The sequence below is a fragment of the Asterias amurensis genome, chromosome 9 (assembly GCF_032118995.1).
Source record: "Asterias amurensis chromosome 9, ASM3211899v1".
Classification (NCBI taxonomy): domain Eukaryota; kingdom Metazoa; phylum Echinodermata; class Asteroidea; order Forcipulatida; family Asteriidae; genus Asterias; species Asterias amurensis.
This window is the reverse complement of record NC_092656.1, coordinates 21,577,417-21,696,775: the sequence shown is the minus strand read 5'-3', so window position 1 is coordinate 21,696,775 and position 119,359 is coordinate 21,577,417. Positions and strand designations below refer to the sequence as shown.

Below are 119,359 nucleotides of genomic sequence, written 5' to 3'. Positions count from 1 at the left end.
GGCATAATTTGGGTGGCTGAAACGACGGCATTCGAACCACGCTGACTGCATAAGCGCCATCGACGCCAAGAGCTATGGAGAAAACAACACCACAATGAAAACAATAGTGTATTATGTAACAATGCTGCACACGTTGCATACTTTTAAGGTGATAAGCTGTTTTCCCTTTCTTCTTTCCCTGACTATACGAAAAGCTATGGCCCTCGTTGCCGTCCACATTCCGTGATTCTCTGCTCCATAATGGGTGCGTTCGATAAGCTTCCCTGGGTCGACCGCGCGGTGCTCACTCGGGGGAGCCCCTGACAAAAGCTAATCGAACGATCACACTCGCCCTCTCGTGGTGACGGCATACACCTCAGGTCACCCCCAAGTGACCCACTCCACAAGCAGGGCACTGGGGGCTGACCCGGGTGAGCTCCGTCAAAGCTATTCGAACGTAACGGGGCAGTCCGGGGTCGACCCAGGGAAGCTAAACGAACGCACCATATGGTGACTGACTGCTGCCTATTGTGCGGCAGGGAGTGTTTTCTTTTGTATTTATACCACACGGAAATTTTACCCGGTAACAAATATAAAGAGCACTTTGAGAGTTGTTGAAATTATAAAACATTGCTAGAAACTACCCCCTTTGACTGTAGTTTTAGAGAAATGGTGTTATTATGTTTTCAACCCAAATTTGAAATCTCAGAGAATTAAAGCTTTTATGCATGAACCCTTTCTCGAGAACTGAAAACTATGGAGTCTTTTCTGTCTTTTTTTTTTAGCAACTTCGATGACCAATTGAGCCAAATTGTTCCCATGTCTGTTATTTTATGGACACCAAGTGAGGATATTGGTCTAAGACAATTATTACCAAAAGTATAACCGGCCTTTAAACAACACAACCATTATGTTGCTCTGTGTTACCTTCTGCCACATACAAAAGGACATGCATATTCATGGTAATTGGTTTGACATAACATAATATATCATAGGCATGATTCATGTGAGTTATTTCGTTTATTACTTGGTGGTCTTGCCCACGTCACTTTGGCCGAGACGCTCCACAGTTGTCCCCCCGTGGCTGCGTCACTCCTGTCACCCCGGTTCACCGTGGACATCTCGACATTGATACTCGCTTCGTCCACGTCAGCTGAAGAAAAAAATACCACTCATACAAATGGTTAAAGGAACATTACAGAATTGTTATTTTGCTAACAAAACAGATGCTGGCAGTGTAAGCACTTTAAACAACCCTCTCACCAATTCTGTAATGTTCCTCTAAGAATGTATCATAATTTCTCAGGGAAAATATATTCGATTACAGAACTGATATGTTTGTAATTTTAAAAGTTGAATATTATCCAATATTACTCAGCAGGGATGCATTATGACAAAGTCACTTTAATTGGAAACATTTCGCTGGGTACTAGATGAAGCCAAGAATTTAGAGTTAGTCGTCATCTCAGTTGTCAATGACTCATACCATTATCGAAACTTTGCATGAACCATTACTATTATTTTTCTAGAACCAGGTTCCGGCTCCGGCTTACGGTTCCTGCTTAATATCCGGCTAAGACTATGGCCACGGCTCAGTGTCGTGAGGCTGTTAGCCTTCTGTAGGTAATTACTCAAAATAATTATCAGCATAAAACCTCACTTGGTAAGGAGTAATGGGGAGAGGTTGATGGTATAAAACACTGTGAGAAACGGCTCCCTCTGAAGTGACATAGTTTTCGAGAAAGAGATTTCCCCCGAGTTTGATTATGAGTCCTCAGATTTAGAATTTGAGGTCTCGAAATCAAGCATCTGAAAGCACACAACTTCGTATGTCAAGGGTGTTTTTTCTGCCATAGTTATCTCGCAACTCCGGCGACCAATCAAGCTCAAGTTTTCACAGGTTTGTTATTTTATGCATTTGTTGAGATACACCAAGAGTGAGAAAACTAGTCTTTAAAAATTACCAATAGTGTCCAGTGTATTTAAGGCCTGCATGGCTTAGACAGCTTCATAGAGCCGCTATCCCAAACAAAACATGTTCCGAAAAACAAATTGGCGCGATGAAATCGTACCAATGTGGGTTAAACAAATTTGGCACGAACCTTGTTGACAGGGGTGAGAGTGACGAGAGTTATCGATACGGCGCTCTGCCTATTTATGACCCTTTTCGAAAACACGGCATCGGCTTTGGATTCGGCTTCCAGGCTCTGTTATCTTGTCTGAAACCCCGAGCACGTACGCAAAGAACGAGCAATTAAATTGTCAAAACAACCGCGCGGGGCCAAGAGCCTGAGCCGAATCTGGAGCCGAGAAGCCTTGGTTTCGACAAGGGCCTATTGTAGCGAGGCTGGGGATATAATTTAATTTCATATCCCTTCAAAATCACGTCTTAGGGGTCGTACTCACGCGAGAACAGCCAGCATTTGGCGATAACCTGTTGTGCCCAGCATTGTGACGACCACAGCAGTACTAGTACAGAAATAACAGCAGATAACCTTTGCGCTAGGCTAACGTGTGGATACATCTAAAAAAAGAAAACAATTATTGGAAAATATAAAAAACATAAATTAAACCAAGTGTTTCAGGGGCTCCCAGGACAAGTTAAGTTTCGAAACGGGAAGGTTTATTGTGCAGGTATGAGCATGTGGTGTCCTTATACGTTATTTGAGAAAACTGCAACTGAAAATCAAAAAAATAACTTACACCTGATTTCATTTGTTACAACCAAAAATCAGGACATTGTTTTCACATACTGAAAATTGTGCATGGTTTGCTAGTTTCTCGACCAACGGATTCAGATTTCACAGTTTTGTTATTTGATGTCTATGGTTGATCACACAAAAGATGAACGCGTTTGTGACTATTTTGTAATCCATACCAATCCTGTATAATACTTAAATTAATGGGTAATAATTTTTTCTCGCATTTGCAGTGCATTTCTGACGGCATATCACGGGGTTCCCAAATTAAAAACAAATTTTCAGACTGAAAATAATTCATTTGTTTACCCAGCTCAGAACTCAACCAATCCTGTTTGTATATACCTTTAAAAGTGGTCATGGACTTGATCTCTTATCCACTGCCCTTGTCTAGACCAATCAAATACCCCTATATCATGTAGAGATAGTCAGTGATCTTATCGTTAGGGCCAGGAAGCCGAAATGTCACTGACTACACTTTGCAGAAGTTTTCCCGCCATTCCGGAAACAGAAATGGGTCTGTGTTAGGTCTACAGGGACGCGCCTTCTGACAGTGCATGACGTATCAAGTGGGAGGGTGGTGCCCTCATAAAAGTCATACGAAACGCTACCAATTTTCGTGTAGGCCTTCTTTATGGATCTTCAACCGAACAATATAATACGACTTTTCAATTGACTGCTTTTGCCGAAATGGGAAACTTTTTTTGGTTTTATAATTATGCATGTTTATGCATTTTATGAAGTGCTTTTAATGCTGTATCAATATACACTGGCCTTTATTCCTGACACAATCTAAACTCTTTTGGAGTATGCAGCATCGGCAACCATAGTCGTTGTATGTATGTATCGGCACTCAATGCAAAATCGAGGTTTTGCACTATAACGTGAAAGAGGGCGTGATATCTCAAAATCAATTCGCACTTACCATAAATTAAAATTAAAAGCTTATCTCACGAACCATGAAACTCCAAACACTGACTCAGACTACGAAGATCGACACCCGCCTCGTCTCATTATTCCATGGGGACCAGTTATCCTCCACGCCCCGCAAGATCACGGCTGCAGAAGCACGGTGGATGATTCTAGGACAAGAAAGAGCAACATCTGAAGTTAGGACTGCAATGATCTTCGTCATCAGGACTGACACAATGGTTTGTGTAGAAGTGTTTTGTTGATAAATAACACGTTGTGTGCGAACAGGGCGCCATCAACGTCAATCGTTGTTAAGCTCAATTTAACTTCACAAAGTTGGGTGCGACGTTCTTCTTATAGCCTGAACATCTGACGTTACACTTCGAGACTTGTGAATAACTGCCGGATACCTGCGTCGAGCGCCTGGCTGGATCATGCCAGATAAACCTTTGACCTCGCATCCGTTTCACATGGAGACTCGCAGTCAAACCAACCGTATATTGTACACATTACATAGTGACAATAACCCAATTACACAACATGCATGTGCAATGATGCAGTCGACCGAAAGTGCAAGCTGACAAACAACATCACTTTCGGACCAATCATAACACAGATACGGAAAGCTTACGTCACTGCACGTTTATCCAATGAAATCATTGGCCATGTAAGACCAGTGCCTAGACCAGTCTATGTTCTGCTTTGAAGCTTACAATCAGCCCATGGGCAGTGCAGCGACGACAACGTTGTAATCAGCCAAAGAACATTTTTCCAAATAATATGGTGGTTTAATAGTTGGGCCTATTTACAAGGGGAAATTGTGCTTGAATGCACGTATACACGGTCTGACAGTCAACGTCTGAGCTTGTGAATACATCCTAAAGGGTTATACACAGTTCACACAAAATGTACACAACTTCCGGGCGTTAAAAAGCACTTGAATTCGCGTATAGTTGCGCCCACAATTGGCGCCATTTTGTTTGCGAAATAGACAATTGTTACTAAAGTGCAGACTCAACACTTGAAACTCTTTACAGTAGACAAAACACACCCTAGGTCAACTTAATAAATCTTCCATAAATAGCAGATTTACTTGGTCATAGACCTTTCTTTTGTTGATAAACAAACCGCCTTGGTTGGCATGGTCGGCCGAATGTTAGTAAAACACTCAATCGTAAAAACAGATGTTTCAACAAAATTCAATATTTTCTGCAAAGTTTCAATTAAATAAAATACCTCTTATAATTAGTTGTTTTGTTTTAGAACAAAATCAACGAATTTGGTAACACTGTTACCGAAAAAAGCGATCTATTCTTGATTTGCACTTATGGCTTTCCATAGTTTTCCAATCTGGGTTGGCAAAAACTCGGGCTGTGACGTTGCAAAAGAAAGGTCTATTGCTCTGTGAGCTCGTTGTCAAAGTGGTGCCCTTAGCTCATGCCGTATGATGCGCATGCGGTTCAAATAAAACTGACGGTTTATAAAGATTCACTATACCATCATACTTGGGCGCTTTGGGCTATAAAAGAAAAAACGATTCAAAGTAAAAAGAAAACCGTACGTCAAAATTACAGTCCACTTAAAAAAATATTTCCACCAGATATAAATTTCAAAGCAAACGCGCATTTTTTGGGAGCCAAAAGTGCAACCCGAAAGCATTGTGCCTCATTGGATGCCACTCTAACTTTATGTTTGGTTCGAGTTCGAGCATCAACTTATGTCTTTGCCTCCCGAATACGCAACCGGTTATGCGTCTGTCTTTTTTCTTTTCTCCCCCTATTTTTGTGAGTAGCCTAACTAGTGTTTGAAGGCCGTAGATTGTTTTAATTCGCACTTTCCTACGAGATGCCCGAAAGGGTTTGGTGTGCCCAAATAAGTATACCACGTTGCCACACCAGCTTCAGGCCTTGTCAGGCATTACAGTAACAGGAAATGTCGTATTACCTGAACTGCATTGTGGAACATTGACGGCCTTATAAATCAATCAATCTCTTGATGACGTCATCGAATTGGGGCGCGTATCTTTGTGAACGAACGGGAGGTGGAAACTAAAATATACTCTCCCCCAATTAGGACTGATTTATGATTGGTTTGAAATGAAATAATTCACAAAGGAAGTGTACCATGTTTTGCTTATTGAGACCAAGCTTTGGGAAAACTATTGTCTCCTGTTTTGTTTTTACACAGTAAATCATAGGTTAAAAATCATAGGTTACTTCGAAATGAAAAGTTCCTCAAAATGTTTTATTTACCCACAGCTGTTTTTATTGCAATTAATTTTCAGAGTCATTACCAAAGGTATACAGACCCTTCAACTCCTAGAGAGCTTGGCTAGTCTATGACCGACCTTTAAAGGCTGATGGCCAATAAATTAAAACTCAATCGGAAAAGGAGACTTGATTTCCTTTTTGAACGTGGGAACATCGTTCTTCTCCAAAACAGCTGGCCAACATGCTACCTAATAATAATAATAATAACAACCGCATTTCTATAGCGCCTAACACCTCCAAAAGAAAGTCTCTAAGCGCTCAGAGGAACCAAAAGAATAATTAAGTATAAGATAATTTGAATAGATGTGTTTTGAGAAGAGTCTTGAAACTTGAGATCGCAGTGGCTTGTTTGATGTGTAGAGGGAGATTGTTCCATAAGTGAGGTGCAGCAAACTGAAAAAACTACGTTAAAGCACCGGTACAAAATTCTCTGCGAGTGGTCAGCCATTATTTTACACTAACCTCTTGATTTGATGTGGTAGTTAACTTTCTCATTTTTTAATGACCGGTGTCAAATCTTTCCTGCCGTGAAATACCCTGACATGTATACAAGGGTGGATTTCACAAAGAGTTAAGACTAGTCTTATTTCGAGTTAGGAAGAGTTACCTGTCCTATATGACTAGCCTTAAGTTTTTAAAAACTCCTGTAAAGAGACCTGGGACTAGTCTAGTTAGGACTATCCTTGTCAAAATCGACCCAGGGTCTCTATGAAAACAAAAGTTGGCAAGGTCTGCAGACAAGATTGAATAACGGTTACAATTTTTCCGGAAGCTTTGTGTGTGTTCTTGAGACGGTGACAATTTCTTAATTCCAAACAGGAATTACAAGTAATTATGAAAAATTAACATAGGAAGAAAGACAAATGTTCTTGAGGTCACTTAGCGTGTCGTGGCCGAGAGGTCAGGAACATTGGGCTTTAAGCTCTGGTGTTTCTGATCAGCAGAGTGTGGGTTCGAGTCCCGGTCTTGGCTAAAGCTCTGGTGTATCTGATCAGCAGAGTGTGGGTCCGAGTCCCAGTCTTGACTCGAGCTCTGGTGTTTCTGATTAGCAGAGTGTGGGTTCGAGTCCCAGTCTTGACTCGAGCTCTGGTGTTTCTGATAAGCAGAGTGTGGGTTCGAGTCCCAGTCTTGACTCGAGCTCTGGTGTTTCTGATAAGCAGAGTGTGGGTTCGAGTCCCAGTCTTGACTCGAGCTCAGGTGTTTCTGGTAAGCAGAGTGTGGGTTCGAGTCTCGATCTTGACTCAAGCTCTGGTGTTTCTGATAAGCAGAGTGTGGGTTCGAGTCCCAGTCTTGACTCGAGCTCTGGTGTTTCTGATAAGCAGAGTGTGGGTTCGAGTCCCAGTCTTGACTCGAGCTCTGGTGTTTCTGATCAGCAGAGTGTGGGTTCGAGTCCCAGTCTTGACTCGAGCTCTGGTGTTTCTGATCAGCAGAGTGTGGGTTCGAGTCCCAGTCTTGACTCAGGCTCTGGTGTTTCTGATCAGTAGAGTGTGGGTTCGAGTCCCAGTCTTGACTCGAGCTCTGGTGTTTCTGATCAGTAGAGTGTGGGTTCGAGTCCCAGTCTTGACTCGAGCTCTGGTGTTTCTGATAAGCAGAGTGTGGGTTCGAGTCCCAGTCTTGACTCGAGCTCTGGTGTTTCTGATTAGCAGAGTGTGGGTTCGAGTCCCAGTCTTGACTCGAGCTCTGGTGTTTCTGATAAGCAGAGTGTGGGTTCGAGTCCCAGTCTTGACTCGAGCTCTGGTGTTTCTGATAAGCAGAGTGTGGGTTCGAGTCCCAGTCTTGACTCGAGCTCTGGTGTTTCTGATCAGCAGAGTGTGGGTTCGAGTCCCAGTCTTGACTCGAGCTCTGGTGTTTCTGATCAGCAGAGTGTGGGTTCGAGTCCCAGTCTTGACTCAGGCTCTGGTGTTTCTGATCAGTAGAGTGTGGGTTCGAGTCCCAGTCTTGACTCGAGCTCTGGTGTTTCTGATCAGTAGAGTGTGGGTTCGAGTCCCAGTCTTGACTCGAGCTCTGGTGTTTCTGATAAGCAGAGTGTGGGTTCGAGTCCCAGTCTTGACTCGAGCTCTGGTGTTTCTGATTAGCAGAGTGTGGGTTCGAGTCCCAGTCTTGACTCGAGCTCTGGTGTTTCTGATAAGCAGAGTGTGGGTTCGAGTCCCAGTCTTGACTCGAGCTCTGGTGTTTCTGATAAGCAGAGTGTGGGTTCGAGTCCCAGTCTTGACTCGAGCTCAGGTGTTTCTGGTAAGCAGAGTGTGGGTTCGAGTCTCGATCTTGACTCAAGCTCTGGTGTTTCTGATAAGCAGAGTGTGGGTTCGAGTCCCAGTCTTGACTCGAGCTCTGGTGTTTCTGATCAGCAGAGTGTGGGTTCGAGTCCCAGTCTTGACTCGAGCTCTGGTGTTTCTGATAAGCAGAGTGTGGGTTCGAGTCCCAGTCTTGACTCGAGCTCTGGTGTTTCTGATCAGCAGAGTGTGGGTTCGAGTCCCAGTCTTGACTCGAGCTCTGGTGTTTCTGATCAGCAGAGTGTGGGTTCGAGTCCCAGTCTTGACTCAGGCTCTGGTGTTTCTGATCAGTAGAGTGTGGGTTCGAGTCCCAGTCTTGACTCAGGCTCTGGTGTTTCTGATCAGTAGAGTGTGGGTTCGAGTCCCAGTCTTGACTCGAGCTCTGGTGTTTCTGATCAGTAGAGTGTGGGTTCGAGTCCCAGTCTTGACTCGAGCTCTGGTGTTTCTGATAAGCAGAGTGTGGGTTCGAGTCCCAGTCTTGACTCAGGCTCTGGTGTTTTTGATCAGCAGAGCGGGGTTCAAGCCCCAGTCGTGGCACTCGTATCCTGAAGCAAGATACTTTGCCACAATAGTAAGTCCTATATTATGTCATGATGAACTATTGGTAGTAAATATCCAAAAATCAAGAACACAGTTATTGTGAAAGAGTATGGGGTTAACCCCAGTGTTCCTGGTTCACATGGCAAGCACAATTGTTTACAGCTCTCCTCAGGCTTGCAAACTACTGTGATTAAGTTCACTTATCCGGCATCATTGGTTTCATTACCAGAAATATTATAATAATAACAATAATTACCACACTAGAATATTTTATTAGAAAATTGACACTTGTACCGAAACTAAACGTTCATAAGCAATTGCCAATCCCTTTTGTTATTTTTTTCTTCTTCTTAAATGTTTCCCGATCACTGTCATTGTATACAGGGACAAAGCATAAAGTAGTAATGAACAAAGTCTTTGTCTTCGTGGTTGATGGATACAGAATTGATTGATAAACAAATACTCTAGAATAAACGCAATCTTCTTAAAGAAAATGATTATCTCCTTCTCCCAATATAATTTGTTTTGACTTTCCTTCCCCATTTTGCCTTCAGATGGATATTGACTCAGTCTCCCCTGGTGTCCGTGGATCATGGCTTAGTCAGCGTGACAACGCGCCTCAGGGGACCCGTCAATCCGGCAGAGTGCCAGGCTAAACGGAGCAGCCAGGGGAATCCCCACAAACCAAGATAATCGCCCATTACGAAAATTATCATCCTGTTATCTTTGGGTGAAGATTTCCCCTATTATGTTGGTTAGGTGAAGACTTGATCTATGCCCGGCGGTGTTTCAATGCCGGCTTTCAATCTACGTTAAAGGGAAGGTATACGTTTGGTAAATGTCAAAGACCAGTCTTCTTACTTGGTGTATCCCATCATAACCATAAAATAACAAGCCTGTAAAAATTTGGGCTCAATTGGTCATCGAAGTTGCGAGAAAATGGTGAAAGAAAAAACACCCTTGTTGGACGAATTTGTGTGCTTTCAGATAAGAATAAAAGACTTCTAGCAGAAGTCTTTTATTATTTTAATGAGAAATTACCTTTTTCTACGTTACTTCAGAAGGAGTCGTTTCCCACAATGTTTTAAACTATCAACAGCTCTCCCATGCTCGTTACCAAGTCAGTTTTTCTTTTATAAGTTATTTACTTATTTTCATAAATTTGTCCCGAAGCAATACCAAACTCTAACCCTTCAGTAACACCTCTTACCCGAGTTTCGTGACAATTAATTAAGTTTAAAGACACTGACCAATATTGGTAGTTACTCAAAATAATTGTTAGTGTAGAGACACGGTAAAGATCCCTACATTAGCATAACAAACTCACTTGGTTTCGAGCAATGGAGAGCTGTTAATAGTATAAAACAGAGTGAGAAACGGCTCCCTCTAAAGTAACGTAGTTTTTGAGAAAGAGGTATTCTTACTCAAATAATAAAAGACTTCAGCTGAAGCCTTTCATTATGCAGATGAAAGCACACAAAGCAATGCAACAAGCGTGTCGTTCATTATTCTCCTGCAAATGATGACAAATTGAGCCCAAACTTTCACAGGTTACAGGTTTGTTATTTTATGCATATGTTGGGGTACACCAAATGAAAATACTGGTCTTTGCCAAATCAAACGTGTCCAGTGCCTTTAAACCCGTTGAAAACAGTCTTTTGGAAGAAAGAAGGCGTTGGTTTATACATTGGAACTTAAAGGAACACGTTGCCTTGGATCGGACGAGTTGGTCTATGAGGCGTTTGAAACCGTTTGTTATGAAATGCATATGGTTAGAAAGATGTTTTAAAAGTAGAATATAATGATCCACACAAGTATCACTCGAAACTGCACGGTTTTCCTTTGACGTGGCGAACTATCACGGTCGGCCATTTATGGGAGTCAAAATTTTGACTCCCATAAATGGCCGACTGTGTTAGTCGACAGGGTAAAAAGAAAACCACGCAATTTCGATGCATATTTGTGTAGATCATTGTATTCTACTTTAACAATATCTTTCTAACCGTATACATTTTACAACAAACGGTTACAGAACGATTTTCAAAGACCAACTCGACCGATCCAAGGCAACGTGTTCCTTTAACAATATTAACAAACGCGGGAGTACTGCACTGTAACATCATCGCACAGTTAGGCTTGGTTCGTCATCTGTAACCAATTTATGCCCGAGTTAAAGATTCGCCTCGGTGGCCAAGATCAACCAACACCTAATCATAAACGGCATATTGTCTGAGAAATAATATTAAATACTGAGACCGTTTGTTTAATATCCAAGCAAGGGGGTCAAGCTTTGTTAGGTCGAGTCAAAGGACTATGCCGCTGGGTAAACAAGATCCATTAAACATGTTTTAAGATGATGAAATATCTTCTGTAATACAGGAATAAACTTTGGGTTCACATGATTTTGTTTTCAAGATGGTTGCTGCATATTTTTCAAGGCTTACCCTAAAAGGAACAGTATGACTAATAAGAGCACTGGACTCAAGCTCTAGTGTTTCTGTTAAGCACAGCGGCGGGGTAGCGTCCCGGTCGTGACATTTGTGTCCTCAAGCTAGACATTTAACCATTATTGATACGTCCTTCGGCTGGGACGTAAAGCCGTTGGTCCCGTGTGTTGCATAACGCACGTAACCAAATCACGTGCACTTATTGAAAAGAGAAGGGGTTCAGCCCGGTGTTCCTGGTTTGATTGGCTGCATTATTGTGAAACAGCACCTTGTAAAACACATGGTGCTCTGTAAAGGAATTGGTCCCATACTTCAACACAATACCCTGTCGGAAAATACTGATTGTTGAAGCGCCTTGATCGTCACTGCATGGCAGATAATATGAGCGATATCAAGAAGCCATTAATGTTGATATTATTGTTCTGAATAGGTTGCTAGTGGTAACCAGATTAGGCTGTCGTTTTATTGTATCTGCAACACGAATTAGAGAGTGCGTATTCTTGTGGTTATAGAGTAATTGTTGTTGCTGTTTATATAAGTTTCCCTTCTCTGTTGTTGTTGTTGTTGTACGTGAGTCTAAAGAGTGTGTCTGATTTTATGTAAACATAAAAAGGTGCTAAAAACAGTCCAGGGAGTTTCCAACTTCCTGTTATTTTGTCATTTACGGTTTTTTCCTGTTTGGATTGCAGTATCCATAAAACGCAGCACGCCATTAAGATATATGGTGGAAACATTACTTATAGAGCACTAACGCCCAAGCCAAACAGTGAATATTAGCCTTTTTGAGGTATGCTTTCTGCTCTACCGGCCACGCTTCGAATTGATGATACCCAAGCCTACATTCGTATGGACTGTGAAAGGGGTAACCCTGTTTCAGCCCTAGGAGTAGGTGGCAACGGCCTCTGGAAAAGTTAATTGTAGCCCACACCTTGAAGTGGCTTTCAGGCCTTGTGTGTCAGGCGACTTGCATAAAAAAAAAATGGCGGACACTATAGGTTTGGTCTGAGTGTATACAGAAAAATTTACCCAAAATGTGTTCACCACATCTCAAAATGGCCAATACCATAATGATGTGAGTCCCACAGAATGCCACTCTGGCATACCGAGTTTGTATTTTTTTTTTTCACAATTGAATCAAAAGCATTGCATAAAATTTTGCTCAATTATTTTTTTAGACTTTCGAAAGGTTTCTTAAATTGCTCACTGACTCGTAAAGAAAAACATTAAATCTTCTTTATGCTATTATGTGACCTTATTTCTGTTTCCTTAACTGGGCAACATAAATAAGCTTTATGTAACAAAAAAAGCATTGACTTCCTCAGTTCGCTTACTTCTTATGGTTAGGAGATTTCACTCTCGGGTCGCGTTGTGTGCATACTCTAATGCATTTTATTAAATTTAGAATTCATGTTTTATATGGACACACTTCAAAAATAGTATACAGGATTTGTAAGGATATACCAAATTAAAAAAACATCCTACGGACGTTTATACAAGAACCATTCTCTTTGTGAAATATATATCCCTCCGGAAATGAAGTCATTTTTAGGAAAGCTGTATTCGAAATCCAAAAAACTGAAATCCGAATAAACCCACCGCAACAGCTAATTTCGGTTGTTACAACCACAAAGGACAGTGTGTTTTCACATGTTGAAAATTATGCATGGTTTTCCACTACGTTCTCCTTACTCAAACAGCAGAATTAGCCAACATTTTCATAGGTTTGTTACGTCATGAATACGGATGATCACACAAAACATGAAAACTGCAAGACCCGTGTACATCCCGATATGTGGAGATTGTGCAGTAAATCACCAGAACCAGAACCAGAACCAGAACCAGAACCAGAACCAGAACCAGAACCAGAACCAGAACCAGAACCAGAACCAGAACCAGAACCAGAACCAGAACCAGAACCAGAACCAGAACCAGAACACTGTCCGCGATTACAAATCCGGTTTAACACATTGAAATTCAAAATGGCCGCGAATTTCTAAAACATATTATAATTTTGATGACGGCAAACCAACCATACATAAAAGACATTACATCAAACTGTTCTAAACATAAACGAATATTCGTTCACAATTTATTGGCTACGTTAGTAATGACAGTTGGCAGATGCATTAATATTGTTCACGGCATATTGTTGTTCTATAATTAATACCAGTGGGTTTATTTTTAACTTGTGTAAAACCACTAATGTTTCCTGACCATAAAAAATACCAAGAATGTTTTTGTCGATTGAGTTGACACGATTTATTTTAAAACTCATTGACCTCGAGTCAACTTTATCCTTCCTCGTATGTTTCTTATAAGTGGTTAAAGCTTTTAATGCACTTGGTAATTGCCGCCAAATTGGTCGTTGAAACCAGGGTTGACACGGCGTGCATTCGGCACATTACTGGTGGGGGATTTAAGCGATAGTTAACGGCATCACATGAATAAGAACACCACCCCGATGGTGATAATCATGCAGAGTGATGTTTGAACATTTTCTCCCGAAGACGAGCAGAGTAGGCCTATACTGTTCGAAACGTCGAGACCAAAACCTACTCTTTTCAGAGCCAACACCCCACTCCATCATGATTTAAAGGGAAGGTACACGTTTGGTAACTGTCAAAGACCAGTGTTCTTCTTGGTGTATCTCAACATATGCATAAAATAACAAACCGGTGGAAATTTGAGCTCAATCGGTCGTCAGAGTTGCGAGATAATAATGGAAGAAAAAACACCTTTGTCACACGAAGTTGTGTGCTTTTAGATGCTTGATTACGAGACCTCAAATTCTAAATCTGAGGTCTCAAAATCAAATTCGTGGAAAATTACTTCTTTCTCGAAAACTATGTCACTTCAGAGGGAGCCCTTTCTCAAAATGTTTTATATTATCGTAAGTTGACTATTTTTTTCTTCAGACAACGTTGCTTTGAAATGGGCTCTGTCGGGCAAAAAAAAGAAGAAGCTCGATATTGGAATAGGCTTGTAAAGCGGCCCTGTCTCTATAGGTGTTTTTGCAATGGTTTCACACATGTGTCTATGGGTAAAAATTGTTTTACGTCTTTGTTACTAACTAAAAAGAAGTTAACATTTCTTTTCTTAAAGTCCATCAGAGACTTAATTTCACTCTCTCTACAAAATACATTCATCACACAAAACCAAACACTCAGTAGTTAAAGCTAAAATGGCATCCTGAGTTCAGTTATACTTTTGTTTTGTAAATGGGCTAATCTATTCTGGTAAAATGAAATCCAATCTATTTTGCAACATGATGGCATAATTCGAGGAAGGAAACCGTTTAGTACAATGGAAGTGAAAATAAACTGACAACATAGCAATGTTGGCCAGCACCGGTAGTAACGAGCAGCGTGGTTGCCGATGATAATAAAAACAAAACAATGTGTTTCAACTGCAGGAAGAATCAGTGAGAATGCTTATTTTAAACTGTTGGACTCTGACACGAAACAAGAGATACATTTATTGTTTGTTTTACAAATGGTCACATTCCAAGTAAATGTTGCGCTTTGTATCGTACACTGTATTCAAATTCTGGCCATTAATTGGTTTTTGTGTTTAAGTACAGCCATTGGCTAGAGCTAAATCACGTCAAAACATTGCAATACTTGTAGTTAACGGCACCATAATGACTACACACAAAGAGCGCGAACATGTTTTGTTTTTTGAAGAAAATTTTGTGACTAAAATGAAACATGTATGACGGCCGCGCCTTCAACAACACTTGCACAATAATAAATTCGTAAATGGGTTTTGGGACAAGGTGATTGGCTTATAGCAAAGCTACAGCTGTAGTATACTTTCATTCACTCTTTGTAAGCAAGAAATCAAAATGGCCGTCTCAACGCGTCCAATCTTGACCAGCAGTGATTTTATTTTTAAGTCGCTTAGTCAGTAACCGCTGGGCATTAAAGTCTTTATCTAATCCACGTAACGGTCAACATGGCGTAATCTTTCTACCCTGATTCCTTTCGGAAACGCCCCTCGGCGTTTTGGGGGAAATCAAAGATAATATGATAGATTTCCGCGGTCACAACGCAACTCAGGCCTTGTCCGAATGGGCGGCTACAGCTACGGCTATGGCTAGATTTCCGCGTCATCATGCGTTGATGTATAGGACGTCCTTATGCAACACCCTTACCAACAGCCGTAGCCATAGCTGTATACACCCTCAAGCTATTTCCGATTCAGTGCTTCTGAGTCCGGGCCGTATTCCATAAAGCATGTAAACGGAATGAGAATGCTAAGCACAGAAACAGGGTACCAGCCAACATTGTATTAAGTTTATGCTGTTGTGACTGGTGCTCCACTATGAGACCTACTCCTTTTACAATGACACCATGTATTAAATGATTTACAAGGTGCTGTGGCGCAATATGCCGCCAATCAAACCAGCAACACAGGGGAGAACCCCTTCTCTTTTTGATAAGTGCACTGGGTTCCTTTACGTGCGCTACACAACACACGGGACCAACGGCTGTATACGTCCCGTCCGAAGGACGAACTACTTGCAAGAGTGATTAGCATCAGACACGTACATCTCCAATGGCGGTCTTTGTGACATCAACGCTTCAATGCCAAAAGTTGTCAAAGATTGACTTAGATAAATCTAAAGGTTAATTGAGAAACTTTGAACGTGGCTTTGTTTTGTGTAGTTCTGTGAATCATTGCAATGGGTTTCGAGAGATGTGACAAGGTCATTGAATTCACAGAGGAAATAGTGGTTTGGAATGGGATCCACATGTGACACATTCAGCTATCAGGCCAAGAGATCATCGATCGTGTCTTTCCTTCTACAAAAAAACACACGCGGCATATTCTTCACCCCACCCCATCTACAAGTTAACATACACATTGCGTGTCAGAGATGTAAAACTCAGAACCGTCTTCATACTGAGTTTCTGATTGGTTTTGCACATAATTAGCTACACTTGGGTCCGTCCCACCCTTTTAAAGCCATTGGACACTTTCGGAACAGAAAACAAATTAAAAGTTCACAGATTTACAAATAACGTACAGGGTTTACAGAAGGTAATGGTGAAAAACTTGTCTTGAAATATTATTCCATGAAATGCTTTACTTTTTGAGAAAACATTAAAACAATATCTATTCTCGATATCGAGAATTACGGATTTATTTTAAACACATGTCATGACACGGCGAAACGTGCGGAAACAAGGGTGGGTTTTCCAGTTTTTTTCCCCCGACTCCGATGACCAATTGAGCCTAAATTTTCACAGGTTTTTTATTTTACATATAAGTTGTGGTACACGAAGTGTGGGCCTTGGACAATACTGTTAACCGAAAGTGTCCAATGGCTTTAAAGTACAAAGTTTCAATCTGAACACATGCTCATTAAACACACCATTGCCACACCCAGAGAGGGGGGGGGGGGAGGAGATAGTGCATGCCACTATGTTTTTGTACATTTTAGATGTTTTTCAGAGCAATTTTTTCACCAAAATTACCTAAACAGGTTGTCTAAACGCAAATATTCCTTCTTTCCAAGCGCCATCTGCCTGTGGAACAACCTGCCATCATCAGCTGTGACCCGCCCAAACCATGGAGCATTTTAGGAGCAGGCCGAGTCCACTGACCCTATACGTTAGGACAGATGGGTGGCGTTTTTTACTTGCACTTTTTCCCACTTGTAAATAGAGGATGTCGTGTTCCTGAACACGCACTTTGTACCTTACAAAACGACTGTACTCTACTAAAAGAGGAATGTACTTCACCGTATAGATAAATAAATAGATATTTCAATAACGTGGGTGTGGAGCCACTCTATTTTTCACAGTTGTAAAGATGCCTCACTTGATTATTTAAAAACTAACTATGATAAACTGGCGCTTGCAAACAAACTAAAGAACTTTAGGCTTATGCTACTGTGTGCGCCTTGATTATACTTTATAAGAAAATTGTGTTTTTTAAGACCAACCGTCAAGTCCTACAATAACGGAATGTTAATTAAATAATTTTACCATTCTCGATTTGGGAATTCCCAACACAGCATACCTTTAATAGCAGTTATTATTTTTGCTGACATGCTTGGCATTTTTATACAAACTCAACTTTCACAATTTTTAATTAGAATCAACTCCGTTTGTTAAAAAACAAAATCAACACAATTTCCTTATTTTGCAATTCAGTTGGCCTCAATGTAACGGGGGACATGTCAAGTATATTTCTTCAGAAGATCTTCCCATTCCAAGCGCTTCTCACATTTCCCTTGTTTCATTTCTGCCATCTTCTATCGATCTCTATATAAGTGGTCCCTCTACCCGCTCCCTTAAGACAGTCAGTGAAAAAAAAAACAGATCCACGAGATTCAAAATCACTAGTTTGCTTACCTGCTCGATGTACAGAGGGCTCGATAAAAACCGCTTTAGATTGGCAGGCTGGGTTGGACTTTGAAGAGAGAGACACCGGCTGGGGACTCTAGCGCGCTCGATCCCAGTGAGTAATAACAAATGGTCGGGGCAGAGGAAATTCGAACCCCGGTATGAAGGCAATCTGCTGAGGCTGCTTTTGGTACATCCAGTGCGTGTGTTGCCGATCGCATGACAGCTGTATACTCGGTGTACTGTGTTTAGAGCCCTGTCCAAGCACGCCACACAATCCTTTAGTAGCCAATCATCCCGAAAGCTTTCCGTACGTAATCCCGAAGTCTAGGTAGTGGCTACTGCCCAGTGCAGGAAGACGACTGCCAGAGTCTCAAATGTAATTTTATGCAAGCTTTTTGGTGTAATTAGTCAAGGACTGGATGCTGGAAGAGAGGATTTTGTTTCTGTGCCGAAAGTAATTTTTTTTAAAGACTACTCGACCTATGCTTCGTTGATGCGAAATGAAATTATATAGCTTTGCGTATCTGTAATTTGAAACCCCACGCTTCGTGATGAAGAAGGTAAAATAGAAGATGAGATGAAAAACGTTCTGCAGCAAGAATACTATTTTGCCACAGCGTTTTAACCCTTAGTTTTGCAACCTCTGACACAATGCGTCAAAATAATGTTACGAACTGTGTACACCAATTTGACATTCGTAGGAGAGTACCTGAACCTAGTTGTTCCTAGCCCTCTATAATTGCAAAAGGTCGTGGGCTCGAATCTTACCCGAGTCCTAGCCTGGGAGCTCGGGATGAGTAAACAGTGCTAACCCACATCGATGTATGAAAAAAACAAAATTGCCTAATATTCTTTATCCCTGATGCAAATGTCCATCTATTATATATACCTGCTGAACCTTACACTCAACAAAAGCAACAAGCTGACCCGGCGGTGACTCCAATTTTTAGAGCAGCATGACCCGTCTCTCATACAACGTTGACCTAATCTGAGTTACAAATTTGACCCGAATTCCTTGTACTAAGAGTATTTCCCGTCACTCTGCTGACCCCAAGAGTACAACAGACCAAAAATGTACCCATACGAATCCCTATACCCCCACGAATCCCTATACGACATTATGACAAAAAGTTCATATTCTGAAGGCTGATCACACAGCCCCCTTTTCCCGCTCTTTTAGTGAACCTCCATGACATCATCATTCTAATAGGCCGATCATGCGCAAACGATACACCATATCTTGTCAGTGGCAGGCAGGATATGAGGTCAATGGAAGCCTCACCAAAAACCTTTCCATCACACGCCATTGTTTTGGTAACTATACATTAGGAAGAAGACGACCCTATCTGTTGTTAGAGATTTAATGACTTCCTTGAAATTAAACAGGGTTCATTTTGTACGCTCTGACATCAGGTCAAAGCACTTCTTAACGAGTTAACGATCCTTTTGTATCAACTTTTTAGTGCTAATCGGCGAGTACTTGCATGCACTTGCTTTCACTTTTGTAGGAAGTTTGTTGAACACAACACAGGGTTACAACAATATTTTTGTTTGTAAGAGTTATACGATTACATTGATGTTATCAAACAATGGTGTGGTCTGGACAAATGCTGTCAAACAATGACCTGGGCAATGTCTCTTCAAAGTTCAGGGTGGGTTGAAGCCATTATGCACTTTCGGAACAGAAAAAAAAAAAATCACAGATTTACAAATAACTTACAGGGTTTACAAAAGGTAATGGTGAAAGACTTCTCTTGAAACATTATTCCATGAAATGCTTTACAATTGTCAATTCTCGATAGCGAGAATTACGGATTGATTTTAAACACATGTCACGACACGGCGAAACCTGCGGAAACAAGGTTGGGTTTTCCTATTATTTTCTCCCGACTCCGATGACCGATTGAGCCTAAATTTTCACAGGTTTGTTATTTTATATATAAGTTGTGATACACGAAGTGTGGTCTCTTGGGCAATACTGTTTACCGAAAGTGTCCAATGACTTTAAATATTGGGCAACGGCAACATGATTGGACGAGCAGAGAAGTAAAATATTCGTTTCATATTGCCTACGAAATGTATATTCGTACTGAAGAAAGAAAACTGTGATAATCAATCTAAGAACTCCCTGAGACTAATTGAGCCGGTTTCGAGTCTCGAAGGGCCTGACCCATTTCTGGGTCAGTTTGACCCGTAATTAAGAACTTGACACAGAAAAGGATAAAACTTACGTACAATCCGGGCTATCGGGAGTTTTTATAGTCACACGTGTCGTTGTGTCACTGTAGCGCGAGGGCATACATTATTATTCAGGTCTAAGTGTAGAGATAGGGCAAATTATGTTTCTTCCCTTCATTTTCAGGAACACTCGGACAAGATGGAAACGGACAGGTTTGACACGTGTTTGCAACAGTGACGTCACAGCAATTTGGGCTACATCACTCGGTGCGTAACGGTCAAGTTCAGTTATATAGGAAAGGGAGGGGAAACTGACTACGATTTGTCATCAAACAGTTTGAAAGTCGCTGGTGAACAATTTTATATGGACACAAGTCTAGACTATAGTTGTTGTTTTTATTTTCAAAATCCATAAACGTACTATAGTTATGCTGTTATTAAGTGAAATATTTCAAATTTGCATTTTTATTTTGAGCTAAATATGAATTTTTTCCCCCTCGAAATGTTCCCATGGAGGAGGTCCAGCCGAGTATCATCGGTATCCCCCCCCCACTATCAAACACCCGAATCAAAGTGCAGTTGTTACCAGTACAGAAACAAAATCAAGTCAATCGGTCGTATTCACAACGAAACACACAATATCCCTTAAAAGTTAATGATGATGTCACGTAGGCCTATGTCTCAAACCGAAATGACTAACAGTAACAAGCACCGACATCTAATTCCCAGTAAAACACGCTGGTGCTAATCCCCCCTGAAACAAATCCAGAGAACAATGAATGTTGTCTAAATGTCATTCCAGTTCATAAAGTTGTAGTGCATATGTCACCCAATGCTTGCATTAAAGGCATAGACCCGTCATCAATGTCAAAGACCAGTATTCTCACTTGGTGTATCCCAATATAATGCATAAAATAACAAACCTGTGTGAAAATTTGGACTCAATTTTGGTCTTCGAAGTTGCAAGAGAACAATGAAAGGAAAAACACCTGTTGCACAATTAATGTGTGCGCAGATGCCTATAAATATATTAATCGACCTCAGGTCTGAGGCCTTTTAATATTCGAGTAAGAAATTACCTCTTTCTAAAAAACTACCTTACTTCATTCAAAGGGAGCCGTTTCTTACCATGTTTCGTACCATTAACAGCTCTCCATTGCTCGTTAATAACAAGTAAGTTTTGATGCTAATAATTATTTTGAGTAATAACCAATAGTGTCCAGTGCCTTTAATTACCCAACTCAACTTCTAGTCATCTTTTCTTGACAAAATTGCGAAACACATGTTTTAAGAAATTACCTCTTTCTAAAAAACTACGTTACTTCATTCAAAGGGAGCCGTTTCTCACCATGTTTCATACTATTAACAGCTCTCCATTGCTCGTTAATACCAAGTAAGTTTTGATGCTAGAAAATAGTTTTGATTAAACAATAGTGCCCAGTGCCTTTAATGTCCCAAACTTGACTTCTAGTAATCGTTTTCTTGCAAAATTGCGAAACACATAGTTTTATACTACCAATAGCTCTCCATTGCTCGTTACCAATACTATCAATAGCTCTCCATTGTTCGTTACCAAATAAGTTTTCACGCTAGAAAATAATTTTGATTAAACACCAATAGTGCCCAGTGCCTTTAATATTACCCAAACTTGACTTCTAGTCATCGGCTTCTTGCCAAATTATGCTACTAGTCATCGTTTTCTTGCCAAATTATGCCGAAGGAATCCTAAATACCTTCGATGCCCAAACCCGTGAGATCATGACGCAGGTATCCAACAGTTGATTCATCTTCCGTTACCGGAAAGAGCTGATTTTGAGAAGTGAAGGGGTTGAAGTGGGAGGGAGTTGAAGGGGGGAGGGAGTTGGACTCACGTACACTCTTGGGGGACACTTTGGGCACGCTTTGAGGTGACGTGGTGTGAGGATACCATGGTGCACATCATCACCATGCATCGAAAGGTGGAGGGGAGGGGTTTGGTGATTTTTATAAACGAGTCATGAAAGGTCGTGTTATGCTTTGCTTGGAATGGAATGTTAATTTTAATTTTTGTTTTCCTTTTTTTTGTTTTTCCTGTGATATTTTTTCAAAGGACTCGGGAAAATACTGAGTATACAGTGCTAACACACATGGGTAATTTTTTTTTATATTCTTTATCCCCGATGCAAATTTAACATCTATTATTTGGACTGGAATGGTTCCAAGATTTTGTTGATATTGCTCCACTGATACCATGCCCGATATATGTGCCAGAGGGTAGTACTTTAACACACTATTTCCCTCTGGAACAGAAGTACGCCCCTAAAATCCTCTAAAGAATTTCTGACATTTTGCATTCACACAATGACTACACAATAGGGGGGGGGGGGTGCCACAATCACATTAAAGTGCACGGATGCACTTCAAATGTCTAAAAATGAATATAAAAAAGTAATTCATTGTGCACTTTCGGTTTAAATAAAATGGGGGTGTGGGAACCAGGAGGGGCATAGACACCCACGTTATGCCAATGTAGTAAACTGATCTGTTTGTGCATGGTATAAGGCTTTCCAGCATAATCAAAGTCCAACAGTTTGGGGTTTTGGGAAGTCGTAATGTGTTGGATTTGTCAGATTGTTGAAAGATCCAAGAAGATATCACCACTTGGTGTTTGGGTTTGACGTCTTAATAAAATTGCGGCCTGTTCGCTCATCACATCCGGTAGGTAAGGCCCCCCTCCCCCGAGTCCCCGCCCACGGTTAGAACAAACCGTAGTGTCTCAAGAAACAAATTTACGACTTGCGGTGTCTTTAACCCAAGGAATCCTCGAAGCAAAAGGAAGCGTGTTGATTTTAGTTCAAGGCCTTCGTTAAGGTTTCCTTTAGAGAGGGAAGAGCTCTCTATAATTCTCCACTGACCTTGACTGCCATGATATGTCACAATTATAGCACTGTCTACAACCTGCAAATTAACTTAATTGATCAGGTATGATGTAGTTTTGTTTAAACATCAAAGCATGTGTTTTTGTTTTAATAAGGATGAGCTGCAAAGTTCGGTATCCTTTCGCTATCCGGCCGCTATAAAGCTTCACACTAAACGACATTACTGCTAAGCGATTCCTACATTACAGCAATAAACAAATATTACCAAACCATGTGTACAAAGCAGTTTCGAAAATTTCCCAAGCGTCAAAGTAGGAGTAGAACAAAATATACTGTATGTATTTTTTCGACTGTTGCGATTTCATGTAGTGGCCGAAAATACAAGACTACGAACATAACATCCAGTAAATCTCAGGTCTCGATTTCGTAGAGCAATTTTCACTAAAATACATTTGCTAAGGGAGGGGGTAGTATCATGCCACATCTTGTGCCGTCGTTTGATTTTTGGTAACGCCACTGCGTTTACGTGCCAGTGCAACCTCTGTCATACGAATGGTCTGTAGTGGCAGGCCGAAATCTTATAACAACACACTGCTTTGCTGCTCCACATACAAAAACAGATTTGGGTTTATGATAAGTCCTCCAGTAGGCCGACAATAATTATTCTCCTGTAGACAAAAGGAAATCCCAACATAGAATGTCGATACAGCCAGTGCTGCGTATCAGTTTCCATTAGGATCAACTGCGGCGTCATGATCTGGTAAGGGCGCTGCTTCAGCACTGTTCACATAATTAACGAGACGATAACACACAAGGGGTCGAATTAAGTAATATAAAGGGAAGTCTTCTTGTAAGTAAACCAGTGCTCTAACTATTACATGGGGGAAGGGACAGATACGAAACTCATTTGTACTGCATTACTTTGATAGAATGTGGCATGGGTTGGGTAAACTCCACCTATAGTCTTGAAATCAAGTCGGTAATGCGTGTCCGGGACCACGCCACGCGCTACCTACATTGTACTAGGACATGATGTGTGTTTTGGACCGCATGGCGCTTGTAGTGATAGACAGCGCTGGCAGACAATAAGAGCTGACTATTGATTTTATACATACAGTACTACTATTTTGATCACTTATCTCTTTTGCGTTGCTTCCTTCATCAGTTTTATTTTCCAATTTACTTTAATCTTTTACTGGTACTTCGTAGTCATATACGGATAAGTAGCACAAGCAATCATTACACTCCGGGCATTTTTACAACAGTTTACAGTAATACGTAAAAACAAGATGAAAATCCTGAAAAGGAAAACAAGAACCAAATAAATTACTTAGTAACATGTACATATACAACACACTGCATCAATGACAGTGACAAATGTGCATAGTTGTTAAGGAAATAATAAAGAAATGAAAGTGGAACTAGACCGTGTGATTATCTCTTCTTGAAAGAGGTGAGTTGGTTCTGAGGACTAGAGGTGATCAGATACGTCTCTGGTACATTTAATTTAATAATATTCAGTAAAATATGAAGAGTTGGCAGTAACTAAAATGATAGAAGCACCAGCATATTAATATTAATCTGCAAGTCTTGCTCTAATTGATTTTTTTCTAGTTCAACCCATAACTAATGTCTAAGTGCTATATCAAATATCATTTGCTGTGTTTTTTTTGGGATAAACTTTAATGCCAGTTTGCTATATGATATCATGTGCTTAAAGGACACGTTGCCCTGGATCGGTCGAGTTGGTCTTTGAAAAGCGTTTGTAACCGTTTGTTATAAAATGCATATGGTTAGAAAGATATTTTAAAAGTATAATATAATGATCCACACAAGTATCCCTTGAAATTGCGTGGTTTTCCTTTTACCTCGCTCGACAAACACGGTCGGCCATTTTTGACTCCCATAAATGGCCGACCGTGTTAGTTTGCAATTTCGAGGCAAATGTGTGTGGATCATTGTATTCTACTTTAAAAACTTCTTTCTACCCATATGCATTTTATAACAAACGGTTACAAACGCTTTTCAAAGACCAACTCGTCCGATCCAAGGCAATGTGTTCCTTTAATAACGCATTTGCACACTACACAGTCAACCCTTCTGCTGTCTGCCCATTCAAAATCACTGACACACTGTTGTTCTGAATGAGAGACACACTATGTCAACTTGCAATGCATCTGCACAGTACACAGTCAACCCTCCTACTATCTGACCATTCAATATCACCCACTGAAGCTTTGCATGATATATAAATTAGACCAGCCAGCAATATGACAATTTAGATTCATCTACATAAACAGTGTACTCAGTTGAGTTAGTGTAGTAGTCAGTTGCACCAAAACCGGAAAGTTTATGAACAGTTTCAAATATTCAATCAACATGCTGGAAAAAACGTGACCAATAGTAGGGAGGATTTATATCCATATTTCAATTACATCCTTCCTCCTTCAAAGATGAGATCTAATGCAGCTTGGACGTTACCTCCAGTTGCCTGCAGAGCCTGTAAACTAACAGCATCATCAGTGATTCCCATGTTTCGGAGCTGCTGCAACTGCACCTAGGAGGTTTAAACAAAATTCAAGGATTACCCTACATGTTCTGGTCATACTTGAAGATGGTCATAGGGTGATTGGCCCCTGAGTTTTTTTCCACAGAACTCGGAAAAGTATAAAGAACTCAATACAAGTTGGTGTAAGAGTAATAACCAAAGTTATATTCTTTATCCCCGATTCAAAAACTTATTTTACCTGCAGCTGTTGCGGTGATAGTGTAGCACCATTGGGTTGATCAGTTGCAGGAGCACTGGACCCTGTCGAACCCGACGAGGCTAGCTGCTGCTGCAGTACATGGGCCATGGCCTGGTTGAGTAGGTCAGCTGTTATAAGACCCCCAGTTTGTTGACCTGTTTCCCTTGACCCTGAAGATGACCCCGCGAGGGGTTGACTGGGTGATGCTGTCGAGGATGTGGATGGTTGGGATGAGCTGGCACCTCTGGGGGTTGTCGGAACGGGTGCGCTGTATGGCGGGAATGTGTTCTGAGGAAAAATTCAGAAGAAAAAAAATGATCAGTTGATGTTTACGGAAGAGACAATATTGGCAATTCAATCTCTCTGTAAAGGCAAAAGATACCATTGGTGTTTGAAAGTGTTTGGTTGTTTAATCCTCTATAAACGAAGATGTATACAATAAAACTAATATCAGAAATTTCATTTCAAAGGGTGGTTGCATTTTTGAGATATTGTCGAAAATCCAGAGTGGATACATCAATCGGAAGAATAATCCCTAAAAGGATTTAACAATCTGAGCTCCCAGGTTCAATTTTTGGGGCATACAATTTTTGTTTGAAATGGTTCAACAAATGCCTTACACTATATGAAACTGCCGTAGGCTTCTAACCGAAGGTTTTTATTTCCATTAATTCCAAGAGTGATTACAAAACGTAAACCTTCCCTTTAAAGATGCTACGTCAGATTTTTGGCCGATTTGACCCCAAAATTTTGATTTAAAATTCAATAGGTATTTTGATGGGGGTCGAGAAAGTTACAAGCTTTCATTTGAGCCATTGCTTGAAAAAGTCCGCCAATTATTAGTAGCAGTGAAATAAAGTGCTCAAAATTAGTTTTTGTCGGGATCCCGACAATATATCACGTGACCAATTCTTGTGTTTTACAAGAAACGTTTTAAATTTTTGTCATGGTCCCTGACCATTAAAAGTAAAAGTTTAACTTTTTTTCGTTAGAGCGGGTGATACTCTTTAGAATACCATTCACTCAAAAAAATATATTTTTTAATGTTTGGGGCCAAAAATCTGACACAGCATCTTTAAAGACATAGTTCCCTTGCACTAATGTCACATTATCTATGCATGACATGGGCTGTCATTTTCAGTGTCAAATTGCAATTATAATGCCAATGATGCATATCATTAAACTTGGATGTGATCCTCAGCTATACAGCAGTTACAGATTGTATGGCTTCTGACTGGCAGCCCCAACAATTAATGCTACCAACCTTTTTTAATGGAATGTTTGAAAAGGTAGTTTTATTGTATCTATATTTATCAAAACAGTCAAACAATAAAAAAATAAAAAAAAAGGTTTGAGGTCTCTTCAAGTCATGGAAGTAAAGTAGAATTTTTGACAACTGGGCCCAATTTCATAAAGCCTGTAAGCACAAAAACTTGCTTAGTATGAAATGTCTTCCTTAATAAAAACAGGATTATCAACCAAATTTCAATGTGATTTTCAGGATAAGCAAACAACAGCTGAATGCCAGTAACAAGCAATATGCAACAAATTAGAATTTTGGTTGGTCATCTTGTTTTTATTGAGGAAGAAATTTCATGCTAAGTAAATTTTTGTGCTTACAGCTTTACGAAACTGCCCCCGGTGCTCCTTGGCTTTAACCACACATAATGAGAAACCTCCTGGTTATATAAGCTGACGTCGAAGGTCCCCTTGGCTGAATTTCTAAAAATACTTATTGGATAATTGAACACTTTTGGCAATTAAGGAAGGAAACAGGCCATAGTTTAATCATTGTGGAATAGGGGGGGGGGGAACCCCCCCCCCCCTGTATCCAAATTTTCCTGTCTGGATCTACAGTTCTACCATACTCAAGCGACTGTTAAGATTAGATTTTTCCTTCTGTCCCTAAGAACAGCCTTCTCAAATTTGTCTAGACCCTTTGGCCAGATTTGATGAAGCAAATTTTTCTCAAAGGCAGGGTTGATTTCAAAATGTTTCGGTTGTGAGAAAGAAAAAAAATCGGTAATGAAGAAGTGAATTTTGGTTAATCAAGCTTCCGCATAAGGGTGTGGCCCATGGGGTGTGCCCTAAGGTGAGACTAGAAAATACAGGTATGGATTACTATTCAGGTGGCCGAGGGAAGAGGCCAGGCGTGAATGGCGACTGAAAAAAACTGTGGATATTTGATGATTTAAAGGAAGTGGACACTATTGGTAATTACTCAAAATAATTATTGGTGGGAGGTCGATGGTATCAAACATTGTGAGAAACAGCTCCCTCTGAAGTTACATAGTTTTTGAGAAAGAAGTAATTTTCCCCGAATTTGATTTCAAGACCTCAAGTTTAGAATTTGAGGTCTCGAAATCAAGCATCTAAACGCACACAACTTTGTGTGACAAGCATGTTATTTCTTTCATTATTATCTCGCAAGTTCAATGACCGATTGAGCTCAAATTTTCACAGGTTTGTTATTTTATGTGTATGTTGAGATACACCAACTGTGAAGGCTAGTCTTTGACAATTACCAATAGTGTCCACTGTCTTTAATGATACAAACAAAATTTAAACTTGAAAAAAGGAAGTTCCAACAATGTTATTAAATAAAACCCAACTTTAGGATGTTACTCAAAACAGATTTTTATCATCATCATCACCATAAACATTTTTTTCTATTCATATGAATCCATCAAACTACATTTTAAAAGTCCACAGAAAATTGTTGGGTACCTTTCTTTTTTCTTGTAACAGAAAACAGACCCATAAACCTTGAAGACACTCGCTAGTAAAAGCGATTCAGACATTTTGTGATTGAGATCCTATAAGATAACATGGGGTACACTGTGGACCAAGGGTGATCTTAAAAATACTTCCCGAGTAGCAGTGACACAGCTTTCTGTGATATATTCCAGCGGGATAATTTACGGGGCCCTGTCATGAGGGTTCAAGTTTTATTTCATATGACGATGAATCTTCAACCTGTATGACTCGCAAACCATGAATTTTTTCTTCTAAATTGTTAGGTCACGGCCGAGCAGTCAACCGTACTTGACTCAAGTTCTGGGCCAAGTTTCCTAGAGCTGCTAAGCCATAGAGTTATATATAAGAACTAGAGCGCGCACTGGCCTATATACGCGCCCCGGTATGCGAGCAGGCGGCCATTTTGTTGACAAAACAGCTATCTCACAGCATGTGTTTGTGCGGCCATTTTGTAAGTTGAACAAACAGCATCGCGTGAGCGTTCAATAAAAAAAAACTCAAACGTGTATTTAATATTCAACGCGCGTGCAGAATGACGCGCTTGTCATCTTGCGGTCCCGTGGTGTTTGTGCACGAAGCATCACTCGTGCGCCCTCTAGTTCTTATATATAACTCTATGTGCTAAGCACAAAACTTTGCTCAGCATGAAATTTCTGCCTTGATAAAAACAGGATTACCAACCAAATTTCCACATTTTTTTCAGGATGAGGAAACATCAGCTGAATACCAACAACAAGCGATATGCAACAAATGGAAATTTGGCTGGTAATCCTGTATGTACCAAGGAAAAATTTTCAAGGTGCTGTATATTGCTTTGTCGCATCTTAAGAAATCTCCACCTGATTTGATAGTGTGGCGCCCGGTGTATCATTTACAAGACGTGACAATTAAAGATGCTATGTCGGTTCTTTGGAGTATGTCAGTTCTTAGAGTATCACCCGCTCTAACGGGGAAAAAAGTCTAACTTTTACTTTTAATGGTCAGGAACCATGACAAAAATTTAAAACGTTTCTTATAAAACACATAAGAATTGGTTACGTGATTCCCGACAAAAACTAATTTTGAGCACTTTATTTCACTGCTACTAATAATTGGCGGACTTTTTCGAGCAATGGCTCAAATGAAAGCTTGTAACTTTCATGACCCCCCTCAAAATACCTATTGAATTTCAAATGATTTTTTTTTGTCAAATCGGCCAAAAATCTGACATAGCATCTTTAATGGCCCGTGCAGCATGGCACATTATAAATGTTCATACAGTTTTATGTAAATCAGTGTAAAATGTATGCACAAATTTCTTTATAGTGTTGCAAGTCAAGGAGTCAAACTTCGTCACCCTTCTAGTTACTGATGAGATCAATGCGTTGTGATTAAATCATTTTTGCGGTTGACTGAGAGTAAAAACAACTTGGTTTGAGAATGACCAAAAACATCACATAATAAAGTATTATTCCAGGCTAGGTGAAAAGTTTTGCAGGCTAGACGAGAGAATACACCAGAGGGCCATTCAGGAAAAAGAAACAGCACAATGCCCGAGGCCCAGAAACTGTGTTTTGGGAAAAATGATAGATCATCTTTGACGATCAATATCAGACTTCAAAACAACATGTCAAATAGTCAAGTTCTCAGCTCATCACCACTTAGCATCTAGATCCTTAAGATGAAACGACTGTAGAGGGTATCTCTAGTCCTTATCCTTAAAAATCACTTAATTAAAACTTGTTGTAGTTGTTGTTGTTGTTGTAGTTGTTGTTTTTATAGTAGTTGTTGTTGCAGTTGTTGTTGTTTTTGTGGACCTTAGTCAACCATTGGTTCTTTTCAGAACCAACACTACTCAAGGAGATTTAAACATAGTGCTAACGCAAACCTTATCTTTTTTCCTAACCAATGTTTTGACCAACATCCATACAAATCAATGTCACATAAGTGAACTTAATCACAGTAGCTTGCATTGCAAGCCTAAGGAAAGCTGTAAACAAAGGCTGCTGCTATGTGAACCAGAAACACAGGGGTTCACCCACGATGAATGTTCGTGGTTCTTTTAGGTGCACTGATTGAATACATGAGGCAAGGCAATACCACCTTTGTTTGAGGACAAAGATTCACCATAGCAATCTGTGAGTGTTGTATTCTGGTTGGGTGAAGGTGAAAAAAGTTAGGGGGAAGGTAGCCCTGGCGGGCTTACACTTTCGTATTATACTACAGCACAGAGGAAGAGTCCTATATAGGGCTAGGGGGGAAGGCAGATCAGACTTGGTTATTACTTGTCTGGTACCCATACTTCTTATATCCTACCTGTGTGTATGCACCGGCACTGCTTCCTGCCGAATTGCCAACACCTGCAGCTGCCAGTGCTGCACTGAGCTGGGCTTGAGTAATGAGCTGCGGCCGATTGGAGCCCTGACTTCCCTAAAGGGTGAAGGATGGGGGCGGAGAAAGGAAATACAGTTAATCACAAGAACATGGAAACATTAACAGAGTTAACATGTCATGACTCCACAGGGCACCGTAGACCTTTAACAGACCTGCCAACCTTGTAATTCTTTTTTGAGTACCACATTATCGCAGCGGCATAAACATGATCGCCCAGTGCACAACGGCATATGGCACAATGCTTACGGTCAGTCAGCAAAAACCATGGACCACTTCATTTTAGATGAACCATTCATTTAATGTAATTATATATCATATTCACACAAAATACAGGCTACTTCATAATAAAAAAAGTTGTATCATGATATCAGTGGTTATTTTAGGGGTGGTTGATGTGGCCTTTTCTGACTTTTTGTGATCGTGACCTTAACAGTCTGAAAAAAAAATGAAAACGAAATAACCAGTTGACTGCTGGAACCATGTTCCAAATGCCTAGATCAAGGATTTAAAACTGAAGGAGTGAAGGGGGCAAAAAGTTTTTTTTTTTTTTTTTTTAACATCACAAAAAAATTGGCCAGGGGTTTCCCTGCGGGCGGTGAGCCCATTTTGACACATTTCTGATCCATAACATATATTAATTTCATTGACAAGCTCTGTTGAACAATGTTCCTAAATTATGAGTAACTTACACTCGGAATGCAAATATTATAACTTGGTATCCATCTTTGGTTGCCCAGTAAACGGACAAACGAAAACCCACCGTAGAGTTTTCAAGTTCCACTTCAATTCAGGCATGCTTCAATTCATCATTTGTTTCCCTTATCAGGCTTATACAAAGATTACAGGCCATCAAATTTCCATTATTCTCCCCAAATTCTCGGGGTTGGGAAAAAATCGTGACGTAAATAATAACATGAATGCTACCTCCTGACCTAAACGGGTCCTACTAAAAGCTGACAACAAGCCGACAACGCCGACAACAAGTCCAGAGCGCCGCCAACACGCCGCCAACAAGTTTTAAATACCTCCAAAATGGCCAATAAACCATAGATATATTAGAACTATGTGTGTTCTGTAATAATTATAAACATAAAAACTTCACGAAATTGTGAATTTTTAACCAGAAAAAAACCCTTAACTTTGACGGAAAACGGTCGGACGCCATCTTGGCTTAAAATCGTGTTAGGACCAGTCCATTATGATGCGGGTAAGTCAGATTTAGCAATAGAGGGCGGGCGTCATGCACTGTGCACACTGCAGTGAAGGTCTTCACATGAAGCCCGCCCTCTGTTGTTGATAAGTGCTAAATCTACCCGTATCATAATGGTGTGGTCCAAACACGGTTTTTAAGCCAAGATGGCGTCCGACCGTTTCCGTGCAAGTGAAGTTTTTTTTCTGGTTAAAAAAAACATACTTTTCGTGAAGTTTTCCATTAAATTTATGTTTTTATTACAGAACACATATAGTTCTAATATATCTATGGTTTATTGGCCATTTTGGAGGTATTTAAAACTTGTTGGCGGCGTGTTGGCGGCGCTCTGGTCTTGTTGTCGGCGTTGTCGGCTTGTTGTCGGCTTTTAGTAGGACCGGACCTAAACTGCTACCGCTCTTTGAGATGTCTAAATGTCAAAGTGTGTGCACTGCCGACTGCACACGTGCACTGTGCAAAATGCATTATTTTCCACGTTGAGGAAGGAACTTCTTTGGAGCATGCATTCTCTTTTTTCCGGGTAGAGGAGTACTTTTTCCCCCATCACTGACACTTCGCCTACGATCGGCGTCCATGTTGCATAGTAGATAAACACACGGCGACGCCGAACGAATTCGAGCCGAACACGTGCGTTGTGTGCATGTACGTGTACATGTACATCCATGCATAAGGCTGTACATGTACTATACCAGGTTGACCGAACTGGTATGCGCCATTCCCACCCCTTCTGTTACGCATTGGTTTATTAGTTTTCCAGCGGGAGTAAGAATTTAAAAAATAATTCTAAGCACAACCTCTTTTTTATCGAAGCGCATAATGATCACTCAGATGTGGGGTGTGTGGGGTGTTTTTGATCTGTTGTTTTGCACTTGGGGTCGAACGAATAACAGTTGATTCAATTGAGAACAAAATTGTCCGTTCGTGCTGCAGTTTTAAAACACCGCGATATAGATTTTGCTTTTTGCGTACGTTCTGCAGAATATCTCGTACCACCGTACTCAGGGGTGAAAATGCGTGCATGGTACGCAAAATGCGTACAGGTTGGCAGGTCTGCTTTAACCATGTTGTTGCCATGTTGCTGTATCCACCAATAGCAAAAATGAATACTGATTCTCGTTTTACTCAAATGGGGGCCAGACTAGTTTTTACCTTCAAGCCTTTATTTGGTTAAATGGAAGAAAACAATATGGCCGCCCCCATGATAAAGATAGATTATCATAGATGTGCCAAAGTAGAAAGCAAAAAAAACATTACCGGTAAAGTGTTGTAAAATTTACTGCCGAGCTGAAAGAACAAAAAATAAGCTTTCCCTACCTATAAGGACAAATATACAAATCACTGTAATTATTGAATTTCAATGAAAACCTCAATGAAACACAAAATTATAAAACTTAAACAAATCTTCACAATCATCTCTTCATAGTTTCTGAAAATAAAGACATTTAAAATAAAAAAATGTTTTTACCCTAAAATCTTGTCAAATTCACATGCAGGCTACTTTACATTGAGTTCAAGAGAGAACACAGATAAAGGCAAACACACTGACAAAAAGTTCCATCTATTTATCTCTCCATCTATTCTTTCACTCATAGTGAGAGCAGTTGCTCCGATCTATACCTCAACACTCTTGACTTCTGCTGGGGTCAAATGTTCCGGTCCAAGATTCATGGACCGGGGAGCGGGAAGGAAAGGCTATTGATCGAGGACTTCCTTATTGCATTAAGAGAGGGCCAGGATGTCTAGCTTTCTTCAAGAACTGAATATTGAAAGAATCCATGCAGTTTCAGAGACTCAAGGGTTAATGGTGATGAGGGCAAAGGTTATGGACGATGTTGGAAAACTAAGAAATCTGAGAATTGATTATCTGCTCTGAGCATTGAACACTGAGGGCGCTCTTTTCTAATGCAGAACTACAGCTGACAGTGTTAAGAGAGATTTTGCTGCATAACATTAATAATAATAATAATAATTATAATAATAATAATAGTGGCTTCTTATATAGCGCACATGTCTGTAACCCAGTGACGCTCCTGGCGCTGTAACATAGTATTTCCTGCGAGATGTGGGACAACGTTTTGAAATTATTAGACCCAATTCTGATAGCACCATGTAATGCTTTACAAGGTGCTGTGGCTCAATTTGCTGCCGATCGGACCAGGAACACCGGGGCGAACCCCTTCTCTTTTCGATAAGTGCACTGGGTTCTTTTACATGCGTTACATAACACATGGGACCAACGGCTTTACATCCCATCCGAAGGGAGAAGCAATGGTTATGTGTCTTACTTAAGAACACAAGTGTCACGGCTGGGGATTCGAACCCACACTCTGCTGATCAGAAACACCAGAGTGAATTCGGTGCTCTTAACCGCTAGGCCATAACACTTTCACAGCTAATATACACAGCTACTGAGCACTTATCCAGAAAACCGATCAAGGCGGATACAGAAAACAGAAAAGCACAGAGGTCATGTTTAGTTCAGAGTAGTGAAGAGAAACAAGCAAAATGGGAGCTTGTTCCAAATGACAGACACAGCATTGGCAAAGGCACGCCGACCATAGCGAGAGGTCCTACACTGTCACGCCTGATACTTCACGGAGGCAACGAAGGCGATTGCCTCCGTGTCCCCTGGTCATTGCCTTGGAGCCCTTGAAATGCTCCAGTACAAATTTGCAATTTCATCATAAGGCTGCCCTTTACCAAGAAGAAAATGCCTTGGTGCCCTTGCCCTTTCAAAAACGAAGCATACAGCCCTGCACAGTGTTGTGCTTACTTATAATAATAATATTAATAGTTCGCATTTATAATGCGCCATATTTTTGTTATAAAACCATGAGAAAGAAATTAAATCAACTTACGTCGGCAGATGTGTCCATTTCATCGTCAGATATATCAGGTAATAAAGAACCTACAGGGCATATAATCAAACCAATGTTAAAAATATGAAACAGCTTCATTTAAGGCACTGGACACTATTGGTAATTATTCAAAATAATTGTAAGCATAAAAACTTACTTGGTAACAAGCAATGGAGAGCTGTTGATAGTAACAAAATTGTAAAGGAACGGCTCCCTCTGAAGTAACATAGTTTTTGAGAAAGAAGTAATTTCTCACTAAACTATTTGAATCGAATTCAAGACCTCAGCTGGTCTCCATGAAGTTCCAGGTCTGACTTTGGATACTTACTTGGTCCCGCTTCAGAGCCCCTGTTCCTTTCGCTCTGTGCTCCTTCCTCGTTGACTGACGCAGCAATGTGCATCACAGCGTGACCAATGGCTGGATGAGCACGCACTATTCTGTTTGAAAAAATAAAACCAAAACACAATCAAAATCGGATAGTTTGGATGTTGAGTTTCCATATATGGTGTTGGATTTTGAGTGAGGACGGATCCTAGTAAGTCACTCATGGTATCACAAGCAGAGTCCAACGGTTTGGGTGATGAGTTACCATAATGGTGTTGGATTTTGTTAAAGTGAGGAAGGAACCTAGTAAGTCACTCATGGTATCAGGCATACCACCATAATCAGAGTCCAACAGTTTGGCTGTTGAGTTACCATATGGTGTTGGGTTTTGTTTGAGTGAGAAAGGATCCTAGTAAATCACTCATGGGATCAGGCATACCACCATAATCAGAGTCCAACAGTTTGGCTTTGGGTGTTGAGTTACCATATGGTGTTGGGTTTTGTTTGAGTGAGAAAGGATCCTAGTACATCACTCATGGTATCAGGCATACCACCATAATCGGAGTCCAACAGTTTGGCTTTGGGTGTTGAGTTACCATAATGGTGTTGGACTTTGTTAGAGTGTGGAAGGATCCTAGTATTATCACTCATGGGATCATGCATACCACCATAATCAGAGTCCAACAGTTTGGCTTTCGGTGTTGAGTTGCCATAATGGTGTTGGACTTTGTTAGCGTGTGGAAGGATCCTAGTAAATCACTCATGGGATCAGGCATACCACCATAATCAGAGAGTCCAACAGTTTGGCTTTCGGTGTTGAGTTGCCATAATGGTGTTGGATTTTGTTAGAGTGTGGAAGGATCCTAGTAAATCACTCATGGGATCAGGCATACCACCATAATCAGAGAGTCCAACAGTTTGGCTTTCGGTGTTGAGTTGCCATAATGGTGTTGGATTTTGTTAGAGTGTGGAAGGATCCTAATAAATCACTCATGGGAGTAGGCATACCACCATAATCAGAGAGTCCAACAGTTTGGCTTTCGGTGTTGAGTTGCCATAATGGTGTTGGACTTTGTTAGAGTGTGGAAGGATCCTAGTATTAATCACTCATGGGATCAGGCATACCACCATAATCAGAGAGTCCAACAGTTTGGCTTTCGGTGTTGAGTTGCCATAATGGTGTTGGATTTTGTTAGAGTGAGGAAGGATCCTCGTAAAATCACACAAGAATGTTTGGGTTAAGATTAAGTGAGGCTGCACATGGCTTCAAATTATCTTCAACATGTGAAAACAGATCCTTAAAGGCAGTGGACACTATTGGTAATTACTCAAAATAATAATTAGCATAAAACCTTTCTTGGTGACGAGTAATGGGGAGAGGTTGATGGTATCAAACGTTGTGAGAAATAGCTCCCTCTGCCATAGTTTTCGAGAAAGAAGTAATTTTCCATGAATTTGATTTCGAGACCTCAGATTTAGAACTTGAGGTCTCGAAATCAACCATCTAAACGTACACAACTTTGTGTGACAAGGGTGTTTTTTCTTTCATTATTATCTCACAAGTTCGATAACTGATTGAGCTCAAATTTTCACAGGTTTGTTATTTTATGCATATGTTGAGGTACACCAACTGTGAAGGCTAGTCTTTGACAATTACCAATAGTGTCCACTGCCTTAAATAAATTAAACAATAAAAAAACACAATGGTTTTTGAAACTGACCTTCGAACATTTTCTGCGTCAGCAATTTGTATTAACAGCTCTGGATCTCGTAGCATAGCTATATATAAAAGAATAATTCTTCTGATTTGTAAATAGTATTATGAAGTACAATGAAAGGTCAATAAACAGAAATATATTTCTGGCATACACTACAAAAACCCTTCATTAAACTAATATCTACGGCCTGAAAGGAAGAAAGGGGCTCTTTCCAGGTTGATAATGAGCTCACTGATAATCACACTAACTGAGCCAATGATAGTGAAAACAAACTTTTTGGTTAGAAAAAAATGTTTTATTGGTTCTAAAACGGTCGTCTTTACTTCAAGTTCACAAACAAACAGCTAAACACAATAAAAGTTATGCTTATCAGAACAATTTTATTAGCCAAAACACCAAGTACATTATGTGACCGGTATCCAACTTACTTTTGCTTAGCGGAAACTTGCTAATGGTATTGTAAATCGCAAACAGAAACTTGCACACGAGTTAAAACACAAACAAACAGCTAAACACAATAAAAGTTATGCTTATCAGAACAATTTTATTAGCCAAAACATCAAGTACATTATGTGACCGGTATCCAACTTACTTTTGCTTAGCGGAAACTTGCTAATGGTATTGTAAATCGCAAACAGAAACTTGCACACGAGTTAAAAAGTTGGCGGTATGAAAACGCCTTCCAATATTTTTTTCTGTCTTAAAATTGAGTTTGTTTCATAAAGCAAATGGAACTAATTCTACCTCCATGATGGAACTGAGTGTAATACTTACAGACTGCGATGTGGTCCACAGCGAGACCGGGAGTGACTGCAATGATGTTATCGATGGTCTCCGAATTTGTAAGGATCTTGTGTACCTGGGTGAAAAGAAATTGAAAAGTAATATTTATGTTTGACACACTGGTACAATGTTTTGTGTTGTGGCCGAGTGGTAGTGCAGTCAACTAAAGTACCCATTTTGGCTGAAAGGGGTAATGATAGTGGATATTATATCACACACTGTGCCCTGACCTTACAAGGGGTGTCGTGGCCGAGCGGATAAGAGCACCGAATTCAAGCTCTGCTGATTCTGTTCAGCAGAGTGGGGGTTCGAGTCGTGACACTTGTTTCCCTGAGCAAGACACTTTACTATAATTGCTTCTCTTCACCCAGGGGTAAATGGGTACCTGTGAGGGCAGAAATGGTTCTTGTGATTGATTTAGCCGAGTAGCGCTTTGTTGCACAAGGCTGTAAACTCCCCAGGGAGCTGAGATGGTTTAAGGAATGACTTAAGGCCCAGTGACCAGGAGTAATAATTTGAAGCGCTTTGGGACACCCTTCGGAAGTGAAAAAGTGCTATATAAAAACTTCATACTATTGTTATTATTATAATTAAATGACTCCATACAGGCCTGGAAACTTCATGGAGGCAATTGCCTCTATGCTTCTTGGTCTTTGCCTCTGTGTCTTTCAAGATTTTCTGTAAAGAACTTTTATTTCCCTCATAATACAAGTGACCTTAACTGATGGAAAAACTGCTTTTTGCCCTTAGAAGAACGAATGTCAGGCCTGCCCATGTTGATGATTAACATGTGCATCAAGAACACAAAAATTGACTTATTTCAAAATGTGGAGCGCACTTACACGCACCATAGTTCCTTGCTCAATGCACGCACCTATCATGTCCGCCATTTTGGGAGTCAACAAAAGAATTGGGTCCCAAAATGGCGAAAAAGAAAGATGCACACTTTGCAATAGTCCGTCAATAGTCCGTCAATAGTCCGTCAATAGTCCGTCAATAGTTACTACTTACTGCTTGTCTGTGTGCTGGATTGAGTAGAGCTGCATGTAGTGCTGTCATCAGCTGGCGAATTGCAGTATCATCCAATGGCTCTGGATAAAACACCAGGATTTTATTGTTATTCATGACTGGAAGGTGCTTTGGTTCTGAATTGGTACATGTATGGTTTTGATGTTTGGAGAGCTATTGGTATGTCATTTTAAGTAGATTCTTACTAGTCTTGGCCCAAGACGTCAGTGATCGATAGTGGATAGTGTACTGTGTACTCGGTTGTAAATCGCTAAAGCGCGCCCTCCTACTGCATCATTTAACCAACTTGACTGCCTAGCACTAACAAGATTTCCAAGATGCTTGGTTTGAGGTAGTCAAGTTGGTAAAATCATGCCTTAAAAGGGCGCGCCTCAGCGCAGTACATGATCCACTAACCGATCGCTAACGCCTTGGGCCAAGATTAGGTTCTTACCTGCTTGCAATTTTTGCAACGGAGCTTTCTTTTTAAGGGCGTGTACAGTACATCCAGTCACAAGTCCAGATAGCTTTAAGGCATCTTGATCTCGCAGGATTCGACCACAGTAAACCATCGCTATTTAATTGGGGGGAAAAAAGGAAACATTTAAAAAAAAAATCTACTAATGTAAAAAATTACGGAGTAGAATAGACTCAATGGGTTTTGCCCAAGTAAGCTACAGAATTGTTAACCTGAAATTCAATGACTTTGTATTTAAAATCCGGTTGCCATTTTCCAAAGTTTTTGTTTTTGTTTGTAGGAATGGACTTTATTTCCCCGCTTTTTGTAATTTATCTGTGGTCAAACAAAATGTTAACAGTCATATATGCCGTACGCCTACGCATTATCGAATTGCTTGGTGGTCGTGAGTCACTTTTGGTTTTACAATACACACTCTCAACTCCTTCCTCATCTGCTCATCCCCCCCCATGTACATACACTAAACAACACCAGCCAGGCTTAACACTAAACAATAACATGAAATACTCAATGAAAAGTATGCTATTGATGTGCTGTAACTAATCGAACTTGTCAGTAAATGTCATATTATTTTATAATTAAAAAATATGTTGTATGAATTCTACATCAACATCATGACATGTGTAATAAATTATTGTATTTCACAACACAACAAAACAAGTCCAGTGCAGTGGCCGGGCGGATGGCGGACCAAATACTAGAAAGTAGAATACAAAAATAAACTTTAATTTGTAAAATATCTTACAAAACTCTGAAGACGGTAAACCAATAGCTTGGGACACCCGTTCCTTAAGAGTACCAACTAATGATGAAAAATCGACATCATCGAGGCGAGTTCTTCCAGTTTTCTCAGAAAACTTCACGCAGATATTTCCAGAAGAATTCGCCATTGCTGAAGTTGTGCGCGACTAGCAAAAAACAGACTGCGTTTGTTGATGTGTTAGGACGCCCCCTTTCGGCCACATTCTAAAAATTTCCAGAGGGCTCGTGTGTGACGTCAAGTCAAAAAATAGACTTCACTAGCACTCCTGTCGTTCTTGAAAATTCTAGAAGCGCAGTTAGTTGTTTACATCGTCGGCGCAATAATGTTAATGAGGAAAGTTCCCGAACATAGCACGCGTCAATATAATAGGCGAGTCTCCGTCGCTTCGTCAGTTATCCGAAAGATTCCAGCACCGAATTTGGGAAATACATCCCCTGGCGACGAAAATAATACGAGAAGGCATCTGCTGTGTGGTATACAACTGAAGCATCTACGAACTGAACGTGCATAAACTGAGTTTAAAGCGCATTATTTTCCAACTTCTGGAGCGCAATTGACTACATCACTTTCAAGATGAGCAAAGTGAAAGCGATCGGGATTGATTTGGGGACGACCTATTCTTGTGTTGGTGTGTTCCAGAATGGCAAAGTGGAGATTATTGCCAATGACCAGGGGAACAGGACCACGCCGAGTTATGTTGCCTTCACCGACACGGAGAGGCTCATTGGGGATGCTGCAAAGAACCAAGTTGCCATGTAAGTACTTGTTTTGCATTTTATTTATACTCAAAACAATTCCCGGATCAGGGAGATTGACCCGGATCACAGTGGGACTTGACTCATTCTGGGTCAGGCTGATGAGCCAGAAACTTGTAGTAAAAACCCACCTCGGATTCAGCGCCAGTTTGACTCATTATCGGTCATTTTTTGTTGACAAGAATAATCCGGGTTACACTGACCCAGTAATAGGCCAGGTCCCTTTTGAGCGGAACCGGGTCCATTTCTGACCCGAGAGTCACAACCAAAAGGTAGACGCCGATTATTTATGGTTTTTATTTGAGTGAAATATTATTATAATCTGCTGGAAATTGTTTGTTTGTCAGTGTGTTTTATCTGAACGAATTTTGATGATGATGATGCTGTTTCAAAAGGATCCGCACAAACATGATAAACATTTCGCATAATTATTTGGCACGGGAAAAAAGGAACATGCCGGGCGATCCTTTACAGTATAATATAATTCGTTTTTAGTTTAATCGACTACCACTACTATAAGTGATGGTTTTTTTTGTGCCAAAATCATTCTCATTAATCGCCCGAAATTTGACCCAGTATCTTTAATGTTGTTTCATTTTTGTTTACACCTGTGTCATGAACAAAAAAATTGATAAAGGCGCTATCTCAGACCAACTTTAACTCTCATCTTTGTACTAAATGTTTATGTCAAAGTTCAACTGACACGAATTGGCGTAAATTGTTCACTCTGCAACATTTACAGGTCAAATAATTAATGACGAAACACAACTCGCAAATCGTTTTCGTTTATCATTCCAAACAGTGCTGGCATTCTTTGTGATGACATTATCATAAAAGCATCCACACAAACGTGATACGTGATACTTTGATCTGGGTTGCACCAGCAAATCTAATACAATAAAGATAAACATTAATATAATTCATTTGTTGCAGGCTGAACGTGCTCATTCAAAAAAAAACCTAGATAAAAACTCGCTTGTTAATTTTGACTGAAATGACTTGTTAGTCACAAAAAGGATAGTAATTCTACAAGTTCTAAACTTTAATTAAAACTTAGACAAAAACTGTGGCTTCCGTTTATATTTCCCTAAACTGAGCCATCTTTCAGCACTCTTTTTGTTGGCTTCGACACACACAGTACTTCCAATTAGTTAATTGGAGTGCAGTGCTATAGCAATATGATGTATGTGCCCCTTTACTTAACTTTAAAAAAATTAATACCTAATGTCATTTTCTTTTTTACTTGTCTTTTATTGTACAGGAATCCCAAGAACAGCATCTTCGACGCGAAGCGCCTGATTGGTCGCAAGTTCGAGGACCAGACGGTCCAAGCCGATATGAAGCACTGGCCCTTCACCGTGGTCAACAAAGCAGGGAAACCGATGATCCAAGCCGAGTACATGGGCGAGACCAAACAGTTTGCAGCCGAGGAAATCAGCTCCATGGTCCTGGTCAAGATGAGGGAGGTTGCCGAGGCATACCTGGGCCAGAAGATCAAAGACGCCGTGGTGACCGTACCAGCGTACTTCAATGACCAGCAGAGGCAGGCCACCAAAGATGCTGGTGTGATCGCTGGGCTGAACGTGCTGAGAATCATCAACGAACCGACGGCTGCTGCTTTGGCCTACGGCCTGGACAAGAAACTGACGGGAGAGAAGAATGTTCTCATCTTCGACATGGGCGGCGGTACCTTTGACGTGTCCATCCTCAGCATTGATGACGGGGTCTTCGAGGTGAGATCTACGGCCGGTGATACGCATCTCGGCGGGGAGGACTTTGATAATCTCTTGGTCAGCCACTTGGCTGCCGAGTTTAAGAGAAAACACAAGAAGGACGTGACCAATAATCCAAGGTCCATGAGGCGTCTCCGAACGGCTGCCGAGCGTGCGAAGCGTACGTTGTCCAGCAGCACAACGGCCAACATTGAGGTCGACTCGCTGATTGACGGCATTGACTTCTACACCAGTGTCAGCAGGGCACGTTTCGAAGAGCTTTGCTCCTCGTTGTTCAGAAAATCTCTCGGACCCGTTGAGCAAGCTCTTGTGGACGCTAAGCTGGACAAACGTAAGATTGACGAGGTGGTACTGGTGGGAGGCTCAACTCGCATCCCAAAGATACAGAAGTTGCTTCAAGATTTCCTTAACGGCAAAGAGTTGAATAAGTCCATCAACCCAGACGAGGCGGTAGCATACGGTGCTGCCGTTCAAGCCGCTATTCTCACCGGGGATGATAGTAGCGAGGTGAAGGACATCCTTCTCGTTGACGTAGCACCCCTCTCCCTGGGGATCGAGACGGCAGGAGGAGTCATGACGAAGCTGATCGAACGTAACACTCGTATCCCAACCAAAGCGTGTAACACCTTTACCACATACTCCGACAACCAACCCGGTGTCAACATCCAGGTGTTCGAGGGTGAGCGACCTATGACCCAGCACAACAACCTCCTGGGAACCTTTGAACTCTCCGGCATTGCACCTGCTCCACGCGGCGTCCCTCAAATCGAAGTCACCTTCGACATCGACGCCAACGGTATCCTGAACGTCTCCGCTAAGGACAAGGGCACGGGAAAGAGTAAAAGCATCGTGATCAAGAACGAAAAGGGACGCCTTTCGCAAGCCGATATTGACCGTATGCTGTCGGACGCCGAGAAATACAAGGCCGAAGACGAGGCGCAGAGGGAACGTGTGACAGCTCGAAACGGGCTGGAGGGGTACGCCTTCAGCCTCAAGCAAGCCGTGAACGAAGTCCCTGACGGGAAGCTGACGGACGCGGACAAGAAGATGGTGGAAGACGCCGTCAAGGACACCCTGGATTGGTTGGATAAAAACTCACTTGCGGAGGTGGACGAGTTCAAACACAGGCAGGAGGAACTCACGAAGACCTGTTCACCCATTATGTCCAAGATTCACGGGGGCGGTGGTGGGGCTGGTGGGGCAGGGCCGCAGTGTGGGGCAGGAGGTTACAGTAACGGCGGGAGCAGCAACCAAGGACCTACAGTTGAAGAGGTCGACTAAACATTCGAAACCAAGTCTGTTTGTCATTTATAGCGCCCTGTTGCAACGAGTTTATAACGCGAAAACATTACTTTCATAATCATCAGAATAGCAATCGCTTCGTGTAAGGGTGTACACGTACAGAGTAATAATACAATTGTTTTCGCATAATTCACAGAAGTAAATTCGGCACATCATCAAGAAGAATTCAAAATGTCGGCACTATGTCGGCACCATCACTGCTTCAGAAAAAAATATGACAATTTATAGGGAGTTTCTGAAACATTATATCTATTGACTGTGATTTTGTAAACATTTCAGCCTCTTTGTAAAAAGAACACACTCTTCTATTTATTTAATTTGGTGTAAAATCTGATATTTGTTGTTGTCTAAAAAGTCTAAAGCGTGATATGTTAACAACTCCTTTTGAAGTAACGTAGTTTTTAGAAAGAGGTAGTTTCTTACTTAATCTAAAAAAAGACTTAATCTAAGAAAGACAAATTGATATTTGTATGCACATAAATTATTGTGCAACAATGGTGTTTTTTCTTTTGCTGTTTTCTTGCAACTACCATGACCAGCTGAGCCCAATTAAATATTTTTTGTTGTTTATGCAGGGATACACCAAGTGAGAATACTGGTCTTTGACAAGTTAATACTAAACATATCCATTGCTAACTTATCACTATTTACAAACAAAAAAGTTACTGTAATAGTTTAACCAATAGTTAACTGTATAACAAAGTAAGTTTATCATTATAAAATAGTGTTTACATGCATCTACATGTGCCAAAACGTCTTGTAATAACTAATGATAATGAAAAGTTGTGTATGTAAATTTTAAATAAAACTTTGCCGTTAAAATGAGGCTGCTCGCTGCTTATTACCATAAAAGAATCGCAATAATTTACTATGTCAATATTGTCTGTAGTATAGTTAAAATGTATCTAAAATAACGCATTGTTATAATTGAATCACATTATTGGATTAACTGAAATACTGCTGGTAATTATAATATAATGCACTATCAGAGGAAACAATTTCTGTAGTTGTTAAAAACAATGTACGCAATGTTGAAAAAAAAACTTTCGCATTCACTGTCCGCCCATTAAAAAAATGTTCTTGTTGTTTTGTAAGCAAAAAATAATTTATCTTTCTACTTTTAAATTACTGATAAAAGTAATGAACACTGACTTTAATTTTTTGTTTAAACAGACTTGTCACATTTTAGTAAAAACAAATTAATTAAGAGTTAGATTGAGTTTTAAGATGTGTTTGTATCTAAAACAAATGTAAATAGTCAACTAATTTTGATCCTTCATGAAAGAGTTTTACTAACCTGCGTTTGTTGAACTTGTTTAGTTTCGATTTAATTTTTGAGATTAAGTTTACATCGTTGTTTTTGAAAGATCTGAAATCGGTTCTCCATTCATCTTTTTAAACATTTTTTTACTCATGAATAATTAATTAGGATATTTAGAGCAATATTTTTAAAAATAAAATAAATAGTTGGAGTGGTACTAGACGAAAGTTCGAATGTGGCGGGTTATTAATTAATTTGTTGTTCTTCAAATAATGCATTATGGAAGTTCTGGTAAAAAAATGTATCTTATCAATGTTTCACGTTTTGTACTTTAAACAGTTTGTGTTTTATAGCACTATTCATTTCATTATTAGATAATAAATTTTAAAAATTATCTAAGACTTGATTGCATAATGCAAGCAAATAAACATTATTTTTGCGGTTTGATGCATAACTACTATGTTACTGTATTTGTAATGAGCAGTGTTGCAATACAGCATAATAAAATAATTATTTATTTATGAATAATTATTAGACTACCTGGGTTTTTATTTTAAAATGTTTGCATAATAATTATTAACAATTTCTAAAGAATCCTTTAATATGTTTTCAGTTAAGATTTTGCAGTGTTATGAAAAAAAGACACTAGAAAAGAAAAGTATTGAGCTAAAAATGGAGTTGATCAGACAAAACAATGATGATAATAACCGGCGAAGCTGCAAGGAATAAATAATTTATTTTCTTGTTACGAAGACTTGCTATACTGCTAGATGCTGGTTGGTTTCTTACGATGTGGAAATGAGATACAAAAATTCCAAACACGCGACCTAAATAAGAAGAGGTGAATTTCGCCATCGAAACAGCTGCACGAACACTTTCAAATCGGTGAGGGCGAGTTGTAGATCAGTATCAAAGGGACACATCGCGAGACTCGCGAGACTTGGTAATGGCCTACTGTCTGGCGAAGTGACGGCGAACGATTGTTGGGGGGGGGGGGGACACCTCCGCCCTTGATGATGATTTGCGATGATAAGGATGAGTGCGTGGGTATGATGTGCCGCTCAGCATTAAACGAATTTAATTTAAAGCTGTAATTGAGTTGTTTGGTCTAAATAACCAACAGCAAAAAAAGAAATTGCGCGCCACAATAGTTTGAATTTAAGGCCTTCAAAAAACGAAATTCAAACTTCTGAGGGGATGGGGATGGGGGTGGTGGGGGGGGGGGGGGGGGGGACATCACCCCCAGGCTCCTCCTTTCGTCGCGCCGCGCCGATGTACTTGTGCCCTTCATATCCCCCTACGGCCCCACCATTACAAAGCAAGTATAGATTGTGAACCTCAACGCCTTTGGGAATCATAAAATTGTCAAAATCATAGTACCTAGCGGCAAGTGTGTAGGGCAAAACAAAAATAGTTCACACTTTTTAATAGGTCAAACGGTTGTCCATATAATTGTTTTCTTTACTAACAACAAGTCTGTTCTAGCATGGATTAGGATAAGAATTAACTTGGAAATTTTGGTTATCACTACTTGCCATCGACATTAACGGGGGGGGGGGGGGGGGGTGCGGGAATACCGCAAATTAGTCGTCGACAGAGGTCGCACTTCATGAAATGACGAATGGAAAATAGTATGGTGCATTATTCTTTAGTCATTACGTCCCATGTGTACTGTCAAGACGTCTGGGGATTTATACTCAGAGGCAGTCGTCGTTTCTACCGGCACTTTTTCTTTCATTCACCGGTGTGGGAAAGTTACATTATTTCACTAAAAATGTTAGGATCTGTGACAAAATTAATCGGCCCAAGGTATTTTGAATTGGCAAAAAACTGGTGAGTCAACCTCAGTTGTTTTATTAAAATTTTAACAACCATAAACCATGTTTGTTTGTTCACTTCACTTACAATTACCATGGAGGTAGGATTAGATTACATTATTATGATTTACAACTTTTCTGCAAACTCCGCAAACCCAGTGCAACTCTGCTCTGCAACATGTGCAAGGAGCAAGTGCATTGCATTTTGCAACGAACATGGGTTCAAGTCCGTCTGTCCCACTATCAATCATTAGTATCAAGCTAACCACTGATTTCGCAATGACTACAGCACAAGCTGGAAATGTCGTCCAGTTAAGTTACCAGTACTGCTACTGGTGGTAGTACTGAGTGATACGATAGTGACAATCAGTGATCACAATCAATGACATGAATCATGATGATGACATGGATAGCTGGGGTGGGGGTGGGGGGGGGGTGTTGCAATTCCAATTCTTTTCTTAATGAAAATTTGGAGAGTGGGTGGAAACCACTGTGCCAACGAACTAAGGGTTAGATAGCTCCGTTGGTAGAGCACCGCGGCACATTAAATTGTAGGGCCTTGGGCTGGCTCAAAGCAAATCCCTGACAATTTTTCTTTTTTCAACCAACCCAAAGGGCCAAGCCAAATAAATCATTTCAAATTTACCCTGTTTTTTATCCCTGGTGGTTTATTATTTGATATTCATTGTTTCAGGAGGAGGACTGGCGCAATATGGGGCGGAGCCCTAGGCGTTCTCTTCCTATACGGAACAGACTGGCAAGTCATCATGGGATACGTCCCAATGGTCAGAGGAAAGTTTAAGGTGGAAGAAGAGCCATAGACTGAAGTGCTGTTGCAAGTTAAAGGAGCTTATTAAAATAAAGGTGTGTTTTCAAATCAAGGAGCAGACGGAATTATCACTCAAAACCGTAGACATTAACTTGTTGGCCTAACCCCTCCTCAAGATGTGCTCTTTAGTACATGAAGGTCTAGTTGCGATAATGTGACCCTCCTGGCGATGGTGGAGCCGGAGGCCGTCATCAGGAGGGTTATGTTATCGCAATTAATGATGGTCCAACTTGTAGAGTTGCTCACCCGCTGAAACAAGCTAAGGCAGGGCTTGAAATGCACGCTGGGCCACTGGTGGAAAGGGACAATTTAATTTAGCATTTTGAAACAAGTCCTAGCATTCTCATGTTTCCCACTTTTCCATTGAGGAAATTGTAGACTGTGACTACAAATCACCAAGAATACTATTGATCTTAAAGGCAGTGGACACTATTGGTAATTACTCAAAATAATTATTCGCATAAAACCTTTCTTGGTGACGAGTAATGGGGAGAGGTTTATGGTATAAAACATTGTGAGAAACCGCTCCCTCTGAAGTGCCATAGTTTTGGAGAAAGAAGTAATTTTCCACGAATTTGATTTCGAGACCTCAAGTTTAGAACTTGAGGTCATGAAATCAATCATCTAAACGCACACAACTTCGTGTGACAAGGGTGTTTTCTTCTTTCATTAAAATCTCGCAACTTTGATGACCGATTGAGCTCACATTTTCATAGGTTTGTTATTTTATGCATATGTTGAGATACACCAACTGTGAAGACTAGTCTTTGACAATTACCAATAGTGTCCACTGACTTTAAACTCCGACATTTGGAAAGATATTTACTTTTTGGTCATTTGAAGTTTCCATGGCAACATTTCACAGATTGAACATTTCTCGAATCAGTGGTTCTTTATACTATACAATGTAGTAACTTATAATAAATCTTTTTTCTGTTGTTTATTTTCCAGCGTTAGGATGGAGTTTCCAGTTTGCAAAGGTCTTACAGCAAGTTAACCTCACAGGGTTTAGTAGTCACCACATCTAGACGACCCACCCAGGATCTATTATAGGATATTCACTTATTCAACTCGTGAAATTCTGGAAACAACTGCACCCAAGAAAAGAACCGTCAAATTCTGTTACCCCCTATTGTCTGATCATTCAACATCATCCACTGTGGTTTTGAGTTATTAGTAAACTTAGCCAGCCTGAAATGTGATATCAAGCAGGGAATACATCTACACAGCGCATACATGTACAGTTGCTCTACCCTACACAACCCTACAATTGAATAGTTGGTCAACTCGCTTGAAAGCCAAAACTGTTAACGGGTTAACTCTTACTGCACTACAATCGAAAACAAACCTCACTCATCTCAGATGGGGGTTCAACATACTAATCTTATTGACCCTTTGCACAAAGCGCAGCAGACTTGCCAGTGACCATTTTGTCCCCCATTTTGGCAGTAAAAAGAAAATACACAAAGGAATTAACTCCCAAAATGGTGTGAAAGTGTGTTCCGTGTTGTGCAAGTGGTCGATATTATAAAGCTATTCACAGAATACCGATTCCAATTCACACTTTGAAGTCTGTGACACCTTGCCTTTTAAATTCCATTTGATTCAGTTCATCTTGCAAGAAACTTGAAGTCACTCCTCCTTATTTGTCAGTATGAGACTTAGGAATTGCATGTTTTTAAGAACCACTGCATGTTTAACGTTTGGTTTATTTCAGAATAATTATAGTTTACTGTGGGTATGTTCCAATTTTGTCATCAGAATAGTTTCATATAACAAAATTGGAACTTCTTTGAAACATCACAATATAAAGACACATAAACTACACAACATAAAGAAACAATCTTTTTGGGAAGACAACGGTTTTAATAAACATGTTTTTATGTACATTTGTCTTTGAAACTGTTATTCTTTTCAAAGTTCAGGAAAAAACATTTAACATAATTATTATTGGATTTAATTTGTATACATGTGTACTTGATTTGATTTGTGTTGTATTTTGATCTTATACAAGATGAAATATAAGTTGCTGTGTAATAAAACAAGATTTGAGAATGTTTAAAAATTTACATTAAGGTATTGAAATCAAGTGATTATTTCAAGCCTAGAATTTCATCCCTGAGAGGGCAAGGCCATTTTTATTTTGCAAAGGGCACTTCACTTAGTAAAACCTTAACAATCTATGGGAAGCTTTTGAAGGGGCACCAAGGCCAATCCAAGGGGCACTAGGGCCATGGCCTACCTCCATGGAATTCCAGGCCTTTATTTTGTGTATTTTATTTTGTTTTGTTTGATGCCTGATGCTTCGTTTTTGAAAGGCCAGGGGCACCAAGACATGTTCTCCTTAATAAAGGACACCCTTAGATGAGGAATTTGTAAGTTTCTACAGGAGCATTTTTCAAGGGCACAAAGGCATTGACCACACCAAGGGGCATGGAGGCAATTGCCTTTATGAAGTATCAGGCCTGATATATGAACAATAGAAACACTGGAGGGAAATTGTTTTAATAGCCATATTGGGCACTTGCAGCATTACAAAAACCAATGATTCGCAGATTTGTTCATTTTAGTTTCGGCAACTGCATACTATCCAGCCATCAGAGCTAGAGTCTGACGCTTAAGAAACTTTCATTCTAGGCAAATTACAAGGCAAACAATATTTCCAGTTTCTTTGGACTAAGCTCATACTTTATAGATCAACTTAGGCAAAAGACCCATAGAGCATCAAAAAGCAAAGAGCTGCTTCTATTTGGATCTGTTATTAGAATAACAGCTTCAATAAAACCACATTCATTATTATAACAATTAAAATTTAATTTACATTAGTCTCTTAGACCAACAGGGTTGCACTGCAACTCTGACATCGATCACAAATGATTACAGAAAACTGTTTATTAATGACAGTTAAATCAAAGGATGCTTCCATTGCTGTCTTAGCTCAGTCTTAATACATGACTTCCCAATCTCTTTCTCTTGATGTGAAGATATCAAGCACATTTGGGTTCTCCAACAAATTTGCCATCAAGCAGCTACCAAAGATTAACACAGTTTAAGTTGGGTCCTGTAGGAGGGGCAAGGTCTGGCATGCGATCTACCAGTGCACTCTCTGATCCAGTACTAACAAGACAATTCTCTTGAGATTTGAATCCTCAAGTCAACTGAAGATTACGTAGTTGAGACGTGTTAGGAGGGACCAGGAGCCGATTTCACAAAGATCTAGGATTGATCATACTGCAATTCAAATCGATACTGAAAATTTGTCTTGCGATAAATTTGATTGCTTTGTGAAATCGGCCCCTTGACTGATCCAACCTACATGTACCACTCTGCTGTCCTGGAAATAAACAGAGACCACGGATGCCCCATGTCCGGGCATTGGTGTTGGTGCCCACGGATGCCCCATGTCCGGGCATTGGTGTTGGTGCCCACGGATGCCCCATGTCCGGGCATAAGTGTTGGTGCCCCTTCAAAAGTGTCCCACACACTTCCAGATTTAACAATTGAAGTGTCCTCTGCCTACATGTAAATGAAATGACCTTGCCCCACAACGTTGAAATTCCAGTCCCGAATCTGGGTGGTACTAACAAGACTATTTTCTTGGGTTATTCCTCAACTGAAGATAAAACGTGCTCCACAGAGCTAGTTGAGAGTAGACTTGTTGGAGGAGGCCAAGACAGGACGAAAGATAAACACACTTGAAGGTACTACTTATTGGTAAGATCTCATGATTTTTGATTCTCTGACTTTGTCGTACTCGCTAATATAGTTCTTTCCTGGTTTGCATCACCTTGGTCAATGTTGAGTTCTGCGGGCACTTGATTCTCCGCCAGTTCCTTCTCAGCTCGTTCGAGATGATACTTCTTAAACATTGGCTTGTAGATGTAGAACCCTGCCATAGCACCGACTATGGTTGCCGTGGCAATATGTGGGAATGGCAATCTAGGTATACGAATCATCGTCGTTTGGGAGATGTCCCACCTATGAACATTTGATGCGTTCTGTGAATAAAAAGGAAACGTACTTAATTAAAAATGGAACAATGTTGTTTTATTTTCAGTAAAAATGTATGCATGTATTTTAAAGTTTTATTAAGCATGTTTAGTAATATTGTTCGTTTGATGTATCCATGTGGTACTAGTAAATAAATAAAGTGACTGAGAAAGTTTCACCTCAAATTTGGCATTTTAGCAGATATTAGAGTGAGACAGAGAGTGAGACACAGTGTTAATTTTTACTATTAAATAAACTTTACACTATTTTATCAATCATGTCATACAGTGTTTAGTTTTTTTTAGAACATAAACAAGGAATAGCAAGAAAAGAAGGATACTATTATTATTTAGATTGAAGAAGCTGTGTAACTAATCGTCAATACCACTAAAATAAAAAGTTACTATATTTTATACAAATACAACAATATGATTCTTGAAACAGTTTTACAGCCCGACCGAGCCTGGTTAGTTTTGAGAGGCTCAGCTCATGTCATGGTCATATATAAAATAGAGCTAGGTAGCTCCATGCTGAGCCTCTCAGTCTCAGGTCGGAAAAGTTTCCGTATCGCCACCACTTTTTCATTCGAAATAAAATAATATAGTATCTAATTTACCTGATTGATATATCCCTTTTTGTAAAAATGAGTGAAAAACTGGTGGCGCCATACGGAAAGTTATCCCTCAGGTCAGCTTTAAAAATGAGAAAAGTAGCCTACATTGTGAATTCAAATTGTTTCAAACTGTTTCCTGATCCTTTCCTAAGATAGCTTTGTGATAAACTTCTTCGAAATAATAAACAACTCAAAATAAAATGCTGTTACAAAACACAGGAATTTGTACAAAATTATAAAAAAGTTTACCTTTAAAAGCAGGACTTGTTGTCAGACTTCGTAAATGCAAAAATCAATGTGATTTCAGGCGAGATTGTACGGGCCCAGCCTTCTAGAGCTAGTTTGAAACACGAGAGGGCGTTCTACTTCAAACATCCTTTGCCGAATCCTCTTGCACTAGACTATCGAAACCACAGGCCGGTAAGTACATGCAAAAGTGCCTTTATTGATTTAACATGAATGCCACTTTTCAAAAAGATTTTTGTTATACGACCTGGTCCACCCAACGTACAATTTATTTTGTAATTTAATGCCATAAACATCTTACTTTAGTGTTTTGGCAACTAAAGATCTTTTGTCTGACACCGTCTCTCGATGTCCATGCATGATGCTTTGCTTATAGTACAGCTGCTTTACGACAGTGGGGCAGTGGAACCCTTCTGACTGCCGTGACTTGAAACTGTGTGGAGACGCGCACTGCAGCGCGGTTGACTTTCATTAGTATGCATCATTCTCATGAGAGTTTTGGACACAGTTGTAGGCAAATTTGCAGAAGATCTAGGAACTTGGGTATGAAACTAAAACTAACAATAACAAACAAGAGGAGGTGTTCCAGGTGGGCAGATTGCCCTGGGCGATCACCTGAAGTTATCCCTGGGCGATCACCTAACCTACTATTACTAAAGTTATAAATTATATTTTACTTATCAATTTATTTTTATTTATTTTTATTACAACACTTGTAGTACCCGTGGGGTAAAGGCAGGGTAGTGGGATCGGTTTATGTTCACAATATGCATTAAACATGTTAAAAACAAAGAGGGATCGGGATTGAGTCTAAAATTAGTCTGGACCTGGTTGCATTACAATAACATGTTCTATTGTCTTCTTCTGTATTTGTTTAAACTAAAGTACAAAAGACATCCTGCCAAAATATTTTAAACATACATCAAATATATAGAGTAGACCTGGCTTAAAACAATATTTCACTTTGAAACTATCAACAGGAGGACTGCAAGTTGCATTGTTCACGTGTCAAAGGTCATGGCTCACAGCCTGAGGTCAAGACAGGTGTTCACCAAGATAGTTAAACAACCAGTAGAAGACGAGGAACCAGACCACACCACACAAAGTAATCAGTCAACGAGGGTCACAACAACAGAAGGAAATAATGCAGGCTCCGCTAATCAGTTGGAAACAGAAAAGACGCCCGAGCCAGTTCTATCCAAAGAGAGAACTTCTCCAGAGCTGAAACCGTGGCCGAGGAAACGGATGTTGTTGCTCTTGATCTTGTTCCGTTGGTTGAACGCCGCCTTGACTCAGACTTATTTTGCTCCTGACGAGTACTGGCAGTCTCTGGAGGTGGCTCACAAAGTTGTCTTTGGATATCCTTTTTGTAGTATTAGGCAGGCCAGGAACTTCATCTTTTTTTGAGAGGGAAAGGCCAATTTCATTTTTCAAAGTGCGCTTCTATTGAAAAAATTGTAAGATTATGGGAAATTTTGGAAGGGGCACCAAGGCTTAGACTAGGGCCCAATTTCATAGAGCTGCTTAGATCTAAACAATGCGCCCATCTTTTGAAATAAAAATGTTCATTGATTAGTTTTATTGTATAGGCCTACATCTACCTTTTTAAAGAATTAAAACAATCAAAGGTATACTAACTTTGTCTATATACAGTTTACTGGAAGTTAAAAGTTCACTTTGAAAATGGCACTTCTATTGGAAAATCTTGAAGTCTCTGGGAAACTTTTGAAGGGCACCAAGGCCAAGACCAGGGCAACATGGCCCTGGGCCTCCTTGATGTTCCAGGCCTGCAAGTTCCGTTTAACCCTTTAGGATATGCATGCACAACCCCAATAACCACAAAGATAATGTGATCTTATTTCTTTGAATACACCTTAACATAAAGACACGTATGGATATCTGACTTGGGAATGGAGGACAGGCCTGAGAGGTTTTGCTCATCCAGCCATCTTTGCTGTTTTGTATAAAGCCCTAGCTGTACTACAACTGGATCATCCTATATTAATAGTAAGAAGACAGTTCAATAATACATCCCCATTAATAGAGCAGAGAATGTTCTGTGTGAATTTATCTGTGTATTGTATACACTACACTTAAATCTGGCAAATATCAATTTTAAGGAAATTTGACACAGATTCTCTAGATTAAGTGGAGCGTTCACACTCTAGTTCAAAGATTATAGGTGTGAGTTGTTAAAGATGAAAGAATTTATTATTCTTAGAAAAACATTCAGCTACATGTACATGTTTTTGCTTCTCTCATTTCAGATTGTATTGCCTCGAATGCTCCAGGGCACATTTTCAGCCATTGGAGATCTCTACTTGTATAAATTTGCCCGACGTATGTGGGGCGAGGACACTGCAAGATGGGCTGTATCCTTTTAATTTTCTCGTCTTTGTTTACGAAAAAAAAAACAGTTTGGCTGTGGCACATATTGTTGATTACCAGAGTTGTAGCTAGACCATCTTGGTGGTGGTTTCTTAATCCAAACATTTTTACTTTATGTGGGCCATCATTTCTGAAGTGCAAGCTTCAGGTAGGCATGATGCTAGGTTTCCAAACTGTTCATGTTATGGGGCAAAAATGAAAGATCTTTTGACTGTGTTCTTTCTCTGTGTAATTTGATACACCTTATCATCAGCTAGCGGTGTCTGAGACTAATGCACAACATTTTTGGGGAAATCTCTGCTCGGCAGCATTGTGTATTCTGCTCCGAGTGCTGGGCAAAAAATTTAAGCTGTGGTCGGGCCAACCTGGCGGCGCTCACACTGTGGCTACAACACTGTTAATTACACATACCTTGACCTAATGTCTAAGACCCAAAAATACAAAAGTGTTTTGAATTTTGAACATACGCATTCCAGTTCGTTTGATCGTGTATGAACAGTCCGTTTGATCAATTACGAAAAAAAAGTTTTACTTAGGTTAGGCACATAAGTTCATAGGGTAGATTGTGAACCTTGACCCAACGTCAACACCAGCTGTTCTGTCACCTCAGCTCCTGGTTTGTTTTCTACACGGCTGCTCGGACCCTTAGCAACACAATGGAGATGATCCTGACAGTGTGTGGATTGTTCCATTACCCATGGCCTTTGTACATGCTCAAAGGTTCCATCTCAGACAGAAATAGGTAAACACCTCCATCTTCCTGTAGACCAAGATATCTTTTTACTTGCACCTTGACCTCAGTCTGTACCCCATTTTTTTTAAATATTTGTTCCAGTGACCAAGCATTTTTGCACCCAAGTACGACTATACTCCTTTGGAGGGATGTACTCATTGGAAGATAGATAGAAGATGTATTGTTTATAATATAGTAAGGTTTGCGGTAACACCATGTTATGATAATCTCTAAATGAGTTGGGCTGTTTCTGAAAAGACACCGTTGGTGTCAACTCGACGTTTCGATTAGTATGCTCTGATCGTCTGCTAGAGAACAAAACAAAGTTTACAAAACAGAGCTGAACTTGTCCATTCCAGTGCATTTCTGACCATTTTCCTACAGACTATACACTCTTGTTTACAATTACTGGCATGGAATTTTGTCTTAGAGAGGGCAAGGTCATGGGAAACTTTAAATGTGGGGGCACCAATATCGAGACCAGGGGCAACAGAATCCATGGCCTCTATGACCTCGATGTAATTCCAGTTTGTCTTTAGGTCGGTTTTCTTCTGCAGTTTCCTTCTGCTGCTGAACTTTGTATCTTCTTTGTTTAGTGTTTGTCTAAGTTTATAGAGAGCCAGGGGGATGCACTACAACTTTTGATATTTTGGTTTTTAACTTTAATTCTAACAATGATTGATTAAGTTCTTATCCGTCTTTCCTGTATACAGTTCCTCAGTTGGCTGGTATCTCTTCTGCGCATCATTAGCCACCGTCATGCGCCCCACAGCAGGTATCATCTGGATCCCACTGTGTTTATGGCATCTAGCAAGAAGTCAAAACTTGTTCATCACGCTCCTGGTGGATATGATCCCAATGGCGTAAGTTGAAAAGTTTGTTAAGAATAATAATAGTATTTTTTTATGGTAAATGTGCCACCAGTGTGTCCGACCTAGTTCCTCATATGGTGTTTGAGCGTGAAACAAAACTTTCTGCTTCTTCTCACCCATACACTCTTGATTTGTTGAGATGTAGAACAAAGAGTCATTCCAACAGCTTTATGCCACGTACTGCATCTCTTTGGAACTCCTTGCCTGGTGGATGTTTCCCCCCTTCCTACTATCTGGACTGTTTTAAGAGGAATATCAATTCCTGCCTCCAGCTCGCCTGAGTTATTTTCATGTTTAATCATTTTCTTCTTGTAGCCCCTTACCCAGAGTGGCTAAAAGCCTCGTTTGCGAACTCATTTGCGAACCGGCGAACTTGCATAAAAATAAAATTTGAGACTGCTATCATTTACCACTCTGCTACAGCTTTTAATATTAACAGCTTGGTCTTTTTGTTTCTTGCTTCCCTCAGCTCTGCTTCTCTCAGCTGTTCCTTACTGATAGATCGATTGTTTTACGGCAAGGTATGAAGTTGAAAATATTTTACTCTTGAAACATGAGATGTAACCAGTATCCCATGCTTGAATATAATTATTTGTTTTTTTTCCTTTTACCAATTTGGAAAAAAAAAAAAACACTGGCTATGTGGGAACCCCCTCATTCTAGAGCTGGGCCCAATTTCATGGCTCTGCTTACCGCTTAATTCTGCAAGAGAATAATGAAAGAAAAAACCACCATTGTTGCGCAAATTTGTGTGCGTTCAGATGCATAATAAAAGGCTTCGGGCCTGAAGTCTTTTGTCAGATTCAAAAATTTGAGTGAGAAATTACCTCTTTCCCCAAAACAACTTCAGAGGTAGCCGTTTTATACTATCAACAGCTCTGCATTGCTCGTTACCAAGTAAATTTTTTATTTTTAGTAATTACCAACAGTGTCTTTAACCTCCTTTCTTCTCTACCTCCCAGTGGGTTTTTGTACATTTTAACTTCCTGCGATTCAACACTCTGTACAACATCAGCTCTTTCTACGGGACGCAATCCTGGCACTGGTATCTGAGCCAGGGCTTGCCCATCATTATGGGCACTCACATTCTACCCTTCATTCTTGGTATACGACTCGCTGGACGTTCCTACAGACCACTCGTCATACTCATGATGTGGACTCAATTTATTTATAGGTGAGCAGTTTTTTTTAATGCCAGGGCTCAATTTTGGAGGAAAAATCCACAAGATTGTAAAGCTAGTAGATAAAAGTTGCGACCTGCGTCAAACAATATACTGCAATGAATCTTGGGAATTGAAAATTAGTAGGGACTAGTGTCAAAGTGGGGACTATTTTAGTCACGACTAATCGAGTAGTAAGTTTCACTAGTCGCCCAGGCTTATTGCACACTCACTAGGAAACTGCAACCAGTTGCTACTCAAAACTCATCGTTTTACTACTCAATATGTGCACGGAGCGTAAAAGTTGCTGGATGCAATCCTTCATTTTAGAGCTTGTGTGGTGGATGTAGGTTTTTTTTCGTTTTCCTATTCTCATGCAGACATCCATTTTAAGCTGACAATATGCCGGTTGGTTGAGTGTCATTTGTTAACACAGACCACCACTTTTCTTAATCCAGTTTCTTTATTTCTTCCCCAGCCTTTTACAGCACAAGGAGTACAGATTTCTTCTACCTTTGGTTCCCATAGCCATGGCTTTTTGTGGTAAGTTACGATTCAAATTGTGGGCCTTTGTTAACTCTCGTTCTCTTGGTAACTTTCCTGTGAGTTAACCAACCAATAGCCACAGGTCTAATTAACTCTCCTGACCCAAGCTTGGGTAAGCTGTAAGCAATCTTGTTTGCCTACTGTAGCAGATAAATTTGCTAAGGTGTATGCGTATTACACATGTTAGCAAGTAAATTAGGCGGCCATCTTGTGCATTCACCATGGATTTGTATTGTGATAAGCACTGGAAGGTTAGAATGCTGTAAAATGGAAAACGTAAAGTACGCACAAAATTGGCTGTTGGTAAGCTCTATGAATTTGGGCCCAGGTGTTGTCGGCAGCAGCACCCGGTCATGACACTTGTTCCTTTGAGCAAAGCACTTGCCTGTAATTGCTTCATACACAACTAGGTAGGCAGTGCTTTCTGCTCTACCAGCCAGGCTCCTAGTGGATGATACCCATGCGTACATCCTTATGGACTGTGAAGGGAGGAACCCTGCTTTAAGTCCCAAGAGTAGGTTTCTCAAAAAATGAGTCCAAAGCTGTTTTATTTATTAATAAGCATTCCATCAAAGGCTTGTTTTGAAATTTTCAAGATTTGTTTTCGTCCACACAGGGGTTTGTCTAAGAAGTCTTTCAAGAACGGGTCGGGCTACCAGCCTGGCCATATTCATACTGTGTACCAATCTTCCAGCATGTCTTTACACTGGTCTTATTCACCAGAGGGGTACCGTTGATGTTATGGGGTATTTGCAGACGATAGCACACGCTCCTAATGTTCACTTCAAAGTACCGTCCGTGCTCTTTCTCATGCCGTGTCATTCTACACCGTACTTCAGGTAATGTGAATTAATTAACGTGAATGTTAGAGTCCATTCATATATATGTATAATTATCACAAAACTCTCAAAAAGAGTTAGGAGATATTTAAAACATAAGACTAGTTTTAAGTTAGGACTAGTAACTCATCCTAACTCGAGATAAGACTAGTCTTAACTCTTTGTGAAATCCATCTCGGTGCTTTTAACTCTATCCAATCTCTACTTTCAGCCATGTTCACGCTAACATCTCAATGCGATTCCTGGAGTGCCCACCTAATCTTAGTCGATACAGCATGGACACCATGTACCAGGACGAAGCGGACATCTTCTTTGAGAATCCGTCCGACTGGCTCAAGTCGGAGTTCAAAGCCGGTAGTAAGCTACCGAGGTACCTCGTGTTCTTTGACGTACTCCTACCGGTGAGTAAATGCAATTTTTGATAACTTTGATTTCTGAACGTGAAAGTGAAAACTTCAAAATTTATAGTAGGGCTGAAAGGCACTGGACACCTTTGGTAATTGTCAAAGACCAGCCCCCGATTTCACGAAGCGCTGCGACGCGTCGCAAGTGCAAGTTGCGACCGGTTACACGTCGTAAGTTGCGAACTCGTCGCAGCGCGAAGTGTCTTATAGGTCTGCGACGCATCGCAAACCCTACGATGTGTCGCTACTTGTGATGAGTTTCTTGAAATCGGGGGCAGGGGTCAATTTCACAAAGAGTTAGGACTAGTCCTAACTTAGGACTAGTCCTAACTTAGGACTAGTCCTAGGAGATATAAAAAACGTATGGCTAGTCCTAAGTTAGGAAGAGTAACTCAACCTAACTCGAGTTAAGACTAGTCTTAAATCTTTGTGAAATCCACACCCAGTACTCACCTGGTATTCCTAACATATGCATAACATAACAAATCTGTGAAATTTTGAACTAAATTGGTCATCTAAGTTGCAAGAGAACAACGAAAGAAAAACACACTCTTGTTGCATAAAATTGTGTGCTTTCAGATGCCTAATTAAAGGCTTCTAATCCATACACTCTTGATCTGCTGAGATGTATAATGTAGAACAAGGAGCCATTCCAGCAGCTTTATTCCACGTACTGTATCTCTTTGGAACTCATTGCCTGTTGCATGTTTCCCTCCATCCTACAATCTAGACTGTTTTAGGAGGAATATCAATATCTTCAGCTCCCCCGAGTTCTTTTCACATTTAAAAATAATTGTTCTTCTTGTAGCCACATACCAAGAGTAGCCTTGTTTAGGGCGAACTTGCATAAAAAATAGTGATTAAAGTTTCAGAATAAAAAAGTTCATACTTGTTAAGGAAAGAGCGAAAAGCTGCCAACTGCATTTTATCAAAAACACCTAATCCACCCATGCTTTTATATAATTATTTCTAATCAAGGAGGACACTTCAGCAAAATTTGTTCGCGCACAATTTCTTCTATTTTAAATTTTTGTAGGTATGACACTACCTTTAAGCTTTCCTCACATACTCAACATTAATGGATTAAAACAAATGAAATAATAAATGCCAAAAATTTTGATAATTTGTATTTTTGATTTGCAGAAAATAAAAAGATATGTGTCAAGTAAAGGCTACACAAAGGTAAATAATTTCTCAACTTTCAATATTGCTTTATATTTTAGGTCAATAGTCATTACGAGAATGCTCCATTTAAGAAAGATGCTAAAAAGACGTATCATTTTCCGCTCGCAACTCACACATGTTATCTCATAGTATGTAAATGCTTTTCCAAACACTGGACTTCATTGGATCATGCACTAACCAGTAGTGCTGCTACATTCCCCAGGCAAATTAACTGCTCATCCATTAAAGCCCAGTTCATACTTCCTGCGAATGTGATGAGAATTTTGATGTCACAAATTTGCAGCGAATAATTCGCATAAGTTGACTTGTGCTGAACTCCTGCAAAACATTTGCTGCAAAAACAGTCAAAACTTGTATCGCATTCACGTTCTCAAGAGTTATGTCAGAGCACTGCTTGTCGCCCATGCAGGCCGATCGGTAAACTCGCTACCATAGAGGGGTCCTCTAATTTAGGCGAACTTCTTTGTGTAAAAATCATGACTTTTTGAGTGTCAATAAAGCTCCAGAACAAAGGACAAAAGCTAGTATTTGTATCATTTCTGTCATTCAAAGCTGTGTACATTGAACCCCTAGTCAACGCTACAATATGGTTTTTTAATTACCAGATTTCTAACTCTTTAACCCCTGACAGGCTGCGTCATTCTTCCACACGCATGTACCACTGGAAAGTCGAATAGGAAACAATGTTGTCGTCTACGCCAGGCCGCTCAAAATTCCCCTAGCACCAGCGTGACGAGAAATAAACCCCACCAAGTAATCCACTTCGGAAGGTCGGTGCTACAAAAAAATATTGAATTAAATAGATGCATATTTTTTTCTTTTTTTATGGACATGTTCAGGGTCTCCCCACCAAATTATTTTTTTGACAAATAAATAAAAATAATGCATGTCTAATAATATAATCTTGTTACATGTACCTGTGAGCCTTGCTATCGTCGGCCATGCAACTTTAGAAAATCCTTTTGTTCAGTTTTATTTATGTGGTTTAAGTTGTCACTATAGTTCCTACAGAGGTACACTGTATTAATTTGAAACCCTAACCCCTATTAGATTCCCTCTGATCCACATACCGTGCCAAACACATCAGAATGCAACACAGTTGAAATGAGAACCATGCCAAATGCAAAAAAAAAAAAAAAACATGGGATTTTGTTGCATTGAATTAAGACTGAGCAAGGGTGTTTGCCTACTATTGCTTAAATAAGTGTGTAGTAGTGAATTGGCTAATTTGTGCGGACCACGAACTCAGTCAAATGCAACAAATTCCATCAAGGTGTAAACTTGACTGCCAAAACAAAATGACTGCCAAAACAAAATGCAACTCAAAGTCACTTGACATCTAAATGTAACAAATTCAGTCAAAGAATGACATCTGAGTTGACTGCCAATTGCAAAAGATTACAACAACTATTGCCATTTGGTCAATGTTACATTTAGCATCGTTAGGGCTTTAATGTTGAATAGGTCTCAGTCCACTCTGTTTAAAATCTAAACTTGACAATACGAAAGTGTTCAACTAAGCATTATTTTGCCTTTTCTTGTGGACGGTGAACAACTCATTTTGAGAGTTTACAAAAAAGTAAACCTGCTGGATGCCTTAGTTATGTGAACTGTAACAGTAAGTGCTTGTATTTATTTTTAATAGTGTAATGTACATACAATTGTATAAAGACTGCAGCTGTTGGACCTGTATACATGTTGCTGTCTCATTTTATATACAACACTCCCACCAGATTTTGAACAGGCTTGTGATAGGTACTAATCATGTCACTCAACTAAAATTAAATTTGGGGTTGAGACAAAGAAAAATTGACAAGAGTTGGACTTGAACCTGGGTCCTCTGGATTGAGGTGTCGACGCTGCTTTACCAAACGCGCTATCAAGCCCTAATGCTGAGGGTCTCCCTTTTTTGTTGTTATCTTTGCTCGGGGTGGGGGGGGGGGGGGGCAGGGGCACCAGTCACATTTTAGGAAGCAGAGGCAGTGGGATCATCTAAGGGGATGCAACTTTTCATTTCAATTATCAACCCCAAAAAACATCAGGGAAACTGACTGTGAAAATTAATTTAAAAAAATTAGGGTTTGACAAAGAAAAATTGAGTGGAGCGGGATTTGAACCTGCAACCTCAGGATTAAATTTATTTATGTATACATGTATGTAAATATTATGTGATCACCAGGGGTATGGGGATCTGTGTGGGTAGAGATTGGTTATGTGATTTATTAGCAGCCTGGAGCAAGTTCGGGTGGCGATTAGAATTGACTTCACGGACGAGATTAACCAGAAACCAGAGAGCACAGGGAGATTGACTATATCAAACCATGCACGGAGCATGGGTATGCACGTAGCATGGTCGACTATGGTTAATTTGAAAGTAAACGTCACGGTGTCTGGTCAAGTCTAGTAGTCACTCACACAGACTTGCTCGTGTACGCCAATTTGGCTACGGTGCTGCATCTACTCCTAAGGAGTTTAGATAATTTCAGAGACAATATTATTAGGGCTGATGAATGGGGTATTTAAAGAAACACGTTGCCTTGGATCGGTCGAATTGGTCTATAAAAAGCCGTTTGTTATTAAATGCATATGGTTGGAAAGATGTTTTGAAAGTAGAATACAATGATCCATACAAATTTGCCTCGAAATTGCGTGGTTTCCTTTTACTTTGCAAACTAAAACGGTCGGCCATTTATAAATGGCTGAATTTGTTAGTCGACGAGGTAAAAGGAAAACGCAATTTGTAGGCATAATTGTGTGGATCATTGTATTCTACTTTTACAACATCTTTCTACCCATATGCATTTTATAAAAAACTTTTTCAAACGCTTTTCAAAGACCAACTCGACCGATCCAAGGTGTTCTTAACTAAGGTGCTTTGAGGGCCTACCAGTGCCACACATACATTGGAGTATGTTGTAGAAGTATGTGCAATAAGATTGCATGTTTAGGGTATGGTAGAATTGTTACTGTTCATAAACAAAAACAACAAGAATGGTTTTGAATTTGTAAAAACTGTAATAAACTTGATCCGATGTCAATACTTTAAAAAGTATTTGATGCCCCATGCCTACACAAGGCTGTTCTCAGAAATAGTACAATTAAAAATGAAGACAACAAAATGTGGAGTGAATGTTTTATGTGATTTGGTTATTTTTCCGTTACAAGCCATTATACACTTTCGGTACAGAAAAAAAGAAAAAGTTCACAGATTTACAAATAATTTACAGGGTTTACAGAAGGTAGTGGTGAAAGACTTCTCTTGAAATATTATTCCATGAAATGCTTTACTTTTTGAGAAAACATTAAATCAATATAAATTCTCGTTAGCGAGAATTACGGATTTATTTTAAACACATGTCATGACATGGCGAAACGCGCGGAAACAAGAATGGGTTTTCCCGTTATTTTCTCCCGACTCCAATGACCGATTGAACCTAAATTTTCACAGGTTTGTTATTTTATATATAAGTTGTGATACACGAAGTGTGGGACTTGGACAATACTGTTTACCGAAAGTGCCCCAAAATTTAGATCACAATTTAATATTTAGCTACCCCATGTCCTAAGCACCTGTTACTTGGCAACTATCTACTACTGGGATATTAAATCCCAACCCTGTAGATCTAACTAAAAATAAGCTTTGGCGATATTGCTTTTTTTTTACCCATGATGTATCGTCAAAATATATCGCGATATTCGGTGATATCGTGATATCGCCCAAGTTACAAAGTACTAAACTAAGAGAGCTCTGCTGTTTTTAAGAGGATTATTGCCGGATTATTGATAACAATTCCGAAAGGGAAAAATGCCAGTCAAATCTTAGTAAATAATAATAATAATAATCAATATAGAATACAAAGAAGGTACTCACTCCCATGGCGCTTGATGGGGAGGAAGACAAATTAGGACTGAGGATTGTGTGAGTATGCTTGTTTTGAACAGGTGAGATTTCAAGTTTTTCTTGATTGTGATGGATGGAGATGATTTGACAAACATTCCACTGTTGGGCGCATGGCCATTTTTTAATTTGCGCGGCACTCAGATGCGAGTCTGAGAGAAGTGTTCAATGAACGTGAGTACAGAACACATACGATATGCAGTCTTCTTGTAACTATATCACATGTTTTATTTATAAGGTCTTCACAATACATCAGGTCAATTAATATAAAACAGGTTTGTTACTTTTGCATTTTACACGTTGGGATACACCAAGCGAGGATACTGGTATTGGACAATACCTTGCCTTATAAATGAATAAACAGTTTTCATTGTAATTCACAACCTTGATGCGAAATGCATGCGCAAACGTTGCATGCATAATGCGAGTTGTGCCGCGTTTAGCCAAATGGTTAACTTGCACACTTTACACAATAATGACAAAGAATTATTATTAAAGTTGCCATAGGTACTGGACACTATTGGTAATTACTCAAAATATAAAACACTATTTAGTAACGAGCTATGGAGAGCCGTTAATATATAACTAATGAGAAACAATATTATAAGCTCCCTATGAAGTAACGTTGGTAGTTTTTCAGAAAGAGATAATTTCTCACTCAAATAATATACAAAAAATAATTCAGGCTTGAAGCCTTTTGTAGGCATCTGAAAGCACACAAACTTGGCCCAGAACAGAAAACGACTCAAATACGTATGCGGTTCCCGCCACGGCTTTTATGGGCCGCGCCATCTTGGAATACTATTTTACATCGGCAATGCGGTAACCAAACTTAGAGCATAATCGGCATATTCTACAGACACTATCCTTTGAAACTTAAGCTTAATGTACAACAATCTTAGATAATAAACTTAAACAACTTTAGAATGAGAAATATATAATACAAAAAGGGGAAATTTACCTGTAAAAGTTAAGTCAAGCAAAGCACATGTATAGAGCTGTCTTCAATATGGAATTATGGGAGCACCCGAAACATGACGTTGAGGGCGCTCGATTTACAAAAGAATTAGTTAAAGGAACTAACTGAAGTTGATTAAACCACAAAGTAAGGGGCATGTTTTATACCTGTCGCACAATTACCAAAGGTGTCCAGTGCCTTTAAAGTCACCTGGAAATATAATTTTTTCTTTCAAACAAGAGTATATGCTCACGAACAATAAAACAATTTTTGTAGTAATTGTTTGTCACGATTTATATGTTTAAAAAATATATAAAGTTGTTTGGGGGGCTGACTCCGCCTACCCCTTTTGTGACGTCATTCAAGGCAGACTTTGCCTGCAATGCGTATAGTAAACACACGTGCAAAGTACATGTACGTCCAAGTCGTGAGTTGGTACATTTCAAAAAGTGTTTTTCTGCATTCAGCAGCAATACACCTGGTCGGCATTGCCGGAAAAAAACAATTTTTTTTTTTGAAACGTACAAACTCACGACTTGGTCCGTACATGTACTTTGCAATTGTGTTTACTCTACGCATTACAGGCAAAGTCTGCCTCGATTGACGTCACGAACAGCGCCCTCTCGGGTCGGGGTCTACTCTTAAATTTGTAAATAACATAAGAACTGATTTTTTAAAACCTTAGTTAACTGTTAATTCACATTCAACTCATCAAAACACATATTAGTGACAAAAGCTTTATTTTGAAAAAATACCACTTCCAGGTGACTTTAAGCGCGTGGAAATGTAGCTATTTGAGCGTGAACCATACAACTCAACAAAGAACACCAGAGAAGACGACTTGACCTCCGTTTCTGGTTACTGTGAACACTTAGAAACCAATTTGCCGAACTTATGTTCGTGTTATCCAAACGGGAAATTAGTTTTATTTTATTTCTCATCAAATAATGACATTTCAGACAAATATTTCAAGGGATGTTTTCTACTCGCGTCATCGTTAGACCGTGTAAGTTTTATGTAAATCTGTGATCTTAGACGATTTTTTGTCCTGACCAATTCTGTAATATGTTCCTTTAAAGGCAGTGGACACTATTGGTAATTACTCAAAATATTTATAAGCATAAAACCTTTATTGTTGACGAGTAATGGGGAGAGGTTGATGGTATAAAACATTGTGAGAAACGGCTCCCTCTGAAGTGACATAGTTTTCGAGAAAGAAATAATTTTCCACGAATTTGATTTCGAGACCTCAGATTTAGAACTTGAGGTCTCGAAATCAACCATCTAAACGCACACAACGTCTTGTGTCAAGGGTGTTTTTTCTTTCATTGTTATCTCGCAACTTCGACGACCGACTGAGCTCAAATTTTCACAGGTTTGTTATTTTATGCATATGTTGAGATACACCAACTGTGAAGGCTAGTCTTTGACAATTACCAATAGTGTCCACTGCCTTTAAAGGCAGTGGACACTATTGGTAATTACTCAAAATACAAAAACAAATTGAGCATAAAACCTTACTTGGGGAGAGGTTGATAGTACAAAACATTGTGAGAAACAGCTCCTCTGAAGTAACGTAGTTTTCGAGAAAGATTTTTTTTCCACGAATTTGATTTCGAGACCTCAAGAGAAATCAAGCATCTGAAAGCGCACAACTTTGTGTGACAAGGGTGTTTTTTCTTTCATTATTATTTCGCAACTTCGATGACCGATTGAGCTCAAATTTTCACAGGTTTGTTATTTTCTGCATATGTTGAGATACAGCAAGTGAGAAGACTGGTACATGTTTGGAAATTAGCCGTAAAATGTACACATATGTTTTTTAACTGCATTTTTATTTTTTTATTTTTTCCCTTCAATATAGACTGAAAATTGCTATCAAAAAGGGATTTAAAACAACACATTTTGTTTTGTTAAGAATGTTTTCCTCCAATATGTAAAAAAAAACATGCTCTAAATTTTATGGTAAGTATTAAAAACAGACATTCTTGTTTTAAATTTGTGAAATGGCTGCACAAATTTGGGCATGATTAGAAGGGCGTTTAACCAATTCCTCTCCCCAACTTTAAATGTTGTACCGAATTATAAAACATTATGGCACAAAGGGTTTTGTAGAAACATCAGTTTAAAATAAAGATTGTTTGCGTTCGACGGAATTTTTGTAAAAAGAAAAACATGAAACTATGAAGGCTATTTGTTTAATTTATAACTTTAAATGCCATAAAGGCGATATGTCTTGAAAAACATTAATTATGTATACAAGGGACGAACCCACATCAAGAACTATTTCTGGTTCCAACTTGTTCACGCGTAACTTTGGTTTATTAATTTTTCCTCAGACACAAATTGTTTGGACTTATCAGGAAAACTAACCACATTTTTCCAAGGGCAACAAGTTGAAAATCAGACTAAAAAAGTAGAAAATCATGCCAGACAATAGCAACAATTTCAAGCTAAAATACATTGCTTTCTGAACGCAATGTTAACACAATATTATCTTCAAAGATATGGGGAAATAAATTCGAAATAGCAATAACGACATTAACTTATTTAACCATCCAAAAATACAATGAACTGTTCAGGTATTACTCAGTTCTGTGCGATAGTAGTTGGCCTGTAGTGTGTTACGGGATTTAAGCACCCATCACAGACGTCAAGGACGAACCACCTCCCCTATCAAAGAAGAAAGGTAAAAGTTTTATTTATTTATTTGTTATTATAAATAAATAACTTCGATAAAAAGTATTAACACCCAAGCAGATCATTGCTAGTTGATTGGAGGATTGTCTGTCACGTGATGTCAAATAAACGTACCAATGCACGCTACGTCATTCACCGCGCATTTTTCTTCCATTCACAATGCATTTTTCTTCCATTCACCGTACATTTTCGCTCCATCAAATTAATTCGTTTTATTGCACGCTCGCCCGCCCTCCTTTGACTAAAGTGACTATTTCATTGATTGAATGCTCTTGAGAAATTATTCTTGAAGGGCCTACATTCATTAGCATCCATCTTTAGTAGCGGCCTATAGTCTACTTGGATCTTTATAAAATAAATAATGACCGTTTTTCATTTGTGCAATAGTAACAATATTTTCGTTCGTTGAAATCTTTCAACTCATTAAAAACATTCATACCAATGCACTCATAAACATTTGTTATTTGTATATTACGAGTCTAACATTCAGTGCGTTACGCGCATGGCCGCATTAGTGTGAAACGCCATCATGTTCTAGCAAATAGTTGAGTTAAAATGCGATTGTAAAAGCTCCATGTAAATTCATAAGAATTCAAATTTTGTCGATACATAGTCAGTCCTTTAAAGAGCTGGCAAAGTTATAGCAAGGCAAAGAGATTAGTGACCTTACCTTAACATTGCCCGGTTGGGCAGCAACGGTATTCATCGTACACAAGACACACATCGGCTGGAAACATGGCACACTTGACAGCAGCGCACGATGGACCATCGGTTGTACAGATGCACTCATCACAGCTCTTCTCTAGCCATGTCTCACGCAAAGCGCGGGAGCTGTTTGTCAAGTCCACACAGAACCCTGTAAATCAAGTGGATCAAGTCAAGTGGATCAAAAGTGTTTCAAACCACTTTGCTTGAAAGCCAACAATGACAATGACTCTTTTTCCCGATGATGACAAATAATTAATCAAGGTATGGGGAGGGAGTCCCGTTGATAAATAAAGAAGGAAAATAGGACTACTATTGGGGGATGCCCCAAAAAGAATAAGTAATTCGGAGTTCCAGCTGCGCATGTCTGTTACTGCTGTGAACGCCAGTGTTGCTCTCCTATGACTTTTTGACAATACCAGTAAAAGGCCGAGAGCAACAAATTGCGTTGTCAGCAGTAACAGACATGCGCAGCTGGAACTGAATGTGCTTATCAGCGCGGTGACAGATATAAAATTAACCTTTTTTTGCGACCGTTTTTGTGACTTTCTAAAAGAAAAGGAAGTTACTGAATTGCGATAAATTTTATGGGGAAATATTTCAATTACCTTTTTCTTTATTTGCACGTCATTTTTATTTTCCAAAAAGAACATGGAAAAAACGTCATATTGAATTGAATCCAGTGTCCAGGCCCTGTATAAGCCTAGGCTTTTTAATTCCTGGTGCCCTCTTCTTATCACCCTTTGTTGTTGTTTTTTTCTTGCACTTTTTTAATGATTATTTATTGTGATATTTGGAAACAAAAAACAATCAATCAACCAGTCGCTACATAACCTCGTATAAAGTGAACAGGTCATGTAAATTTCCAAAATGAAAACACCCCACATTAATTTTTTCAGCACTGATCTCTAGCATCAACGTCGTAGAAAATTACCTTTTTATTATTAGCACTTAATTTTTGTTTCTTTAAGGGTGAAAATTACCCCTTTTGTATCGGTCTGAAACATCAGATATTAGCCTAGAATTCATTATATCTAACCCGCCAAGCAATGATCTGAAAGCCATCGAAGACATGATTAGGTGACGTCATCCAATTTTAAGTCAACCTATTGTTGACATATTCTCAATCAGTTATGGGCAACGTTGGATTTGTGCACATTTTGTAACCAATTAAGTGTCGGAATGAACAACAAATTTTGCAGATGTTAAATTTTTCATCGGAGATAGAAAATCCCTTCAAAACTGGTTTTACCCATACACCGATGTGTATTAGCACTGTACCCAGTAATTCCCGAGCTCTTTAAAAACAAATAATAGCGTATCGCTCGAATGGGATTCGAACCTACGACCTCTGCTTTTGAAGTACCATTTTTTTTAAGCGATTTTATTGTTGGCGGATTCGACAGTTTGTTTAAACACAGCACCATAACATCATCGGGTGTTTTAAAGGTTGCTGTACACTGTTATTCTGCTGTGTAAAAAAACGTTGTGTAAAACGTTTTTAAACAACTTGTGTAATTTGTACACAACGTTGTGTACCCATTTCCAAGTTGTGTACAATGCTAGTTGTGTAATGTAAGTTAAATATTATAATAAGTCGATAAATCCAGGGGGGGGGGGGGGGGCGGAAGGGGTCGCGCCACGATCCCGCCACCTACGTTGAAAATAATCTCATTATTCTTTCACGACGAGCGCTGGTCGAAGCTCTCCATACAAACATACGCAAACGGTGCGCTGTGTAGTGCACGTACATTCCCTATATAAAATTAAAAGATTTCGAATACGTTCTACCCTTTGAACGCAGGCGCGCGGCCGTTGAGACTGCCTAGACGCGTCCATTTAATCAAAGGGTGCGTTTATCTCTAAATAGTGTTAATTCACCCAATTTTTACACTAGAAAACATCGTAAAATGATTTTTTTTGCATTGCCAACTGCTTCAGTAACTTAATAATTTAATAAGCAACATATATTTAGCGTAAACGACATGTCTTACATACTATGTTTAAGATGTGCGCTTGCCTCAGAATTAACATTACCTGCGGCGAATGTTCCCGTCCGTCAACAGACGATCGTTTGCGTGGAAACCAAGTATAGGCAGAAACCATTTTCTCAAAAATACCTCTAAAAAAACGTCAAATATCCAGAGGATGTACGGAGGGATTTTGTTCAAACTTTCAGGAAAGAAAGATCTATCCCTCATCATAACGTTCAGTAAAAAAAATCGATGAACGATAATTTTTTTCACATTATGTCGATGTTTATAGCCATTTTAGGGGTGACGTTTTGTAACGAAACTCCCGCCTGGACCCATTCATACACGTTGGCCGCTGCAATAAGCCAACGAAAATTGTCGGTAAAATGTTTAAGCATTTTATGTAAAATTAATCAGTTTCACAATTGAAAATACTCTTACAATAAGTACTGTTATGTTTTCAGTGCTGTTAAAGAGAGCATTTCAGCGGTATTCATGTTATCTTTTCTTGTTTAATATTGTCATCACCTATTTTTAAAATGGAGTGTACCCAAAACGCGCTAGCAAATGATTGCGCAATACCACTTCCGCCCCCCCCTGGATAAATCCTCCAAAACTGAATTTACACATTACTATTGTGTAAACTTTGAAGCACGTGATCAGAAAGCAACCAATCACGAAGTACCTTTGCTTGGCAAACAATTTAACGGACAAAACAAAATGGCTAACGTACTTTGCCGCTACTGTCGACAAAAGCAGTGATGATTCGCAGATTTTGTTCATTGTGGCGGTAAGTTAATAACAATTCACTGGTTTTAACGAAGAGTACCGTAATAAGGACCATTTTGTGTGGGTATCTGTCAGTTGGCTTTCGGTAAATTAGCATAAAATTATAAGTTTTTACCTCGTCGATGATAACGCGTTACGCGGGTCGTAAAGGCCATTGTTACAACACTGCACACTGTTAACCGAAAATTTAGAGTTTGCATAAGATTTTTAACCCTCCGTAGTCAGATCACTATTGGGCCCAAGAGAGACGTCAATCCAAGTTTGGTCATTCAATGCAGACACTTTTAGAAATAAGTTTGACAGTTTTAACGTTAGTTATTCAAGTCAGTTTTGCTGTATTTTCCGACTAGTTCTATTAATCATGTCTATTCCGTCAACTCGACCTATCTCCAACTCAGAGTTCATGTATAAAAATATTGATTTTTAGTCCCCAGTGCACCACACACGTACACACAGACAACCCGCGAGTGCTCCATGGTCTCACATGCACAGCATTGTGTGAAGGCTTGAACATTTTTCATAGACATATTTTGGTATTTCTTCTGATGTTTTGACATAGATTTTTCTTGCAAACTCTGTTATGCTGAAAATAGTATTTATTTGGGCTTTTATTAGGGCTTGAAAATTTTTATTCGGTATGGAATTATTTGGTATGATGCAAGGAAATTTTAACTGCAAAACATTGCAGGGAATTTTGGACTCGTTCATTGTGAAAAAATGCAAAGCAACTGGAAAAACAATATGCAGTTTGGCTCAGCAAGAGGTGCTGGTGGGACTGAGCTAGTGGCCCCTCGTGGTTTTTTTTTGTAGTAGTAGGCCTACTCTCAGCTACTTGATTGTGTGTTAAGTATCTGTTCATCCAGACTATTTCAAAACTGTCTTTCTTTTTAAACAGGGTGGTACGTAACAGATATCCAACACTACATGATCAGCATTCCTGCATTTGAAGCACCAGCCACTGGCCACTGCCATTCATCCTTCTCACTTGGTGGAACTTGCTACAGCCCAAACTAGTTCAGGATGAGTGCTAGTTGGATTCTGAACGTCAAGCTATGGAGATCATTATGTGCTGGATGTAGAACAATCATGAACTATAAGCCACACTGTTCAGTACACGCTTGTACTGACATTAGGAAATGCAAGAAGAATAGCAAAAACCAGCTCCCTTGAACTACCAACATGACTATCTGGATGGACCGAGTAGACGAACAATACTTGTTTCGTTGGAGAGTTGAAAACGAACAATTGACTGCAAAACAGTATTTACAAGGGGAAGCTGGATGTTTGAAAAGTGGACAGTTTGTTTGTCATGTTGTATTCCTTTTTGCGTCATTTTGTAACTAAATTACAGTTTGTCTAAGTGACAAGACACAGCGTGTTGCTCTTGAAATTCACAGTTGTTCCATAAAAAAACAGAATAAACAAGCAATATTAAAAACCTGCTTATCCCTCTAGTCCCTGCACCGCCCGAGTTTGCTGAAAACTAATACTTCAAGATTCTTGCAGTTAATTACTGGAATCGTAGTTCAAATTTTTAAAGATAGCCACAGCTTAATTTTTATGCACAATTTGAACCTTGATATTTGTATAAAAGTACAAGTTCGCATGAGAACAATAAATGTCTCTCGTTAAACGGCTACGGTAATTTTTATGGCGAATATTTGTTTGTAAGGATAAAATGGACACAATAGCTTTTCAAGGTTTTTATCTGACTCAATTATTATACTGATTAAATGCGAAGACGTGAGTTTTCGACAATATTATCATGAATGATGAATAAATACAGTTTCCTTTGTGTTTACTAATGAGCGTTTTGTTGGGGTAAGAGCTAAATTATTTCACCATCGTTAGCTTCATTAGCTTAATAATGACTATCCAGGATTCTTTTGATGTTACTTTTTTTTCTACAAATACAAGCTAGCAAGGTTTCCTCCTACCACATACAGTATATCGATAGGCGGCTGGGCGGTCCAGTGGCTAAATGGTTATTGCGCAAAGCATTTTGGCCTTGGCCAAGTTCTCTCTTGGACCATTTTGTCAACACGAGGTCGATATTGGCTGGTGACCAGCACATTTCTATTGTCATTTGTGGTGAATGAATGTATGATTGGTGTAGTTTTGGCCAATAAAATTCATTTAAATATCATTAAAAACAAGTTGCTGAATTATTTTCTCATTATGTGTCTACACTTTACTTAAAAATGGGCATTCAACAACTAAACAGTAATAAATTGTGAACAACTATAATTGTGAAAACAAATTAACTGATTGTTCTGTAAGCACTTTACACAATAGCTAATTTGGTACTTTACACATAATTTTGTAGAATTTAATTTTACAAATGATGTGTAATTAAGTATACCCAATTATTGTGTAAACTGTTTACACAGCTACTTGGTTAAAAAACCTTTACACATAATTGTGTACACTTATCACACAACTGTTGTTTAAAAACTACACAACTGGGGTTGTGTAAACCGTTTACACAAGTTGCTAGGTTCATATAGTAAACAGGGGTTGTGTAAAATTTTACACAAGTTGTGTAAGATTTTAAACAACCGAAATAACAGTGTAGTCGCCTATGCCTATTCTTGGCTGCTGCAATGCAAAAAGCACTAAATGAAATTTAAAAACGATAAATAAACAATGTCCTTACCTGCCCGGCATTTTTGATTGAACTCAGAGATGGTTTTCTTGAGAAACGAAGCTCCGTCATCCTTACCATCATTAATGGTCAAAACTCCACACGCATCTCCCTTCGCTTGAAGGAAACAAACCACGATCACTAAACCCAATACCGAGACCATGATCAGAATAATATAACCGAGCTCTCTGTGTTGCAAACCGAGCACCTCAAGTTATGATTCTCTATATCAATAGAAGATTTCAAAACTTTAAGGTTTGATATCATGTGCCTACAAGCAACCAATACCTCAACAATTGTGGCGACTTCTACTGTCGTAGTGTTGCACTGAATCATAAGCAGCTAATTTTAATCGACAAAAATGCTATTAGTACACACGCGCCATGGGAATATTGTTTTTGTTATTAAAGGGACACGTTGCCTTGGATCGGTCGAGTCGGTCTTTGAAAAGCGTTTGTTACCGTTTGTTATAAAATGCATAATGGTTGGAAAGATGTTGCAAAAGCAGAATACAATGATCCACACAAACATGCCTCGAAATTGCACGGCTTTCCTTTACCTCGTCGACTAACACGGTCGGCCATTTACGGGAGTCAAATCTTTGACTTTTGACTCCCATAAATGGCCGACCGTGCAGTTAGTTCGTACAGTAAAAGGAAAACCACGCAATTTCGAGGCAAACTTGTGTGGTTCATTGTATTCTACTTTTAATAAAACATCTTTCCAACCATATGCATTTTATTTATAAAAAAAGGTTACCTACAAACGCTTTTTATAGACCAACTCGTCCGATCCAAGGCAACGTGTTCCTTTAAGATTATTTATTACCGTAAGCGATGGTAAGCAAGGGGGAGTAATATTGACTTTTCCATTACACGATCCAATTGCCACGCCCCCAATTTCGATGTAGCCTTGAGAAGATTTTTTTTTATCGGCTGAAAATCCGAGCTTTAGTCGCCTGTTTATTATTATTATTTATTATCTAATTATTTATTCGGCATTGAAACACAAACAAAATACAAACATTAACAAAAGCCAGGGTATGCCCGGAACTAAAAAAGTATCGAAAAACAGTAGCCCGAAGGCCTTTATTTCCAATGCCTCTGGCCAAATCAACTACACTTAAAAATCTATATTTATTAACAATAAATTTATAAAAACGTTATTTACATCAGACACCGTAAGAAAAACGATAAAAAGTATAAAAAAAAAAAAAAAAAAAAAAAAAATGAAGGAATTAAAATACAAACAACCCCCATACAGGCAAAGAATTCATCTAAATCTAAGATATCCGAGGGTTAGTTTAGTTAATGCCCTTTTGCGAATTCAGCGGCCAGAGATGCGGTTGCTACCCACTGCCACCTCGCTAAAAAACGTGGATTCATTAAAGCTCCGGTGAAAACACCGTGACAGTTTTTTTGTTTGCTGTTTTCCCCGTTTTATAAGTAGACATTTGTGGTGTAGTCAAGACCAGTACACCACACCGCTGCTTACTCGCTGACAGTTAGTTTTGCGCATGTGCGAAGTTGTTAAAGAGCGCTCTCTTGAGTCAAAATCGTAAACGAAACATAGCCTTTGAACCGTTGAAAACGATCTGGGGGTCATCGCGATTTTTGACCAATTAAAAGCCAAGATGGAAAACTAAACATGAATATGCAATGAATATGCAATTGTGCATTGTATGCGTTTGTTTAGTTTGTATGTGAAACATGTGGGCCGCGTCAGAAAAACGTTGGTGGAATCCCACTGATTTTAATTAATCCAGAGGGTTTGCTGCTATATAAACGGAATAATTTGATAGAATAATAATTTTCCTCTACAACAAACATTGTTTTAATATCAGGGAAATTCAATTTTACTCACAAACGCCAACAAAACTCATCGTTAAAGTCATAGAAACATGCACAAAACAGTGATGGGGTCACTGCTGTGAATAATTTATCTAATGTTGGACTTTCTGAAAATCTCGCGCATGCGCAAAACTATTTGGCACTCGATGTAGAGCTCTGAACAGCGGTGACCAGAGACCAATACCAAGGCCAGGGGTGGATTTCACAGAGTTAATACTACTCCCATCTAGAGTTAGGGGTAACTTCACGTAATGTATTAACATTACAAACACCAATAAATTTACTGCAAATTAGTGACAACGAAGTTCGAAATGAAAGACTTTATTGAAATGTTACTACAGGTTAAAAACAATCCTATTTGGTCAGACTTGTTCCAAGTTATCATAAACATGGGTATTGCCACCATTCTTTACTATTAAAAATGTAATGAAAAATAGCAACCACTTTGAAATTCAAAATGGCGACTGAAGACGTCATAAAAAACAAATGGTACTTAATTTGTTGAAATCAGCACTTCCAAATTGACAAAGTTGGCCAATAAAATCCATTTTGGCATGAAAACCCAACTGGAATACATATGGAACTGTACGCTAATGTGGACATCTTTAAAGCAATCGCACAACATCGGTAAACGGTATTGTCCAAAGGCCCACACTTTGTGTATCACAATTTTATATAAAATAACAAACCTGTGAAAATTTAGGCTCAATCGGTCATCGGAGTCGGGAGAAAATAACGGGAAAAACCAACCCTTGTTTCCGCACGTTTCGCCGCCGTTAGTCTCGATATCGAGAATTGATAATTGTTTTAATGTTTTCTCAGAAAGTAAAGCATTTCATGGAATAATATTTCAAGGGAAGTCTTTCACCATTACCTTCTGTAAACCCTGTAAATTATTTGTAAATCTGTGAACTTTTAATTGTTGTTCTTTTCAGAAAGTTTCCAATGGCTTTAAGATACAAATTCCAAAGGGTTTCAAAACCTTTTCTTTAAAGATTTTTTTTATAGCTTTCGAGAAAGACTCTGCTACCAGGTGCAGGCCACTCTTGTTTTTCCCTCTCACATCTCACGTACATCTTCCCATTTTTTCTAAAGAGATTTGTATATCTTACATTTCTACAAAGTATAAAATTATATTCATTTTTGACGTAGAAGAACATCACCATCTTACGAAAACATTTGGTTTATTCCCCAGGGCACTTATCGTCCGTGCAGGTCTCGCTGGAGGGGTCGCCATCTTGGGTCCATTTGTTAGCTCCGTCGCCCGCTGCTTCGCCCTTCCGTGCTTCCTCTAAATAAAAGAAAATCAGTAAAAATTTGACTTGGTATCATGATTTCTAACAAACTGTTAAAATTTCTTAAGTTTTAACACTGAAATGTGTTAGAATTGACCCAAATTCCGTGTCCTGGAGGCGTGACCCAAGACTGGGTCAGGCTGACCAGGAATATTGAAGGGGGGGGGGGGGGGGAAGCAAAAACGAACAACAATATAAAGTAAAACCGTATATAACACATGTATATATCATACGGGTACGATCTAGAATATGTGTGCTTGGAAAGGTGAGACAAAGTGGTTTGTATAAATTCTAATCAACCACACAACCCCTAAATAAAGCGTTCATAAAACAAATCTGGGGACGCTAGGTGCGCCAGGTGTATTGATCTCATAAAAAAATATACGCACGCTCAGATCAATTCAAACTTCAATTTTTACCCAGTGTGTCTGCTGCACCTTAGAGTCGCACACAGTCCTCCATCAGTGAACATTATATAAGTAGAGCAATGAAAGAACTGGCGTAAGTCTAGTCACGCCGATATTACAGACTTACCCAGAGATTTAATAAGTTCAGGGATGAACTCGTTTACATAGCGGCACTCTTGAGCCTTGATGCCGCGCCCATTTAGCATCTCTGGTGTCAATTCTTTATATTCGAGTCCCTCAACGGTAAACAGTGGCCATTCTGTCTTTTTCTCTTCGTCTGTCAGCTCAGTGTCCAATGAAGAAAGGTTTGGGTTTCTGGTGGAATGAGCAAATGGTAAAAAGCAAACGGTGAACGTTATAGATTTGTTGAAGTTTTGATTTGTTTGAACCCCTTGCATTGGCTGCATGCTATCATTGAAGTCAAATTATGGAAACGTGTTCACGTGTCCGCGCAACGCAAAAGCTTCAGCCAATGATATATCTTCCTTTGACCTCAGTGAGGGCGCTGTTTTGTTTTGGCTTGTGGCGTCACATGCAAAGGGTCTATTGGATTTCGTTTTTTTAAATGCTTCACCAAAAGCCAAATTAGGGCCTAATATTAAACATCAATTAAACAGAAACATGGACACACACATCCCTGTGGGAATTAATTTATCATATTTAGAGTCAAAAACAACTTTGCTATAATGCAAACATATTTTTTTCATACAATAAAATTAATTGTTACTTTAAAGTTGCACAAACGAGGTCAAGTTATACATGACTCGGGGAAATGCAATACAAGAGAATATGACAATAAATTTAACTACTAAATGAGCTCAGAATGAGACGAGTAAGGAATGTAATTAGTATATCAGACAATATATAAAAATGTATATTAAAAGAAAGACAGCAAGAACAAGATATAAGAGATGTTAAATTTGCATCGGGGATAAAGAATGTTAATTTTTTTTTTTTAACACTGTATACTCAGTACTTTCCCGAGTCATATGAAAAAATATCACAGCCATGTTACTCGCGGGTGGGATTCGAACCCAAGACCCTTGCAACTCTAGAACGCAGTGTCTTACCAACTATCGAGGTTGCCCGGTAGCTAGAGGCAGTTCGAGAACAAACATGGACGGGGAATCATCGGCCACATCCACGGTAGAGATGGACACACATCCCTTTGTGAATCTTTGTTTTAATTGTATTTAGAGTAAAAAGCAATTGTAGCTATTTTTATACATAAATTCTTAACCCCCCCCCCCTCCCCCAAGAAAAACAAGGAAAAGAATATTAGTGAGCTCACCCAGTCTTTGCCAAATTGGCCCAGTACGTGATGGTCTTCATGGACATACGGGCCTCGTCCTCATTAAATACATAGGATTCAAAACCCATGAGAGGAGAGCCGAAGATGAATGACAAATCGTCACCGTGGTTGCATTTGGTCCACTTCGGGCCGAGTAAGGTTGTAGTCGGGACGTGGGTCATGTGGTAACGGTACACTTTACGTCCCGCCTTGGCGAACGCCCTGGCGTTCTTCTCACCCGGGCACACGAACATAAGGTCCCCACAGACCTGCGAGAGGGCGTCTAGATGGTTGCATTCAGGTCCCACGGCGCACTTGGCGTCAGTGTACGCCATCTTGAAAAGTTTGGTGACGATTGGCTCTGGACTTATCATCATGGAACACATGGGTACAGACGCATCGAATGCGGCGCTGTCCATGAACGGCTCATCATCGTCTGCTGTGTTGTTTGGGAACATCATCATCGCCATCATCATTCCCTCATCACCATTCGCCCCGATGATGGAGACGACATCGTTGATGGCGCCCTTTTCAAGAAGTTCTTCTGGTTTGGAAGGAAGAAAAGCTCCGTCTACGGTCGGTGCGAAGAACACCATTTCTCCCTCGCCAATAGATTGAATAAGCTGGGATATACAGTAGGAGAAAGAAACTTTTACTTAAAGATGACTAGAGCAAGCTAGTCGAAGCGTTGAGACCAATAAAGTGTTCACCCCAGATGAAGTGAAGTTAATAAACAATCAACTATTATTAAGCCAAAAAGTAGTAGTCTCAGGGGGGGGGAGGGGGGAGGGGGGGGGAGAAAGGACCGGATCGAATTCTGAAAGAGCATAACAGGTCACAACGACGAGAGACAGAACAAAACCACTTATAACCCCTCTCCCCGAAATCTTTTAAATACTTTATAATAATAGCAAAACAAAACAAAAAAAATAATAAAACATGAAACGGATATTAAATAAAGAAAATGCACCATTATAACAATAATAATGGTAATGATAATTTAGACAGAAAAACAATTTTTTTTTTTATTCACATTTTATTATTTAAGTAATTAATAAACAAAATAAACGACGGTGCTAAGAACTAAATCAACCCCTACCTGCTGGTTTTCAACGAAGACATCGGTACCTTCCACCTTCTGGAGACACTCAAGTAGCTCCTCCGAAGTTTCACTGTTGCAGCCGACTTCTTTTCCCATGGCATAGGCAAGTTTTCGACCGACTTTGGGAGACATTTGTGACCAGGATGCAGTAGAATCACCACTCTGTTCGGGGTAAAAAAACAAACTTGATCCTCTGTGTTGAATACTTGAATTATTTTGTTTCAAACCCTATATCTCTCTTGAGTTACTTAAAGTCACCTGGAAGTGGTATTTTTTCAAAATAAAGCTTTTGTCTCGAATATATGTGTTTTGATGAGTGGAATGTGAATAAACAGTTAACTAAGGTTTTAAAAAATCAGTTCTTATGTTGTTTACAAATTTAAGAGTAGACCCCGACCCGAGAGGGCGCTGTTCATGACGTCAATCGAGGCAGACTTTGCCTGTAATGCGTAGAGTAAACATAATTGCAAACTACATGTACGGACCAAGTCGTGAGTTTGTACGTTTCAAACAATTTTTTTTTCCCGGCAATGCCGACCAGGTGTATTGCTGCTGAATGCAGAAAAACACTTTTTGAAATGTATCAACTCACGACTTGGACGTACATGTACTTTGCAGTGTGTTTACTTTATTCATTGCAGGCAAAGTCTGCCTCGATTGACGTCACAAAAGGGGTAGGCGGAGTCAGCCCCCAAACAACTTTATATATTTTTTTAGCATATAAATCGTGACAAACAATTACTAAAAAAATTGTTTTATTGTTCGTAAGCATATACTCTTATGTTTGAAAAAAAAATTCTATTTCCAGGTGACTTTAAATAAACAGCAAAAACTTGATTCCCTGTGAGGAAAACTTGAACAAACCTTATCCTCTCTTCAGTATTAAAAAAATAAGCAGCAACAACTTGAACCTCTGCGTTAAATACCTGAATTTACGGTTTCTAATCATATTACTCTCTGGAGTATTTCTTTTTTAAAGCAGGACAATTATTTTGATCCTCCGTGTTGAATACTTGAATTTGTTTCTAACCTTATATCTCTCTTAAGCAATTTTAAAAAGCTGCAAAAACTTGATCTCTTTGTTGAATACTTGAACTCGTTTCTAACCCTAATCTCTCTTGGTTAATTTAAAAAAAGGCAGCAATCACGTGTTCCTCTGTGTTGAATACTTATATAATTATATTTATATATTCTCTATAAAGTAATTTAAAAAGCAGCACAAATTTGATTCTCTGTGTGGAATACTTGAATATGTTACAAATCCGAAATCTCTTGGGTGATTTACTTTAGGATCAGTCTCTGCTAGGCAATAATTACATGTGCTTAGGACAAGTTTTTTTCGTTACAGTCTTGGGGCACAGGAGGTATGAGACTTCCCCTTTCTTTCGATGGGTTTCTAATCATTTACCCACAGGACAAAGAATGTTTTTCGGCTCGGGAAAACTAGAAGGGCCCCTTCAAACAAAAAATAATAATGTACAGTATACGTTCTCTTAGTCAGTCATGTTGGGTTTTGAGGACCGAGTTTTACCTCCATTATAGCGCCGCGAAAGAGCCCAGCACTCCCCGGTGAGATCATGTGAAGACTCACGGCCCCAGAGCCGGCACTCTGTCCGTAGATAGCAACTCGCTTGGGATCACCACCAAAGGCTGGACGGGAGTTGCGAAGAAGGGTTCAAATAAAATGAGTTAAATAGAATTTAAATATAATTTAATCATAACCAATATGCAATGTTGAGCAGTAACCAACTGGCAGTAGCCTGTTATGGCAATTGTTTTTGTTTGGTTCATCAACCCCAAAATTATTTGGTTAATATGCTGGGACCCTGTGTTACTGTAGCAAAATAATATGGCAACTCATCACCCAAATTGTTTGACTCTGATATGATGGCATCACATAAAGCGTACTCAGTTTTAGTTCAGTCCTCGAGTTAAAGTCACCTGGAAGTGGTATTTTTTTCAAAATAAAGCTTTTGTCATTAATATATGTGTTTTGATGAGTGGAATGTGAATAAACAGTTAACTAAGGTTTTAAACAACCAGTTCTTATGTTATTTACAAATTTAAGAGTAGATCCCGACCCGAGAGGGCGCTGTTCGTGACGTAAATCGAGGACAGACTTTGCCTGTAATGCATAGAGTGAACACAATTGCAAACTACATGTACGGACCAAGTCGTGAGTTTGTACGTTTCAAAAACCGACCAGGTGTATTGCTGCTGACTGCAGTAAAAACACTTTGAAATGTACCAACTCACGACTTGGACGTACATGTACTTTGCACGTGTGTTTACTATATGCATTGCAGGCAAAGTCTGCCTCGATTGACGTCACAAAAGGGGTAGGCGGAGTTAGCCCCCCAAACAACTTTATATATTTTTTAAACATATAAATCGTGACAAACAATTACTAACAAAATTGTTTTATTGTTCGTAAGCATATACTCTTATGTTTGAAAGAAAAAAATTCTATTTCCTGGTGACTTTAAACCATAAACATAACTGAACACAGCACTCAGTATGGTTTGGAAGGGTTTAGGTGGTTTAAGAGTTGCAAATACATGTAATGGAAGTTACCGTGTATGTTATCTCGGACCCATTCGAAAGCGCGCCTCTGATCCAACAGTCCAAAGTTACCGGGAATTACGTCATCAGCTGAAAGAGAAACAGATTATGAGCTATTAAGATTGTGTGCTTTGATAATGTATTGTCCAGTCTTAACTTCGTCCTCACTTATCCATTTTTCGTGATTTTAATCCAACGCTGTGGCCAAGGATTGGCCTACTCTCTTTATGTAAACATCCTTGCTCTATGATGTAAAAGAGTGACAATTTCACTCTTGTCCGAGTGGTGTAAGTTTCGCTCTTTTGAGAGTGAAAGTCAATCTGTGTCACCCCTTTTGATTGAAGTTGGAACAAAAATGTCACTCTTAAATCGAGTTGAAAGTACCCGTCTTCCACTCCAAAAACAGTTGTCTGCTATACGACTCTTTGCAAGAGTGGTGTGGCGGACATGTGGTTTTTCATTGAGAGTACCACAGTGACGTGAAAGAAGAGGTAACAAATAGGGGTGTGGAGATCGTGAAGCTTTGAGAGCTATGAGGGGGGGGGGGTAACTAACCGGAAGACAGAAATCCAAGAGCCCCCAGTCGATAGTTGATTGTGACAACGATGACGTCACCAACACAAGCAGTTGCAGTCGGGTAGAAAGCTTCTCCCATGACGCCCGCCCCCAAATGATAGCCGCCGCCATGGATGTAGACCAAAACGGCTGCATTGGCAGGCTATGAATACCAAAAAGTAAGCATCAATATTTGCCTATAAAATAAGACTTGTGGACAAATCGCGGTTGTAAACGTGTCCGCCGGAGAGTCTGTCTCACATACTATGGGAAATTAACATAGACTTGAGGAGGATTCAAAAGAGCGCGCTATCAGAAGAAGTTTGTACACAGTTCGCCATGTGGGGGACAGAATCTCTAGGGTTCCATGATGAGCTCTGTTCTCGCGAGAGTCGCTGGCTCACGCGAGACTGCTGCTTCAGTCAGGACATTGGTCGGCAGGTAGATAGTTTCCAAACGCCTGGAGTCGATCGCTACTCGAAAGGATCCGATGTAATCGGTAGTCATCAAACGGAGCAGCAATACGTAGACTCGCTACAATTCCTTGAAACATCGAACGACTTGTACACAAGTCTATATGAGGAAGTGCACAGTGTTGTGCACTGTGTATTGAACCCGTATGACCATGAATTGTACGGAAACACAACATAAATACCTTTGTAAAAAACCAACATTATTGTAGGCCTACTTGAACGTTATATTATTGCAGCACTATATGCCATGAGTTGTTATAATGAGTTTAGACCTTGAACATCATATTGTATACAAGTGTTAACCGTTTACAAATCACGACTCAACAAACATCAACTAGACTTCAAAGGAAACATGCTATGCACATTGTCCTGTAGTGGCCGTCGTTAAATTATTCAGCCAAATAACAATGATTGTGAACAGATACAAATATTGACGCAGGAATAGATCCAGCTTTACCTTGGTTTACTCGCCATGGCCCTGGTAAATTTTGAAAAGGTAATACTATACGAGTTATTCTTTTATAAAGAAAGTATACAACCTATAGTAGATAAAATAATTTAAAAAACCAAACTCAAAAACAGGATTTTCTACCATTAAATTAGAACACATGCGAGGGAGCGGAATAAAATTATTTCAAGGGAATAATACAAAATAAAAAATAAAATAAAAAAAAAAACCACAATAACAACAAACTCTTGTTTTATATGAGTTACTTAGTCTTATCTTAGCGCAAATTAAAAAACAATGTTTCATTTAATTCCTTACCAGTGACTGAGGAACAAAAACGTCAAGAAAAAGGCAGTCTTCGTCAAAAGGACCAGTGAGTGTCAAGTTCTTCCCCAGGGGCATTACTGGTTGTGGACACTGATTTCCGAGCTTCGTGGCCTTCAGCTCGCCACTCCATGACTTTGCTACGGGAGCTTTGAAGCGTAGCGGACCGACGGGTGGTTCGGCGTACGGTATACCGAGGTAGGCGTCTACATCCCGGGCCAGCTCGGGGTGGACCACGGGGCGGAATTGCAGGGTGGTGCCGGTGATCCGGCCCTGGCTGGTCGTCACTACGGGAGTGTCATCGGCCGAGGCTCTCACAAGACGAAGGGACAAGCATAAAAAACACATCAACCAAAGCTCCATGCTGCACAAAGCTTGAGACACAATCACAGAAGTAAAGCATGGAGCTATCAACATAAACCTTATGTACCTTTGTCCAGTCACATAATTTTGTGTTTATTTATAGTGAATGCGAGTCGCATATGCTGCCACGGGGTGCTCCTAATAAGTACATAGACTCGTCTCGAGTCGGATTATGGTGAATGAATATTCAAATAGCAAATTTATTACGTAATGGCTCCGCCCCATCGGCTCTCTGTAAACAGCTTATAATAACTGAATATTCATTAAAAGTTGCCACAAAGCGAGGTCCCTGGTATGTTACAGTACGTCATTGTGAATTAATGTTGACATTACTACTTAATTTGAGACTGGCCATAGATGATTTTCCTGAAAAGGTTTGTGCGATATTGGTCTGACCATATATGGCTTTTTAAAAATTAACTATTTAAATCGTTTGGTGGTTCGGCGTACGGTATACCGAGATAGGCGTCTACATCACGGGTCAGCTCGGGGGGGGGGGGGGGGGAACTACGGGGCGGAATTGCAGGGTGGTGCCGGTGATCCGGCCCTGGCTGGTCGTGACTACGGGAGTGTCATCGGCCGAGGCTCTCACAAGACGAAGGGACAAACATAAAAAACACATTAACCCATAGAGGAAGCTCCGTGTTGTGTACAGCTTTCTGACTCAATCACTAGAAAAGTATAAGCGTGGAGCAATTATGTAATATCATGGTAATATCGACGTTGTTCCGTATCACACTCTCCTTGATCCATACACACGTGCTTTATATAGTGTTGTTTACATATTGAAGCATACAATATTCACTGAGTTTCCAAATAAGTACATGTGTGTACAGACTCGTCTGAAGGCTGATTGATCGTTGGTGTGAACGAATAATATTCAAATGGAAAATTTGAATAGTCATTGCTATGCTCCGCCCCATCGGCTCTTTATATAGTGCTGTAAACACGCTCTTGAAAGCAGCTTAATAACTGAATATTCATTAAAAGCATAACGTCATTGCAAAATGGTATACTGACATTAATAATACTTACCTTGGAAACTGCAGATGACCGTGCAGTTTCTCTCTCAAGGTTTGTGTGATATTAATTATGCGATGGTCTGACCATATATGGCTGTTTTATTTTTTAAATTATTCACATCTTCGGATGTGGCTTCAGTTTAGTACAGTGGCTTCGATAGAAAGTTGTGGGCTTTGTTCAAATCAGACGGGCTATGCCAATTGGACCTTTTTAGAATTACTCCACGCTTCGGCGTAATAATGGGGGACTTTTGAACACTAGGTGGCAGCAGACTTACCAGGTAAATGTTCATAGACCTTTTCGCAAATACCGGGGCGCGCGCGTAACGCTTGGAATTAGGTGCATTGTGGTCTAGCTGGTAGCAAAATTTGATCCATATCTATCCCACAATGCACCTCATTCAACAGTCTGCGCTTGCGCATTGGTATTTGCGATAAGGTCTATTGTTGACGTAGTTCTGAGCACGCGCCGTTACCGAGAACAGTGGATTTTACCTGGTAAGTCTGCTGCCACCAAGCGTCCCAAAAGTCTCCCATTGGCTTTTACAAAGGCAATTAAACCATTACATCTGAAAACGCCCTCCAACTAAACATTCATTTTATTTTCCCACAATTTATTTTTGTTCAAGATATAAAGACAGCGAGATAGCCAAAGTTAAGTTACAAAAACGACAAAAATTTCCCTACTTCGCAATCCACACATTATAACATCAACCCTCCCCGAAAAGACAAAATTACGTATCACTGAGCTCACATTTAGTTTTAGCCTAAGCCATCTTAAAGGCAGTGGACACTATTGGTAATTACTCAAAATAATTGTTAGCATAAAACTGACTTGGTTCCGAGCAATGGAGAGGTTGATAGTATAAAACATTGCGAGAAACGGCTCCCTCTGAAGTGACGTAGTTTTATTTGAGAAAAAAGTAGTTTCTCACTAAATATTTGAATAAAATCCAAGGCATCTGAAAACACACAACTTGTGCGACAATTGTGTTTTTTTCTTATACCATTCTCTCGCAACTTCGACGACCAATTGAGTTCAAATTTTCACAGGTTTGTTATTTTATGTATCTGTTCAGATACAGTAAGTGAGAAGACTTGTCTTTGACAAGGCGTCCAGTGCCTTTAACACTGGTGTGGTCTGAACACTGTGTGGCAGGAGATTCTGTGCCCCCCCCCCCATCCCCCACCCCCACCCTCCGGAGATTCTGTGTACAAACTTCTTCAGATGAATCTCCTCCAGATCATGTTAATTTCCGATGAGGGGGACGGAATCTCCGACGGACAGATTTCCCTAAGACATCGGGCTTAATAATTGGTAATCAAATTCGAAATCTGAACTTTATTTCAGTCTTCTGGGCACGTCTTCTCCGTGCATGTCTTGCTGCCGAAGCCGTCACCGTAGCTGAAGGAACTCGCTCGGCCCTTCTTTGCTTTCTCTGAAAAGAAAAAAAAAACCATTAATACTTTGTTTAATGCATCAAAACCAGGATATAATTTTAACAACCTAATTTCACATTTAAGGTTTACATTATGATATTGAACATTCGAAGTCATCTTTACTGTTTATTCAGAGCTTATCGACTTCCCGCCAAAGCTCCCCTCCTGCATGGAGATACGTAAAACCAAGTTTGAGCATGCCGAAGATTCTAGATTTATCAGTGGAGGAGACGGCTTCGCGAGGCCGGGTGAAAACAAATTATTGTAGTGATTCTGCCGGTCGGTGATGTTTAAGTGCATGAACCAATTTCATATAGAGCTAACAAACAAACAAGCTAAGCACAACAGAATTATGCTAGCAAGAATAAAGTTCCAGCCAAAATACCATGTCACATGTACGATTTGTCTTTGGTATATCCGGCTCATTATTGCCATTCAAAACGTTTTTTTTTTTGCAGTGTTTCTGTAAGCAGCTGTTTGATATTGGCCCTGTTCTTAAAATAGTGTGCAAATTACAAAAAATATATAAAAACATTATGGCGCAGCTAGCTTTGGGTAAAAGTTCGTATCGCAAACCATTGAGGGTTTCGTTTTTGACTGACCTGAATATGACACCTTCAGCCCTGTTGTAGAAAACAGTGATCTAAAAAATGCGGCAACTAACTAACTATAAATGACCGAGATTAACCTATTGTTTCGACAAGTTCAGGAATGAAGTCGTTCCAAAAGCGGCACTCTTGAGCCTTGATGCCGCGCCCATTCAGCATCTCTGGTGTCAGATCTTTATATTCGAGTCCCTCAACGGTGAATAGCGGCCATTCTGTTTTTTTCTCTTCGTCTGTCAGCTCAGCGTCCAGGGAAGAAAGGTTGGGGTTTCTGGGGAGAGACGATCAGGTACTAGGTTTGAATCTAATGGGAGACCTTCGGGAACGCTAGGTGGCAGTAGACTTATCACGGAAAGTCGTTGTTTTCTATGCGTATGCCCAGTACTGCGTGAATAGTGGTAAGTCTGTTGCCAGATGGCGTTCCAATGTTTCCGATTTAAAAACAATATGAACACTTCTCTAAGACAAAATTATTAAAGGAAGGGTAAATATGCGCAGCAGGATTGATCTTTAATATTACAATAAATGAACGATTGTACCAGAACATCTGCTTGTTATTGTTTTCGAGAACAGTGTGCGAAACGACAGCCCCGAGTTAGTGCTTACATTTTCAAACATGAGCAAGTAATGGGTTTGCAGCAAAAGCAATTTGATTGGAAGCATGATGACCATCTAAAACTGATAATTTCACAGGATAATTGTATTATTCTTTACTAAAGACAATAGGACTATAATAAATTAAGTGTTACCAATAAAATGCAAATGAAAAACAAACAAATAACATAAGACCAACACACCCGTGCATCTTTCAGGTCAAAACTAGACTTGGTTCTATTGATCGTGTTTTTTTAGTCGTCCTGATAGCCGCTACAAACAGCACCCATAATCAAACGTCATTTTGCCTTAGATTGCGAGTTTTTCGTGGCTGAGATGCAGAAGAATAACGCGATCTAAGACTTGAAATCACGTCTATAGGTCAAAACCGTACCAGGAACATTGATACTAACCCAGTCTTAGCAAGATTCGCCCAATGGTTGATGATTCGAATAGACATCTCGACCTCCTCCTCTGTGAAGGCGTCCCCATCCTGAGCGACCAAAGGAAGGCCGAAGACAAACGTCAAATCTTCGGAGTGGGTGGCTCCCGCCCAGGGAGGGGTGTCGAGTAGAGGCGTGGTCGGGGTATGAGTGAAGTGGTAACGGTACACCTTCAATTCAATTTAATTCAATGAAACATTTAGTGCATTATCACAATCACAGAGAAGTCTCTGTGCGCTTTGAGATGAAAAAATAGAAGTTAAAGTTAGAAAATAGAGACAAGTATGTACAATTTAGTTGACACAATACGAAAGGACTTTCTAATTGGTCATCGAAGTTGCAAGAGAATAATGAACAAAAACACCCTTCTTGCACAAAATGTGTGTGCTTTCAGATGCATGTTAATCAAAGGCTTCAGCTGATGTCATTTACTATTTGAGTGTAAAATAACCTTTTTTTTCAAAAAAAACCCCCGTAACTTCAGAGGAAGTCGCTTCTCACAATGTTTTGTGTTATCAGCACTGCTCTCGATCGCTCGTAGCCAAGTAAGTTCGTATGCTAGACATTATTTTGAGTAATTACCAATAGTGTCCAGGGGCCGATTCCTTAAAGAGTTAAAGGACTAGTCCTAACTTAGGACTAGTCAAACCTAGGAGGTATTCAAACTTATGGTTAGTCCTAAATTAGGAAGAGTAACTCGTCTTATCTCTTTGTGAAATCCACCCTAGTGCCTTTAAAATGACCCACCTTCCGGCCGGCCTTCGTGAAACTTCTTGCCACTTTGTCCGTGTAGCGGACGAACATGATGTCACCACATACTTGCGACAGACTCTGTAGATAGTTACAACCGGGTCCATCGGTGCACGTTGCGTCTGTGTACATCATCTTAATAGCCTTGGCTACGATCGGCTCTTTGCTCACCATCGATGTGCACATCAGCGACAGAGAGTCGTAAGATGTGCTGTTAATGAACGGCTCCTCATCCGTCTGATAGATGGGGGTAATTATGCACATCCCTTCGTCGGCGTTCTCGCCAATGATTGTTACAGCGTCGTTGATGGCGCCATTTTCGTAGAGTTCGGAGGGGATGCCGGGAAGGAAATTGCCGTCAATTACCGGAGTGAATGAGAGCGGTCTTTCTCCATCAATGAGTGACTGGTGGAGTGGAAAGAAGTTACTTTTTTAGTCAAAGTTTCTACTTTAAAAACAACGACCATCATTATTGGTGATGCTGATTCGGAATGTAACAGCCATAAAGACATCATCACAACATTTGTGTTTGAATTAAGCGCCTTCGGTTACAGTCTAGTTCCCTGCCTTTATTCATAAAACTAAAGACATGCGCCAGTGTTATACAAATAATGATTTCCTTGGAAAGACATCATGCAATGACACATAACTATTAGACTGACTAAGATGTACAAAGTCTGTGAAATATTTCCCTCTGAAATGAAGTCATATTCGGAGAAAGGGTATAGTAAAAAAAACTTGATCTTTCATTTACATTCTTGCAACCAAATTTAAATGTGTTTACATGCTGTAATTGTGCACGTCTTTGTTTTATCACCGTTATCTCCCGAGTCACACAATGAATTAAGCCACAATTTTCACAAGTTTGCTATTTCATTTCTCTGATTGATCACATACAAGATGAGCAATTGATGATACCCAAGCCTACTTCCGTATGGACTGTAAAAGGGGTAACCCTGTTTCAGCCCTAGGAGTAGGTGGCAACGGCCTCTGGAATAAAATAACTGTAGCCCCCACCTTAAAGTGGCATTCAGGCCTTGTGTGTCTGGTGACTGGAATAAAAAACAAATAAAAAAAATGTTTGCGACTATCTTGTCAGCTTTACCAACACTACTATCACATTTGAATAATATTTCATGACAGACAACAGTTTCAAATTGGAAAAAAATCTCAATGATGCACATATTTTTTTCTTGATAAAAAAAAAGCATACAAACCTCATTGCTCTGATTGTTGATAATGGTGTCAACGTCCAAGTTATTCTGTAAACATTCAAGTAGTTCCTCCGACGTGTCGTGTTCGCAGCCGACTAAACCGCCGAAGGTGAAGGCCCTCTTCCGGGCAAGTTCTTTGGGTGCTGTCGCCCAGGTAGGGGAAGCGTCACCACTCTGCGTAAACATTTAAATAATGTAAACAATAAGAATATTCTCCGACTCTGTATTTGATGGGTTTATGAATGTGGCAATCGAAATTAAGGCCAATAGAAATCAAGGCAAATTGAAATCAAGGCAAATCGAAATCAAGGCAAATTGGAATCAAGGCAAATCGAAATCCGAACGGCAAATCGAAATCAAGACCAATAGAAATCAAGGCAAATTGAAACCAAGGCAAATCGAAATCAAGGCAAATCGAAATCAAGGCAAAATGAAATCAAGGCAAATCGCAATCAAGGCGAATTGAAAGCAAGGCAAATCGAAATCAAGGCGAATTGAAAGCAAGGCAAATCGAAATCAACACTTTAAAACTTTGTTTGGATTTTCAACCTCTAGAACATGTTTAAACAGCCAGTATTTCAAAGTGAACTGTATTGTAAACTTTAAGTGTTCCATGAAATTGAAGATTTCGCTGAAACGTTTTTTTTTCTTCAACTTCTAAATTTCCGGTAATGTGTTTGAATGCTACAAACCATGCAAGCAGGTATCAAAATGATAAACATGTTTATCATTTTAAAGACGATAAAGAAGTTTAAACTCTGAATATCGAATATCGAAATCGACGACGTATCACTTACTTGCACGATGACGCCGCTGAAGAGCCCAGCACTACCTGGTGATACCATTTGCAGACCGGCACTCGCTGCTCCAGCACTCTGACCAAAGATAGCTACTCGTGAAGGATCTCCGCCGAATGCTGGGTTGAAGAAAAAACACCCAGATAATCATTGCACGTTCAAACACTCTAAAAATCCCGGGTCAGATTTGAACCGGGTTCCGCGTCCAAGAGCGGCCTGAACCATTTCAGTGCCAGGCTGACCCCAAAAATGATTGAAAATGGGGCTATACTCAAATTATGCACAGGTTTATCCCTTTTTGTGTAATTTTAAGCCAGATTCGTTGACTAAACCCAAATACAAGTCAGGGTCCCACGAGACCAAGATCTTGGTTAACTCTGACCCGGAAGTGTTAAGAGTACACACTGTGAGACTAAAGCCCTTTTCGAATCCACGGCCGCCTTCTTTGGATTCGGCTTCAGGCTCTGCTCTCTTGTCTGACGCCCAGAGCACGGTATACGCAAAGCACGCGTAATTGCCAAAACAACCGCGGGGCCAAGCTAGCCTGAGCCAAATCTGGAGCCGAAGCCGTGGATTCGAAAACGGCCATTGGCCGTGTCCGAAACGTCGCCTTCGGCTACATCTAACGGCTAGATCGCGCGCGTCTGCGTCTGTCTATTCTTCAACACTTATACAGACGCGCTGATCTAGCCGTAGCTGTAGCCGAAGTCGCCGTTTCAGACACGGTCATATTTTCCAACCAAATTCAAACCCCAAAGATTCGGAGGAGTCATAACGTTTAAAGCTGATAATTAATCTAGTGACTTTGTGTACCTCGGATGTTGTCTCGCACCCACTCCAAAGCGAGACGTTGATCCAACAGTCCCATGTTACCTGCAATGACGTCATCACCTGCATGTGTAGTTGTAAACAAAATTACACGTTAATTATCATTTAGGGTGTTATTGCAAAAGTCAATGCCTTCAAGGTCTCTCTCTTTGAAAAACAAATAATGAACACTATAGGAATGCACAGTTTGGTTTAGGTGTATACAGACCAATGTATACCAGAACCTAATTTCGTATTGTGTCCATAGACTCACCGTTGTACAAAAAATACAAGTCTTAGGTTTGAGTAAATTTGTCTGTATAAAACACCAAAATCAAACAGTGCACTCCTATATAGTGTCCAACATTATTTCAAATTTAACCAAACCTAAGAGTGTCCTGGCCTATAGCATTATGTCCGTCCACCATCTTTCAAAATGGCCGACTTACCGGTGGACAAAAATCCAAGTGCTCCTAGTCTGTAATTGACCGAGACGGTGATGACGTCACCAATGGCAGCGATGGGGGTTGGAAGGAGGCCCTCAATGGCACCAGCCCCCAAGAAGAATCCACCACCGTGGAAGTAGACCAGAACGGCTGCATTCGGAGGCTATAGAGGGAAACAAGAAGGAAACAAAAAGTAGTCGATAACAATAAATATATAGCGCCGAAATCAGTCCAATAAAGACGCTCAAGGTGCATTACATATTTAAAGATGTAAAAACAATAAATCATTTATGGGATTTGTTGAGACATTGCATGGTGAGGTTTATGCAAACATCATGTGTGTATCCTACTTGCCAGGTAGAGATTGTTCTTTAGAAAATTGTCTTGCTATATTTTACTTCGGGGAGTAGATTTTTGGATTTCGGGAGACTTCTCAGTTCTGCAAAAATCTGTCCCGCTTTTATACCTACTACAAGGGGCGGAATGTAGAAAATCGACTGGTACTACTGTTTTAGCTAAAGAAGATTGTCGTGAGTGAGTGAGTTCTTAATATTGGTCCCAACGTTTCGACTTCGACTAGCTTTCGACTAGTGCGTGTTTACTCCACAATTTTCTATTCATTACAACCCGATCAACTGTCAGGTTTCCCCTCACGTTCACTTACAACTGGTTTGGGAACGAATACATCAAGGCAAAGGCAATCCTCACCGAAGCTCCCTGTTAACGTGAATCTACCTAGAGGGAATTTTGGTTGTGGACATCGGTTTCCAATCTTCGTAGCTTGAAGCTCGCCACTCCATGACTTTGCTACGGGGGCTTTGAAGCGTAGCGGACCGACGGGTGGCTCGGCGTACGGTATACCGAGGTAGGCGTCTACATCCCGGGCCAGCTCGGGGTGGACTACGGGACGGAATTGCAGGGTGGTGCCGGTGATCCGGCCCTGGCTGGTCGTCACTACGGGAAGGTCAGCTGAGACCCGGGACGCACGAAGAGCGAGGCATAAAACACACGTCAACCACAGATTCATTTTAAATCAAGAATGAATCAACTTTATACCAGATCTTGTTAATCGTTGAGGACACAATACCCTGTCAAGAGGACAAACTGTTAATTCAAATAAAAAATAAAAAACACAAAATAAAACAGAACCAATCTTTGATGCAAAATTGCTATAACAAGCCGAAGCACATTTTAAAATAGGGACTATAGGAAAAGGAATGTTTGATGTAACGTGCAAAAAATATCGAATTGTATTGCTGCAAATACCATAGCTATTAAAACATGATCTTTGATGAAACTGTACCGATGTGTACCGGTTTCGGATGCAATTGTGTCCGCCATGCAATACTGTCCGCCCCGGACACATTTGCACATATGCAATCGTGTCCGGGGCTATGCAAAAAACCGTCCGGCGGACATGAACATGACTGTACATTGTATGTGCGCGCGTAAGCAGCGTGCATGCACTGAACCTACGTATATGCAGCATGAATATTCACGAAGATTGCAGCGACCAACGGCCGAACATTTCCCATCTTGTAAAAAAATGGCGAACGTGTTCTGTAGAGCAAGGGCGTTTAATTTACTGCAAGGACGGTTTTGCACGGGGGCGGACACAACTGCTTATGCAAATGTGTCCGGGCGGACCCAACTGCATAATGCAGCAGCGTCCTGTCGACACGATTGCATGTGCAAAACCGTCTGGCGGATATTATTGCATATACAATAATGCCTTCCGGATAGTATTGCATAGAGGACATAATTGCATGCGACACCGGTACGTTATTGCTGGGGAATGGATGAGAAGGGGTCAGTGGTAATTGGCTGCGAGTTCGTTACGTTTTGTACTATAGGTATACACATGCAAAACCGGGAATCTATAACAAAAAAGGACAATAGTTCGGGAAGGGTTCCACAGTTGGAAAATGTGTACACTACCAATGGGAGCTGTTGCAGAAGAAGTTGGTGTACGTATACGTATAAAGAGGGACAGCAAGAGGTCCACGGTTGCCTGTGGGTGCGTTCGTTTAGCTTCCCTGGGTCGACCCCGGTGTGTGGCGTGGTTTTTTTTCCAGGACAAACGTGGGTAATTATCTGCACACGTTCGTCCTGGGGAAAAAAACGCCACACACCGGGGTCGACCCAGGGAAGCTAAACGAACGCACCCACTGTATACACACTTGCGTGAGTTAGTTCGGGACGAGATGTCCATAGTCGTTCTTTGTTGTGTGCCACAACAATTACTTCCAAACATGAATTAAGTAGTGTAGTCAATCCACTGTTTTAATCGATGCACCGTACAATACCTTGTTCACATTCAACGTATAAAGAGAATCCGTCTCATCAAAGAGGTTGAAAATTGTACTTTGGTTAGTAAAAAAAAAACCGTAGTTCTGAATCCTCCACAAAACAGCCATATCCTATTTCACCATTCACTGACTGAAAAGGGTAAACTCAACACGCACGGGGAATGAGTAAACATAACCTTCGAACTGCATTGTTGTTGTGTACTCATTTAATCAGCCGATGTGGAAACACACTCGGAACTTTTTCCTGTGTTTCGATGGGGATGAGCCTTGTAAACGGGCACCTATATATCTACACCATGCATGACCAACGATGCCCGTTTACGGATTCCAAATCGGTCACTGCAGACATAGTCTTGTTCCTGCAGTCTTTATAATAATAAAAATATGCTTATCACACATAAAATACATTAAAAATTACCCCAATCAAGCAATGTGGAAAATGACCCTACTCAAATCTCTCTTCTCAATAGCAAATCAATAAGGTTGAAATTGAGCAGTCCCAGTGCGCAATAATTGGCTAAAAGACCAAGTGTTTTTCCATGGAAGTTTGGCGCATTATTTGTTTGTCCACATCAGTCAGTGCGGTGCACTAAAAAACGTCCAGTATCCAGACCGAGGTCAGCGCATAGAAATGTTAACACGGCAGGATATCCAATGATAACAACATACATGCATTCAATGCCCTTGACCCGCTACATTTTGTGTTGTTGACAAAAAGACTTTCTGTTGTGTATAAATTGGGGGAATTGGCATAATTCGCAGCCAGCTTCAACTTTGAGGAATGAGCGGATCGAGTCCACCTGACATTCCCAAACAACCCGACTCTGATTCTCCTGCCAGTAACATACACGGCTCGGACCCACCTCATCTTGGTGAGTAAAGTCGTGTTTATTGTTTGCTAATGACTTTGGCTAAACTGTAAAAAAAATTGTTGTGTTGGTTGGATATTTTTTTTTTTTTTTTTTTTGGGGGGGGGGGTATTACAATTGTATTGGTGGTAAGGTTCCGTAAAGGACCACATGAGGCCAATTGTACTGCCACCACAAAGTGTTGAAGTGGCAGTTTGTTTTGGGTTGAATTTCAGCACACTGTGATAAATGCAATTAATTATCGGCTATTATGGTCATTGGTCAATGTTTGAAATGTTGTGTTGTAAAAAAAACTTCCAAGGGGCTTCAAGTCTGCCATGACTATGTATATGAGGACAGGAATATGATGTGAATTTTAATTTATATTTTAACAGGTTCTGGTAGTTGATCTAAGCTGTTTATAAGAAAGATTAGACTTTGCGAGAGATTCGTTGCCCATATGACATAGAACCATGGAGTTGAAAGTGCTGTGTGTTCTATGCATGGTTCTTGAGGTGTTCTGCGATGACCCTCCCGTGGTCACGACCAGCCAGGGCCGGATCACCGGCACCACCCTGCAATTCCGCCCCGTGGTCCACCCCGAGCTGGCCCGGGATGTAGACGCCTACCTCGGTATACCGTACGCCGAACCACCCGTCGGTCCGCTACGCTTCAAAGCCCCCGTAGCAAAGTCATGGAGTGGTGAGCTGAAAGCCACGAAGCTCGGAAACCGATGTCCACAACCTAAAGTTCCTTTCGGTCTTAACCTTGTCATCAGTGGACCCTTTGATGAGGACTGTCTCACCATTGATGTCTTTGTTCCCAGGCCGGCAGTGAGTGTGTTTTTTTTAAGTTGGCGGGTTATAAGCTGGACCCAATTGCATAGTGCTGGTTAAGCATAACAATATATTACGCTTACAAGAAAAAGGTTACCAGCGAAGCGATCATGTCACAATTCCTTTTTGTGATTGGTATCCCGCTCATTTCTGCTTAGCAGAAAATTGTTGAGCAATGTTCTCTTTAAGCAGCTCAATGAAATTGGGCCCAAGCACTTCGTGGATAACGTGAGACTCTTTTACGTTGCCCGCTCATCCCTCAAGACCACTCGCCACTGTGATCACTTTTGCATTGCTTTCCCTTTTGCCGACAAATTAATGACCCTACACTTTTGTGAAATTGGTTCAGAGTCCCAGGTTTCAGGGATTGTATGCTCGACATATTCCAAAAGAAATGGAGGGAAAATTATGAATGTTGGTTTTGATCACGTTTTTAAAACCCATACAGCCACATAAAGCCGCTGTTATCCTGTCCGTACACGGAGGCGGGTACATACTCGGGGCTGGAACGATGGAGGAGTTAATGCCCTCTCCCCTCGTTGCCGTAGGTGGCGTCATCGTAGTCGCTTTCAACTATCGTATTGGAGCGCTGGGGTTTCTTTCAACAAGTGAGTATTTACAATATTTCCTCAACAATTACAGACTAATCTTGGCAGTAATAATTTGGAATGAAGCTCTACCAACTGAACTATCCGCCCCTTATGCTCGTGGTATCTCAATATTATGGTTCACAGGTGCCAATATCAACTTCTGTTTATCAAGTGCCGTGCATTTACACACATTTAAAACCAACGTCTTGTCTTGGTTCTGATGTTTCATCCGATGGATTTACGGGTTTTGCAAGCAAACATGCGATACTTTCTTCTTCTTCTTCTTCTGTAGATGATGACGTCATTCCTGGTAACATGGGGATGCTGGATCAGAAGCTCGCAATGGAATGGGTTCGAGATAACATTGAAGGTACGTCCTGCCCTCAGACATTGCAGTCCGGAATAATTTGATTTTTGTTTGATCAAGATGTTGAGTTGACTGCAAGCCAACATTATCCACGATCATGTGATTATCAGGAACAAACCACCAACAATCTAAAGTAGGACAAAAACAGATAATTTAATTGGACTGAATATACAATGAATAGGACTTGATTTCACACATAAATCGCAGGAAAAAAAACTGGTGTTAAAGATATTTCAATTTCGCATCGGGGATGACGAATTTAATGTTTTCCCCCCTTGACACCGATATGTAATTTAGTACTTTCCTGAGATCTGTCATAAAAAAAATTAAACATGTTAATAAGTCGCGATCGTGATTCGAACCAACGATCTTAGTTTTTTCCCCAACCATTCGAACAACATTCCCATTACCGTTTACAATGCATGGTTATATAATCTTATTTGTAAATCTTGAGAATCACAATAGTCAAGCATTTATGCAGACAGTTCCTGATTCTCCTTTGTGATTGGGTGCTCTCATTAATGTGTCATTCACAAAAGTTGTTTGTCCATAAATCACTGACATTTCCTTTTTATTGTGTTGCTTCTCTCGTAAAGCATTTGGAGGTGACCCCAATCGAGTCACCATCGCTGGGGTGAGCGCCGGTTCGTCGAGCGTGGGATTACACATGGTCTCACCAGCCAGCGCCGGGCTCTTCCGCGGAGCGATCATGGAGGTAAAGCTGGTTTGGGGAAAACATTGGTGACGAGACAAAGTTGTTGTGCACCCAAGTGGTATCGAAACAAAGTGTACTAGGAAACATTCAAAGGAAACACTGTCAGCACAGAGGAAGAACAATTCGCCCGTGGTTCAAACGTGTAATGCAGTAGACCATAAACAGCAAGACTTGTTCCTTTTTCATAGTTTAATAGCATAAAAGTTTAGCATTAAAGTAGGGTTTAAATTAAGTTTTCCAGAATGATGCATTGTGAATGCGTTGTAACACTCTTCTTCTCGCATGCCTGTCTATCCAACTCTAAAGCCCGGTTCAGTATACTTCTTAACGCCACAATTTCTTGTACTCAACCCCTGCGAAACATTTTCTGCGAAAACGGCCCCGTGATGTCAAAATTCGTATCGCATTCGTGTTCACAGAAAGTATGAACCTGGCTTAACTCTAAGTTTTTTCGATAGGAGTTTCTTGAGCTCATTTTTATTCGTTCAATGCAGAGTGGTTCGGGCTCTGCATATTGGGCCTCGATGTCTTCGGAGAAGGCTCGCGGGCGGGCCTTCGCTCTGGGGAAACTGGTCGGCTGCGAGCAGGAAACCTCACAGGAGCTACTAGAATGTTTACAGAGAGTTGAAAATGGTGACATCTTCGTCGAAAATCAACACCTAAAGGTTTGTGATATACTTATATTACACTGTACAAAGTCGTGAATATTGGCGTCAATATTGCCGATTTGTTGTACAAGGCGTGAATATTGGCGATGTCCGTTTAAAGCCACCATACAAAGACGAGTTGTTGATTCAATGAGAATACTGCAAGAGAAAGAAGGAACCCCTTTTGAATCTGAATACGAATTATGTAAGCGGCAAAGCATCCCAATGGAAACATCACACCAACTTTAGGTAGAGAAAGACAAAGACATTTCAGCTTTAGATGTGGGAGGAAAACTCCTACTGGGTGCGTTCGTTTAGCTTCCCTGGGTCTACCCCGCTGTGCTCACTAGGGTGAGCCCCTGACAAGAGCTAAACGAACGATCACTCACCGCTCTCGTAGTGACGTCATGCACCTGTGACCAGCCCCCAAGTGACCCACTCCACAAGCAGGGCACTGGGGGCTTACCCGGGTGAGCCCATGGAATGACGTCAAAGCTGTACAATGATCCCGTCCAGGAATCGAACCGGGATCCATAGAGGTGAATTGCAGGGACAGCATTCACTCAGCCAGGCTGAGTGCTGGTATCCCAGGGTAAACTGCCCGCCGGAGATTATATCCCCCATGTGGGAATATTGTGGGCTGTATATGGATGACTGAAAAGAGGGCGCTATCAGAAGTAGTTTGTACGAGTCGCCATTGGGGTGGGGGGGGGGGACACGACGAAACACAGAATCTCCGGGGGGGGGGGCTGCCACACCGTGACCCTTGTCGTAATCAACTGTAAACCAATAACAAAATTGGCTCGATTGTATAATAAATAATTTTATTCATTCCATTTTGACAAATAGCTGAGCGAGGCATTGGGGGAGCTGGGTTTCACCTTCTTCTCTCCTGTGTACGACGACGGAACGTTCTTAACCGAAGCAGTCCCCGACCTGTATGCGAAGGGCGCCATCAACGACGCAGCGTCAATAATCGGGGCGAACGCCGACGAGGGTATGTTCAGCGTCATGAGTTTCCTTCCCAACGTCACCCACGAGGAAGCACCGTTTATCGATGCAGCAACGTACGCTGCACTGCAACCCATGTGTACGTACGAGTTAAGCACCGAGCCCATCGTCAACAAGGCGGTTAACATGATGTACACCGACGCCACGTGCGCGGATAGGAAAGACTGCAACTATCTTCAGAGCTTGTCGCAGTTGTGCGGTGACCTAACGTTCGTCTGCCCTGCTGACTACTCCGCGAGGGCCCACGTCAATGCAGGGCGTAAGGTGTACCGCTACCACATGACTCACCATCCGGCTAACCCTGTCCTCGGGCCGGCATGGGCTGGGGCCAACCACGGAGAAGAGATGACGTATGTCTACGGCGTGCCTCTGGTTCCCTCCGATAAGATTAAGTACCCGGATGAGGAGATGCGTATGTCACTGCGCATGATCAGGTACTGGTCCAACTTTGCAAAGACTGGGTAAGTTTAGCAATCTTTTTACAATACCTCGTACCAAATGAAATTTGGGTATTGTACAAAACTGTGGCCTGTATAAAATGAAAGCTATAAGAAAGAGACGGTAGTCAATGAGCATACCGGGTGCATGTACGTACTAGCATTGCGAACTCCTAAAATACACCCACACTTTGAGTGATTTCAATGTCGACTTGAAATTGAAACTGAACCGCGCAATATTGTTTTCAAACGCAGAGACAACTTCAACTCACATCTATTTCCACACTGTTGATTTACACATAAAGTGACACAATAGAATAAACTGAGTATTTTTTTAATTATAGGCTTGAAAAAGCAAAACAAAGAAACAGTATGGAGGCTGATATGATGGGCCGAGGCTTGTAGTTATCATCCTGCGGACAGACAGAAAGTCAAACGAACAAACATTAAAGGAACACGTTGCCTTGGATCGGACGAGTTGGTCTTAGAAAAGCATTTGTAACTGTTTTTTATAAAATGCACATGATGTTGTAAAAGTAGAATACAATGATCCACACAAACATGCGTCGAAATTGCACGGTTTTCCTTTTACCTCGTCGACTAATACGGGCGGCCATTTATGGGAGTCAAATTTTTGACCCCCATAAATGGCCGACCGAGTAAGTTCGCGCTGTAAAAGGAAAACCACGCAATTTCGAGACAAACTTGTGTGGATAATTGTATTCTACTTTTAAAACATCTATCCAACCTTATGCATTTTATAAAAAACGGTTACAAACGCTCATTTATCGACCAACTCGTCCGATTCAAGGCAACGTGTTCCTTTAAGACGTACAGAAATGAACAAAAACAACTTGACCTGTAAGTTATGTTTGAAGCTTTGCATGGTGTGAATAATAATAATTAGTTATTAAAAATAGTAAAATTGCGGATACAACCTTGTAATCATTGTTTTAGTGAGTGTTGGCTCTGAAAAGAGCCGGTTTGGTCTCAATGTTTCGAACAGTATACTCTGCTCGTCTTCAGGAGAAACAAAAATTGACCCATCTTGGCATGTAGATCTTCATATCAGCTCGACGCTCTATCCCTTCATTGTGGCCTACTGTAGGTTACTCCGAAAATTCTCTCGCCAGACACAACTCACTAAATTGTTCTCTCATTATTTTTTTCCTTTCCAGCGACCCCAACCTGTCTTCCCTGGACGCTGCCCTGACAGACGAAGAGAAAAAGACAGAATGGCCACTTTTCACCGTTGAGGGACTCGAATATAAAGAACTGACACCAGAGATGCAGAATGGGCGCGGCATCAAGGCTCAAGAGTGCCGCTTTTGGAACGACTTCATTCCTGAACTTCTCGAAACAATAGGTTAGTTGAACTAACGTCAATCACGGTCATAAATAGTCTGTTAGTTACGGCTTTTTTAGATCACTGTTTTCTGCAACATGGTTGTATTGTGAAGGGATCATTTTCAGGTCATTCTGAACTTTTACCCAAAGCTAAGCCACCTTTTTAAAAATATTTTTGTTACCGTTATTTCGAACAATTTTACTACGAAAATAAGAGATGTTAAGTTTGCATCGGGGATAAAGAATATTAATTGGTTTTTACCCATACACCGATGTGTATTACCACTGTATACTCAGTACTTTCCCGAGTCCTGTGAAAAAATATAACAGGCATGTTTCTCGGGATGAGTAACTACATTGTAACGAACAGCAAAAAAAAAACCAGCATTACTTTATGACCGACCAAAGCTCAATCGTTCGCTTTTCACCACCCGGCCCGCGGAGTTGTTTCCTCCATAAATCAACTTGTAGAAGAATCTTTGGCTTGCTTAGTTTTTTGTATGTACCGGTGTTTTGTATGTACCGGTGTTTTGTATGTACCGGTATCTCCATGCAGAAGGACAGCTGTTGGTTAAACCGATATAAACCCTGAAAAACTGTTACAGATGACTTGAATGTTCAAAATCAATGTAAAATGGTTCATGGTGAAATTGGGGGTTGTTAAAATCATGTCTTGTATTGATGTAACAACAAATATTAATGTTTTCTTTGTTGGTTTTCCAGAGGAAGCAAAGAAGGGCCGAGCGGGTTCCTCCAGCTACGGTGACGGCTTTGGCAGCGAGACATGCACGGAGGAAACGTGCCCAGAAGACTGAAATAAAGTTCGAGTTTGAGATACTTGTTTATAATAAAAAATACTATAATAGTGGCTTCTTATAGGCTATAGCGCTCATATCCGTCACTTAGTGATGCTCAGGGCCTAATTTCATAGCGCTGCTTAGAGGCCGATTTTGTGCTTACTTTGCAATTTCTATTTCATAGCGCTGCTAACTGTAAGCACACGAAAAGGCATGCTAACCTTCCGGTGCTTACCGCACGAAAATAAATGACGTCACAATGCAAATCCGCGGTAAACACGCAATATGACCGCCCAAATTTTCTGCTAACCTGTGAAATACGCTAAGGCTTAAGCAAATTTTTCTGCTATAGTAAGCACGTAAATTAGCTTACCGTTAAGCAGCGCTATGAAATTGGGCTTAGGGCGCTTCAACATTAAGCGAGGTCAAAGGTGATTCTGAATGGGGATTTACGTGTAGGCTCAAGGCAGATCTATGGCGTATTAACGAGATTTGTAGTGTGACGTCAGTATGTTCAGGCTAAGCTGGGAGAGAGCATCTTTTCTCGCCGCACGGTGGCGCACTTTTGCTGAAATTTCACATCAGCCTAGCCTACACAGAAAAATGTTTCAGAAAAGTTCCCGTCAGACACCATTAAATATAGTTTAGATAATAATTATTTAACATAAACTTGTGTTGCTTTTGTAATATCGAGGGGAGGGAGGGAGGGATGGGTCCGGGTGGGGGTTGCGAAGAAGGGAATGTCCCAGGCGTTTTGTCGTTAAGTTTGATTTCATTTCGTGGTATTTTATTTCGTCGAGTGTCTGTACATAATTTTGTTTACTTTTAATGGCGATTTGTCGTTGAAAGTTCACTCACGGTCTGTATATCTGGAAATGCTCTGTACATGTTTATTGAAATTAAAATTAATGATTACTTGGACAGAAAGTTAGCTTCAGTTGTTAGTTTTATTTTGCAGCTTACCCTACCAACATTTTTATGCACACCCTTTAAGAGAATTTTTTTTAATATTAATTAAGAACTTAATAATAATAGATTTTTAATTACTTAAGACTTGAAAAATAATATTGTTTATATCAACAAACTACAGGATGATCTGGGGGGGGGGCGGGGGTGGCAAGCAAACAATTATGCGATTAACGCCCGTATTTGTCAACCGATAACAAAAACCAAGTTTTCGCAAGGCTAGTTGTTTGAAAATGTGGGCGGGGAAGATAATCATGTTATAGTTAAATCAATAACTCTCCCCCAAAGCTAACCATCGCTGATGGTAATCACCATGGCAATAAAAAACATTCCCATGTGCACAATATTAGTATTTCTGTTGACTAAAATTAGCTACTTATGATTCAGTGCAACGCAACGAAATTATAGCAAAAGTCGCCATTATTTTTTTCTTAGGAGATGGCAGTCTAGTATTGTCGGATGAAATATCGAAATTATACCTTTCAGATCTCCAGTTATTAGAGATCGAAACTTGATTGACATTTTAACACAGAGAGCAGAAATCTTCTCAAGGCTACATCAGAGTTGGGGGCGTGGACACGTAGGACCGTGTAATGGAAAAGTCAATATTACTCCCCCTTGCTAACCATCGCTTACGGTAATAAATAATCTTAAAGGCAGTGGACACTTTTGGTAATTGTCAAAGAGTAGCCTTCACAGTTGGTGTATCTCAACATATGCATAAAATAACTAGCCTGTGAAAATTCGAGCTCAATCGGTCATCAAAATTGCGAGATAATAATGAAAGAAGAAAACACCCTTGTCACACGAAGTTGTGTGCGTTTAGATGGTTGATTTCGAGACCTCGAATTCTAAACTTGAGGTCTCGAAATCAAATTCATGGAAAACTACTTCTTTCTCGAAAACTATGGCACTTCAGAGGGAGCCGTTTCTCACAATGTTTTATACCAACAACCTCACCAAGAAAGGTTTTATGCTACTAACTCTTTTGAGTAATTACAAATAGTGTCCACTGCCTTTAATAACAATAACAATATTCCCATGGCGCGTGTGTAATAGTATTTTTGTCGATTAAAATTAGCTTCTTATGATTCAGTGCAACACTATACGACAGCAGATCCAATCGCCATAATTGTTGAGGTATTGGTTGCTTGTAGGCGCATGATATCAAACATTAAAGTTTTGAAATCTTATGTTGATATAGAGAATCATAACTTGAGGTTCTCGATTTGCAGCAGAGCTCGGTTATATTATTCTGATCATGGTCTCGGTATTGGGTTTAGTGATCGTGGTTTGTTTCCTTCAAGCGAAGGGAGATGCATGTGGAGTTTTGACCATTAATGATGGTAAGGATGACGGTGTTTCGCTTCTCAGGAAAACCATCTCTGTGTTCAAACAAAAATGCCGGGCAGGTAAGGAACTTCATTTTATTGTCTAACCAAACATATCAATAACTTAAACCAACAAAACCTTATGTGGGTAAACATTTTGTTCCAAGGAGTGCAAACAAAACATTTCAATAAACGCAGGTAAGGAGCTTCTTTTATTGTTATTTTTGCAGTCATTGCTATAGTAAAGAGAAAGGGGTGACTGAACATCTTTACACAAATAAATAAACTAATCAACACAAACATAATCACATTTGTGTCGGTTTTTATAAAACTATAGCTTTGTTTATCATGGACCGCAAACAGAATATGTTTACAAAAGCGAAACCTTTTTTTAAAGACACACGTTTGGTAATTGTCATAGACCAGTCTTCTCACTGGTGTATTTCAACAAATACACAAAATAACAAACCTGTGAAAATGTGAACTCGATTGGTCGTCGAAGTTGCGCTATAATTATGGAAGAAAAAACACCCTTGTCACACGAAGTTGTGTGCTTTCAGATGCTTGATTTCGGGACCTCAAAATCTGATTCTGAGGTCTCGAAATCAGATTCAAATATTTTCGTTGACAATTCCTTCTTGCTCGAAAACTACGTTACTTCAGAGGGAGCCTTTTCTCACAATAATCAACAGCTCTCCATTGTAACCAAGTAATGTTTTATGCTAACAATTTTTTTGAGTAATTACCAAAAGAGTATTCAGTGCCTTTTTTAAAGGCAAAGTATACCTTTGGTTTTTAGAACCTTTCGAATGTTTCAATCTTATAAATTTAGATAATACAATTCAAATATAGGGTTTCTCTGTCAATTTCGACAAATGAGCAGCCAATTTCATTTTCATGCGTTCGAATTAAAGCTGTTTTACCTCTCCAGTTGTTACTGTGTTTGAAATTCAGAATTCGGCCATTCAATTTCGTTTTGAGTCGAGTGAAATTCCTTTAGCACTCTGTTCAATTTAGCGTACCGTCATTCTTTTTCGTGACACACATGCCCCAAGAAGCCTCTGCGAATTTGAATGCTGCTTTGATGAATTGTTAATTTGAATCATTATCTTTGTTAAATCGAATGACGCAACATTACATTTGACTAATCATAAAACGAAATCGAATGACCCTTTTCAATAGCATTCGATTTCGCGCGAAATAGAAGAGCTTGTTGGTTAAATTGGCTGCTCATTTGCCGAAATTTACCGAGAACACCTATAAACAAATGCAAATTTCATTGTCGCGTGTTTGAGATATAGACGAAAATCAGGAGCGAAATGTCCACACAGGAAGATTAATAAACAGGAATACACTGTCTTAGAAGCATTCGCGCTGATGCTACTTTTTATGCCAATTGTGGGGATAAAAAGAGTGTTTAGTTTTTACAAATACTGCAGTACTTCGAAGTGAAATATTTCTCAAAATATAATATAGGCCTACTAGCATAGCTGCTGCTATGTACTCCTTATCAACACAGTTGACTTATAATTTTCATTATACCAAACGTAAACAGACCCTTCAACCATTAAGTGGGTATAACAAACAAGGTTATATTGGTACGAGTAAATGACGTGTTGTTCATCAGTGGCCTCTAAGAGCTTTATTGGTAGAATGGTCAATCAGAAATACCATTAATTTTAGAAAAAAAATCACACAAAAATGAAACGTTTACTCAAAATAATTACCAACAAATTACTTATTTTAAAGCCGCACGAAAAAAAAAATCAGGTTTTTTTTTTACTATTTTTTTAATTTTTATGGGGATACCTCTCCTATCTTTTTACTATGATGCCGTCTTACTTGAATCTATTTGTTTCCCTCTGGGAAATGATCGTTGGCTGTCATAAAAATTAGACATTTACTCAATTATCAACTCTTTACAGGGTGTTTGGACTCGGCAAACAACTACCGCGCTTTGCGTGAGACATGGGTGGAGGAGGAGAATTGTGACGAGTGCATTTGTACGACCGATGGTCCATCGTGTGCTGCCATCAAGTGCGAGATAGATGTTCCATCCAATTGTATAGCTGAGTACGGTGAATACAAGTGCTGTCCCATTGGCATCGGTCCCTGTCGGTACAACTAGTAAGTTAAGGTCACTATAGTCTATTTACCTTCCTATATTGCCAGTTCTTTAAAGGAATGATCACGTATCGACAGAATTTGGAATCTTATCAATTCTAATTTAGCATTTACACTAAAACTAGAACCTGTATTATACTGGGGTCGATTTCACAAAGAGTTAGGACTAGTCCTAACTTAGGACTAGTCCTAAGAGATATCAAAAACGTACAGCTAGTCCTAAGTTAGGACTACTAACTCGTCCTAACTCAAGATAAGACTAGTCCTAACTCTTTGTGAAACCCACCTCTGGAAGCGTTTCACCAATGCATTCATGTGCGTTACGCACCGATTGTCAGACTGCGCACCGACTGTCAGACTGTACCATACTTTTTACCGGCGATGTTTGTACTTATTATTTATTTATCTATTTTTTTTCTCTTTCTTTTATTATTGGTAGGGGTGTACTCCTGAAGTGATGTCGACGTTTTACACAAACCACAACAAACTAGGCCAAATACAGTTGCACCGAATGGAGTAATGTGTACCTGGACAGTTCGTTGTTTATTTGGACATGTATTTAACTAGTTATTTGTTTTTATTCTTTCGCATTTAGTTCCCATTTAAAGATAAGATGGTGTTAACATTTTATTCAGAAAGCAATGTATTCTACCTTGAAATTGTTGCCCTCAGCTGTCATGTTATTCTGCTTTAGTCTGATTTCCGATGTTGTTGCCCTTGGGAAAAATCTTGGTTAAACTGCATAAAAAGTCAAAACAATTAGTTTCTGAGGAAAAATCCGTTATTTAACCAAAATGAAACAATATGGAGTTACGCGAGAACAAGTCGGAGCCAGAAAGAGTTTGTGACGTAGGTTCGTCTCTTGAAAAAAAAAATGTTCTCAAGAATATAGCTTTATTTTATTTAATTTTAATAGTATTATACATCAAACGTGGTGTGATCGAATTGCAATAGATCTTGACCACGCTGTCGCCATCTTGGTCATGTTCACTGTTTCCAAAATGAATGCTAACATTAATTGCACATGGCACCAGACTATCTTCTCAGATGTACTGGAGCAACTTTGCAAAGACTGGGTAAGTTTTTCAATCCCACATTAATCGTATTTCCTGCATTTTACTTGGGCATTGTATCATAATTTGGCCTTTAGAAAATGAAAGCACAGACGAAGAAATCCAAAGAGCATTATTGGGTGCACAAGCCATGCGAACTCCTTACTTATACATCACATACAGGGACTTTGATGTTCACTTGAAGTTGTAACTGATTCTTACAATCTTGTTTAGAAACGCATTTCCAGTGCCACAAAGGGATACAATTATACAAGGCAATAATAAACGGAAACTGTGGTTGACTTTAAAAGCAAAGAAGGAAACAGTGTGGCGGCGGATTTGATAAGCCGAGGCTTGCAGTTCCTGTGGACAGACAGTTAAAAAACAAACGGACAAACGTAGGACGTACAGAAATGAACAAAACAACTTGACTCAAGTGATGTTTAAAGCTTTGGATGGTGTGAATAAGAAGAATTAACAATATATTTTGTAGAGACACGGCAAGGAAGCCGGTCCCTTAAATCAAAAAGGACGAGCATTCACCAAACTACAATCAACTAATGCAAGGGTAACTTGTTGCATTGAACTCTGAGGGCGCACTTGGGTTCCCTTGAATCCGTAAACTTGCGGGTTCAACCATGAAAAGAATCGCTCAGGCAAACGAAAAGGCATGCTAACCTTCCGGTGCTTACCGTACGAAAATAAATGACGTCACAATGCAAATCCGCGGTAAACACGCAATATGACCGCCCAATTTTTCTGCTAACCTGTGAAATACGCTAAGGCTTAAGCAAATTTTTCTGCTACAATAAGCACGTAAATTAGCTTACCGTTAAGCAGCGCTAAAAAAAAATTGGGCTTAGGGCGCTTCAACATTAAGCGAGGTCAAAGGTGATTCTGAATGGGGATTTACGTATAGGCTCAAGGCAGATCTCTGGCGTATTAACGAGATTTGTAGTGTGACATCAGTATGTTCAGGCTAAGCTGGGAGAGAGCATCTTTTCTCGCCGCACGGTGGCGCACTTTTGCTGAAATTTCACATTAGCCTACACAGAAAAATTCCCGTCAGACACCATTAAATATAGTTTAGATAATAATTATTTAACATAAATTTGTGTTGCTTCTGTAATATCGAGGGGAGGGAGGGATGGGTCCGGGTGGGGGTTGCGAAGAAGGGAACAATTATGCGATTAACGCCCGTATTTGTCAACCGATAACAAAAACCAAGCTTTCGCAAGGCTAGTTGGCAAAATGTGGGCGGGGAAGATAATCATGTTATGCCATGGTAATCACCATGGCAATAAAAAACATTCCCATGTGCACAATATTAGTATTTTTGTTGACTAAAATTAGCTACTTATGATTCAGTGCAACGCAACGAAATTATAGCAAAAGTCGCCATTATTTTTTTTAGGTGATGGCAGTCTATTGTCGGATGAAATATCGAAATTATACCTTTCAGATCTCCAGTTATTAGAGATCGAAACTTGATTGACGTTTTAACACAGAGAGCAGAAATCTTCTCAAGGCTACATCAAAATTGGGGGCGTGGACACGTAGGATCGTGCAATGGAAAAGTCAATATTACTCCCCTTGCTAACCATCGCTTACGGTAATAAATAATCTTAAAGACAGTGGACACTATTGGTAATTGTCAAAGAGTAGCCTTCACAGTTGGTGTATCTCAACATATGCATAAAATAACTAACCTGTGAAAATTTGAGCTCAATCGGTCATTAAAATTGCGAGATAATAATGAAAGAAGAAAACACCCTTGTCACACGAAGTTGTGTGCGTTTAGATGGTTGATTTCGAGACCTCAAATTCTAAACTTGAGGTCTCGAAATCAAATTCGTGGAAAACTACTTCTTTCTCGAAAACTATGGCACTTCAGAGGAAGCTGTTTCTCACAATGTTTTATACCAACAACCTCTCCCCATTACTCGTCACCAAGAACGGTTTTATGCTACTAATTCTTTTGAGTAATTACCAATAGTGTCCACTGCCTTTAATAACAATAACAATATTCCCATGGCGCGTGTGTAATAGTATTTTTGTCGATTAAAATTAGCTTCTTACGATTCAGTGCAACACTACGACAGCAGATCAAATCGCCATAATTGTTGAGGTATTGGTTGCTTGTAGGCACATGATATTAAACCTTAAAGTTTTGAAATCTTCTATTGATATAGAGAGTCATAACTTGAGGTTCTCGATTTGCAACACAGAGAGCTCGGTTATATTATTCTGATCATGGTCTCGGTATTGGGTTTAGTGATCGTGGTTTGTTTCCTTCAAGCGAAGGGAGATGCATGTGGAGTTTTGACCATTAATGATGGTAAGGATGACGGAGCTTCGCTTCTCAAGAAAACCATCTCTGCGTTCAATCAAAAATGCCGGGCAGGTAAGGACATTGTTTATTTATCGTTTTTAAATTTTATTTAGTGCTTTTTGCATTGCAGCAGCCAAGAATAGGCATAGGCGACTACAGCAACCTTTAAAACACCCGATGATGTCATGGTGCTGTGTTTAAACAAACTGTCGAATCCGCCAACAATAAAATCGCTTAAAAAAATGGTACTTCAAAAGCATAGGTCGTAGGTTCGAATCCCATTCGAGCGATACGCTATTATTTGTTTTTAAGAGTCAGTTCAGGTAAATAATTGACATAGTTGCTCACGGTCAAAAAATGAATTTTTTTTATACTTTGTGGGTGGAAGGGCCTTGGGGTGCAAGTAAACAAAATTGCATTTTCAATTCTATATGAAGCCCGTTGCCATGGTTACGGCTCATTTTGTTTTTTGGCCATTTTAGGCCGATTTTGGGGTCTGAAAAACTGGTTTTTAGCTCATATTTACAACTCCACCCCACCAAAATGCAACATTATTTCAAAAAACCTTTTATATCAATACAAAGTATCATCCTTGGCCTTCCTTGAGAAAACAAATAATTGCTTTAAATATCACCCTTGTGCTATTTTTGCATCATGCATTACAGTATGTTTTTAGAACTTGCAAAATCGACATTTTTACCCTATTTTTGGACCCCAAAATGTCAACTTGCCAGGGGTCTCAGAAAATTTTCCTTTCGGCTGTGATTAGGGCCAACATTGGTCTTTCAATATCTGGTGTCAAAAACTTGGGCAATTGTATCCTGTTGTGACAGTACTGCCTCAAAACTAGACTTTTTTCCCAAAAACGTGAAAAAATGCCTTTTTAAGGGTCTTTTCACATAATATCGACATACGTGTCCACGGTAAAAAAAAAAGGGAATATTTTTCTTATACTTTGTGGACGGTAGGGACTTGGGGTCCAAATAAACAACATTTACATTTCAAATCATAATATAACACGTTGCCATGGTAACAGTTCATTTGTGTTTAGGCCACTTTAGGCCGATCTTGGGGTATGAAAAACTGTTTTTTTATTTAATATTTACAACTCCACCCCACCAAAAAACAAAAATATTTCATAAAACCTTTTACATCACTACAAAGTATCATCCTTGGCTTTACTTGAGACAAAAAAATATTGCTATAAATTTCACCCTTGTGCTATTTTTAGAACGTGCATTAGAGTATGTTTTTAGAACTTGCAAAATCAACATTTTTACCACATTTTTTGCCCTCAAAATTTCATTTTTTTCAGGGGTCTCAGAATATTTTCCTTTCGGTTTTGATCAGGGCCAGAATTTGTCTTTTTTATTTCTGGTAAGAAAAACTTGGGCAAGTGTATCCTGATGTTAACAGTACTGTCTCAAAAATAGACTTTTTTCCCCAAACAGAAAAATGCATTTTGAATTGTTTTTTCTTCATTTTGAATTTCTAACATTAAAAAGTAATAATTCTTTCAATCTTGCAGCTTTTCCTAAGCACTAGTGGATTACCCAACATTTATCAGGAACTGTTGATGACCTTAATTTTACAATTTGCCCGGCCCAGCCCCAATCATATTTCTTGACATTGCATAAAACAATGTTTTGTGAATAGCGCCTCTTTTTTTGAAAGTGTTCCCTTTCGGTTGTTATTGGTGTTTTCATGTCTTCTGGGTAGAAACACTGTGTTTATTGTATCCTGTTGTGACTGATCATGCCTTAAGTATAGTAATTTTTCCAAAAACAATGCATGCTTGTTAAAAATCTGGCACTGTCTCCATGCCCTTTGAGTAATGAATACAAAGTTTTTATTTAAACATAATGGTATCCAACCAAACCATAACCAATGCTTTGCCACTGAGAGTTCTTGATTTGGCTACTTTACCTATTGTACAGGATGATTCCCATTGCAAGTAGAGTGCGATGAGCGTTCTTTACAAGTTGTCTTTAAAACAGGGCCTACTCTCCTTGGTCCCTGCCTGCTACCAAATGTAAAACTTTTCATAGAGATAGAGATCATAAACAATGTAGTTTCTGTGCTTGAGGCAGATGGTTTGGAGCATCCAATCATGTCCAACACAAATGTGGGAATTTAAAAAGCCCGCTTAAAAGTGTTGGAAAAGTTTGCCAAGATCTTATTAAAAACAATGATACTAACGATTTGCAAGATGAGCGTAAGAGATCATTTAAAAGGAACACGTTGCCTGGGATCGGTCAAGTTGGTCTTTGAAATGCGTTTGTAACCGTTTGTTATAAAATGCATGGTTAGAAAGATGTTTTTGAGTGATACTTGTGTTGATCATTATATTCTACTTTTAAAATATCTTTCTAATCATATGCATTTTGTAATAAACGTTTACAAACGCTTTTCAAAGACCAACTCGACCGATCCAAGGCAACGTGTTCCTTTAATGAAACAACATTGAAAGAAGTTGTAAATACTTGCACCTGCTCAACATAAATAAGTAAGATGCATTTGCAGAGACAAAAGTCTATTCAGGCTAGTTTGATTACTTTTTCCATTCACTATCTTACTAATTTATAATTATTATATATGTCTCTGAGAACGATCAACAAAAAACATTGTCAAACATTACCTGCTGAATTGTTTATTACGTTAAATAAACCAACTCTTTTATTGTTTGCAACAGTACAATTGAAAGGAACCCCACCATAGATGGGGGAACTGCTTACAGAAGGCCAAAGCAGGTGAATGGCCATTTAGATACTTTGGATACAGTACTTGCTCACTTTTAGAGCCTCTTTGTTCTGATAGGGATGAAAATGTTTAGTTTGGTAGCGGGCAGGGGACCAAGAAGACTGTTATAAGGCCATGTATAGACAAGAATAGTAAAGAATGCTCATCGCACTACTTCTCTTCTTGCAATGTGAATCATACCTGTACAACTAAGTAAAGTAGTCATGACAAAACAAGAACTCTCAGTGGTAAGCATGGTTATAAACTTTTTATTTGTTACTTAAAGAGCATGGAAACAGTGCCATACTTATTTAACAAGCATGCTCGTTTTTGTTTTTTATCAATTCAAACTAGGGATAACTTCAAAATGCATTTTTATTGTTTTTGGAAAAATTACCATGTTTGAGGCAGAAGTGTCACAACAGGATACAATAAACCAAAGTGTTTCTCCCCAGCAGACATGCAAACCATAATGATAGCCCAATCACAACAAAAAGGGAAATATTCTGAGAACCAATAAAACATTAAGACAATACAAACTTTCTTGGTGTGCAAGGGGAATTAAAAAATGTGATTTTCAAAAAAGAGGCGCTGTTCACAAAACTTTTTTTTATTTTATGCAATGTCAAGAAATATGATTGGGCCGGGGCCGGGGTGGGGCCGGGGCGGGGAAAATTATAAGATTTAGGTCATCAACAAGTCCTGATCAATGTTTGGTAATGCACTAAGCCTACAGAGTGCTTATGAAAAGCTGCCAGATTGATGGAATTATTACTAACTTCTTAATGTTATAAATTCAAAATGAAGCAAATATTTCAAAATGCATTTCTCTATGTTTTCGGGGAAAAGGGTATATTTTTGAGACAGTTCTGTTACGTCAGGATACAATTGCCCGAGTTTTTCTAACCAGAAATAAATAGACAAATTTTGGCCCTGATCAAAACCGAAAGGAAAATATTCTGAGACCCCTGAAAAAAATGAAATTTTGAGGGCAAAAAATATGGTAAAAATGTTGATTTTGCAAGTTCTAAAAACATACTCTAATGCACGTTCTAAAAATAGCACAGGGGTGAAATTTATAGCAATATTTTTTTGTCTCAAGTAAAGCCAAGGATGATACTTTGTAGTGATGTAAAAGGTTTTATGAAATATTTTTGTTTTTTTGGTGGGGTGGAGTTGTAAATATTAACTAAAAAAACAGTTTTTCATACCCCAAGATCGGCCTAAAGTGGCCTAAACACAAATGAACTGTTACCATGGCAACGTGTTGTATTATGATTTGAAATGTAAATGTTGTTTATTTGGACCCCAAGTCCCTACCATCCACAAAGTATAAGAAAAATATTCCTTTTTTTTACCGTGGACACGTATGTCGATATTATGTGAAAAGACCCTTAAAAAGGCATTTTTCACGTTTTTGGGAAAAAAGTCTAGTTTTGAGGCAGTACTGTCACAACAGGATACAATTGCCCAAGTTTTTGACACCAGATATGGAAAGACCAATGTTGGCCCTAATCACAGCCGAAAGGAAAATTTTCTGAGACCCCTGGCAAGTTGACATTTTGGGGTCCAAAAATAGGGTAAAAATGTCGATTTTGCAAGTTCTAAAAACATACTGTAATGCATGATGCAAAAATAGCACAAGGGTGATATTTAAAGCAATAATTTTTTTTTCTCAAGGAAGGCCAAGGATGATACTTTGTAGTGATATAAAAGGTTTTTTGAAATAATGTTGCATTTTGGTGGGGTGGAGTTGTAAATATGAGCTAAAAACCAGTTTTTCAGACCCCAAAATCGGCCTAAAATGGCCAAAAAACAAAATGAGCCGTAACCATGGCAACGGGCTATATATAGAATTGAAAATGCAATTTTGTTTACTTGCACCCCAAGGCCCTTCCACCCACAAAGTATAAAAAAAATTCATTTTTTGACCGTGAGCAACTATGTCAATTATTTACCTGAACTGACTCTTAAAGAGCTCGGGAATTACTGGGTACAAATACACATCGGTGTATGGGTAAAAACCAATTTTGAAGGGATTTTCTATCTCCGATGAAAAATGTAACATCTGCAAATTTATGTTGTTCATTCCGACACTTAATTGGTTACAAAATGTGCACAAATCCAACGTTGCCCATAACTGATTGAGAATATGTCAACAATAGGTTGACTTAAAATTGGATGACGTCACCTAATCATGTCTTCGATGGCTTTCAGATCATTGCTTGGCGGGTTAGATATAATGAATTCTAGGCTGCTATCTGGTATTTCAGACCGATACAAAAGGGGTAATGTTCACCCTTAAAGAAACAAAAATTAGGTGCTAATAATAAAAAGGTAATTTTCGACGACGTTAATGCTAGAGATCAGTGTTGAAAAAATTAATTATATATTTTTGGAAGAGTTAGTGTCCTGTTCACTTTGTACGAGGTTTTGTGTTCAATTCAATATGACGTTTATTCCATTTTTTTTAGGCAAATAAAAATGACGTGCAAATAAAGAAAGGTAGTTGAAATGTTTCCCCCCAAAAAAGATTTTGCAATTCAGTAACTACAAGGTGAAAGTTAATTTTATTTCTGTCACTGCGCTGATTGTTTTTGGGGCATCCCTAGTCCTATCTCTCTCTTGTTTTTCTGCGGGACTCCCTCCCCATACCTTGATTAATTTGTTTTCATCGGGGAAAATAGTTGTTGATGGCTTTCAAGCAAAGTGGTTTGAAATTCATGACTTGATCCACTTTTTACAGGGTTCTGTGTGGACTCGGTACACAACTCCCGCGCTTTGCGTGAGACATGGCTGGAGGAGAGCTGTGATGAGTGCATTTGTACGACCGATGGTCCATCTTGCGCTGCTATCAAGTGTGAAAAGACTGTGTATGACTTTCCACCGGATTGTGAAATTTTGTACGATGAATACCATTGCTGTCCCATTGACACCAGGGACTGTTGGTCCCTCCTATGTAAGTAAAGGTCATCAATCTCTTTGCCTTGCTATAACTATAATATTTATGCATGAGGTACGTCACAATGCTGACTCAAAACGAGGCGATTGGCGCAGCCACTGCAAGTGATGGGGAAAGTGCGCCCATAGCCTCATTTTGGGTAGGAATTATGACGTCAAGCATAAGTATTAAGAGAGGCGTATACTACACCCCAAAAAACGGGTGTAATTTCACAATTAAAAATTGTAGGTCTACGCTTTGTTTGTTTGTTCGTTTGTTTTGAAAATCCTCCAATCAAAATAGCAAAGATCTACTTGGATGTTATATAAAACAAATAATGAATGTTTTTCATTCGTGCAATGGTGCAAATATGTTCATTCGTCAACTCGGCTCCGCCTCGTTGAATAGAACATTCCACCTTTCAACTCATGAACGTATTCGCACCATTGCACTCATTAATTTGTATATTAATTGGATGGAACGAAAAATGCACGGTGAATGGAAGAAAAATGCATGGCGAATGACGTAGCGTGCAATGATACGTTTATTTTCTATCACGTGACAAAATCATCCAATCAAATGGCCATGATCTGCTTGGTTGGTACATAATACTTTTTACCGGAGTTATTTATTTATTCATTTTTTATTTATTTATTTACTCTTTTTTTTATAGGAAGGTAGTGCGACCTATGCTTGATGCGGTTGTATAAACTGGCCAACTGCTATCGATCGCACAGTACGGAGTCTTACAGTCACCTGGAAATAGAACTTTTTCTTTCAAACATAAGAGTATATGCTTACGAACAATAAAGCAATTTTTTTAGTAATTGTTTGTCACGATTTATATGTTTAAAAAATGTATAAAGTTGTTTGGGGGCTGACTCCGCCTACCCCTTTTGTGACGTCAATCGAGGCAGACTTTGCCTGCAATGCGTATAGTAAACACACGTGCAAAGTTCATGTACGTCCAAGTCGTGAGTTGGTACATTTCAAAAAGTGTTTTTCTGCATTCAGCAGCATTACACCTGGTCGGCATTGCCGGAAAAAAACAAAAAAATCTTTTTTTGAAACGTACAAACTCACGACTTGGTCCGTACATGTACTTTGCAATTGCACTGTTAAAAAAAATGTTGTTAATTTACAGTAGTTTGTTTTGTCAATTGGCATTACGGAGGCTACTTTTGTCTACAGAAGATTCAACTGTGATTTTCCATTGTGCATCAACATCAGAATCTCCTGTGATGTGTACTGTACCTTCACAGCACAATCCACTGTAATTGATGTTGGCTAAAATGTAGAAGCTCTGTGACACAACAGTAGATTTATTTGAAGGATTTTGTTCATCAACATAGGATTTTGTACACGAACCACTCTCTGTGACAGAACATACACTGCTTTCTGCGCGTTTACGTTGAATCTCTGTTATGTCACATAGGATGACCAATCTTCTGTGTATACACAATGCTTTGTTTTGCTAACTTGACCACCCTCTCATTAATATAATTCAAACAAGAAAATAAAAGACATATCACACGTTTTATCTCAGTTTCACAAAACATTAACAGTTTTTTCAACTTTAATTGAAATTCACTCAAAATAATGCAACTGTCGTCATAATGTACACAAGGAATAATACTTAAAAAAAAAATGATAGCAGCATGTTTTTTTTTACATTATAATTTATTGTTTAAAATGACTTAAAGGAAGGGAAATGACCAATTCAATTTTGGTAGAGTCCCCGTGTGATTGGGGGAAAATTCTCTACTCTTGTAAAATGGTGTAAATTGCCATTGTATTCGATAACCATTGCCCCGGAAAGTTATCGAATACAAGGGCCATTTACATCATTTTAAAGTGAGGTTAGAGATATTTTTCCCCACTGATCACATAAGGACTCTATCTATTGGAAAAGAAGGAGTACATCACAAAAATGAATTCCTCATTTCCCTTCCTCTTTAAATAAGTGAACAACTCTGCATGTTTTAACTATTACACATTACCAACTTCAACCAGTCTCTATTGTCCATAAATATTGCATCAATAACAAAAACACGATTCGTACTACGTTTGTGTTCAATTCATAATGGAAATTGTTTCAAGAGAAACTATTAATTAGGGGTAGGTTCATACACTGGTAATGACCTTGATAACAAATGGTGTAACATTTTCAACCTAAAGACTACTGTTACAAAGATGATCATGGTTGTAAGCATCCTGCGAAATGTTTTGGGTCTGAAGTGCCCCTTTATCGAAAATCAATCAAAGTTTGCCAAAAATTTGAACCCCCAAAGGTCGGCTTGAGGCAACTTACATACAGTTTCAAATGATCGGACAATGGAGACACTGGCTCAGTATTTCCAACTTCATAAGTATAGGCCTTTTGTCTAAATTTCTGCCAGTGTGCAAATGTGTACTGAAGGTGATGTTTTTGAATAAAATTGTGTTTTTCACATTGTTTAAAATTACTTAAAAGGGAAGATTTTTTCAGTCTTTAATGATTACACAATTTCAATCTGTCTATTATAAGCATTGCAGCAATAATACTGATAAAAACATTAAATACAGTACATACTTGAACTGGTTCCAAGAGAAAATGTTCATGTTAATTTTGCATCGGTGATAAAGAATTATAATTGTGTGTTTTTATCCATACACTGATGTAAATTATAAGCACTGTATACCCAGTACTGAGTATGCAGTGCTGAACACATCAGTGCATGGAGAAAAACACAGATATTAAGCCCAACAGGGTAACAGCGAACATCTGTAAAAAAAAATTCCCCCAGTTAGTGTTTTTTTTTTTACATGTTTGTCACACCAAGTAAATTTTATGAAATTTCAAAGCTTATTTTTATTTTATTTATTTATTTATTATTATTATTATTATTTTTTTTTTTGGGGGGGGGGTCATGAACTGAGACAAACCTATCCTACTTTATTGCTTGTTAATTCAAGAGTGAAACAGTTAAAAACAGTATTGTTATCAAGCTCAAAGCATCAAGCGTTCACTTTAACAAGAAAACTAGCTAAAACACTCAGGAATTTTGTTACATACACCATGTAGTGCTGTTTAAAAAAAACCATTCAACTTTAGTGCTATCTGAACTGTTTTACTTCTACACCACCCACATTTCTTTAAAGTCTTTCAGCTTGGTACAAAGTTGTACAACTTTGTTATTGGGCCCTCCTTTGGTGTTGGAGGACCTCTTGCTGCCTCTTTCCGGTCTAAGCTTGAACAGCAGTCTGCACATAAAAAAGATACAAAACTGTACATTATACACATCAATCTAATTCTAATCTATGCCAGTATCCA

General features: G+C 39.6%; 7 protein-coding genes across 9 annotated transcripts in view; 3 read left to right on the top strand and 4 right to left on the bottom strand.

Annotated features, from left to right (window-relative positions):
- Positions 1-18,175, bottom strand: part of LOC139942135 (uncharacterized) — a 25,106-nt gene extending 6,931 nt beyond the window's left edge. The window contains exons 1-5 of one of the 2 annotated variants that reach the window (XM_071938857.1): positions 17,480-18,175; positions 3,637-3,760; positions 2,386-2,503; positions 1,007-1,132; positions 1-72 (exon numbers count right to left, since the gene is read on the bottom strand). The exon at positions 1-72 is cut by the window's left edge and continues 26 nt beyond it. In XM_071938857.1, the coding sequence (XP_071794958.1) occupies positions 1-72; positions 1,007-1,132; positions 2,386-2,503; positions 3,637-3,639 (319 nt within the window). In that variant the 5' untranslated portion in view covers positions 3,640-3,760; positions 17,480-18,175. Of the gene's footprint in view, positions 73-1,006; positions 1,133-2,385; positions 2,504-3,603; positions 3,761-17,479 lie in introns of both variants that reach the window. The other variant, XM_071938856.1, reaches the window with a different exon arrangement.
- A 5,457-nt stretch (positions 18,176-23,632) lies between these two features.
- Positions 23,633-39,699, bottom strand: LOC139941422 (ubiquitin-like protein 7). Its single transcript, XM_071937902.1, has 10 exons — positions 39,512-39,699; positions 38,743-38,862; positions 38,292-38,371; positions 37,272-37,356; positions 36,501-36,558; positions 34,783-34,892; positions 34,455-34,504; positions 30,309-30,422; positions 25,257-25,544; positions 23,633-25,066 (listed from the first exon to the last, which is right to left on the bottom strand). The coding sequence occupies exons 1-10, from the start codon at positions 39,654-39,656 to the stop codon at positions 24,941-24,943; spliced, it is 1,176 nt and encodes a 391-aa protein (XP_071794003.1). The 5' UTR covers positions 39,657-39,699; the 3' UTR covers positions 23,633-24,940.
- Positions 39,700-39,879: 180 nt separating this feature from the next.
- LOC139941421 (heat shock 70 kDa protein IV-like) lies at positions 39,880-45,108 on the top strand. Its single transcript, XM_071937901.1, has 2 exons — positions 39,880-40,284; positions 41,546-45,108. The coding sequence occupies exons 1-2, from the start codon at positions 40,103-40,105 to the stop codon at positions 43,296-43,298; spliced, it is 1,935 nt and encodes a 644-aa protein (XP_071794002.1). The 5' UTR covers positions 39,880-40,102; the 3' UTR covers positions 43,299-45,108.
- A 7,094-nt stretch (positions 45,109-52,202) lies between these two features.
- On the top strand, positions 52,203-62,126 carry LOC139941489 (GPI mannosyltransferase 3-like). Its single transcript, XM_071938018.1, has 13 exons — positions 52,203-52,249; positions 53,056-53,433; positions 53,965-54,082; positions 54,343-54,447; positions 55,057-55,205; positions 55,910-56,059; positions 56,538-56,589; positions 57,031-57,242; positions 57,707-57,771; positions 58,391-58,613; positions 58,825-59,014; positions 60,161-60,199; positions 60,834-62,126. Exons 2-13 carry the CDS (start codon positions 53,093-53,095, stop codon positions 60,933-60,935), a joined length of 1,746 nt encoding a protein of 581 aa, XP_071794119.1. The 5' UTR covers positions 52,203-52,249; positions 53,056-53,092; the 3' UTR covers positions 60,936-62,126.
- A 13,898-nt stretch (positions 62,127-76,024) lies between these two features.
- On the bottom strand, positions 76,025-84,805 carry LOC139942116 (cholinesterase-like). The gene is made up of 8 exons (XM_071938826.1): positions 84,171-84,805; positions 82,932-83,094; positions 82,389-82,466; positions 81,346-81,464; positions 79,812-79,976; positions 78,713-79,335; positions 77,549-77,736; positions 76,025-77,010 (listed from the first exon to the last, which is right to left on the bottom strand). Exons 1-8 carry the CDS (start codon positions 84,591-84,593, stop codon positions 76,904-76,906), a joined length of 1,866 nt encoding a protein of 621 aa, XP_071794927.1. The 5' UTR covers positions 84,594-84,805; the 3' UTR covers positions 76,025-76,903.
- A 258-nt stretch (positions 84,806-85,063) lies between these two features.
- Positions 85,064-95,116, bottom strand: LOC139941543 (acetylcholinesterase-like). Of its 2 annotated transcripts, none has more exons than XM_071938094.1 (10): positions 94,964-95,116; positions 93,322-93,761; positions 92,661-92,820; positions 92,218-92,295; positions 91,405-91,523; positions 90,611-90,781; positions 89,391-89,798; positions 88,614-88,813; positions 87,690-87,877; positions 85,064-87,000 (listed from the first exon to the last, which is right to left on the bottom strand). In XM_071938094.1, exons 2-10 carry the CDS (start codon positions 93,682-93,684, stop codon positions 86,909-86,911), a joined length of 1,779 nt encoding a protein of 592 aa, XP_071794195.1. In that variant the 5' UTR covers positions 93,685-93,761; positions 94,964-95,116; the 3' UTR covers positions 85,064-86,908. The 2 variants fall into 2 exon arrangements, with proteins under 2 accessions (XP_071794195.1, XP_071794194.1); XM_071938093.1 differs by having other exon boundaries at positions 93,322-93,745.
- A 413-nt stretch (positions 95,117-95,529) lies between these two features.
- LOC139941575 (acetylcholinesterase-like) lies at positions 95,530-103,212 on the top strand. The gene is made up of 9 exons (XM_071938139.1): positions 95,530-95,838; positions 96,210-96,647; positions 97,099-97,258; positions 97,533-97,610; positions 98,204-98,322; positions 98,817-98,987; positions 99,819-100,441; positions 101,596-101,783; positions 102,488-103,212. The coding sequence occupies exons 2-9, from the start codon at positions 96,288-96,290 to the stop codon at positions 102,577-102,579; spliced, it is 1,791 nt and encodes a 596-aa protein (XP_071794240.1). The 5' UTR covers positions 95,530-95,838; positions 96,210-96,287; the 3' UTR covers positions 102,580-103,212.
- The last annotated feature ends 16,147 nt before the right edge of the window (positions 103,213-119,359 follow it).

What these genes read in the sequence shown, in the direction of transcription:
- LOC139941543 (XM_071938094.1), bottom strand. Translation starts at nt 93,684, where the DNA reads ATGAATCTGTGGTTGACGTGTGTTTTATGCCTCGCTCTTCGTGCGTCC. An exon ending in GCGAATCTTGCTAAGACTGG is followed by an intron (nt 87,878 to 88,613) that starts GTTAGTATCAAT and finishes GTCTCTCCCCAG; the next exon opens with AAACCCCAACCTTTCTTCCC. An exon ending in TGAACTTGTCGAAACAATAG is followed by an intron (nt 87,001 to 87,689) that starts GTTAATCTCGGT and finishes TTTTCTTTTCAG; the next exon opens with AGAAAGCAAAGAAGGGCCGA.
- LOC139941422 (XM_071937902.1), bottom strand. Translation starts at nt 39,656, where the DNA reads ATGGCGAATTCTTCTGGAAATATCTGCGTGAAGTTTTCTGAGAAAACT. An exon ending in TTTACCGTCTTCAGAGTTTT is followed by an intron (nt 38,863 to 39,511) that starts GTAAGATATTTT and finishes CCAATTAAATAG; the next exon opens with CGATGGTTTACTGTGGTCGA. An exon ending in GTTGCAAAAATTGCAAGCAG is followed by an intron (nt 38,372 to 38,742) that starts GTAAGAACCTAA and finishes TGTTTTATCCAG; the next exon opens with AGCCATTGGATGATACTGCA.
- LOC139942116 (XM_071938826.1), bottom strand. Translation starts at nt 84,593, where the DNA reads ATGTTGATAGCTCCATGCTTTACTTCTGTGATTGTGTCTCAAGCTTTG. An exon ending in TTTTTGTTCCTCAGTCACTG is followed by an intron (nt 83,095 to 84,170) that starts GTAAGGAATTAA and finishes TGGTATTCATAG; the next exon opens with CCTGCCAATGCAGCCGTTTT. An exon ending in GGTCCGAGATAACATACACG is followed by an intron (nt 81,465 to 82,388) that starts GTAACTTCCATT and finishes ACTCCCGTCCAG; the next exon opens with CCTTTGGTGGTGATCCCAAG.
- LOC139941421 (XM_071937901.1), top strand. Translation starts at nt 40,103, where the DNA reads ATGAGCAAAGTGAAAGCGATCGGGATTGATTTGGGGACGACCTATTCT. An exon ending in GCAAAGAACCAAGTTGCCAT is followed by an intron (nt 40,285 to 41,545) that starts GTAAGTACTTGT and finishes TTTATTGTACAG; the next exon opens with GAATCCCAAGAACAGCATCT.
- LOC139941575 (XM_071938139.1), top strand. Translation starts at nt 96,288, where the DNA reads ATGGAGTTGAAAGTGCTGTGTGTTCTATGCATGGTTCTTGAGGTGTTC. An exon ending in GGTTCGAGATAACATTGAAG is followed by an intron (nt 97,611 to 98,203) that starts GTACGTCCTGCC and finishes TCTCTCGTAAAG; the next exon opens with CATTTGGAGGTGACCCCAAT. An exon ending in TCCGCGGAGCGATCATGGAG is followed by an intron (nt 98,323 to 98,816) that starts GTAAAGCTGGTT and finishes CGTTCAATGCAG; the next exon opens with AGTGGTTCGGGCTCTGCATA.
- LOC139941489 (XM_071938018.1), top strand. Translation starts at nt 53,093, where the DNA reads ATGGCTCACAGCCTGAGGTCAAGACAGGTGTTCACCAAGATAGTTAAA. An exon ending in TCCATCTCAGACAGAAATAG is followed by an intron (nt 55,206 to 55,909) that starts GTAAACACCTCC and finishes TCCTGTATACAG; the next exon opens with TTCCTCAGTTGGCTGGTATC. An exon ending in ATCGATTGTTTTACGGCAAG is followed by an intron (nt 56,590 to 57,030) that starts GTATGAAGTTGA and finishes TCTACCTCCCAG; the next exon opens with TGGGTTTTTGTACATTTTAA.